The sequence below is a fragment of the Chenopodium album genome, chromosome 5 (assembly GCF_948465745.1).
Source record: "Chenopodium album chromosome 5, dcCheAlbu1.1, whole genome shotgun sequence".
In the NCBI taxonomy this organism is placed as follows: domain Eukaryota; kingdom Viridiplantae; phylum Streptophyta; class Magnoliopsida; order Caryophyllales; family Amaranthaceae; genus Chenopodium; species Chenopodium album.
In genome coordinates, this window is record NC_137838.1 from 35,963,319 (window position 1) to 36,107,497 (window position 144,179).

The 144,179-nt window shown below is 39.2% G+C and overlaps 2 protein-coding genes and 1 long non-coding RNA gene across 7 annotated transcripts in view; 1 reads left to right on the forward strand and 2 right to left on the reverse strand.

Moving 5' to 3' along the window:
- The first annotated feature begins 41,867 nt into the window (after positions 1–41,867).
- On the forward strand, positions 41,868–97,437 carry LOC145632830 (uncharacterized). The gene is made up of 2 exons (XM_081685162.1): positions 41,868–42,635; positions 97,267–97,437. Exons 1-2 carry the CDS (start codon positions 41,868–41,870, stop codon positions 97,435–97,437), a joined length of 939 nt encoding a protein of 312 aa, XP_081541288.1.
- Positions 97,438–132,629: 35,192 nt separating this feature from the next.
- Positions 132,630–137,140, reverse strand: LOC145630677 (uncharacterized). 2 transcript variants are annotated; one of them, XR_014112174.1, is made up of 7 exons: positions 136,989–137,140; positions 136,676–136,821; positions 136,242–136,401; positions 134,069–134,270; positions 133,687–133,754; positions 133,274–133,362; positions 132,630–132,827 (listed from the first exon to the last, which is right to left on the reverse strand). It is a non-coding gene; the product is annotated as an uncharacterized LOC145630677 (long non-coding RNA). The 2 variants fall into 2 exon arrangements; XR_014112173.1 differs by having other exon boundaries at positions 132,630–133,362.
- A 5,114-nt stretch (positions 137,141–142,254) lies between these two features.
- The window catches only part of LOC145630678 (putative protein phosphatase 2C 35), a 6,094-nt gene continuing 4,169 nt past the window's right edge, over positions 142,255–144,179 (reverse strand). For 3 of the 4 annotated variants that reach the window (XM_081682878.1, XM_081682881.1, XM_081682879.1), the window contains 3 exons: positions 143,311–143,534; positions 143,167–143,229; positions 142,255–142,726 (listed from right to left, as the gene is read on the reverse strand). In XM_081682878.1, the coding sequence (XP_081539004.1) occupies positions 143,319–143,534 (216 nt within the window). In that variant the 3' untranslated portion in view covers positions 142,255–142,726; positions 143,167–143,229; positions 143,311–143,318. The remainder of the gene's footprint in view (positions 142,727–143,166; positions 143,230–143,310; positions 143,535–144,179) is intronic. The other variant, XM_081682882.1, reaches the window with a different exon arrangement.

Genomic DNA, 144,179 nt, shown 5'->3' on the forward strand with positions numbered 1-144,179 from the left:
TCAAGTGTAGCGATTACTATTGTAGACATCTACTTTTGGCCTCTTGTCCCGACAGGAAGTACAATGACGATAAATAAAACCATCTTCGTGTTGGATCAAAGTGAAGAATACTAATGGAGAACTGGTTAAGCCACAAAACACAAAAGAATAGTCCGAATTAAAGATAAAAGCCAAAACAAGGGTCCAATTAACTAAACCCTATCATAATTAGGCTTAAGCCCGTGCTTAAAACCCAATAATGACGGATTTAGGAGTGCCTAGGTTAAATTTAAATACTGCTGCAGAAAAAGCTGCGCGCTTCTCAAACAGTCGCGCTGGACTGCCGAGCGCAACTAATTCAGTTGTGCACGACACCCAGTGCAGCCTCCAAAGTTGCGCTGTTGAAGATTCTGAATTATACGAAAAATATAGAATCGAATCTTATAATAAAGTCGCGCGCAAGACAATTAGTTGCGCTGCCCATACCAACGCAACCCAATCACTTGCGCTAGGATGTCGCGCGTAACTCATCCTGTTGCGCGTGTCACCTGCTGCGGCAGAATGCTCGTTACCCTAAACCTAATCATTCCCTATAAATAAGAGCTTAAACCGAGGCTTAAAACACAGAAAATAACCTAAAACTCTGGCGAAATACTTGTGAACTTATGCAACCTAGCCCCTCTTATCCTAAATACTCACCCCTTTTGATATTTTGTTACTACGGTGGAGGTTCCCCAACAAGAAGGAGTCCACGAGTATTCTAAACGGAGATCTAGCAAAGAGAAGTGGTAAATTCCCAAGCACTTACTTAAATTATATTTATTTTCTTGTCTAAAAGAACCTTAATTAATTAATTAGCGTTATTTGATCACCTTTAAAATAATTAATTAATCAATTCCACATAGTATCTTGCGTTAAATAAAGATTAGAATTGAATTAAATTATTGTTGATTGATCACTTTAGCCAAGGCGAATATTGTTTATTTTCTTGTGCTTTCACGAATTTGATTAAATAAAGAATAAAGACATTACGATGTAATTCCTACGTGAATTGGTATGTGTAAATAAAATCAACTAACATAGTTTTAGGTATCGTGTTGCATATATTGTTTGGTGATGAAATTTTGAAAAAAGAAGAGCTAGTAGAGGCCGCACTAGGGCTAGAATAACGATTCCCCTCTAATGGGAACGTTATTTTAGTGCCCTCGCTCCCGAACTCATTTATGGTTTATAGACCAATTTGGGCATGGGTAAACTTATGATTCGTGCTAATTATTCCATGAACTTCACATGGAAGAAAGGCATGAACTAGGTTTATGAGTTTTTGTAAAACTCATTGGGGACTTCCTACTTGTTTCTTAAGAAAAAGCATAATGATAGAATGGATTCAAATTCAAGGTTCCCCAACACAATCAGGAATTCGAATCCTACTACACCCTAACAAGTGTAAAGTCCTAGGCTTTTAAAGGGCTATGGGCAATAAAGGAGAGGACCCCTTACGATGGGAACCCCATCCTTACAGTGGCGACTCCGCTGGGGACTTAGAGGTTACATGATTAGTTCGTAGTTATGACCCAAGGTTTCCAGCACAAGGTTGCCTATGGGTTGTAACGAGAATTAACTTGGATAATCTCTAGTTAGAGAGCGAGACTTGAACGCATAACATCTTCCTTTTGCACAAAATTAAAAACTAAAAAAGAAACATTGCATTATGCATAATCATATCACACTTAAACCATTGGGGATTGGCTCATTTACTAGGGGTCGCCAACACTAGGCTTCTATCCCGAAATCAATAACAATCATCCCACCCATATTGCCAACAAAATGTTGGGAGGGCGATGCCATGAATCAACACGTTGAGCGATTGATTTGTGCGTCGTTTCTTAAAATATGGTACCGTTGGACACCCAAGCCTTTTTTTCCCTTAGAATGGCATTGCGTGAATCTTGACTTATGGCATGCTTATGTGATTATGTGACTATATGCAACGTGATTTAGAGTCATATTCAAAGGATAGCAAAAAATTTTTTTTAGTATGGTCTAGGTTCCCAATTACGAAGTTGTCTCTACGTGATTTATAGTCATATTCAAAGGATAGCAAAATTTTTTTTTTTTAAAAAGTCAAAAAAAAAAAAAAACGATGACAAAAAAAAAAAACGCTCGAATTAAAAAAAATCCTACGAGAAGGTGGCGCGCGTAACTCAGTGAGTTGCGCGACCCCTCCCATCGCAAGAGATTCCTTTACGCGCGGTAGTCGCGCGCAACTTAGTCACTTACGCGCGCCCACTGAACGAGTCAATTTTGATTTCTCAAAAAACAAATTGACTCGTCCGAACAATATCTTCATTAAAGAATTGTTAAGGGTGATGTTATCCGTTAGAATATATTTTACGTTTTTTTTTCTCCCTTTTTAAACAAGCGTATCGATTTACTTTTCCTTTCATACTCCTTTAGGGCCGGTTTCCAAGCTTAGGAAAGAAGACTCCCGGGCACTCGCATTCTACGTTTACCACCCAAAGATCAACCCCTTTTAAACCACTTTTCTTCGACAAATAGTCCTAGTCCAACAACAATGCCAACCATCGAAGAACTTCAACAAGAGATTCTTCGTTTGAGAAGGGAAGAGGCTCAAGAGGCCGAGGAAAGAAGAATTAAGAAAATGGAAAAGGCTGAAAAGAAAAATGTTGAAACCTAAGCCTTGTAGGAAACGATGGAACAATTATTTATCCAAGAAAAGTCGTTGGAGAAGCTAGTTCTTCGTTCTACAATGCGGAACAAGTACTTTGACGTAGAAAAGTTTGCTCCTCCCGCAGGACTTGCTTTACCGAAAAAGTTCGTAGCTACGGACTTGCCAATATTTAAGTTAACCAATAACCCACAAAATCATTTAATGTGTTTTACTGGCACTATGACATTAAAGGGAGTTGATCCTAAGCTTTATGCTTTAACTTTCTCTTTATCCCTAGACCCAACCGCAAGAGAGTGGTACTATGGGCTAGATCCAAAATTCAAGGCAACATGGTAAGATGTAGTTTCGGCTTTCATTACCCAATATGAGAGTAACGTAGAGTTTAAGTCAACTTTACGTGAACTTGAGATGCTTAATCAAGGCGACGATGAAGGTTTCCTTGCTTTCTATGGTAGATGGCGAGAAAAGGTTGCCCACCTTGCCCAAAGGCCGCCTGAACTCGAGTTAGTACAAAATTTCATTGACAACTGTCATGAAAGTACAAAAAACATCTACGTTACCTTGGTTTAGACACTTTTCAAAAGGTTTATTATGTGGCTACTAGGATTGAAGATGATCTTTCTAAAGAAAAAGAAAACAAACCTCATCATCATCATCAACTTAAGAATAACTACAAAAAGGGAATGATAATACATCATCCTTTATCGACGTATTTGCGACCACCACGCAACACAATTACACAAATCGATATGATGATCCTAGAAAAAGATGGACAAAAGAAAGAAAATTTACTCCATTTTCTGTAAGCTATAAAGAATTGTTTGAAAAATTAAATGAAAAAGGCTTACTTGCGCCAACAGGGCTGACACCACCCACTCCACCAAAAAGAAGATTTCCTCAATGGGATGGTAATGCTTATTGTGCTTATCATAGAGGAGTTGGACATGATACTTAACGTTGCTATGTCTTAAAACACAAAATACAAGATTTAGTAGACGATTGGAGAATTCCCACGCCTAAACCTAACAATAATACATCCCCCTTAGGGGTGTTTCACATCGATGAGGACCATATGAGAAGTGATATGTTCAATCCTTTGGACTATATCACACCTATAGGAAAACCTCTATCCACAATACTCATAGGGTCAACTAATGAAGTATGTGGATTATAGGACGACGACTTTCAAGACTTATGTGTCTCTAAGTATGCCGCCGTCCCACCTCCATCTTGTTTGCAAAATGAAACAAATGGAGCGCTTGATTGGGATCATTTCATTGGAAAATCGCAAGATTTATCGAATCTCTCCTTGGATGAACAATGGCATCAAGCACAACTCATGGAACATCTTTAAATGGAGGCGCATCCAAAGCCACTATAAGAAAGTTGGTTTATGAGTCCTATGACTAACCAAAATGAGATAGATCATTTGACTCGTTCTGGGCAAGTCTACCAAGCACCACCACCAAATGGATCTTCGACCACACAAAATCAAACTCAAGGTCAAACAAAAAATACAATACCACCTCCACTTGAGGTGGAAGATCCATTGGTCAAACAACTTCGTCAATCCAAGGCGAATGTTAGCATTTGGGAACTCCTAAGTACTTCTAAAGAACATAGGAATTCTCTCATGAACGCTCTAAAATCTTTATCTGTAAGCACAGACACAACCCCTCAGGACCTCGTTAGCTTGCTTACTAGCGAGAAATCCAAAAAGTTAATCATTTTCACTAATGATGATTTGCCTTCAAAAGATACTACCCACAACAATGCGTTATACTTAACTGTGGGATGCAAGGGATACAATATCCCTCTAACTTTGGTGGACAATGGGTCGGCTGTAAACGTAAGCCCATTACGAACGACAAAATACTTAGGCCTAAATCAAGAAAAAGATTTCCAATCAACAAAACAAAGCATTAGGGCCTATGACAATTCGAGAAGATCGGTGTGTGAAACTGTTAAGATACCAATTACCACATGCCCAATCCAAAATATGGTTGAATTCCATGTTATGGACATAAAACCTACATTCAACCTTTTACTTGGATGTCCTTGGATACATGAGCTTGGTGCAATACCATCCTCACTTCATCAAATGATTAGGTTAAACTATCAAGGGCTTCTGATGACTATACATGCTTCTCCACTAAAAATAGCAATAAATGATCAATCACTCTTAGAAATAAACCATGATAATGATGAAGAGGACATGTGGGGATTCGCCGTGGAGCCAATATTCACAATCGAAATGGAAGAAGACTTTGAAGAACCATTCAAGCTTGATCCATATTCCACTCGGATAGTAAACAACATCTTGCTCAAAATTAAATAATTGAAAGAGAGATTTGGGACCAAACCCTCAGAAACTAAACCTTTCACGTCTAGGGAGAAGGCAACTTCGAATACGGCTAGATGTTTCTATATCTAATGAATGCGGAATTTTGTACGTAAAAAGCAAGTTTAGAAAAAGAGAAAGAAAGAGAGAGATGGTGATTGAATTATTAAGGAAATCTTGATGAGAATTAGCGAACGATTAAAAAGAATGAAAGAGAATTGAAAACTGGTTGTAGGTGATTATAATTGAAAAGCTGGTTATTGATGAATGAAAACGAAGTTTTTAATACGTTATTTATAGAGAAAATCAGCCAAAAAGATAAAATTAACAAAACAGAGTCTGGCGCACGCAAAACGAGATTGACGCTAGGAATTGGTCATTGGCGCCAGGCGCCAATGCCTGGCGTTAGGCGCCAATTCTGTTTTTGACGCGTTTTCTAAAATCAGATAAATTTTGCCGTACAGGAGGATAAAATCGTATCTTTTCCTCAAAAATGCTCTTTGATTTTAATTAAAACTCTGAAAAGTCAACAAAAGTCAATTTATCAATGCAAACTGAATTAGGAATGAAAAGAACCTTCTAGAAGAATCTAGAAGACTAAAACCATTCCTAATTGCATTAGGAATGATAAATCATATTAGGCCCTCCTCTAGATCATTGGGCCGCATATAAGGCTCAAACCGGGCCTAGTTTGGTAAATTGGCCATAACTTCCTTAATATTTATCGGATTGAGCTTATAATATATCGTTGGAAAGCTCTTGTCAAGCCCCATCCAACTACACTACCATTGGACCCATATCATGGACCAACCAAACTAGATTGGCTGTTTTCTTAAAATAAGTTTTAAAAAACTGAGAGAAAAGAAATTAAAACTATCCGCAACACTAGACTTTCAACACTTTCACTTCATTCGATTATGATTCGACGTGAAAGGTACTCATCACTGGGTTTGGTTTTGAGGAGACACAAATGGGTATCTACACCTGGATTTGAAATATTTCATGATTGCTACTTCTTGGATGACAATCTTAGTATCGTTAAATAAAAAACCCCAACTCTAGGGTGCTATGATGGGCAAGCATTTAACTTGTTATTTGGACAAGAGCAAAATCATGTTGCAACAATGACCAGTCAAAATGCCATTCAAGATGAAGTTTTTTACCCAACCTCATTGATCAACCCTTCAAACGAAACTTTTGAGCATGGATGGAGGAAATCTTTCAAATGGATCAATCACAAAGGCGATAAACTAGAAATTGTCACAGGCGAAGGGAAAATGTTTGAAGAATCGGACGATGAATTTATTATAGACTCTAGGGAAGATAAAAATTTGGGCCTTGTGACCAGTACTGAGTCTTTATTTTCTAGTTCTAAGGACAAAGATCCCAAAAAAGATTCTTCTCTTGATGTACTCTCTTTTTATTTTAATAATATGAGCTCTATTTCCGAGTATATGCCTTCTCTTGAATATTTCGCATGCTATAACAATCAATCTAATGAAGATGATAACATTAATAAATTGGTTGAACTTGTGAATGAACGAACAAAAGAACCCTATCGTTAAAGAAACTGAAATAGTTAATATAGGAACTAACCAAAATAAGAGAGAGTTAAAATTGGCTTAACTCTAAATCCGGAAGAGCGATCGACCCTCTTATTGACGCTCAAAGAATTCGATGTTGTGTTTGCTTGGTCATACAAGGACATGCCTGGAATAGATAGGGAAATCGCGGAACATACCATTCCCTTGAACCCCTACTTCTAAACCAGTAAAACAAAAACTTCGACGAATGAAACCTTATGTCTCATTAAAAATAAAAGAAGAAATACAAAAACAGTTGGACGCCGGTTTTATTTGCGTATGTAATTACCTAGAATGGGTAGCGAACACCGTTCCAGTCCCTAAAAAAGATGGACGAGTTCGCATGTGTGTCTACTTTAGGGATCTTAATAAAGCTAGCCCTAAAGACGATTTTCCTCAACCACATATTGATATATTGGTAGATAACATGGCTGAACATGCAATGTTATCCTTTATGGATGGTTACGCAGGTTACAACCAAATTTTTATGGCAAAAAAAGATTAATAAAAGACATGCTACGTATTGCTACATAGTCATGCCATTTGGTTTAAAAAATGCAGGAGCTATGTACTAAAGAACGACTACGACTCTCTTGCACGATATGATGCATAAAGAAATAGAAGTGTATGTGGATGATATGATCGTGAAGTCCAAAGATAGAATGGGACATATAAAAGCGTTACACAAATTTTTCACTCGCATAAAAGAATATAAAATACGATTGAATCCACAAAAATGCGCCTTCGGAGTAACTTCTAGTAAGTTGCTCGGATACGTAGTAAGCACACGTGGCATCGAGATTGATCTCTCTAAAATAAAGGCAATTGTTGACATGCCTCCCCCTCAAATAGAAAAAGAAATTAGGGGATTCCTTGGCAAATTACAATACATTAGTCGATTTATCAACAAATTTGACTATGACTTGTGAGCCAATATTTAAAAATTTGAAAAAAGAGGAGAAACACGAATGGGACGATCAATGGCAAAAGGCCTTTGAGAAAATCAAATAATATCTCAAAAGTCCACCAATTTTAGCACCACCAGTACCCAAACTACTTCTTAGGCTATACATTACAGTTACAGACACATCCACAGGTGCCATGTCAGCACAAGAGGTAGAAAAAGTCGAGCGTGCAATATATTACATAAGTAAAAAATTCATTCAATATGAAACGAAATATAGCACCTTGGAAAAGACAAGCCTAGCATTAGTGTGGGCAACTAAAAAATTACGACATTATATGCTACCACACACTACTCATGTGATTTCTCAACAAAACCCGATAAAGTATTTGTTTGAACAACCACTTATACAAGGAAGGATATTTAAGTGGTTGGTGATGGTGGCCGAATTAAAGTTAAAATACATTCTTGAAAAATCAATGAAGGGAAAATTAATTTCCGACTTTCTGGCATAACATCCAATTCAAACAAGTCGTGCATAAACTACTCATCTTCCGAATGAAGAGATTCTCATGACACAAGATGACAAATGGGTAATGTACTTCGGCGGTGAGTCCAATCAAAAAGGATGTGGCGTAGGAGTGTTACTCATAAGTCTAGAGGGAGCACATACTCCAATCTCCCTTAAACTAGACTTTGAGGTTACGAATAATGCCGCAGAATGTGAAGCATGCATTATTAGATTAGAAGCAACAACTAGCATAGTGTAAACATCTACTTTTGGCCTTCTGTCCCGACATGAAGTGCAATGAGGATATATAAAGCCATCTTCGTGTTGGATCGAAGTGGAGAATACTTATGGATAACTAGTTAAGCCACAAAACACAAAAGACTAGCCCAAATTAAAGAAAAAGCCAAAACACAGGTCCAGAATTATTCAGAATTATACGGAAAATATAGAATCAAATCTTACCATAAATCTGCGCGCAGGACAATTAGTTGCGCTGCACATAGCAACACAAGTTAATCACTTGCACTGGGATTCCGCACGCGACTCAATCTGTTGCGCGTGACACCTTCTGCGAAAGAATGCTCGAAACCCTAAACCTAATCATTCCCTATTAATACGAGCTTAGACCGAGGCTTAAACAGACATAAATTAACCTAAAACTCTGGCGAAATAACTTGTGAAACCTAGCCCTCTTGTCCAAAACACTCACCCTTTTGATATCTTGTTACTACGGTGCAGGTTCCCCAACAAGAAGGAGTCCATTAGTGTTCTAAACGGAGATCTAGCAAAGAGAAGTGGTAAATCCTCGAACACTTAGTTAAATCACCTTTATTTGATCACCTTTAAAATAATTAATTAATCAATTCCACATAGTATCTTGCGTTAAATAAAGACTAGAATTGAATTAAATTATTGTTGGTTGATCACTTAAGCCAAGACGAATCTTGTTTATTTTCTTGTCCTTTTAACGAATTTAATTAAATAAGAATAACGACATTACGATGTAATTCCTACGTGAATTAATTCTTGTAAATAAAATTAACTAACATAGTTTTAGGTATCGCGTTGCATATATTGTTTGGTGATGAAATTGTAAAAAAGGAAGAGCTAGTAGAGGTGGTACTAGGGCCAGGATAACGATTCCCCTCTAAAAGGAATGTTATTTTACTAGTGTTAAGGGTAAAAATACCCCATGTATGTGGACCAATCCCGTGGTGACCTGTGGCCCAATCAAAGGGTAATACGTGTCACTATGGAAAGATGCCACGCGTTTAAGCCATACAAAACCCTTGAAATCAGCATTAAAAAGGCCTTATTACATCATGGCCCAAATTCCAAGAAATACTCATGAAAGCCGCAAAACGTTGCCCCCATGTTACACGTGGCATCACGTGATTGCGCGGCCAATCACGTCATAGAATTTTAGGGTACAAATCGTAAAGGGCACAAACCCCCACCCCTATAAATACCCCAATCATTTATAATGGGAGGGGTGGATGACAACATTACAAAGAAGAGCATTAAATAACTCTAACTTCTCTCTACTTTCTCTCTCTATCCTTTTCCGTTTCAAATCTCTAACTTGATCGTCGGAGGCGAATATTCTGGTAAAGGAATATCCGTTCTTTTTGCAGGTGTCCCTGTCTCATTGCCAGCTTAGCGGGACCAATATCCAAGGAATTCCAAAAATTACCCTAAACATTTGGCGCCGTCTGTGAAGATACTCGTCCGTTATGGCAATAGATGGTTAGACACTTGATCCCGGCCCTCGTCAAAGAGAGGACGGCTATGTAGAGGACATAGTCCCTAAAATCCTTACCAATGATCTGCTGACCGTCTCATTTCAAGAGGCCGATGATCCTCCTGTTAACGCAGCCTCTCTAAAGGCCGCGCTCAACAAACTTCGTAAGGAGTATGAGAGCAACCGAGTTTCTACCTCTAGGAAGCCGCCCAGGAATGAGGGAGAGGGAGCTCCAAAGAAAGCTCAAAACAAAGCAACTAATGCAACAGATGCTGGGAACACCCCATTGCGCCGGCCAAATGGAAGGTCTCCAAGGGTGCCACGGACGAATTTCTCTAGTCTGTTGGCGAAAAACCAGTCGGCTGGGGGGAGGAATAGACGGCCTCGAAGAGAGGAGGCAGAGTCGTCTAGAATATGGAAGGTTGCAAGGGATTATCTCCGGAATAAGCAGCGGGAACGTGCCGCTTACTCGGACACGGCCTCAACTGCCACAATGCCGGATGAATTTTCCAACCACTCTTTTTCCCAATATAGCAATTCGGCTATCTCTAGTAGGAGTCAAGCTGTGCGAACTCAAACCCCTATTCGAGTGCAATCGCCTCGGTATCAGCCCCCTTAGGGTTTTAATGGCATTCTGCAGCCGAGCCCCCAGGTCTTCGGACAGTATGGGCAATACAACCAGTGCAGCCTCACCCAATTGATTGGAAGATGCAATTACTGACTCTTGGAGATAAGCCGCCTCCGTTTTCGCAGGATATTTTGACTGCTCCTCAGCCACCGAAGGTGAAAAGTGTACTCGTGGGAGCCTATAATGGCACGGGCAACCCTGAGGAACATATCACCTCATACAAAAACTTGATGTACTTGCAAAGTGTAGATGATGCTACCTGGTTCAAATGCTTCCCGACCACTTTGAAGGGTGTGGCGCAGGATTGGTTTAATAACCTTCCGGCCGGCTGTATCAATTGCTTTACTACTCTTAGTTTACTGTTCGTGGGAAAGTCCTCTTACAACATACCACCTCGAAAGACAAGTCTTAATTTGGCAAAAATTGTCCAAGGAAAAAATGAGGGCCTACGGTCGTACGTCTAGAGATTTAACAAAAAAAAAAGCCCAAATTCATAATCTGCCGGATGAAATGGCTTACTCTGGATTTCCCCGGGATTAAGGCATAATGGTTGAAAAAAGATTTGGACATACGCAGGTGTTTTGCAGGAAGCCGAAGCTTATATTGAAGCAACCGACTTTTGTTCTCTTACAAAAGCAGAGGCACCGTGCAAGGGAGCTGAGAAGAAGCAATCTACTTAGCAAGACTTGGTTGGAAAAAAGAAAGATGGAAACAAAAGGAAAGAAGTCTGGGTGGCCAACGACCAACAGTAGAAATCCAAGAAGGTCAATACGTACGAGCCCTAGTATGAGTTCAACAAGGATTGTTACTCCATCCTGATGGAAATCAAAGACAAACTTGAATTTGAAAAGCCCCATCCGCTAAGAGGCCCGCCTTAGTATAAGAACAAGAACAAGTACTTTCATTACCACAAGGACATGGGACATGACACGAACGGTTGCATCAATTTGAAGAGATTGTTGGACAAGTTAGCCGAGAAGGGCATGCTGAACTCTTATGTGATGAGGTCCAAGTTCACATACACCCCAAAAGACAACACGTCCGAGAAAAAGAAGAAAAATGATAAAGATGATGGGAACAGTACCGATTCGGGCTTTGTGGCCGTGATATCAGGGGGATTTGCCTTAGGCGGCCCCACCATGAAGAGAATTAAGAAGAACGCCTAGAATTTGGGAAAGGTGATGCAGGCGGACGCTGTAAAGGATGAACCTTTCCCCGAGGTAACTGTGTCTGAGGCCGACCGGGGGGAAGTCAAAGCCCTGCACAATGACCTAATGGTATTCAGTATGAAGATAGTCAATTTAAAGGTGGGCCGAATACTAATAGATACGGGCAGCTCATCCGATATCATTAGTCTGGCCGCCTTAAAAAATTTGAAGTTCCCTGAAGATGCTCTGAAGAACATCACTCATCCCTTAGTGATATTTTTGGGAAACATCATTCACCCCGTCGGACAGATATATCTGCCAGTCTGGTTTGGGCAAAAAGGAGAAGGAAGGGACATAGTCGTTCGATTCCTGGTGGTAAAGGAATTGACTAGCTGCAATGTCATACTCGGCCGTCCCACCCTAAATGCTGCAAAGGCTGTGATTGTCCCCCATTTAATGCTGTTAAAGTTTGAACAATCGGACGGAAAGATTGGTTCGATTCAAGGAAGTAAAAAATTGGTAAAATAGTGCAACCAAATAGCTGTTAAGCCAACAATTCACGGACAGGGAAAGCCGTTCAAGTTAAAAGAGGAAGAACCCCCACTCCAAGCGTACCAGGTCGGCTAGAAGCGAAAGCAGGTCATGGCTGACCCAGCATAGCAAATAATGGCTATCGGCCAGCCTGATGAGCTGAGACCCCAGCCGGCCGGCAACCAAAACGATATAGTTCTTGACCCTGATCAACTAGGTTCGACGGTCAGTGTCGGGACTAAAGCTATGGGACTTCTAGGAGATGACTTGGTTTAGCTATTGAGAGAATTCAAAGATGTTTTTGCATTTGAAGTTAGTGAAATTCCAAGTATAAGCCCTAACATGGCCGTGCATAAGTTGGCTGTGAATCCAGCTATTAAACATGTCCGCAAGAAGGAAAGAAATCATGGAGAAGAGAAGAATCAGGTGGCCGCAGCTGAGGTGAGAAAGCTGCTGGATGCCGGTTTCATTCGGCAATGTTATTACCCTGATTGGGTGGCTAATGTAGTACTTGTGAAGAAGCCGAATGGAACTTGGAGAATGTGCGTAAACTATACCGATTTGAACAAGGCATGTCTTAAGGATAGCTTTCCCTTGCCAAACATGGAGGCGTACATTGATGACATGATTGTCAAGTCCAAATTTCTCGGATTTTTAATTGATAAACGTGGAATTGAGCCTAACCCTGAAAAAATTCAAGCTGTCATGGACATGAAGTCTCCAAGAACAATAAAAGAAGTGCAAAGACTGACCGACTATTTGGCAGCACTCGGTCCGTTTCTGTCAAGATCAGGGGACAAATGCTAATACTTTTTTCAGACCATCAAAAAGAAAGCTATGTTTCAGTGGACGGAGGAGGCAGAGGAAGCATTCGTACAATAAAAAGTCATCTACATACATTGCCTCGGCTCGTCAGTCAACTCAAGGATGAGAAGTTTTACATGTACCTCGCTATCTCAAGGCATTCCTTAGGTGTCGTCCGGCTTGTTGAACGGGACGGCCACCAGATCGCAGTCTACCTTATTAGCCATGTGCTACACAATGCCGAGCTTAGGTACCCCCCTATTGAAAAATTTGGGCTGGCGGTGTACATGGCATCTAAAAATTTACAACTGTATTTCCTGGCACATTCAATAGTGGTTTATATTGATCAACCACTCAAAAAGCTGTTTGCAACTTTAGAAGCTTGTGGTCGCATGCTTAAGTGGGCCTTAGAGCTAAGGGGTTTCGACATTGCGTTTGAACCTAAAAACAGCTATAAAGGGGCAGGCCTTTGCTGATTTCTTGGCTAAGATGACACGGCCGGATTTACAACTGGCCGGAGACTAGATCTGGAAGGTGTTTGTAGATGGTAGTGCAACAGCGACTGGATGTGGCGTTGGATTATTTGTCAATTCCCCGAAGGGTATAAGTTTGAATGTGCATTGAGATTTCTATTTCAAGCCTCTAATAACGAGGCCGAGTATGAAGCTCTCCTGGCCGACCTTAGAATGTGTAAGGCGGCAGGAGCAATAAATGTGGACGTGAGCTCGGACTCCCTGCTGGTAGTCGGCCAGGTGAATGGTGACTTTGAGGCAAGGGAGCCGGCCACGATGAAATACTTGAAGATTGTTAAAGCGGAGACCAAGGGCCTAGAGCATTTTTCTCTACAACAAGTTCCCCGTTCGTCTAATCATCAGGTGGACGCCCTCTCTAAATTAGCATCCTCGGCATCATGTGATACTCCCAGATCATTGTTTTGGGAAGTGAAAGAAAGGAGGAGTATTGATGCCTAGCCAATTTAAATCATCGATAGAAGCTCTACTTGGATGGACGGAATCATTTCCTACCTGAGGGATGGATTACTCCCGGCCGATCCTAAAGAGAGCTGGTTGATGTAGAAGAGAGTGGCCTAGTTTGAAATGAAGTAGGGGGAGTTGTTTAAGAAAGCGTTTGTGAAGCCATACCTGAAGTGTATTAGCCTTGAAAAGGTGCATGATGTGCTGGACGACCTTCACCAGGGGCAGTGCGGCTTCCATATTGGAGGACTAGCCCTAGCTGAAAAGGCTACCCATCTGGGGTACTACTGGCCGAGCTTAAAGCCAGACGCCATGAAGATGGTGAAAAAATGTGACAAGTGCCAGTGATTTGCAACCTTGATCCATTGCCCAACTAACAGTTTGTCAGCCATAAGTAGTCCGCTCCCCTTTGCTAAATAGGGGATGGACATCTTAGGTCCCTACACGCCAGCATCTGGACAAAGGCGATATATGATTGCAGTAGTAGACTACTTCACAAAATGGGTAGAGGCCGAGGTCGTCCGGGGCATCAAGTGGACGGATGTCTCAGTTTCATATGGAAGAGCATAATAACTCGCTATGGCGTACCTTAGTCAATGGTGTTCGACAATGGACCCTAGTTCGAAACACCTCAACTCAATAAATGGTTGGGAGACTAGGGCATAGCTCATTGCTTTGCTTCGGTCGGCCGACCGCAAGCAAACAACCAAGTAGAAGAATACAACAAGCTCATCTCCAATGGTATCAAGCGCAAGATTGAAAAAGCAGTCGGCCTATGGGCTTATGAGTTGGTCAATGTATTCTAGTCCATACGAACAATAGCAATGAGCTCCACAAGAGAAACCCCATTCTTTTTGGTCTATGGCGCTGAGGCTATTCTCCCAATTGAGATGAACAAGCCTACTCTTAGGGTGATGTTATACGATGAAACGGCCTATTGGGAGGCCATGAAGACCGCCTTAGACTTCCTTCTAGAGGCTAGGGGCAATGCAGCGCTTAGGTACGAAATTTATCGCTTAAGGATGACAAGGGCATATAATCCCTGAGTGTCAAAGCGTCAGCTAAAAATGAAAGATCTGGTACTAAAGAAAATGGAGGCTGTAGGCCAGGCAAATGAAGATGGAAAGCTAACCTAAAACTGGGAAGGGCCGTATCGAATTAGCGAAGAAGTCCGAGATGGTACTTACCGTCTCGAAGCCTTGAACAGTCGTTGTAGACACCTAAAAATGTCTCCCCAAAACCAAACCCGATGGTAAACAACCTTTCACCGCCACTATTGGTCGGGTTTAATATTTAATCCCGAGAGTGTTTAAAAAATTGTATTTTATTAAATTCATATTTTTGAACAGTCCATGGATTAGTCTTGATGTTTGGTAAAAGCAAAGTTTTAATTTCAGCCCAAACTTATTAATTAATTTTAAGCCCAAACCTTTTTTTATTTTATTGTTTTATTATTTATTTTTTTTTGGCCCAAACCTTTTATTTATTTTTATATAATTGTTTTCTTATTTTAGCCCGAATAATAAAAGCCAGAAAAGGCCCGAAATTATCAATCGGCACTTAAAAAGCCGAAAGAAATTAGGGTTAAAAATGAATTTAGAAGGAAAATGGACTGGAAATTCCCGCGCCACGGCAGACTGCCACCGTGTCTTTTCCGTGTAAACCCTTAACGCGTTTTTTATCCCGTTTTCAAAAAAATTCCCGCGTCACATCAAAAATGTACTGTGTCACGGGAAAGTGTACCTTCTGACGGTGGAGCTTCCCGTGTCACGGTACAGTTCCGCGTGTCACGAGATACTTTTTTAGGGTTTTTATCATTTTAGGGTTCCGTGTGCTCCCTCAGCACATTTTCCCTATAAATACCCCCCTCATTTCTGATGTACGGGGCACCGAGTAATTTTATTATTTTATTTTCTCTCTTCTATGCTATTAGCCTAAACACTAGCCTACCCTTTTCACTTCAAAATTCCTTCTTCAAGATCTCAAAGGAGTCCATATTTTACTCGAGGTTCTGTCCTTAAACCAAGGCGTGAAAGGTAGAACTGTTTGAGGGTTTAACCCCAAAATCAATTTTATTTAATTTAATTTAATTTAGTTATTGTTTATTTATTTCCTTGAAGTTACTAATTCGTTTATTATTTTGTAGTTGCAAACAAACAGAATCAAAGTAAGGATCATGCTCCTTTTATTTTTATTATTTTTCTAACGATTTTATGTTGTTGGGATTGTGATTAAATTGGTTTTAATATTAATGTTGTTCTATATTTGTTATGATCACCATATTGCATGTTTAAAGGGATTATGTGATTGAAAATCACGCCTAATAAGATAATTTGGACAATCGGTTTAGGTTCCTTTTAATCTTGTTAATTAATTCAAGTGATCACAAATATTTTAGAATTATGTGTGCATTAATATTCAACCAATTTAGTTAAATAATAGTTTGGAGCGAATTGAATTATTGTTTGTATGCCTTTAAGATCACAGGAATGCTTTTGAATATAAGAATCGAGTAGAGGCTAATACGGGCGAATGTGACTCCATGACTCACTTCGTACCATCATCCCCGATCCTCCTTTCGTGGTTCCGAACCATATGGAGTTATTAATCTCATGGATTATGAATGGGGTGTAACTTTCACGGGTCAATCGTTGTTGCCTATCGTTGTCCCTTTATCGTGGTTGCCTTTTATGATCCGTGAACGGTTAACAAGTTCCTTAAAAACTTGTTGGCGGCTCCCTACTTTCCTTGTCCCTAATCGTATATGTCAATTCCCACTTCCTATGAGTGCCAAGCATATTCACCACATGCTTTAACGTAGGCGCACTTCGAACGACGCCTACAATTTGGCGACTCCACTAGGGAGGATTCTTAATTATTTATCGATTTGAGTGATATGTATTTAATTAAGATGAGTGGATGAGACTTGAAAGATTCTTGAAAAAATATTCCTGTGATTAATTTGGCATTTTTGCATCTGCATAAACGTTTTAACGTCGCATTCAGGTCTGTCCCGTAGGAAAAATTGGATAACTTGGTTGCGCGCGAAGGAAAATAGGGCACCAGTCAGATTTTCTGATTGCCGTGCCACGGCAGAATCTGCCGTGTCACGGCAGTCCTAAAATAAGTCCGGTGGCTTATTTTCTTTCCTCACAGTCGACTTCCTTCGACTTTTTTGAAAAAACGTATGTGTTCTACATGCGTCTTAGCCCCGGGGGATTTAAGCTCTATTGACCCAAAAACGCTCATGGCAAAAAGGGTTCATCCGAGTTATTAAATCCACCCAAACCATGGAATCGAGTTCGATTTCATCACGAACTCGCGGAGCCGCCCGTTGGCATACACCCTCAAGGGAGGCTGCCTTGCGAACGCGTCCAAACTCTTAACCATGGTACCCTTTTGACACCCAAAGCTTGACCAATAGTTGAACATAGATCTCGACTCTAGGTTGCGAACTTTTTTTTTTACATCATCGTGCCTAAATGCTATGTGGTTGTTTGGTGCTAACCCTCATATGTTTGCTCTTTTGTTTAACCCATGACCGAGGGTTTTTATTCTCACATAGTAATTAGTACGGACCTAAAATCGATTAAAATCTGAAAAAATCACAAAACATACCTGGAACTGCGCACCGTGTCACGACATGTTCTGCCGCGCCACGGTGAACATTGCCGTGACTCGGGGAAGTCTACCATCTGACGGTAGACTACGCCGTGTCACGACAGTCTGCAGCATGACACGGTGCCCAGGAAAGTGTCCTGTCAGTCTTTTTTTCGATTTTTGTGCGAATGCTGTGTCCAGTTTTGTGTCGTGTCTAGCTATACGGTCAAAACACGCGTCTATAACCTCACTTAATCACTCACACATTATGTTCACACACTTTTTTTAAGTCGCGCACCACCTTTTGACCGTATTTTAGGGAAGTCTCGTTTTTGTGTTGTTTTTTTTTTCGGAGTAAGTCGGATGGTATCCTCCCATGTTTTTTTTTTTTAAAAAAAATAATAAGTAGAGTTTCAAAATTATAGATTTTTAATAAAAAAAATTTTCTTTTTAATCCGGATAGGTTAAGGTTAAGTTTGGTCATTAAAGGTGTGTTTGTTTCGGTGTCACAGCACTTGGATAAGAAGCAGGGGTAGATTGTTACGGTTCGAGTCCATACCTCAACAACCTCTTATACCAAAGAGGCGTACAAGGAAACCACCTCAATCATCTTCACAAGATCCATCTCCAGTCTACTTTCAACCAATGGCCACTAAAGAAGACATTGAGAACCTCAACAGGACAATCGAAAGATTGTCTGACATGATGCAGACACTCACCACTAGAGTCAGCACTGTAGAGCAAGACAATCAAAACAATGTCACTACTGCTGCAATGGACAAGATTAAGGAACAGATGAGCAAGATTTCTGAAGAGTTCACTTATGTGGAACAGCCTGTCACCTCTTCGTCCATAAGAGAGAAGCTTCCTGAGAAGTTTTCCACTGCTGACATTTCTAAATTCAAGCCTACTGATAATCCGCTTTTCCATTTGAAGGCTTTTTCTGCAACTATGGCTCTTAAGGGAGTAGATGTGACACTCTTCCCTACGGTGTTTCCTCTTTCCTTAGAGCATGTCTGTCAACAGTGGTTCTATTCTTTGGAATCCAAGCATGTCGCGACCTGGGAGGATGTTGCTAAAAGCTTTATGAATCGGTACAAGTGTAACATCCAGGCCAAGACTTCTGAACGTGAACTCTCCATTCTCAAACAGAAAGAGAATGAAGGCTTCACCACTTACATAAGCAGGTGGAGAGAAACAGTTGCGCTCCTGGTGGATCCTCCCAAGGAGAAGGAAATGGTTTGCTTGTTCATTGCCAATCTGACTCATAAGTACAAGCAACACTTGAAGTTTCTGCCTCTAAGTACCTTTGAAGCTGTATACGATATTGGAATCAATGTCGAAGATGAACTGATGAAGTCTGTTGGTAGCAACAATAACAACAACACTTGGAAAAACAAGAAGAACGACACTCCTTCTTCTTTGTCTTCTAAGCCCAATAATGCTACCAACAATATCAACATCAATGATGTGCTGGCCCTTAATGCTCCTCCTCAAAGATTCCAAAGGCAAAGGAGGGTTTATACGCCTTTGGGAATGACTTATGATGGTGCTTATGACCGTTTGCATGGTCAGGGACTGATTATGCCAATCGGACCATTTCCAGAACCTCGACCTGAGAATAGGACCGCTAGCTATGACCCCAATGCTTATTGCAAGTTTCATCAAGGCAAGGGTCATAACACTGAGAAGTGTTGGAGGCTGAAAGATGCAATCCAAGACCTGATTGATGCTAATCAACTTCCTGTCCCTCCAGGGGGCAAGAAGCCTAACATTCAAACATGTCCTCTTTCTGATGCTTTGGCTATCATGGGAGATGAAGTCTCCTTTGATCCGTCAATACTCATTCAACCTGTGAATGAACCTCTGTCGGAAGTTGTATTTGTCTCAAGTACTGAAGAAGTGAATGGGATCTGGGATAGTGATGATGAAGACGTCTATCTCAAAGACATAGCCTGTTCATCTCTTGGCACCAGTGAAGATGTTTGGGGGGACTTTGAGGTCAAGGTTTTCACCAGAAGTGGACGGTTTCAACAACCTAACCCACTTTCACCTCCATCTCCACCACAATCACATCCGATAGTTGATCCCATCGACCCTGTGAACAACGATGTGGTCAAACAACTGCAAAAGACCAAGGTGGAGATGAATGTATGGAAGCTTTTGGCCACTTCCCACGAGCATCGAAAGGCTGTGATGAATGCTTTGGTGAAAATAGGAGTCGATGATGACATGACTCCTCAAGGATTGGTCAACTTTCTTACTACTGAGCTGCCAAGTACTAGTAATCTGATTTCCTTTTCTGATAAGGATCTACCCCCGGAAGGGGACCAACATAATAAGGCCTTACACCTCACTGTAGTGTGTAGGCAGATGAATGTTCCCATGAGCCTGGTTGATAATGGCTCTGCAATCAATGTGTGCCACTCCGTACTGCAAAGAAGTTGGGTATAAAGAATGAAGAATTGACTCCCTCCACTCAAGGGATTCGAGCTTATGATAATACTCGCCGTCAAGCCGTGGGTACTATCATACTGAATATAACTACTGGGGCCATTGAACGTCGCACCAAATTTTAGGTGGTGGACATTAAGGCCTCTTTCAATCTGTTGTTAGGACGCCCTTGTCTTCATGAGCTAAAGGCGATTTCGCCATCGCTTCACTAGAAAGTGAAAGCCATAGTTGGAGGGGTTCCGATTACTATTGATGCTTCTCCTATGCGCATTCAAGTTATTGATACTTTTATCGTCCATGTTGAACATGACGAAGAAGATTAAGATCTTTGGGGGTTTTCACTAGATGATGTTCTCGTGATCGAAGAGGAGGAAAAGTGCCATCTCGACTTCGATCCCTATTCAAACACCAGTATCAATGCCATTCTGAAGAAGCAAGGTCATTTCCCTAGAATGACCCTTGGACTCAAGAAGAAAATGGCTGAATCTTGGGGCCATCCTGGTGCGCTCAAGAAGGATACTTTTGGCTTGGGATTCAAGCCAACAAAAGAAGATCTGAAACAAGCTGCATTGAAGATGAAGGCTCGCAATAACGCTCGAATCACGAAGAAGGAAATGGCAATGGATCCGTATCCGTTCACCCTCAATGGCCAGTACATGAAAGAAGGGAAAGACTTCCCATGCTATGAATTCCCTGAGCCATTCGTCCATGATGGGATCTGTGAACCAGGATTCGAGGTGTTCCTCGATTGTGACTTCGTTGACGAAGATGAAGAGTTCTTCACAACCGATGAGCCAGTTAGCCTGAACTCTAATGATCTAGGAATCAACCTTTTTTTTGGAATGGAGAAAAATGAGTCCAAGACGGTCCGTAATGATAACTCCGAGCTCGTTCAAGCTGTCATAGCGAACAAGGATTTTGACCCCTCTGAGTTAATCGTCCAAGCTGACAACATTTCAAGAGGATGGCGCAAGACATTGAGGATCACTACGCCGAGTGCAGAGAAGTTGGAAATAACCGCTGGCGAGGGTCCTATGTTTGATGAGTCTGAGTCATTTGGGTCCGAGTCCGAGTCTGAGTCTAAGTCTGTAGACGAGTCCTTAGAGTCTGAGGCCGACCCTCTTTCTGCTATAGAGTTTAACCCTAAGTCTCTTGTTGAGTCCTCTCTTTCTAGTCCTAATAATTCTGGTGAGGTCGCAGCCGACCTTGCTTCTCTTGATGTATTAGCCAGTGAATTCAATAAAATGAGTACCTTTGCTTACGATGCGTGCCATTCCCCTAGCCCTGATCAATATTGCTTTGCTAATAATAAAAATGACAAAGAAATAATAAAAGCAATGGAAGAACACGAAAATAAAACAACAGTTATTGAAGATACAGATAACATTTCCAATGATACGACTGTTAAAGAAGTCAATATTGGATTAACACTAAGTCAAGATGAACGCAAAGAGCTAATTAACTTGCTTAGTGAATTTGTTGATGTATTTGCTTGGTCATACCAAGATATGCCAGGAATTGACAAGGATATAGCTCAGCATACGATACCACTCATTCCAGGTGTGAAGCCTGTCAAACAAAAGCTGCGCCGAATGAAACCAGATGTGGCTCTCAAAATCAAGGAAGAAATCAGGAAGCAATTGGCCGCAGGTTTCATCAGAGTATCCAAGTATCCGGAATGGATAACAAATGTGGTTCCAGTTCCAAAGAAGGATGGAAGGGTCAGAATGTGTGTTGATTACAGGGATCTCAATAAAGCAAGCCCAAAAGATGGGTTCCCTCTACCTCACATTGACATTCTGGTCGATAATACAGCAAACTATGCACTCTTGTCATTCATGGATGGTTACACCGGATATAATCAGGTATTGATGGCCGAAGAAGATATGGAGAAAACCACATTCATCACGCAATGGGGTACATATTGCTATACGGTAATGCCATTCGGGTTGAAAAACGCGGGTGCCACCTACCAAAGAGCAGCTACAGCATTGTTACATGACATGATGCACAAAGAGGTGGAGGTCTATGTCGATGATATGATCGTTAAGTCTAAAGATCGCCCGGGCCATATTATTGCCCTTCGCAAGTTTTTTGAAAGACTCCGCAAGTACAACATGAGATTAAATCCAGCAAAATGTGCACTCGGAGTCACGTCAGGCAAATTACTTGGATACGTGATCAGTTCTCGAGGGATTGAAATAGATCCTACAAAAGTAAAAGCGATCATGGCCATGCCACCACCTAAAAATGAGAAGGAGATTCGAGGCTTCATTGGAAGGTTGCAGTATATAAGTAGGTTCATATCAAAGCTCACAGCGATATGTGAACCTATATTCAAGAAGCTTAAGAAGAATGTCCCAGTCACATGGGATGATGACTGCCTAAAGGCTTTCGACAAGATCAAAGAGTATTTAGCAAACCCACCCGTGCTAGCGCCAGCAATACCTGACTTTCCTCTTCGACTCTACCTTACGGTCACAAGAGAAACGATGGGGGCAATGCTAGCACAAGAAATGGAAAGCAAGGAGAATGCAATCTATTACTTGAGCAAGAAACTTCAAGGATATGAGACGCGATACACACCACTTGAGAAGTTGTGTCTCGCACTTGTATGGACCGCACAGAAACTAAGACATTACATGCTCACTCATACAGTGCATGTCGTGTCCAAGATGGATCCTCTCAAATACTTGTTCGAGAAAGCAACACTCAATAGCAGATTATCAAGGTGGATAGTCAATCTGGCTCAATTTGACTTGAGATTTGTGCCACAAAAAGCCATCAAAGGTTCTGCAGTTTCTGACTTCTTAGCAGACTTTCCGCTAGAAGAATCTGAAAAAGAAGAAGATGAGTACGATTTCCCTGACGAAGATTTACTCATGAATGAAGATGATAGTTGGACGCTCTATTTCGATGGAGCTTCAAACCAAAAGGGATGTGGTTTAGGAGTCTTGCTCGAATCACCCAATGAAGAGCACATCCCAATTTCCATGAAGCTCGACTTTGATGTCACCAACAATGCCGCAGAATATGAAGCATGCATTTTGGGGTTAGAAACAGCTGTCTCCTTGGGAATTAAGAAACTCAGAATCTACGGTGATTCTTCACTAATCATTAACCAAATCTCCAAGAGATGGAAAGTGAGAAGTGAAATTCTCGCTACATATCAAGCTCATTTAGAAACTCTCACGGAGCAACTAGATGAAGTGGAGTATACGTATTTGCCAAGAGTAGAAAACCAATTCGCCAACGCACTAGCTAAATTAGCATCAATGGTGCAAATTCCAACTGATACAATCAGAATGCCACTGACCATAGAAAGAAGATATGAGCCGGCTTATGTTCATGCACTTGACGATGAACAAGACCACAAGAAGAAGATGAAGAGCCATGGTATACTGACATCCTTAATTATGTGACAAGAGGAGAATACCCTCCTAATACTGATAAAAGGGCACGCCGTGCTTTGAGGCTCCTGGCCTCACAGTATGTGCTCATCAGGGAAGAACTCCACAAGAGAACTGCAATGGGAAGAAATCTCTTATGCATAGCCAAGAAAGAAGCACATAAAACCATGGAAAACCTTCATGCCGGTATATGTGAAACACAGATGAATGCAAAGATGTTAGTCCAAAAGATTCAACGACAAGGTTACTATTCGACTACTATGGAGAGAGATTGTCACGAATACGTCAAGAAATGTATGAAGTGTCAAGTCTATGCAAACTTACAGCATGTTCCACCTTCGCTTCTCTACACGTATACTTCTCCATGGCCTTTCTCCACTTGGGGCATTGACAACATTGGAAAAATAACACCACCAGGACAAGGGGGGCATGAATTCATTCTCGTAGCAATCGACTACTTAACCAAATGGGTCGAGGCTGCCTCATATGCCAAGCTGACGGCAAAACACGTAGCTCAATTCATTGAGAAAAATATCATACGCCGCTATGGGGTACCACATGAGATGATCAGTGATAATGGAACGCATTTCCAAGCCGAATGCGCGGAATTATTACAGAAATATCATATCAAGCATCACCGATCATCACCTTACAGACCACAAACAAACGGAGCAGTCGAATCGGCCAACAAAAATGTGAAAACTATCATCGAAAAGATGACAGAAAATTACAAGGATTGGCCAAGTAAGCTACATTTCTCCCTTTGGGGTTATCGAACCTCTGTTCGTACATCAACAGGGGCTACCCCTTTCTCTTTGGTCTATGGAGTTAAAGTTGTACAACCAATCGAGCTCGAAATCCCTTCTCTTCGAATCGCATTGGAAACCCAACTAGATAAAGTCGACTGGATTAGAGCAAGATACGACAAACTGGTCTTGCTTGATGAAAAACGCTTGGCAGCTTTGCATCATGTCCAAACCTACCAACAGTGTATGGCACGACATTTTAATAAAAAAAGTCAAGACCAGAAATATCAAAGAGGGTGACCTAGTGCTTAAGGCACTTCGTAAAAATGTGTTAGATCCAAGAGGAAAATTCAGACCGAACTGGTCAGGCACGTACATTGTTAAAGCCATCTTGTCCGGCGGAGCGGCACAATTGGTAGACATAGACGGTAACGGCTTCCATAATTTAACCAACTTGGATCAACTCAAGAAATTCTATGCCTAGTCGCATGGGTTCATGACCCAATAGAGCTACGTTTGGCCTAATTCCTTTTTAGGATACGTAGGCAACCCCTCAAGGGGGCCCGACCACTTTAAAATAAAAAATCCACCCTCTGTTGATCAAATATGCGCGTCAGTTCAGCGTTGCGTCACGGCCAACAAAAAAAAAAAAAAAAAAAAAAGAAGGAAAATTGCCGCGACACGGGACATCCCACCGTGTCACGGTACTGTTCACCGTGACACGGTGGGCCTGAACGAAAAAAAAAAGGAAGGGAAATTCCCGTGACACGGGATTTTATCCCGTCTAACGGGAGAAGTTCTCGTGCCACGTCACCTTTTGTCGGCCAACAAAAAAAAAAAAAAAAAAGGGAAAATTGCCGTGACGCGGGAATTTATACCGTGTCACGGGACCCTTTCACCGTGACACGGTGGAATTTTAGTTTTCCGTTTTATTTTTAGAATAGTGGCGCATTCGTTGCGGATTCATTGTTCGAGTTTTTATTTTCGTTCTTCCATTGTGTCCGACTCCTTGACTCGGATAAATAAATAATAAATAAAAGTCATTGTAATTTTTATTTTTAAGGCTGAAATAAATGTGCTATTATTATTAAAATAAATGCGACTACAAGTATTGGCATCATATGCCTTATTTTAAATAAAAATTAAATCATAAAAAGCAAAGCACTATTGATCTAATCTCTCTTCTCTTTAGGAACATCCTTCTCTTGGTCAATTAGGTCGGCCTTCACCATTAATGTGTCTTTCGTAGCCCGAACCATCACACCCCTAGTCGAACTTTCACCCCTTTCACCTTTCTTGAATTTTTTCGGTTGTTTCTCCCTATAGACCATCTTTTCTTTACCTTTCCCTTTCACATAATTCTTCTTTCTTGGCATTATAGGAGTCTTAAACTCAATCCCTTGTATTCTCGGACCTAGACGATCTTTGGGAGGAGCTTTCTTATTTCCAAGACGACTCTTCACATCAGACTTGCGTGATCCGAATCGTTCCCTCCTACTTCTAGGGTTCAACCATGCCTTGTATGCACTAGATAAAGGAGGAGGAGCTTGGTCACTTGCAGAAACGGTCCACAAAGGTCTTCCAATCCAATAAGCCTCGTACTTGTGAACGTTACTTTCATGCAACGATACTTCACGAGGACTATCGTTATAGCGTGGAATTACTTGTTCAAGTCCATACTGCCGCATCAGTCGAGAGGGACAATAAAAGGTCAGTTTGGAGATACTAAGAACACCGCAATATGGAGTTTCATTCGTGCCAACCATCCTAGTAAGCCTCCACCAAGGCACCACCCAACGAATGTAAAATTCCCTCTTTGCAAAGAATTTTTTCCAATCTTCATACGACATGTTCGCAGAGTAATTCTTTTTCCTGCGGACTAGGTCGTTAGGGACATATTTTTCAATATCGTCGGGGGCTTCAAATAATTCCAAACGTTCCATCAACCAAATCTGCAAAAAAAAAAAAAAAAAAAAAAAAAATTAGTCGAAAAAAAATAAAAATAAAAATAAAAAAAATTGCAGATTCCCGTGATACGGCAGGGTTAACCGTGTCACGGCAAACACCCACCGTGACACGGTGCCTGTTTTGTGTCACGGGGGCTATTCGGAGCATGTTTTTACCTGCAGTAGTACTAGAGAGCCCTTCCTGATGGATTTCCGGTCAGTTTTTGCCTCGTTAAGACCACGAAATGTTTCTCCAAGGCACGTCGGCATAGGAGATCTTCTGGATTCGACATGTTCAAGCACAGACGCTAGACAAGCATGTCCTACCCTACCGTTTGCAAATAAGAGCTTGCTAAACATGCAAAAAATATATGCCCTTCTACGATATACATGATAAGACTCAGAGATAGGGCGATTAAAATATAAATTAGCAAGTTTTTCTAAGTCTATTTCATTACCACAAACAATTCTATTTAAATCTGGATCTGTTAGATTCAGATGGCGTTCAAAATCTTGGTAATAATATTTGCGTAGGGTAGGCATGGCAATAAGATTTCTAGCTGGAAATCCAAAGATTGCGCCGAATTCCTCCGGCAAGGGACAAATTTCATCATAATCAAATTTGAAACAGTGTGTTTCTGGACTCCAATAATCTAATGCTGCCCTAAGAAAATCATGTTCAATAGCTACGTGTCGCAGGGCTAGCAAACCCCTGACATGAAATAATTCTAACTCTCTTTTTTCAGCATTGGTCAAAGAATAAGACCAGTCGCGCAATGTATTATAAAAATTCTGAGACATGATTATTGAAATATGAAATTCTAAATTATTTTGTGGCTCGTAATTATGCATATCATGAATAAACTGGTCTTATTTTATAGCAAAAGTGCTCGACACTGCCCAGAATTTATCTTTTTATACGCGTAAAACACACCGCTGAGTAATACGCGTACCGTGACACGGCAAGTCCTACCGTGTCACGGGAACTTTTGCCGCGACACGGCAAGTTCTGCCGTGACACGGTGAACAGTGTCGTGTCACGACACCCCACGCGTTTTCTTTTTTCATCTTTTCCCGTATCTATCCGGATTTTTTATAGAATTTTATCTTCACCGTTTATTTTTCAGTTTTCTGAGAGTTTTATTTCTAATAAAATTCTCAACTTTTTTATCTCTATTATTATTATTTCTTTTATTATTTATTTTATTCATCACTTTAATATTTTTATTTCTTTGTCATTTTGGGGAAGGTATTTATTTATTTATTTATTCCTCATTTTAATATTTTATTCCCTTATCATTTTATTTATTTTTGCGTGTCCTTTTATTTTTTTTTTTGGGGAAGGTAATTTTATTTATTTATTTATTTATCTTTTTTGCTTGTCTTTTGGGAAGGTGATTTTATTTCTTTAGCTTTTTTATTTTTGCTTGACTTTTTATTCCTTTTTCTTTTGGGGAAGGTCGGTACCCTCCATTACTCCACTTTTTTGTTTGTCGCGTCATTAACAAATACATGATCACACACAAGGAGTCTCAAACACACACTAACACACAATAATAAATACATAAATCGTAAATAATGTACAAAGAGTCGTAATAAATAAACATGTCAAGTGTCTAGTATGTACAAATAAAAACCCTCGGTCAAAAGTCCCTAGAGCCAGAATCAGTATCGTCTCCACCCTGTGCATATGGGAACAGCGAACCGAAGAGTCCCTCCACCATCCGAGTACGGGGAGTAGTGTCCTTACTAGTCCCTGTAACCCCAGCGGTAGCCAAGCTCAAGGCAGGACCCGTCCAGCCGGAAAACGGTGTAGATTGGCCCAAAGACACTAGAATCGTTGGTGAAGGCATCGTCCCATACAGCGGAACTGAGAACAAACCCGACACCGGTGGAGGAATCCCGGATAATGGAGCTGAAAACGAACCAGGATCCAAGGGAGTCAAAATAGACCCAAACACAGGCTGCGGAGGCTGCGAAAATGACTGTCGCGCCCCCTGAATCCGGCCCGAAAAGCGCTGGGAAGACTGAGGCTGCTGCCACTAAGGCTCCTGAAATGGCTGAGTAGTCGTAGGCTCTCGCTGAAAATGAGAACGCCGGTGAGCCTTAGGAGATCGTCTACCACGACCAAGCTCCTCCTCATCCGAGCCTTTAGGCCTCGAGCGCGAGCGGGATCTCCGTCGCTCCTGAAAGATACAAAATCAAAAGGTGTCAACAATGCAAAATAAAACAAATGGTAGAAGTGAAAAAATGAATGATACCTCAAGAACGTCGCTAGAGCTCCGACAACTCGCACCACGCCGAAGCTTGATAATGCAATACTTCAGGGCGTCCACCAGCTTCATGAATCCCATCATCTCCAGACGGTTAGGCTGAGGATCAAACAAAGAAAAGTCAGTAACAAGCGGCGTTAAAAAGATTAATAACGCATCAAAGAAAAATCACCGGCTCAAAGACCTCGGGCAGAGACTCCTGCGCCTGTCAGTAACCCTTTCGCGCGTCAGCAATATGGTCCTCGGTGATACCAATCGGCCCTGGATAGCGGACAGACTGAGGAGGAATCTAAATCCTCCCCACAGGGCGAATAGTCGTCTGAAAATATGATCGAATAATCAAGTTATTCGACTATTTAAAATAGAGACTAATAAAGAAGATCCTCAAAAGAAATCATACCTCAAGAAGACGGGGTGGAGGAGCCAGAGAGGGAAGCAAATCCCGCGCATAAACACTCTCCATGTGTACAAGCTCCTGCCATGGAAAAATATAGCGCTCTCCCCTGTTGATCGACTCTGGTGGAGATGAGGGCACCACAAAACGATCGCCGCTATGCTAACGAACGACTCGCTCCCCCAAATACCAGACAAAGCGTCCGGTACCAACCAAAATGGTGCGGTGCGTAGAAAGACGCAAGGCCTCAAGTAGATCAGTCATCCCGACCCAAGGACGATACTGGACATCAATGGCAACCTGGAAACCATAAAAAGTTGGCGTGAAACAACGGAAACAACGTCAGAAGGAAAAAACGCAACAAAACTGATCCTTACGCCAACAGAAGAGGTGCCTCGGCGTAGTAGCCAACGCAGTGCAGGGACGGACTCCACCCGTGACTCTCCTCGATCACGCCAGGTGGCCCCGACAGGGAAATCATGGACCGATCCACGACGTTGGCGAGGAGCCAAGCCTGGGAAATACTCGTAGAACCACAGTTGCGATGAAAAGTAATCTTTAGCACATGAGTCGAACAAGCTAAAGTAAAACAAAAAGGGAAAAGATCATCACCTCTATGACTCTCCACAGACCATAGACGGTGATGGGAGACTTGTCATTCAGGTGCCGACAACCGTGGCGTAGCGACAAAAGGAGATCCGCGTACCCAAGACTGGCCCAGCTATAGGATCCTACCTCATGGATCCTGGCCAAAGAGGGGAGGTAGCAAAGGAGTATGCGTGAACTCCTATCAGGAGAGAGGGTCATAGAGATCAGGATCAGGATGAAGATCCGCTCCCGCTGCTCAGCTGTCGTATCCTCCATCTCGAAGCCGCGAGCTAGAACTGAAGCCAGCTCCGATCGTCCACTCCTAAGACCACCTCGAGACACTGGTCGGGTCCTGATGTGCTGAACGATCGGACCCAACAAATCAGCTGCCTCAGCCGATCCCCAAGATAGATCGGACATCTGACCTACAGCCCGGTTGGTGAAGCGCAGCTCGCTGATCATGCTGAAGTCTAGAGGGGTCACCGTCATCTCCCCCTAAGCAAAATGAAAAGTGTTGGTAGTATCCCAGAAATACTTCAAAAATGCGCGAACGACCGTCGCACCGCAACCCGGGGGCTGCGAAACCCTACAACCGCCGCATAGAAGTCTACTAAACCAGCTGACTCCCATAGGGCGTTCGTAGCAGGATCCCTCGTAATGATCTGGTGAAGTCGAGGGATCAAATCGCCGGCTCCAGAACCGTGATGGCGAAGCGTGCCATCAACTATGCTGGAGAGTGGGCGATGAGAGACATGGTTTTCACGGCAGAAAACCAACTGGTCTGGAGTCCACGGAGGTGGAACCCACCTACCCCTACCCGTAGAAGTCCGAGGCTCGGACTCTAAGATATCGTCGTCCATGCCCTCAGGAACGGTGGGAGTGTCCTCCCGAAAAGCCCGACGCCGGCCGTGGGTAGAAAGATCGCAATCTCGTCCTCTAGGCATGCTATTATAAAAAATCTAAATGTTTAGCATCATTTCCTAAGACATTTAATTCAAGTTGCATATTTATAAAAATAAAAATCTAAATACTTAGCATCATTTCCTAAGTTATTTAGTCATTTATTGAATTATATGCTAAATTTTTACCTCCAGGCTAAAAATTGGCAAAATTATGGTACTTAGTTTCTTCATGACAAACTAATACTACAGTTCGTTATCTATTAAATTATATGCTAAATTTTTACCTCCAGGCTAAAAATTGGCAAAACTATGGTATCTAGTTTCTTCATGACAAACTAATACTACAGTTCTCCTAGCCGCATGATACTATGTTCTCCATGACAATATAGTACATATTCAAAATATGTATCAATACATCATTTCACAAGGTTCACCACCATTTTTTCACCACGAACATCCTTTCACAAAGTAGTACCCAATAATGGTGATTTACTCAATTCTCCATCAAATCATGCAATTTTTGTCTTAAATTTCTCACAAACACACATACATACATATACAAGTAAAATCATGGCAAGAATTTCAACATAAAACCTCAAAATCAAAATTCCCCAAATTGATTTTTAAGGGTTTTTTTTTCATGAAATTACTTATTTGAAGCAAATTCAAGACAAAAATCAAAGGAAACTTACATGGATGCTTGTAGAGGGTCGAAACTGAGGAAAATAGCAAGAAATTAGAGCAAAATTGGTGGAAATTTGAGCTCCAAAAGCTCGAAGAACCTCGAAGAACTGCGCGGCCGCCGTGACACGGCTGAGTTTTGTCGCGGCTCGGTGGAGAACAGACGTGTCACGGGGATCAAGTCCCGTGTCACGGGAAGAGCAGACGTCGCCGGAGCCTCGTTGTGCAGCAGCAGCACCGACGAGCAACAGCAGCGAACAGCAGTAGCAGCAGCTCGCAGCAGAAGCAAAAATAAAAAGAAGAAAGAAAAAAAGAAACCGCCGTGTCACGGTTGCCGTTACCGTGTCACGGTGACGCCGGACATCCGCCGGATTCTCTTAACCGTGGCGCGACGATTTGTGTGAGCAAGGAAGTAAAAATGGAGAAGATAGAGAGAGGAGATGAGTAATGAAATGGCGATGGTGAAGCAAAAGCGTGAATTTAAAGAAAAAAAAGGTAACCCTCAATAACTAAATTAAATAAAATAAACGAATTAGTAACTTCAAGGAAATAAATAAACAATAACTAAATTAAATTAAATAAAATAAAGTTTATTTTGGGGCCAAACCCTCAAACAGTTCTACCTTTCACGCCTTGGTTTAAGGACAGAACCTTGAGTAAAATATGGACTCCTTTGAGAGCTTGAAGAAGGAATTTTGAAGTGAAAAGGGTAGGCTAGTGTTTAGGCTAATAGCATAGAAGAGAGAAAATAAAATAATAAAATTACTCGGTGCCTCGTACATCAGAAATGAGGGGGGTATTTATAGGGAAAATGTGCTGAGGGAGCACACGAAACCCTAAAATGATAAAAACCCTAAAAAAGTATCCCGTGACACGCAGAACTGTACCGTGACACGGGAAGCTCCACCGTCAAACGGTACACTTTCCCGTGACACGGTACATTTTTGATGTGACGCGGGAATTTTTCAGAAAACGGGATAAAAAACGCGTTAAGGGTTTACACGAAAAAGATACGGTGGCAGTCTGCCGTGGCGCGGGAATTTCCAGTCCATTTTCCGTCTAAATTCATTTTTAACCCTAATTTCTTTCGGCTTTTTAAGTGCCGATTGATAATTTCGGGCCTTTTCTGGCTTTTATTATTCGGGCTAAAATAAGAAAACAATTATATAAAAATAAATAAAAGGTTTGGGCGAAAAAAAATAAATAATAAAACAATAAAATAAAAAAAAGGTTTGGGCTTAAAATTAATTAATAAGTTTGGGCTGAAATTAAAACTATGCTTTTACCAAACATCAAGACTAATCCATGGACTGTTCAAAAATATGAATTTAATAAAATACAATTTTTTAAGCACTCTCGGGATTAAATATTAAACCCGACCAATAGTGGCGGTGAAAGGTTGTTCATCATCGGGTTTGGTTTTGGGGAGACATTTTTAGGTGTCTACAGTCGTCCAATTCTGCGTACATGGAATATGGACAATCTCAAAAAAATCACGTTTAGAAGTTTTTGTATGTAGCAAAAAAAAGTTGTATATACAGCTAGGTCTTGATGACCGAGCCTTGTAATTAAAGCCGTACGACCCAACAATGTAATCTTGACAAAATTAATGAAAATTCAGGCATTGTTATTGTTCCAGGTGTTGATCCAAGGGTTATTCTGGGTGAGTTGGGTCCCGTCAACAACCTACACACGACAGCACACGTAAACGGCCCTCGGGGGTGGCTCGAGGAACCACCCTCCGAAGATTAAGTTAGACAGTGTTTAGAGAGAGAAAGTGTACTTAGAGAGATATAGAAAGTGTAATAACTTGAGTGTCTAACCTCTTTTCTACTGTACCTTACCCTCTATTTATAGGCGTACTATTTCCTTTATGAAGGGTCCATCTTGGTTAGCCCTGCGGGCTGACTCCATCAGGCTGGAGAGCTCTCCTTAGCTACTTTCTCGACAGTGAGTGCGCACCTTGAGGGTTGGGCGATAGTTCAGCAGGAGATATCCTATACACCTAGCCCCTCAAGAGGAGGTATGAGGTCACTCTCGCCGACTCTTTATATGTAGGTACAGTCTTCTTAACTTAGCCCAACTGGAAGGAATAGCTCACCAGGAGCTATCCCCTACAACTAGCCCCTCAAGAGATGGCGTGACGTTTACCGGGCGTGGCTCAACGAGTCGTCCGGCCAAATTAACCCGCACACTCTTAGCCCCTTAAGTCTCTAGGGTGTTGATGCGACCTGGAGACTTGGGAGGTCAGGTGTTGAACTTAATGGATGTGTTATCGTACCATTTGTATTTTGAAGATGGCTCTTTTTCAGAGGAATGACGAGCTCGCAGAGAGGAATTTCGATCACTCCTGCTGAAGTCTGAGAAATGACGATCTTGCGGAGACGAATTTCGATCACTCCCGCTGAAGTCTTAGAAATGACGAGCTTTTAGAGAGGAATTTCGATTACTCCCACTGAATTCTGAGAAATGATGAGCTTGGGGAGAGGAACTTCGATCACTCCCTTATTTTTCATCTTCCCCTTTTTATTACTTTTCACTTTAAAATTTTCACTCTTCATTTCTCCTCTTCAGGTGCTCGTGTTCCTCCATTGTTGTGGTAAGTTTCCGCTTTCTTCGTCTTTGTTTTTACTTCAAATTTTTGCCATACTCGCTTTTCTATTTTATTTCTTCGCTCTTACTTATTTACTAATTTGTTTCTTCTTCTGTCATTCTTGACTGCAGTTTTGAACTTTGTTCTGTTCAAGTTCTTGCGTTCGCCATTATTGTTTTGCTCTGTTGCTTCTGCAACTTTTTCTCTTAAAGGTACTTACTTTGTACCTTTTTCTTGTATGTATTTCCCAATTTCGCTTCTTTTTGCATTTTCCTTCCCAAGATTGTATCTTTTTTATTCTCCCTAATAGTCATTGTCAAATTTTTTCCCCCTATCTTTTGTTGTTGTGACTGTGTTCTTGATTCTTTCCCTTTATTCCTTCATTGTTCTTCTCTCCCTAAACTAACCTTTGATTTTCGGTGCCCCATTGCTTTTTTCTTCTCTTTGTGGGCTCTTTGTCTTTGTAGATTTCATAATGTCTGACACTTCTGATAGTCAAAACATAAGTAAGCCTCAAGTGACCACTGAATCGGATTCTACTTCCCGATCATCTCCTTTACGTGAGCGCCCTGCGCACACTTCTCCTGTTTTTCTTTCTTCTTCCCCCACTCCTATACAAATGGCTATGCCTTCTTCCTGTCCCCCCCGCTGCGAGCGGGACTGGTACTGTTGTGAAAGCTACTGCTGTGTTTGGGTCAGGCAGTAGTCTTCCCGCTGAGGGCAGTGCCTTTCGCTCTTTCCAGCGTGAGTCGAGCCCTGATTTTTTCGATCCCTACTACGAGCGAGTGCTTATTAAGGATGGGATTCCTTTGTCCCACCTTACCCGTTTAAGGCTGCGCGCAATGCGTCATAAGGTGTTAGCTGATGTCGTTAATGCTAATCCCCATGATGTGTCTCTTTTTAGTCCCATTCCCAATGTTCTGCCTTTAAACAATTTTGCTTGGCTTGATGACATAGCTGATGTAAATCGGTTTGACCATTATGTAGTGTGGGGTGGCAATATTGATACTCCATCACCTTCTCCCTCTCCATCTGTTCGAACAAGAAGGATGAATGAGTCCCTCGGCGATCGTTCTTTTTTCGATTTTCAGCCCACCTATGTGGTGGAGCCTGTTGAAGAGGGTAAGACCGAGTTTTTCTTAGATGAAAAGTGTTACGGGCCCAAGAACCGTGTGCTGGACTTTCTCTGGCGCAAGGATGCTAAAAAGTTGAACCTTGCTTCTATTGGGCAGAAGTTTTATGGATTTGGGGAGGGCTACGAGCTGGTCTTGCCCGCTGATGGTGCGAGGCTCTCTGCTCCCCCTGATCGGCACATTGCTGTGTTTGCGTCTTAGCTGGACTTGGGTCTGCAGTTTCCTCTTGACCCTACCCTGGAGAAGGTGTTTCGTGCCTTTAACATCTGCATTTCCCTACTGCATCCAGCTTCTCTTCATACCCTAATTTTCTTGCTATGGTTCTTACGATTTTGGAGGTACCCTGAATCCTTGCACTTGTTCAAGTCTTTAATGAGCTTGAAAAGGTCTGCTTCTAGGACTGAGTCCGGGCAGTACTATGTTGCTCCTAAGGAGGGCAGGGTTTTATCCTACCCAAAACTTGGTCGTTTCAAGGATTGGACTGGCAAATTTTTCTGGGTGAAGGTGCCTTCCACTTTTTCTGCGCCGCACATCTTTAGGGAGATCCAAATTAACATGGCTGGAGTTACCGTCTCCCCCTGCGAGTCTGCCCGTGAGACTCAGGCTTTTGAGGCTTTATAGGGTGCGGGGATTGGTGACTCCAAATTTCCTAAGATCTGGCTGCCCAACTCCATATACATTGTGGGTAACGAGCAGCTCTCTGCTATGCGCTTGTGTTATACACATGAGCCTGGTAAGTTTCTTGGCTTTCTTTTGTTTTCTTCTTATTTTTTTTTTCTCTTTTATCAATCTTTTACGTTGTTTTATTTTCTTGCCTTTTCCCCTTTTCAGGTTGTGACAAGTTGGATAAGCGTATCCTTGGGCTGGCTGATAACTAGAAGGACCCTTTAACTGCTACCCCCGAAAATCCTCCTGAACTCTTTGACAAATTGGAGGTGTATGCCGTCTCTGTGAAGAATGAGGTGCGTCTTGCTCCCGCTGAGCAGCGGGCTGCTTCCGGTACTGTAACTGCTGCTGGTCGCGCAGGGTCTAGCCGTGCTAAAGTTGAGCCTTCGTCCTCTACTGTTGGTAGCAGGCGTGAGACTAGACCTACCCTTCGAAGAACGGCTTCAGAACCTAAGGCGTTAGTGGCGCATGATGCTTCTCCTGAGAAGCAATCTGTTGCGGCTTCCGGTCGAATGGTAACTCAGACTTCTGCTGCCAAAAGACAGCGCGATCAAGCTTCTGATGATCCAAAAACTACTGCTAACGATTTTGCCGATAGTGTTCTCCAGTTTCCCCCTAAGGGGGCTGAGACTACTGTTGTGGGTGTAAAGCCCACTTCTTCTGCTGAGCATGTTTTGCTCTTTTCTTCCAATGTTGATAATGCTACTGCTGCGAAGGACACTGTTGATCCTTCTGTTGCAGCTACTGACTTCCAACTCCCGGATGAAACTATCATGGAGCTTCCCAAGTTTCCACCGCGTCCCCCCTGGACAGAGTGGACGGCTCCGAAGTGGCTCCAAAGGTGGGCACTCCCAGGCAGGGGGTTCTCACAAGCAGGATCATCCAGTTATTGACTTAGAGGATGACCCTGTGTCCTCTGCTCCTCCTGGAGATGAGCCTGGAGCGAAGAAGGCTCGCATCTCCCCTGGCCTTGATCCTTTTCCATCCAATTCTGCTAACATTGGCTTCCTGGTGGGAATGTCGACAGGGGGGTGGATACTCAGAACTCTAGTGAACTTAACCGCTGCGTTCACCAGTTCTTGAGTGACGCTTTTGAGAATCCTCTATCTGCTACCTCAATCTCTGTTGGAGGTAATTTTTTCCCTACTAGGGCTATTGAATTTTTTGAGGTTCCCATTGAGGCCCACCTTGGCCCCATACTGTGTCCTGCTGAGGCTGAGAATGCTCCCTTTCGGCCTGAGATGAATGTGAGGGATGACGAATCTTTGTTTAGGGACGAGCCTCGGAAGGGTTGTACTTTGGGGTACCGCCTGACTCAAGGGGTTCGTCTCCCAGCTGATTCCACGCGCAACGCAGTTAGCCTCCCTGCTACTACAGCTTGCCATGACCTGCAGAAGGTTAGTTTTCTGCTTTTGGTTTTTCCCCTTTTTGCTTTGGGTTTTCTTTTCTTCTCTGCTTATTCCATTGTTACTGCCTTGTTTTATTTTTATTTTTAGTTGATTCTTTTCTTGGCTCACTCCTTTCTTTTTTAACCCTTTTTGCAGCTTGAAAGGTCTGTTGGAGACTTATCCAATGCCTTGCTGTCAGTGGAGAAGGAGTATCAGAATCAGGGCATAATTTTTTCTCAGAAGAATTTGGAGGTTCAACAGGCTCAGGCTGACAGGAATGCTATGGCCAGCGAGGTGATCCTCTGAGGGAGAGGGCGGACGCTCTGCAGCTCTAGTTGGGAGAATTTCAGCTTAGTTAGACCAAATTGAAGAGTTGCGAAGAGCAACTGGAGACCTCTTAGGCCAGGGTGCAGACGTTGGAGGCAGAGATTGCAGATCTGCAAGATAGACACCTAACCGAGCTGGAAGCTTCCGGGAAAGAGGCACTCAAAGCTTTTGCGCTCTCCCCTGCTTTTGCAAAGTTATTGGCTGATCGCCATAATGGTGGTGGGTGGCTGCAGCTCGGTGTGTGAGCGGCTTGTATGGTGAGGGTGAGGAGCAGCAAGCTCGTTTCAACGCCTTCTGGGCTAAGTTGAGGCCGCAAGCGAGGGTGGTTTGTTTGATCTCCCTACTGATCATCCTCGTGTTTTTAGCTACAAGGTTCCTGACCAAGCTGTGCGGAACTTGGAAGTTCCTCTCTGCCCCGACGTTGCTGAGGCGATTGGAGTGAAGTCTTTGGCTGGTGATCAATAAATGTTATGGCGGCTATCACCTTCCTACTCCAATGGTTCTTCCGAGTTTCCCTCACCCAGATCTGTAGTAACCAAGTAGTTTTTGTTGCTATCTTTGGGATGTATAGCCGCCAAAGATTATGTTTTCTTGTGTTTTTGCTGAATACTTTATCTTTTACTGCTGGGCCTGTCCAGCTTAACCTGACTTATATTTTTCCAACTTTCTTTGCTGAGTGTTTCCTTGTCCTGGTGGACGAGGCTCAGCTTTGCGCACATTGTAATTGACCTGCTGAATGTTTACACTGCCCTAGTGGGCAGAGATTCAGCTTTATGTTGTATGTATTTGATGATCTTTTCTGCTATTTTTCCTGTTGCTTATTTCGTAGCTTTCACGCCTGCCTAGATTTGCTGCTGGGTCTGAGTATAGCAGCATCTAGATCTTAGCGTAGCTGCCCCTTTGTTGTATTCGGTGAAGCCTCGCAGGTTGGGCCTCCCTGCCTTCATGATTTGTCTTCTAAGTGCTTTCTTGCCTCTTTGTTCTCTGCTGTTAACTACAATATGTTTTACTCCTCCTGTTCTATTTACTTTGGGTGCTTGTGCTTTACGTACTCTATTTAAATTTGATACAGGTTTGCTTGCACGCTGGTTAGTTTATTCGATTGTTGCATGTCAGGGCATTATTCCATTTGCTTTGCTAAGACTTATTTGTGTCAATCAGCTTTCTACCTGCTTATATTATGTCATTCATCTTTTTTATGTTGTGACTTGTTTTATGTCATTCAGCTTGTTTATGCTGCGACTTGTTGTTTTGTGCCGCTTACTTCTTTTTGTAAGTGCTTATTGTATGTCTATCTCCTCCTTCCCTCTCCCCCTCAAAGAGGTGAGCTAAGTGGGACTAAGAGAACCTTAGTGTTGCCCACGTAGCTCATCTTCTTCGTTTTCCCTTTTCTCTCCTGCTCAGGCTGAACGTGCCAAGCCTCCCCCTCAAGCGTCCCCGCGGTGGCGCCCTATTTTACCTTGAGCAGGTGAGGTGAGGTTTTAAGGAGGGATGCTAATTTGTCCTCTAACACTATTTTTCCACTTTGTGCTAGGGTACTTCTTGCCTCTAACAATTTTTTTTTACTTCTGCATGTTAGTATATGATTCTAAGGCATGATATATTAGAACAGGTTTACGTAACATACTCCTCACACAGAGGCTTGTATTTCATTGAATAAAAATGGCTCAAATACCTTAGTTAACAAAACATGAACTAAATAGAGTTTGTGCAAAATTGAAACAATTATCTCTGTTTCTTCTTAACTCCATGCTTTTTAAACAAAGTATTTCTTTAACACATTAGCATTGAAACTGTTTCTTAAGACCATACCTTCTTGATCTGCGAGGAGGAATGCACCAGGTCCTACCTGCTCGTGAATGATGAAAGGGCCTTCCCAGTTTGCTGACAGCTTTCCATGCTGATTTCCTCTTCTCGCTGTTGCTGTCCTTCTAAGGACTAAATCTCCGGGCAGGAGCTCCTAGTGCTTGACCCTTTTGTTGAAAGCTTTGGAAATCCTACTCTTCTGGGCTGCCAGCTTGAGAGCTGCCTTTAGCCTTACTTCTGGCAGGAAGTCTAGCTCTTCCAGCATGCGTTTTTTATTTCCTTGTTGCTCATAGTGTTGTATCCTCAGGCTGGGGAGTTTCACTTCTACTGGGACAACTACATCAGCCCCATAGGCTAGGGTGAAAGGGATTTTACTAGTAGACTCCTTGTTAGTGGTTTTGTTTGCCCATAAGATCTCTGGGATTAGGTTTGCCCATAGGCCCTTGTATTCCTCCAGCTTCCTCTATAAGGCTGTTAGGATCAGCTTCCTTGCTGCCTCTGCCTGGCCATTACTCTGCAGGTGGCAGACTGAGGCACTTGCATACTTGGTGCCCATTTCTTCCAAGTAATCCTTGACGGTGTCACAATCGAACTGACATCCATAATCATAGACTATGCACTATGGCACGCCGAACCTTGTGAAGATGTTCTTCTATATGAATGTCCTTACTTGGACTGACTTTATGTATGTAGTGGGTTCAGCCTCTATCCACTTGGTAAAATAATCTACTTCCACAATGAGATACTTCCTGCCCGGTGACTCAGTGGTGAAAGGTCCCAAGATGTCCATTGCCCACTAAGAAAACGGGATCGGGCTGAGGATCGGGGTCATATCATTTGCTGGTTGATTTATAACTAGGGAATATTTTTGACACTTGTCGCACTTTTTCACATATGCCAGCGCGTCTTGCATCAGAGTTGGCCAGTACGCACCTCTTTTGAGGACTTCTACTCCCAATGCCTTTCCACCAATGTTGTTGGCACATATCCTTGAGTGTTCTTCTTCCATGATCCTCTCTTGCTCCCACTCTGGGATACACCTCAGCAGTGTTATCGAGAAGCCCTTCTTGTTAAGTTCCCCATTCATTACCACGTACCAGTTGGCGTCCTTCTTAACTTTATTGGCTTGCACCTCATCATCTAGCAACGAGCCGTGAACTTTGTATGCTCGAATGTCTGCGTACCAAGCTCGCTGCTGCCCGATGCAGTTCACTTGCTCTTTTTCAGCAACACAACTTTCATCTAGGAATTTTACCATTACCGTCCTCGTGAGGCTCTGCAGGGTAGAGCTGGCTAACTTTGACAAAGCGTCAGCCTGGGAGTTTCCTGCTCTGGGAACCAAGTTTATCTGGAAATGAACTAGCTGAGCTGCCAGTTCCTTTACCTTAGTTACGTATTTCAACATGGTGGCTTCCCTAATCTCATACGCCCCCTGCAGTTGGCTGGCGACAAGCTGAGAGTAAGTTTGCAGATGGACTTTTCAGGCTCCGGCTACGATACTCATACGCAGGCTGCCAGTGTTGCCTCGTACTCTGCCTCGTTGTTTGATGCTTTGAACTTGAACTTTATGGCGTACTCAAATACATTTCCCTCTAGAGATGTCATTATGACTCCTGCTCCACTCCTTGTTCGGGCTGAGGACCCGTCTACTTCTACCTTCCAGATCCCAATGTCATCTTCTTTCTCCTCATAAGAGGCTTCCACGATGAAGTCTGGATAGGATAGCTCCCACTGAACTATCGCCCAGCCCCCAGGGTGCGCACTTACTGCCGAGAAAGCAATTAAAGGAGGGCTCACTAGCCCGGCAGAGTTAGCCCGTAGTGCTGACCAGGCTGAACTCTCCAGGAAGGAGATGGTACGCCTATAAATAAAGGGTAAAGTACAACGGAAAGGGGGTAAGACAATCAAGTCATTATACTTTCTACATCTTTCTAAGTACAATTTCCCTCTCTAAACACTCTTTAACTTAAGCTTCGGAGGGGGGTTCCTCGAGCCACCCCCGAGGGCAGTTTATGTGTGCTGGCTTGTGTAGGTAGTTGACGGGACCCATTTCACCCAGTAGAACCCTTGGATCCACACCTGGAACAATTGACGCTAGAAGGAGGGGAAGAATCATCTAACCCGAGGTTCACCAATTGAGCTAGGGACTAGTTAACTAACCACCATGGCCGGAGAAGAAACTGTACAGACACCCATGTCTAAAACTACTGAGACCAGCAAAACACCACAAAAAACACCCCCAGTAACCATCGATCCAAAAGGATCCACCGGAAACCCCAAATCGACCATCTCGCAGATATCCAACCCCATCGGATCGACATTAGCTGCTGCCAAAGCGGCGTCGGAACCAGTAGAACCGGTGGGATCCAGCTCCATTTTAAAATACGGAATGCCGTTAATAGGCGCAAACAATGAACTTATTGTTTCAGCACCTACAGCCCAGAAATAGCAGGCCGTAAATATGCCAGCCATTCTGCAGAACCTCTCTAAGTGCAGTAAGGAGCAGCTGGCTGCAATGACTGTGGTCCTCACCAATATGGGTAAGGGGGCAAGTCCGTCACCGACAGCGGTAGCTGCAGAGCTCGTAGCAAAAATGCCGGCGTCCTCGACCCTCACCCCTGAGTAGAAAGAGCTCATTTAGCTGAGGAAGAACGTATTGGAGCTGGAAGCTTGTAACATGAATCGAGAATTGAGTGTGGAGGAAATAACCCCTGCTCGAATCAGCCCGGAGAAGCAGGTCCCCCGCAGCAGGTCACCGACCTCAGTGTGGGGACCCAGTCCGGAAAGAGACAAACGAGCGCGAATCTAGGTTGTTCCAGATGATTCCCCATTTTGCTGGGAGATTCTTGAGGAACCAATGGAGAAAGTAAAGATGCCAAGCTGCAGATACAACGGAACCACTACACCCAAAAGCCACATGTCAGCTTTTAAGAACCATATGGTACTTTACACTATGACAGACTCAGTCTAGTGTAAAGCTTTCCCGCCGACCCTGGAGGGGCTGGCAGCGGAGTGGTATGGAGCCATTCCGAAATGTTCCATATACTCGTACAGCCAATTGAAGAGAATGTTCATGGAGCATTTCATAACCCTGGTAGACCGAACCAAGATGACAACCGAACTGATGTCGTTCGTTCAAGGGAAAGACGAGCCCTTGAGGGAGTTCATCACAAGATTCAACAAGGAGGCAACAACCATCCCAAATATGAGCCAGGAGGTAACGCTACTAGCAATGCAGAGTGGCTTACTACCAGGATCACCGTTGAGAGCGTATATGGGGCGTAAGAGCCTCAAAACACTTGTTGAAGCACTAGGCAAAGCGCACGAGTTCATCAAAGCAGACGAGACTAATAGAGCAATGTTGGATAGGAAAGCACCTGGTGACTCAGTTAAGCGGGCAGAGGTCACCCGGGCAGAGAACACACCCAGGGTGGAACAGCCGAGCGGGGCTGAGCAAAACCGCAGAGAAGCGGACAGGGCGGTAGGACCGAGAAGGTCAGACCCAAAGAGAGGGCCAAGGCCTGTGAGGTTTGACCAATATACCCCATTAACCCATTCAGGGTCTCATATATTCAGCGTGAACAAAGCTGATGACAAGTGGCAGATACCCCTGAGGATGGTTAACAGAAATTGTGATACCAGCAAGTGGTGTCACTTCCACAGGGACCATGGTCACACCACTGAAGAATGCACACATTTGAGGGACAACATAGAAGACTTAGTCAGGAGAGGGTACTTGAATCAGTTTAAGCAGCGCGATGACCCTTCCAGAAGGAGGGATGAGGATAGAGCAGGCCGCCTTGACCGCAGAGGAGGTCATAGGGGCCCATCCGGAGACAGAGACATAGATGACAAGCTAGAAGGCAGGGTGTATATGATCAGCGGGGGCCCAGTACATGGGGGAACAGTCAACAGAGCGCGGGCTGACCTGCGGGCGATGATACATCAAATAAAAAAAACACAATTAAAAAAAACGCTCGAATTAAAAAAAAAATATTTACGAGCAGGTGGCGCGCGCAACTCAAGAAGTTGCGCGACCCCTCCAAGCGCAAGTGATTTCGTTGCGCGCGCCCTCTGGATGAGTCAGTTTTGATTTCTCAAAAAAACAAATTGACTCGTCCAAACAATATCTTCATTGAAGAATTGTTAAGGGCGATGTTATCTGTTTGAATATATTTTGCGTCTTTTTCCCTTTTTTTCCTTTTAAAACAAGCGTATCGATTTACTTATCCTTTCGTACTCCTTTAGGGCCGGTTTTCAAGGTTGGGAAAGAGGACCCCCGAACACTCGCATTCTACGTTTACCACCCAAAGATCAACCCCTTTCAAACCACTTTCCTTTGACAACTAATCCTAGTCCAACAACAATGCCAACTGTCGAAGAACTTCAACAAGAGATTCTTCATTTGAGAGAGGAAAAGGCTCAAGAGGCTGAGGAGAGAAGAATTAAGATGGAAAATGCTGAAAAGGAAAAAGGTGAAACTTTAGCCTTACAAGAAAAGATGGAGCAATTATCTATCAAAGAAAAGTCGTTGGAGAAGCTAGTTCTTCGTTCTGCAATGGGGAACAAGTACTTTGACGCAGAAAATCTCCCCCCGCAGGACCTTCTTTACCAGAAAAGTTCGTAGCTACGGACTTGCCAATATTTAAGGTGACCAATAATCCACAAAATCACTTAATGTGTTTTACTAGCACTATGGCACTAAAGGGAGTTGATCCTAAGCTTTATGCTTTGACTTTCCCTTTACCACTAGACCTAACCGCGAGAGAGTGGTACTATGGGCTAGATCCAAAATTTAAAGCGACATGGGAAGATGTAGTTTCGGCTTTCATCACCCAATATGACAGTAACGTAGAGTTCGAGTCTACTTTACGTGAACTCGAGATGCTTAAGCAAGGCGACGATAAAGGATTCCTTGATTTCTATGGTAGATAGAGATAAAAGGCGGCCCACCTTGCCCAAAGGCCTCCTGAACTCGAGTTAGTACAAAAATTCATTAACAACTGTCATGAAAAGTACAAAAAACATCTACGTTACCTTGGTTTAGACACTTTTCAAAAGGTCTATTATGTGGCTACAAGGATCGAAGACGATCTTGCTAAAGAAAAAGCAAACAAACCTCATTATAATCATCAACCTAAGAATAACAACAAGAAGGGGAATGATAATGCATCATCATTTATTGACGTATTTGCGATTTCCACGCAATACAATAACACAAATCAATATGATGATCCTAGAAAAAGATGGACAAAAGAAAGAAAATTATTCTATTTCCTAAAACTATAAAGAATTGTTAGAAAAATTAAATGAAAAAGGCTTACTTGCGCCAACAGGGCCAACACCACCCACTCCACCAAAAAGGAGGTTTCCTCAATGGAATGGTAGTGCTTATTGTTCTTATCATAGAGGCGTTGGACACGGTACTGAACGTTGCTATGTTTTAAAGCACAAAATACAAGATTTTGTAGACGATGGGAGAATTCCCACGCCTAAACCTAATAATAATGCATCCCCTTTAGGGGTGTTTCATATCGATGAAGACCATATGGGAAGTGATACGTTCAATCCTTTGGACTATATCACACCTATAGGAAAACCTCTATCCACAATACTTATAGGGGCAACTAATGAAGTATGTGAACTATGGGACGACGACTTTCAAGACTTATATGTCTCTAAGTATGCCGCCGTCCCACCTCCATCTTGTTTGCAAAATGAAACAAATAGAGCGCTTAATTGGGATCATTTCTTGGGGAAATCACAAGATTTATCGAATCTCTCCTTGGATGAATAATGGCATCAAGCACAACTCATGGAACATCATTAAATGAAGGCGCATCCAAAGCCTCTAGAAGAAAGTTGGTTTATGAGTCCTATGACTAACCCAAATGAGATAGATCATTTGACTCGTTCTGGGCGAGTCTACCAAGCACCACCACTAAATGGATCTTCGACCACACAAAATAAAACTCAAGGTCAAACACAAAATACAATACCATCTCCACTTGAGGTGGAAAATCCATTGGTCAAACAACTTTGTCAATCCATGATGAATGTTAGCATTTGGGAACTCCTAAGTACTTCTAAAGAACATAGGAATTCTCTCATGAACGCTCTAATAGCTTTGTCTGTAAGCACAGACACAACCCCTCAGGGCCTCGTTAGCTTGATTACTAGAGAGAAATCCGACAAGTTAATCATTTTCACTAATGATGATTTGCCTTCAAAAGACACTACCCACAACAATGTTTTATACTTAACTGTGGGATGCAAGGGATACAATATCCCTCTAACTTTGGTGGACAATGGGTCGGCTGTAAACGTATGCCCATTACGAACGGCAAAATACTTAGGCCTAAATCCAGAAAAAGATTTTCAATCAACAAAATAAAGCATTAGGGCCTATGACAGTTCGAGAAGATTGGTGTGTGGAACTGTTAAGCTACCAATTACCACAGACCCAATCCAAAAGATGGTTGAATTCCATGTTATGGGCATAAAACCTATATTCAACCTTTTACTTGGACGTCCTTGGATACAGTAGCTTGGTGCAATACCATCCTCACTTGATCAAATGATTAGGTTGAACTATCAAGGGATTCCTATTACTATACATGCTTCTCCACTCAAAATAGCAATAAATAATCAATCACTCTTAGAAATAATCCATGATAATGATGAAGAGGACATGTGGGGATTCGCCGTGGAGCCAATCTTCACAATCGAAATGGAAGAAGACTTTGAAGAACCATTCAAGCTTGATCCATATTCCACTCGGATAGTAAACAACATCTTGCTCAAGAGTAGTTACTTTCCTTGGAAGCCCTTGGGAATAGGAATGAAGAAATCTCTATTACTTCCTATCCCAAAGAAAAGCTTCTCCTTTGGATTGGCATATAAACCAACCAAAGAAGAATTGGATCAGTTTCACGATGCAAAAAACAAAGCATGAAGAGGCAATAACAAGAAAGGGATAATCACTTTACTCCCATCCTATCAACAAACCCTTAATGGACAATTCATTAGGGAGGAAGAAGATTACCCATGCTACGACTTTCCGGAACCCTTAGTTTTGGAAGGAATTAAGAAGCCTGGATTTGAAATATTTCATGATTGCTACTTCTTGGATGACGATCTTAGTATCGTTAAATCAAAACACCCAACTCCAGGGTGCTATGATGGGCAAGCATTTAACTTGTTATTTGGACTAGAGCAAAATCATGTCGCAACAATGATCAATCAAAATGCCATTCAAGATGAAGCTTTTGACCCAACCTCATTGATCACCCCTTCAAACGAAACTTTTGAGCATGGATGGAGGAAATCTTTCAAATGGATCAATCACAAAGGCGATAAACTAGAAATCGTCACAGGCGAAGGGAAAATGTTTGAAGAATCAGACGATGAATTTATTATAGACTGTAGGAAAGCTGAAAATTTGGGCCTTGTGGCCATTACTGAGTCTTTATTTTCTAGTTCTATGGACAAAAATCCCAAAAAGGATTCTTCTCTTGATATACTCTCTTTTTATTTTAATAATATGAGCTCTATTTCCGAGTATATGCCTTCTCTTGAATCTTTCGAATGCTATAACAATCAATCTAATGAAGATGATAACATTAATAAATTGGTTGAATTTGTTAATGAAAGAGAACAAAAGAACCCTATCGTTGAAGAAACTGAAATAGTTAATATAAGAACTAACGAAAATAAGAGAGAAGTCAAATTTTTCATAACTCTAAATCCGGAAGAGTGATCGACCCTCATATCGACGCTCAAAGAATTCGAAGACGTGTTTGCTTGGTCATACAAGGACATGCCTCGAATAGATTGGGAAATCGCGGAACACACTGACGTGGGGTGAACTAGGTCGTTGGACTAATCCTCCCTAATCGAAACAAAATTTATAAACACTTAACTAACCTAAATACAAGTATATAGGTAAGTCAAGGGTCGAACCCAAAGGAACGGTAATGTCTAAGTGCTTTCAATTTGGTTGCCTAAGCTAGGTCAAAAACGAAGGAAAGGAGGTGACACTAACAACTACTTAAACGAAGAAACCGAACAAATAAAGTGCTACGAATTAGGATTCTCATATAATAGCAATAAACATAGCAAATTGGATAGGAAGTTGACTAAGTCGAGTGATGCGAGGGAAAACCAATCATGCAACCAAAAGAGCATATCAAGCTATTTTCCTAGAGGTCTAACTAGCGTCAACTACAATAAACTCTAGCTAGGAACGTCAAAAGACACCTCAATCGTTAAATGCAAGCCACAAATCAATTGTCCGTATCTATGTGAACTTACAAAGCAATCTAGTGCAACAATCAAAGTTGGTCATTCTTCAATCAATTACACACATGCACATGATCAATCGACCAATTTAATCACATCATCAACTCCATCAATTATCCCCAATTTACATCAATCCATCACATCATATAAGCTTCACCATCACCTTAGCAAGCAAACTACTCTAACAACATCATCAAATCAACAAACAACTATAGAAAACAAGAATCAAGAATCTATCAAGATCAATTACTCTAATCAAAGATCAAACATAAAAATCCAAAAAAATCCCAAACAAATAAAACAAACATGAATATTAAACAAAGCAATAAATGAGATAGAGTTTAGAAATGTTCATTGATAATAGAGAAGATCTCCAATACAATTGTCACCATTGAATCTTCAATCTCTCAATCACCATTGAAATTCCTCACTTTCTCTCTCTAAAATCTACTCCTAAAACAAACCCTAAAACTAGAGAGAGAAGCTCTCAGCTAAGCTAAGAATATGATTAAAATGTAATATGAAACTTATTCTCAACTTGCCCCAAAAATCGGGTTGCAAAGATATTTATAGAGGCGCGAAAACATCAAAAATTGAGCAACAAATACCCAGTGGTGCGCCCGCGCCAAGGGGTAGTGCGCCCGCACCACCTTGTGGTGCGACCGCACCCGAGCTTTGCGCGCCCGCGCTTCACTGGGTTTCTTCGAAATTCTCGCGGCTTCGCACGTTCGCTAAGGTTGCGCGACTATGATGATGATGAACACTAGGAGTGGCAGTAGCTTAAGCTTTAGATTAGTGGGTACACCACTTCTTAATGATCGCACGGCATGAGAGCGCAAGAGCCAAGACTTGGAATTTCCACTTCCTTGCATCTTGAGCTTTTCAAATGCCGTGACCTTGCTCCAAAGGCTTTCTCCACCTTAGTAGATCACCAATATCAAGACCTGAACCTCGTACAATACCTACAACTACAAAAATAGAGCAAATAAAGGAGAAAAGGCTAGAAAACCAATGAAATACACAAAAGCTACAAAATAAGAGAGGAAATGTAAAACTAAGCAACAAAGCATAAAACTAAGCATTTATTGAGCAAGAAAGCTATGAAAAGAGGATGAAATTAACCTAAATACTCATCAAATGGGTGCCATTTATGAAACCCATCAAATGCCCCCAAGCTTATCTTTTGCTCGTCCTCAAGCAAAACATAACCAAGGGAGTGAAAATGACGAGCTTATTCAAACAAGCCAAAGAGGAGAAGAGACAAGAATATACACTAACTCACTTTCATAGGAATCACGGTCAATTTTAGCAACTAAAGACAAGCCATTTAAACCCCTAGATTGCCCTAGAGGACGAGTGATGCTCTTGTAAGGGTATCCTAAGAGTTTAACCCATAACTCTCATAATAATATAAACAAGGCAAAGCTTGAAAAGAAACAAGAGAAAAGCAAAGTAAACACATGTTCATGAAAGGACTTTTCCAAATGTACAAGCACAAGTTAATGCAAATCTTTCTAAACAAGGGAGTGCACGTTCCAAGATATTCAAGGTTGATTGAAACATAAATATGCTAAGCATAGGAACTAGCTTTCGCAATCCACTTTCATCCCAAACTATCTTACCGCGTTCTCCCTACTAGTCTCAAATCTCCCTTAGCGAGCATCTCAATAGTTCCGCGAAGGAACCGGAAAAGAAATTATTTTAGGCTGCTCGACATCTTGACTATGCATTCCCTCTCCTTAGGCAATGACCCATGATTCCCTTCCCTGAATAGTGACTCAAATTCTAGGTCAAAAGGTCTTTCCCAAAGGTTGTAACATAAGGGCATAAAGGGTGAAGGTAGGCTAAAATTTGAAAAATTTGACAATTGGTGGTTTTCCTAATAGTGAAGCAAAGAACGGGCCCTTTCTTTATAGCAAAACCAAGTAAACACCAAACAAAAACACCAACACCCCAAAGCTTATTCAAAGCTATAAATCACAAACATGTACACAAAAAGTGTGAGAACGCTTCCCTCCAAGCTTAAATGGAGCATTGTCCTCAATGCTCAAAAAGGGAGAATACTCACATTAAAATATTTTTGAATTTTTTCATTTTTCACTTTTTTTTTCCTTTTTCTTGCTTAATAGTGCTTTGTCCTCGCCTCTTTTTACTTTGGACGGCTTTTTACAACTTTGCACTTATTTGTCCTTGTTTTTTTTAACATGGACATCTTTTTCTATTATTGATTCGCCATTATTCACAAAGAAAACATAACACAATCAAGCTTTCATAAGAACCAAACACTCCAACTTCTCCAACACAAACTCCATCAAGTATGATCAATTGCTTCACAAAACCCAAGAAAAGAAAGAAAATGAAACAAAAGGCCAAAGATCTAAAGATGTGACCTAAAAAGAAGGTATAAGGCTCAAATGGTTGCAAGAAGGAAAATGTAAACCCAAAAATAAAGATGAAACGAACTATCCTATAAAGTAAAAAAATTACAACCCCGAAAAGATGCCTTTCTCCTCCCTAGATGGTTCGGTCTCGGGTTTAAGAATCATAGATCAAGCTTTCTAGATTAGGTCCGCGATAGTCAAGGATCCACGTCGCTCATTCAAATTAGGTTGAAGGCTTGAAAAACAATGAACCTCACATGGATGTAGCAAAAACTCACTATTGGTGTCAAATCAACTATAGGGAGCAACTACCAAGCATGCCACAAACAAATAGAATTCGGCTTCATGTTCCCACTAGTTCTAACCAACTACCTTAGCATGCTTTATCCTAGAATCAACCGAGCGTACTCTCCAACCGTGCACACCGTTACCATTTAGGAAGAAAAGCATTCAATTATACAAGTCCAAATGTTATTATGTCCAAAGCTTGAATGAGACAATAAAAGAACATGGAAAAGCATATACAAAGGTGCATAACATATATGGATCAACATCCCACCAAATATGATAGAATACCCTCCTCCAAGCTTGAATGAGACAATACAGTCAAACATAAATCATATAATCCATGGGAGGGGAAAACAAGGACATCAATCCACCCAACTAACATATGTCCAACAAGTCATCATCCACTAGAGAAAGAGCAACAAAGGATATTACCGGATATTTGGTGGGTGTAAATACCCGAAAATGACCCAATCAAACCTTTCAAAGCTAATTTCTCAAGAATTGAACCTTGTTTCCATATGCTAGCAAAAATAGGAGTCAACCTTCCTTGATTCTTGATCCAAATCGAAGCACCAAAGTATATCAACTCATGCACCTAGCAAAAGGCACACAAACATTTCCATGAGAGAAAATATATTCTAAAAAGAAGAGGAAAATCTAATATAAAACACGGGTTACTTCCCGAAAAAGGCTTGCTTAAGGTCCAAGCTTGACCGCTCTAATAAAATAATATTGCAACAATTGCAAGAGTTTGTCAAATGCACTACTACACATTTCATATGATAACAATTAGGCACAAGACAAATAAAGAACGTGCAACAAGATCATTGCACGCAAGTGAGAAGGGATGTGCCAAAAGAAAGAAGAAGAAGAAGAATCAAAAGGAAAAACAAGAAAATAAGAAGAAGAAGGGGGAAAAGAAGAATAGAAAGAAAAAGAAAAAGGCAAATCCTCCTCACTAAAATATTTTTGGTTGGCAATATTCTCCTCTTCCTCAACAAAGATGGAATGAGGGACATTAAAATCATCCATAGAAAAGGGCTCCCTAATAGGCTCTTTGAGATAGGAAGGGAGAAAAATAGGGCAATAGCGTATGTGGTCAAACCTTTGAGAGAAAGGAGTATGAGAAATAGGCAAAGGGGTAACTACTCCCTCAACACAAGGTCTCACATCGCCAATGAGGGCATGAAAATCAATCATAGAGTCCTCAAAAGAGGAACACTCATGATCACCATCTCCCTCAAACATCCAACTCCCAAGAGGAACCACATAATCTCCTCCACTACCTTCATGAACAACAACTCCCTCAACTTCCTTAAAGCCTAGAGTCTCAAAACCATGCATGAATGGATGCAAATTCATCTCAAAATCATCTCTCTCCCATGAAGCTTTCTCAATGAACTTACTTAAAAGGCTACGGCTATTTCTTTTACCCTCAAAAAATACATTTGACATAACCTCAAACAAGTCCAAATACTCATGGATAGAAGAGTCACATTCATACACTTGAGACTCATCAAGATGGGAAGGAGGGTTAGGATTTACAAATTCAACACTCTCTTCGTTCTCAACTCCTTCACCATCAAACAAATGATCATCAATGGTATCCTCACACTCTCTTGGTTGCTCAAAATCACCATCATCATCCTCAACACACACATTGGATTTGTAATTTTCACACACAAGCATCAAAGATGACAATTGGCTTTTTAGCTCTTCATCACCTCTCCTTCTTCCCTCCTCAAGATGCTCCACACTCTTTTTCATCACCTCCAATTGACTTCTCAAAGAATTCAGAATTGACTCCTTTTTAGGCCCAAGATCATCATTAAGTTCAATATGCTTAATTTGAGTTTCCAAAGTAGCAAAAAGAGATTCAAAAGGTGTATAGGATTGAGGCTCAACAAGAGAAGAAGAAGTACAACCAAGAGTGGAAGAATTGACATTGAAATCATGAGCATATACATCACATTGGGGAGTGGGGGCACAATCAAACATATGAGATTTGTTAACATGAGCATGCACTTCATTATCATGAACAAAAGAGGAAATAGAATTGGAAGCATTTGTTCTAGGTTCAACTATGGGATCATTTGACAAATCATGGGAAATCATGCTAGCATTGGAAGAATTAACACATTGCACATCAAAAATAGAAACATGATTACCCCTATTATATTCACCCCTAGAAAACCGAACATAAAAATCCCAAGCATCATCAATTGAGTCCCATTATGCATGCATTCAACTTCATTCCTAGTTTGTTAATTCAAACCATAATAGCAAATCTCACAAGCCTCCCAATAACTACAGTGATTGTAGTTCAAGAACCTTATAAGTCTATGGAAATAGGCATGAAAAGACTCATCAACATACTGAAGAAAAGAAAAATGTACCATTTTTTACAAAGCAAACAAAAATCAAATAAAAGAAAAGTAAAAACAAGGACCTAGACTCAAGCAATCAAAAACAATCAAACATAGACATCGTTCCCCGGCAACGGCGCCATTTTGACGTGGGGTGAACTAGGTCGTTGGACTAATTCTCCCTAAGCCAAACAAAATTTATAAACACTTAACTAACCTAAATACAAGTAAAGAGATAAGTCAAGGGTCAAACCCAAAGGAACGGTAATGTCTAAGTGATTTCAATTTGGGTGCCTAAGCTAGGTCAAAAACGAAGGAAAGGAGGTGACACTAACAACTACTTAAACGAAGAAACCGAACAAATAAAGTGCTACGAATTAGGATTCTCATATAATAGCAATAAACATAGCAAATTGGATAGGAAGTTGACTAAGTCGAGTGATGCGAGGGAAAACCAATCATGCAACCAAAGAGCATATCAAGCTATTTTCCTAGAGATCTAACTAGCGTCAACTACAATAAACTCTAGCTAGGAACGTCTCAAGACACCTCAATCGTTAAATGCAAGCCACCAATCAATTGTACGTATCAATGTGAACTTAGAAAGAAATCTAATGCAACAATCAAAGTTGGCCATTCTTCAATCAATTACACACATGCACATGATCAATCGACCAATTTAATCACATCATCAAATCCATCAATTATCCCCAATTTACATCAATCCATCACATCATATAAGCTTCACCATCACCCTAGCAAGCAAACTACTCTAACAACATCATCAAATCAACAAACAACTATAGAAAACAAGAATCAACAATCTATCAAGATCAATTACTCTAATCAATGATCAAGCATCAAAATCTTAAAAAATCCCAAACAAATCAAACAAACATGAATATTAAACAAAGCAATAAATGAGATAGAGTTTAGAAATGCTCATTGATAATAGAGAAGATCTCCAATACAATTGTCACCATTGAATCTTCAATATCTCAATAACCATTGAAATTCCTCACTTTCTCTCTCTAAAATCTACTCCTAAAACTAACCCTAAAACTAGAGAGAGAAGCTCTCAACTAAGCTAAGAATATGATAAAAATGTAATATGAAACTTAATCTCAACTTGCCTTAAAAATCGGGTTACAAAGATATTTATAAAGGTGCGAAAACACCAAAAATCAAGTAACAAATACCTAAGGAGGCGCGCCCGCACCATGGGGAGGTGCGCTCGCGCCACCTAGTGTTGCGCCCGCACAACGTTGTGGTGCTGCCACACCCGAGCTTTGTGCGCCCGCGCTTCACTGGGTTTCTTCAAAATTCTCGCGGCTCCGTGCGTTCGCTAAGGTCGCGTGACTATGATGATGATGAACACTAGGAGTGGCAGTAGCTTAAGCTCTAGATTAGTGGGTACACCACTTCTTAATGGTAGCATGGCATGAGAGCGCAAGAGCCAAGACTTGGAATTTCCACTTCCTTGCATCTTGAGGTTTCCAAATGCCATGAGCTTACTCCAAAGGCTTTCTCCACCTTAGTAGATCACCAATATCAAGACCCGAACCTCGTACAATACCTACAACCACAGAAATAGAGCAAATAAAGGAGAAAAGGCTAGAAAACCAACGAAATACACAAGCTACAAAATAAGAGAGGAAAGGTAAAACTAAGCAACAAAGCATAAAACTAAGCATTTATTGAGCAAGAAAGCTATCAAAAGAGGATGAAATCAACCTAAATGCTCATCAAATGTGTGCCATTTATGACACCCATCACACACCATTCCCTTGAACCCCTGCTTCTAAACCAGTAAAATAAAAACTTCGACGAATGAAACCTGATGTCGCATTAAAAATAAAAGAATAAATAAAAAAACAGTTGGACGCCGATTTTATTCGCATATGTAAATACCCAAAATGGGTAGCGAACATTGTTCCAGTCCCTAAAAAAGATGGACGAGTTCGTACGTGTGTCGACTTTAGGGATCTTAATAAAGCTAGCCCTAAAGACGATTTTCCACTACCACATATTGATATCACTACGTGAAAAAACGTAATTGGCACCGGTTCAAAACCCTTCAATGCCACCGGTTTTGAACCGGTGCCAATGTGGGGGGTGCCAATAACTAGCATGAAAAGCCACCGGTTTGAACCGGTGGCAAAAATGGTTTTTGGCACCGGTTAACCGGTGCCAAAAATGCCCCAAAAATTTTTTGCCTTTGTTTTTGGCATCGGTTAACCGGTGCCAAAAATGCCCAAATTATTTTTTTTTGTTTTGTCTTTTTTCACGTAACAATTAAATAAACCAAGATATAACAACATCACAATTAAATCGACGAATTTCAATCAATATAATCCAAATTTTATAATATATAATAAAAAAATACAATCTATTACAACATATAGATAAATAAAAAAAATTTACAATATATATAAAAAAAATTACAATATACTCATAAATCAAAAATAAAATACAATATAAATAATAAAAAAAAACCCATACACATCTAAATCAATATTCTTGAATCTTGAATCTTGATTCTTCAATTTAATATCTAAATCAATGTACCTGCACCAATTAATACAAAAAAAATCAATTAATATTAAAAAGCTTCGAAAAACAAAAAAAAAATACCAGAAATTTAATCCTAAATCAAACCTAGAAAAAAGCAGGAATTCAAGCCTAGAAAAAAAAAACATGAAATTCATTATTATGTTCAAATCGAATTGAAACCCAGAAAAAAAAAAAAACAAACTACAAATCGAGAAAAAAAAAATCAAAATGAAATCCATAAAAAAAAACTATAATGAAACCCAAAAAAAAATAAACCCAGAAATCCTAAAAAAATAAAAATCGAAAAAAAATAAACCCAAAAAAATAATAAACCCAATAATCGAAATAGAAAAAAAAATCAACCCAAAAAAAAAATCAACCCCAAAATCGAAATCGAAAAAAAAATTAACTCAGAAAACAAAACCCAGAAATAAAAAAAAAAATTGGAAAAAAAAAACCCAGAAAAATAATAAACCCAATAATCGAAATTGAAAAATAAATAAACCCGAAAAGAAAATAAACCAAGAAATAAAAAAAAAGAAAATCGAAAAAAAAACCCAACCAAAAAAACCCTAGAAATCACGAAAGTAAAAAAAATAAATAAATAAATAAAAAACCCCAAATTAAAAATGCATGCATTAACCCAGAAAAATCAAATTAAAATCAAACCCAAAAAAACACCCAAAATACACATGCAAGAACCCATAAAATTCGATTATTAAACCCAACATCAAACCCAAAAACATCAAACCCATCTTGGGTGTTGGACTTGGTGGTGGTGTTGGTGGTCGTCTTCGGTGGTGTTTAGGGGAACAAGCGGTTTTTTTTAGGGAGAGGAGAGAGAAGAGAGGAGAGGAGATCGATATCAGGAGAGACAAAGGGAGGTCGAGTACATGAGGGTGAGGGTAGGGTTAGGGGAATAAAAGGTGGGGTTTTTTTTTTTAAAATGCTTTTGGCACCGGTTCGGTTCAAACCGGTGGGAATAATGGTTTTTCCCACCGTTTTGAACCAAACTGGTGCCAAAAACCTCTTCTAAAAAACCAGCCTACTTTAACCCATGTTTTCGCCACCGGTTTGAAGAACCGGTGGCATTAAGGTGGTGTCAATTACATTTTTTCACGTAGTGTATATTGGTATATAACACGGCTGAACATGCGATGTTTATCCTTTATGGATGGTTACGCAGATTACAACCAAATTTTATGGCAAAAGAAGATGAAAAAAAGACATGCTTTATTACCCCTTGGGGTACGTATTGCTACATAGTCATGTCATTTGGTTAAAAAAATGCAGGAGCTACGTACCAAAGAACGTCTACGACTCTCTTGCACGATATGATGCATAAAAAAATAGAAGTGTATTTGGATGATATGATCGTAAAGTCTAAAGATAGAATGGGACATATAAATGCTTTACGCAAATTTTTCACTCGCATAAAAGAATATAAAATGCATTTGAATCCACAAAAATGCGCCTTCGGAGTAACTTCTGGTAAGTTGCTCGGATACGTAGTAAGCACACGTGGCATCGAGATCGATCCCCCTAAAATAAAGGCAATTGTTTACATGCCTCCCCCTCAAACAGAAAAATAAATTAGGGGAGTCCTTGGAAAATTACAATACATTAGTCGATTTATCAACAAATTGACTATGACTTGTGAGGCAATATTTAAAAATTTGAAAAAAGAGGAGAAACATGAATGGGACGATCAATGCCAAAAGGCCTTTGAGATTTCAAATATTATCTCAAAAGTCCACCAATTTTAGCACTACCAGTACCCAAACTACCTCTTAGGCTATACATTACAGTAACAGACACAACCATAGGGGCCATGTTAGCACAAGAGGTAGATAAAGTCAAACGTGCAATATATTATATAAGTAAGAAATTCATCCAATACGAAACAAAATATAGAACCTTGGAAAAGACAAGCCTAGCATTAGTGTGGGCAACCAAAAAGTTACGACACTATACGTTACCACACACTACTCATGTGATTTCTCAACAAAATCCGATGAATTATTTGTTTGAACAACCACCCATACAAGGAAGGATATCTAAGTGGTTGGTGATGTTGGCTGAATTTGACCTAAAGTATATTCCTGAAAAATCAATGAAAGGAAAAGTAATTTCCGACTTTCTGGTGCAACATCCAATAATTCAAACAAGTCGTGTAGAAACTACTCATCTTCCGGATGAAGAGATTCTCATGACACAAGATGAAAAATAGGTAATGTACTTCGAAGGCGCGTCCAATCAAAAAGGATGTGGCGTAGGAGTGTTACTCATAAGTCTAGAGGGAGCACATACTCCAATCTCTGTTAAATTAGACTTTGAGGTTACTAATAATGCCACAGAATGTGAAGCGTGCATTATTGGATTAGAAGCAGCGGCTAGCATAGGTGTGCAAAAATTAGAGGTATATGGGAGACTCCAGTTTGATTATAAATCATATATTAAAAAATGAAAAATAAAGAAATTCATAATGATATTATACCAAGCACATCTAGAGCAACTCATCGAGCATTTTGAAAATATTCATTTTAAATATCTCCCAAGGGATTACAATCAATTTGCCGATGCGCTAGCAAAATTAGCCTCAATGATCAAAATTCCAGATCACTTAAATATGATGCCGTTATGCGTTGATAGAAGAAAAGAATCAGCGTATTGCAACGCAATAGAGGAAATAAATGACATTGAAGGAGACAATCCTTGGTATGATCATATCCTCAAATATATTACTCATGGCACATATCCCGAAAATACTTCATCGAAAGACCAACGAGCCTTACGAACACTTGCGGCCCAATATGGTCTAATAAATAGTCAATTATGCAAAAAATGACCTAATGGTCAAAGCTTACTATGTATTGGCCAACCGGAAGCCACATGCCTTATGGAAAATACTCACAAAGGTTTTTGTGGACCTCACATGAATGATAAAATGCTTTCAAAAATAATTTCACGACAAGGGTACTATTGGTCCACTATGAAACATGATTGCATACAATATGTTTAAAAATGTCCACAGTGCAAAATTTTCGCTAATTTACAACACCTTCCACTATCCGAACTATACAATCTCACTTCCCCTTGGCCTTTCTCGACTTGTGAAATTGACATAATTGGAAAAGTTTCTCCAACAAGATCAAGAGGGCACGAGTACGTATTAGTTGCCATTGATTACTTTACTAAGTGGACTGAGGCTGCTTCTTACGAGAATATCACTTCTAAACATGTCGCAAAGTTTCTCGAGCAAAACATATTTTGTAGATATGGAGTTCCACACGAACTAATTAGTGACCAGGGATCTCAATTCATAGCTGAAGTCGAGACCCTCTTAACTCGTTATTAAGTAAAACATCATCACTCATCCCCATAGAAAAATCAAATGAATGGATCTGTAGAGTCAACAAATAAAAATTTAACTATCATCATGAAGAAAATGGCAGAAAATTACACACACTAGCCGAATAAACTACACTTCGCATTATAGGGTTATAGATAGTCTATACGAACATCATTAGGAGTAACTCCATACTCCTTAGTTTTCGGAATGGACGCGGTTCAACCAGTTGAATTGGAAATACCATCAATACGCATCGTACTTGAAAGTAAGCTACCGGAAGCTGAATGGGTAAGAGCGAGGTATGAAGAGCTTTTATTCCTCGATGAACGACAATTAAGAGCTTTGCATCATGTACAAGTCTACCAAAGGCGCATTGCGCGTCATTTCAATAAAAGAGTAAAACCTTGAAATATTAAAGAAGGTGACTTTATACTAAAGGAGGTTAGGGGTCCACCAACCGATCCAAGAAGGAAATTCAAACATAATTGGATAGGTCCCTACCGCGTAATGGAAATCCTATCAAGAGGAGACGTCAGATTAATGGATATCGGAGGAGATAAAATTCGCCAATTAATAAACATTGATTGCCTTAATAAATATTATATATGAAATCTGGATAAAACCCGTTCACTCATACAACCATTTTTTAATTAAGCATTTAATTGAAAGATTCTAAGTGTTATGCATTTTACCAAATAACACGGTAAAATACATAACACTTGGGGGGGGTAATTTAGAAATAAAAAACCATTCTAAGTGTTCAAATTTTTTCGAACATCACGAAAAAATCTTCACACTTGGGGGGGGGGGTAATAAAACGATTTTTTAAAGAAAATTTTTTCGAGACATTCATATCACAGGTGACGCGCGCCACTGGAATAGTTGCGTGCGGATGTAACGCGCAAATGATTTTGTTGCGCGCGACATGCTCGCGCAACACCAGACAATGCGCGCGCCACCTGATGACGAACTGAGAACCCGAATTTTTGCGTTCAAATGAAGTTGCGATTTCTACTTACGTTAAATAAGGGTGTTTCTTAAATATAACATATACTCGGAAAATAAAATTAAATTTTGATTTAATTCTTTTAAACAAGGTTTGATTAATTTTTTCATTTAATGTCTATCTAAGAGATTAAAGAAAAAATAAAAAAAAAATACATAATAATATAAAAAAGAATAGAAATACGCAAAGACCTGATTTCGTAATACGAATACGTAGGCAATCTTTATGATTCGGTCATATCAAAATATAAAAACATAAAGCTCATTTTATTTCATTCAAAATTCAAAAGAGAGACATTATTGAACTAGATAGTAAACGAAAAAAAAAGCATAGTAGTGATTACACTTTATTCGAAAAAAACAACTAATGGTAAAATTGTGTAACACTCTAAGGTTTTACTATGTCCTCGATTGTCATAGATGATGGAGGAGTAGTTTCCATCGCAGCATTTTCAAAAACCTTGGAGCTTTCCCCTACTCTCTTCTTTTTCACCCAAACATTGTTTTTTCAATTTTGGGATTAGGGCCTTTGCAACCTGTTTTCCTTTCCCTTTGACTATTGGAGCTTTTTTGCGAGTATTTGGTGAAGGTTCTTTGATTTTCAGACCTTGTTGCGCGGGTTTGGAGGGAGCTTTTCTTTTTGTTTCCTTCGAACGAGCCTTAGGGGAAGAGAAGTCTAACTTTCTTCTCAATCCTTTGTTTTGGCCACTAGGAGGAGTAGTAGTGGTTGAATGCATCAAAGGTTTTGGTGGATTGCGAGCGGCGGCGGCTTGAAGTTGAGATCAAGCCTTGTTTAATTCACCCTTATCCGCCGCATTCATCCAAGCCTTGTAAAAGGAAGATAATGTAATACTCGCGGGAGGATTTTGTATTACCCACCTAGGAAGACTTAACCAATATTCCATCCAACGAGCAATCCTTTCGGGTTTAAAGGTCACATCTTTAGGGGCATCACAATCTTGCGGAGGAATAAATTGCCTCATCCCGTATTGTCTCATCACCCTACAAGGAAAAATATAAGTAGTACTAGATAGGCCTAAAAGCCTAATGTAAGAGCAATTGAGACTATTCCCAATCATACTATTTATGTTCCACCAAAGAATCACAAACCGTATGTTATGAACCCCATGACAGAAAAACGACGTCCATTTCTCTTCGTTCTTATACTTATAAAAGATTCGACGTCCAGGGTATGTCTTTACTCCATTAGCCTCAAGGTTTTGAGGCTAATCAACAATTCACAAACGCTCCATGAGCCAAATCTGGAAAAAAAAAAAAAAAAAAAAAAAAAAAAAAAAGAGAGAAAGAAAAAAAAATTAGTTTGCGATTTTTTACACAAACAGGTGGCGCGCGCAACTCAGAAGATTGCGCTGGTCATGCCAGCGCAACTTCTTGACTTGCGCTGATAAACGCCGAAAAAAAAGCGTACGTGTAATAGGAGTGGACTTCTCGTTAAACTGTTTTCGTTAGGATCTCCTCTAAGGCGATTCAAGCACTGAACGGTTTCCGCTAAAACCAAAGGAGCGGGTGAATGACATCCCTCTATTTGCTCTACTATAGACACCATCGAATAATCGCGGTATTCTTTGTCTGTCCTAAGTAAACAATTAACAACAAGACAATAACATAAAGCACGAATTTTAAAGCGTTGTTTAGTCATGTTATCACGAGGGGCGACGAAGTGTTCAATAAATTCAATTAAGTTCACGCCTTCTTCAGTTCATATGTTGGTCATATCATTGTCGGACAAGCCAAAAAGTCTTTGGAATATAGGTTTGGGATCCGATAAGGTAGGCGAATAAGTCACAGGGAGTTTGTAGGGAAACCTAGCAAGGCCTAAAACTCACCAGGAAGGGGGACAATTTCGTCCCCTCTAAACAAGAAAAGATGGTGGTTAGAGTCCCAATGGTTGACTGCGGCATGAAGAAAATCAAAGTTAACAACTAATTGTATATAATTCAATAAAGGGTCTAAGTGGTAAATTTTGAAAGCTAGTTTGTCCTCAGTTGAAAGGGAAATGACCCATTGCTTCAATCGTTGTTTAAAGGTCTTCACCATTGTTCAAACAAAAAGAGAGAGAATAAGATTCTATAGAGATTAATTCTTTTTAATTTCTTATGTTACTAAGCGAATGAATGCGAGATGATCAAAAGCCTACACAAAACCACGTTTAAATATACCCAAGAGGGGCAAATTTCCGCCAAATTCGGCTTAAAGGAAAGTTCACTGACAGGTGGCGCGCGCAACTGCTGAGTTGCACGCGACACCCGCGTGCAACAAAATTACATGCACGTGACAGCCGCGCGAAACTCACGCAGTTGCGCGCGACTTCCATGACGCGGCACGTAAGTTGGGTTAATTTCCGTATTTTGGCTCATATAATGACGGAATCTTGACGAGATCTTAAGACGAATCATACGCTTGCCTTCTAACACTTTATGTCCCTTTTCTTGCATACTTTCTTATATTTCTTTTTTTTTCTTTTATTATTTTCTTTTTATTTTCTTTTTTCCTTAGTTTTTTCCTACTTTCTTTTTCTTTTTATTTTCCTACATCTTTTTTTTTTCTTATTTTCTTTTTCTCTTTTTTCCTTCTTCTTTTTCGAGTTTGATTATTTTTTCGAGGGGGATAAGTCGGGAACCCTTTTCCTCCCTCGAAAATTTTTCGCATTAATGTACACATGGAATAATAATAATCATAATAGCGACATATATACAAATGTGTCATATATACAAAAAAAAAATTAAATAAAATAAATAAATAAAACATACAAAAATATATATATACATAAGTTTCCAAAAAAATATATATAATGTGTACAAGAGGAATCAGGGTGCTCGGCGACTGCTAGATGGTTGCTGCACATCCTGCAAAATCCAAAACGAAGATTAATACATGAAATGTAATAACTTCGTTGCAAAGAAAAAAAAGAAATAAAACTAAGGAACCTAGTGTCCCAGTTGGGAGGAGCCTCCTAAACCACCTCCTCCTGGCGACGTCGATCGGCCGCGACGCGTCGCTCTCGAAACTCCTCTCCAGGACGGGTTACCCTCTTCCGAGGGCGAATCGCCTCGTCCGGACCAACGAGAACCTCCTCGACATCAACAAACGAAGGCGAGTCCATGCTAACGGATAAAATTTCTTTAATTAGTTTATTTTATTTCCTAAACTAAACTAATATAATTATTCTAGACCCATATCGGCAGCATAACGGTTACCGATAGGGCAAAACACGAAAATTGAACGCCACCCATACTTGGGGGCTACGATACCTGCAGTTAAACTCAGTAAATGGGGGCTTTTAACACCCACAAAAGTCATCCTATACCTGTTTCAACTAAGCATTCAAGGGATTATATTCCAAATTCTCAAAGAATCAACTAATTCTGGACAAATAACAGTAATATAAACATAATTATCGTCTACCAAACAATGAAGTTCAAATATGGAAAAGTGCACTAAGAGTATGCTTCGCGCCATTTTTCAATAATTCAAAATTCACAAAAAATGAATTATGAAAGTTATATTAATTCCATCACTATAATATACTTCATAATCAGCAAATATAACAAAAATGAGCAAGAAAAGCAACAAAATCAAGCAAAAATTCGAAAAAAGAAGCAAGAACGAACTTGAACAAAAAAATGTTCATACAAAGTTCAATACTTAACCATTTTTCATGAAATTTGTTGCAAAACACTCCTTAAACATAGCATAACAACATAGAGAAAACAATTTCAAGAAAAATAAGCCGAATCAAAAACCCTCAAATTCAAAATTTGGGGTTTAACGATTCGAAAATCATTCGAATTCAGCCGAAAAAGAGCAAATGTTAGCAAATAACTTACATTGGATTATGACAAATATGAATTAAGGACGAAATTAGCTTCCTTTAGCTTCAAAAATCGCAAAAAACTGAGCTGTCTAGAGAGAGAAAGAGTCGAAAATTGCAAAGGAAGGAGAAAAGGGTGAAGTGAAAATCGCGCCTGCGATTTTTCACTTTACTAACGTAAATGTCGCGCGCAACTTCTGATGCTGCACGTGACATACAACCGCAACTTTAAAAGATGCGCGTGCCTGGCCTGCGCGACCTTCTGAGTTGCGGGCTGGTCACTAAAACACCAGGATTTTGATTTTGATCAGTTTGATCATTTTGAACGGTTTTTGCTCGTTATTAGATGTAATGGCACACAAATTATCAAAATCTTTTTAATTTCTTTGCATATTGTAATTTATTTTCTTTTTGTTAGTTTTTTGCATCATATTGCATGCACACCGTGCTTTGTGCCTTCCCCAAGCATACGTTTTGAAATTTTTTCGTAAGAGTGCCTTAAGACGTTCAGTGGTGGTGCTTTACGTAAAAGCACCCATAGACAGGTTTGTCATTTTACTTTACTGATGTTACAAATGTCCGGGCTTTCTTCTTTTTTCACGTCTGAAGCAAAAAGGAAGGCGTTTTCATGCAGCGTAAAAATGCAAATGGCGTATCTTATGGCGCAAAATTATACGGCGTAGGCGTTGCGTAAAATTTCACTCAGCCCAAGCTTTGCGAGATCTACCTCTTGGGACTAAAAGGTAGAGAATTACTGTAGGCGTTAGCTCACGAGTCGACAGGCGCGCCGAATCTTCAGGAACAGGCACTTCTCATATGGATACGGTAGTTAGTGCGCTTACTAACTTCCTGGACAGTTAGGGTGTCAAATCCAGCCCTTTTTAAAGAAGCGACGAGACGATGTCGCGCCCATGTAGTAACGTGCCCCCAATCCTGAGACACGTGTACTCATCTTGTGAACAAAACTGATGAGAGAGTTGCTGACTTTCTTCCCTCTCACTGAATTTGGATATACGCCTCCAGTCCTAAGACATGTATTTCTATCTTGTGGACTTCCGGCTCGAATACCGGACCATTTCGGCTTGAATACCGAAAACCCCTTTTTCATCTTTTACTTCGTTAAAGCTAGGCTAAAGTTCCAATGAAATATCGAGGGAGTTTAGACCAACGATGACACGATTGAGAGGAAATCCTCCCCTTTTATCATTTTAAAACCGATCTCTTCTCATGACGTGACATCACCCAAAATACTTTTACTTGTAAGAGCGTTCTACAATTGAAAAGGATCAATCTAGATTCTTTAGCGCGTTAAGACTAGAAAGGAATTTTTTCTAGCCTTAATAGCTACTTTTTGTAAACACTTAGCGGACCAAGGATTGTTTCAACATCCTTAAACATTACTGGAAGATTCTCTATCTTTAGAGAACTTCACAGAGTGAGTCTCGGATATATTTCCTTGACTACTTTGATCATCGGCTATTCTAGACTCGATCAAAGTGGGGGCTAACTGTAGACATCTACTTTTGGCCTCCTGTCCCGACAGGGAGTGCAATGACGATAGATAAGACCATCTTCGTGTTGGATCTAAGTGAATAATACTTATGGATAACTTGTTAAGCCACAAAACACAAAAGACTAGCCCAAGTTAAAGAAAAATCCAAAACAAAGGTCCAATTAACCAAACCCGATCAATAATTAGGCTTAAGCCCGTGCTTAAACCCTATAAATGACAGATTTAGGAGCGCCTAGGTTAAAACTTAGTGCTGCTGCAGACAAAGCCGCGCGCATCTCACAAAGTCGCGCTAGGCTGCTGCGCGCAACTAATTTAGTTGGGCGCGACACCCAGCGCAACTTTCAGAGTTGCGCTGCGGAAGATTCAGAATTATTCGGAAATTATGCGAAAAATATAAAATCGAATCTTACCATAAAGCCGCGCGCAAGAAAAAAAATCGCGCTGCGCGTAGCAGCGCAACTCTATAACTTGCGCAAGGATGCCGCGCGCAACTTCATCTGTTACGCGCGACACCTGCTGCGGCAGAAAGCTCGAAACCCTAAACCTAATCCTTCTCTATAAATACGAGCTTAAACCGAGGCTTCAACAGACATAAATTAACCTAAAAACTCTGGCGAAATAACTTGTGAACTTATGCAACCTAGCCCTCTTGTCCTAAACACTCACCCTTTCGATACTTTGTTACTACGGTGGAGGTTCCCCAACAAGAAGGTGTCCATAAGTGATCTAAACGGAGATCTTGCAAAGAGATGTGGTAAATTCCCGAGCACTTAGTTAAATCACCTTTATTTTCTTGTTTAAAAGGACTTTAATTAATTAATTAGTGTTGTTTGATCACCTTTAAAATAATTAATTAATCAATTCCACATATTAAATTCAGTAAAATAAAGATTAGAATTGAATTAAATAATTGTTGGTTGATCACTTAAGCCAAGGCGAATCTTGTTTATTTATTGTTCTTTCACGAATATTATTAAATAAGAATAACGACTTTTGTAATGTAATTCTTACGTGAATTAATGTTTGTAAATAAAATCAACTAATATAGTTTTTGGTATCACGTTGCATATATTGTTTGGTGATGAAATTGTAAAAAAAGGAAGAGCTAAGAGACGCCATACTAGGGCTAGGATGACAATTCTTCTCTAAAAGGAACGTTATCTTAGTACCCTCGCTCCCAAACTCATTTCTGGTTTATAGACCAATTTGGGCATGAGTAAACTTATGATTTGTGCTCATTATTCCATGAACTCCACATGGAAGAAAGGCATGAACGAGATTTATGAGTTTTTCCTAAAACTCATTGGCGACTCCTAATTGTTTCTTACAAAAAAGCATGATGACAGAATCAACTCTAATTCAAGGTCCCCTAAATAGTCATAGGCTTTTAAGTGGCCAAGGGCATTTAAGGAGAGTACCCCTTACGATGGGATCACTCTCCTTATACACCTGCACACCGTGCTTTGTGCCTTCCCCAAGCATACGTTTTGAACGTTTTTCGTAAGAGTTCCTTAAGACGTTCCGTGGTGGTGCTTTACGTAAAAGCACCCATAGACAGGTTTGTCATTTTACTGTACTGACATTACAAATGTACGGGTTTTCTTCTTTTTTCACGTCCGAAGCAAAAAGGAAGGCGTTTTCATGCAGCGTAAAAATGCAAATGGCGTATCGTACGGCGCAAAATTTTATGGCGTAGGTGTTGCGTAAAATTTCACTCAGCCCAAGCTTTGCGAGATCTACCTCTCGGGACTAAAAGATATAGAATTAATGTAGGCGTTACCTCAACGAGTCGACAAGTGCGTCGAACCTTCAGGAACAGGCAATTCTTGAATGGATACGTTAGTTAGTGCGCTTACTAACTTACGGGAAAGTTATGGTGTCAAATTCATCCCCTGTATAAAGAAGCGACGAGACAATGTCACGCCCATGTAGTCACGTGCCCCTTGTCCAGAGATACGTGTACTCATCTTGTGGACAAAACTGATGAGAGAGTTGTTGACTTTCTATCCTCTCACTGAATTTGGATATATGCCTCCAGTCCTGAGTCATGTATTTCTATCTTGTGGACTACCAGCTCGAATACCGGACCATTTCGGCTCTAATACCGAAAACCCTTTTCATCTATTACTTTGTTAATGTCAGGCAAAAGTTTCAATGACATATTGAGGGACTTTAGACCAACGATGGCACGATTGAGAGGAAATCCTCCCCTTTTATTCTTTTAAAACTGATCTCTACTCATGACCTAACAGAACCTAGAACACTATTACTTTTAAAAGCGTTCTACAATTGCAAAAGATCAATCTAGATTCTTTAGCACGTTAAGACTAGGAAGGACTTCTTCTAGCCTTAATAGCTACTTGTTTCAAACGCTTAGCGAACCAAGGATTGTTTAGACATGCTTAAACATTACTGAAAGATTCTCTATCCTTAGAGAACTTCGCAGAATGAGTCTCGGATTTATTTCCTTGACTACTTTGATCATCGTCTATTCTAGACTTGATCAAAGTGGGGGCTAACTGCAGACATCTACATTTGGCCTCCTGTCCCGACAGGACGTGCAATGACAATAAAAAAAAACTATCTTCGTGTTGGATCGAAGTGAAGAATACTTATGGATAACTGGTTAAGCTACAAAACACAAAAGACTAGTCAAAATTAATGGAAAAGCCAAAACAAAGGTCCAATTAACTAAACCTGGTCATAATTAGGCTTAAGCCCGTGCTTAAACTCTAATAATGATGGATTTAGAAGCGCCTAGGTTAAATCTTAGTGTTCCCCCTAGAAAAGCCGCACGCATCTCACAGAGTCGCGCTGGGCTGCCGCGCGCAACTTATTCATTTACGCGCGACACTCAGCCCAACTTTCAGAGTTTGGCTGCGGATGATTTAGAATTATTCGGAATTATACGGAAAATATAAAATCGAATCTTACCATAAAGCCGCGCACAAGACAATTAGTTGCGCTTCACATAGCAGCGCAACTCTATAACTTGCATTGGGTTTCCGCGCGCAACTATATCTATTGCGCGAGGCACCTGCTACGGTAGAATGCTCGAAACCCTCAACTTAATCATTCCCCATAAATACGAGCTTTAACCGAGGCTTAAATAGATATAAAATTAACCTAAAACTCTGGTGAAATAACTTGTGAACTTGTGCAACCTAGCCCTCTTGTCCTAAACATTCACCCTTTCGATACTTTGTTACTACGGTGGAGGTTCCCCAACAAGAAGGAGTCCATAAGTGTTCTAAACGGAAATCTAGCAAAGAGAAATGGTAAATTCCCGAGCACTTATTTAAATTACCTTTGTTTACTTGTTTTAAAGGACTTTAATTAATTCATTAGTGTTGTTTGATCACTTTTAAAATAATTAATTAATCAATTCCACTAGTATCTTGCGTTAAATAAAGAGTACAATTGAATTAAATAAATGTTGGTTGATCACTTAAGCCAAGGAGAATCTTGTTAATTTTCTTGTCCTCTTCACGAATTTAATTAAATAAGAATAACGAAATTAAGATGTAATTCCTACGTGAATTAATGTTCGTAAATAAAATCAACTAACATAGTTTTAGGTATCGCCTTGCATATATTGTTTGGTGATGAAATTGTGAAAAAGGAAGAGCTAGAGGAGGTCGTACAAGGGCTAGGATGACGGTTCCCCTCTAAAAGGAACGTTATCTTAATACCCTCGCTCCCAAACTCATTTCTGGTTTATAGACCAATTTGGCATGGGTAAACTAATGATTTGTGCTAATTATTCCATGTTTTCCACAAGGAAGAAAGACATGAACGAGGTTTATGAGTTTTTCCTAAAGCTCATTGGCGACTCCTACTTGTTTCTTACAAAAAAGCGTGATGATAGAATCCATTCTAATTCAAGGTCCCCAAAATAGTCAGGAATTCAAGTCCTACTACACCCTAACAAGTGTAAAGTCCTAGACTTTTAAGTGGCCAAGGGAATTTAAGGAGAGTACCCCTTACGATGGGATCACCCTCCTTACAGGGGGCAAAATAACAACGCTGTTAGAATGAACAGAAAAAGAGATAGCCTAATAACGGCGCGTCCGAAATAACGGATAAAATAGACGGAACCAAAGCTTCCATCTCAATAGATAGACGTTTTCTTTTCCCCGAAAATCAAGGCGGCTTGCCATGTCTGCTTCTTTCTCATAGATAGGCGTCTGCTAGAGAATTCTCGGGCGGACGAAATTAGTATGCCAGCCAAATACGGCCAACTTCAAATGGGACAGACAGACCCAAGCACCTCAGCAGTCTTCCAAATCCCTATATATTCATTTGCATTAAGGCAAGTAAAGATCAGAGGAGGCGGCCGTTATCGTACGAGCCACCCCCTCCGAGGGTCAAATGTTCAGGGTAAAAATACCCCATGTACGTGGACCAATCCCGTAGCGACACGTGGCCCAATCAAAGGGTGACACGTGTCACTATGGGAAGATGCCACGAGTTTAAAGCATACAAAATCCTTGAAATCAGCATTAAAAAGGCCTTATTACATCATGGCCCAAATTCCAAGAGATACTCATGAAAGCCGTAAAACGGCGCCCCCATATTACACGTGGCATCACGTGATTGCGCAGCTTATCACGTCACAGAATTTTAGGGTACAAACCCTAAAGGTGCTCAAACCCGCACCCCTATAAATACCCCAATCATTTATGATGGGAGGGGTGGATGACGACATTGCAAGCAAGAGCATTAAATAGTTCCAACTTCTCTCTACTTTCTCTCTCTAGCCTTTTCCGGTTCAGATCTCTAACTTGATCATTGGAGGTGAATATTCCGGTAAAGGAATATTCGTTCTTTTTACAGGTGTCCCAGTCTCATTGCCAGCAGAGCGTGACCAGTATCCAAGAATTCCAAAAATCACCCGAAACAAGTACCCTCGCTCCCTAACTCATTTTTGGTTTATAGACCAATTTGGGCATGGGTAAACTTATGATTCGTGCTAATTATTCCATAAACTCCACATGGAAGAAAAGCATGAACGAGGTTTATGAGTTTTTCCCAAAACTCATTGGCGACTCCTACTTGTTTCTTACAAAAAAGCGTAATGATGGAATCAATTCTAATTCAAGGTCCCCCAAACAGTGAGGAATTCAAATCCTACTACACCTTAATAAGTGTAAAGTCCTAGGCTTTTAAGTGGCCAAGGGAATTTAAGGAGAGTACCCCTTACGATGGGATCACCCTCCTTACACATAGGTGTGCAAAAATAAGAGGTATATGGAGATTCTAGTTTGATTATAAATCATATAATAAAAAAATGGAAAATAAAGAACTCCACAATGATACTATACCAAGCACACCAAGAGCAACTCATCGAGCATTTTGAACATATTAATTTTAAATAGCTCCCAAGGGATGACAATCAATTTGCCGATGCGCTAGCAAAATTAGCCTCAATGATCAACATTCCAGATCACTTAAATATGATGCCATTATGCGTTGATAGAAGAGAAGAACCAGCATATTGCAACGCAATAGAGGAAATAAATGACATCGAAGGAGAAAGTTCCTGGTATGATCATATCCTCCAATATATTACCCATGGCACATATCCCGAAAATACTTCATCGAAAGACCAACGAGTCTTACGAACACTTGCAGCCCAATATGGTCTATTAAATGGTCAATTATGCAAAAAAGGACCTAATGGTCAAAGTTTACTCTGTATAGACCAACTTGAAGCCACACGCTTTATGGAAAATACTCATAAAGTTGTTTGCGGACCTCATATGAATGGTAAAATGCTTTCAAAAATAAATTCATGACAAGGGTACTATTGGTCCACTATGGAACATGATTGCATACAATATGTTAAAAAATGTCCAGAGTGCCAAATGTTAGCTAATTTAAAACACCTTCCACCATCCGAACTATACAATCTCACTTCCCCTTGGCCTTTTTCAACTTGGGGAATTGACATAATTGGAAAAATCTCTCCAACAGAAGCAGGAGGGCACGAGTACGTACTAGTAGCCATCGACTACTTCACTAAGTGGATTGAGGCTGCTTCTTACATGAATATCACTTCTAAATATGTCGCAAATTTTCTCAAACGAAACATATTTTGTAGATATGGAGTTCCACATGAACTAATTAATGATCAGGGATCTCAATTCAAAGCTGAAGTCGAGACCCTCCTAACTCGTTATAAAGTAAAACATCATCACTCATCCCCATACAGACCTCAAATGAATGGAGCTATAGAGTCGGCAAATAAAAAATAACAGTCATCATTAAGAAAATAACAGAAAATTATAAAGACTGGCCGAATAAAATACACTTCGCATTATGGGATTATAGAACGTCTATACGAACAGCAATAGGAGTAACTCCATACTCCTTAGTATTCGGAATGGACGCGGTTCAACCGGTAAAACTGGAAATACCATCCCTACGCATCGTACTTCAAAGTAAGCTATAGGAAGCTGAATGGGTAAAAGCAAGGTATGAAGAGCTTTTATTCCTTGATGGACGACAATTAAGAGTTTTGCATCATGTATAAGTCTACCAAAGGCGCATTGCGCGTCATTTCAATAAAAGAGTCAAACCTAGAAATATAAAAGAAGGTGACTTTGTACTAAAGGAGGTTAGGGGTCCACCAACCGATCCAAGAGGGACATTTAAACCTAATTGGAGAGCTCCCTATCGCGTAATTAAAATCCTATCAGGAGGAGCCGTCAGATAAATGGATATCGAAGGAGATGAAATTCGCCAATTAATAAACATTGATCGACTTAAGAAGTATTACATATGAAATCCGAATAAACTCGTTCAATAATACAACCAATTTTAATTAGCATTCAATTGAAAGATTCTAAGTGTTATGCATTTTACTGAATAACATGGTAAAATATATAACACTTGGGGGGGTTATTTAGAAATAATAAACCATTCTAAGTGTTCAAATTTTTTTTAAACATCACGAAAAAATCTTCACACTTGGTGGGGGTAATAATACAGAATTTATTTTTTTTTTCTCGATACATTCGTAGCACAGGTGTCGTGCGCAGCTGAAATAGTTACGTGCGTATGTCACGCGCAACAGATTCCGTTGCGCCCGCCACCTGATGATGAACTGCGAACCCGGATTTTTACGTTTGAATGAAATTGCGACTTCTACTTGCAACAAAAAGAGGGTGTTTCTTAAATATAACATGTACTCCGAATATAAAATTACGCTTTGATTTAATTATTTCTAAACAAGGTTTGATCAATTTTTCATTTAATTTCTACCTAAGAGATTAAAGAAAAATAAAAAAAATACATAAAAAAAAATCATTAGAACTACGCAAAGACCTGATTTTGTAATGCCAATACGTAGGCAATCTTTATGATTTGGTCATATCAAAATATAAAAATAAAAAGCTCGTTTTATTCAAATTTCAAAGAAAAGAGAGACATTGTTGAACTAGACTGTAAGCGAAAAAAAAATAAAAAATAAAAAACATAGTAGTGATTACACTTTATTCAATTTAAAACTAATGACGAAACTGCATAACACTCTAAGGTTTTAATATGTCCTCAATTGTCATGGACGATGGAGGAGTAGTTTCCATCGCAGTATTTTCAAAAAACTTAGATGTTTCTCCTACGCTCTTCTTCTTAACCCATACATTGTTCTTCAATTTGGGAATTGGGGTCCTATCGTCCTTCTTTCCCTTTTTCAAAGCTTTCGTTAGAGCCTTTTTTCAAGTTTTTTGCGATGGTTCTTTAATTATCACACCTTGTTGTGTGAGTTTTGAGGGAGCTTTCCTTTTTATTTCCTTCGAACGCGCCTTAGGAAATGAGAAGTCTAATTTTCTTCTCACCCCTTTGTTTTGGCCACTAGGAGGTGAAAGGAATGGAGTCCTTCGAACAATTGTATTATTCTGATAGCGGGTTCAGAATTATTAGAAAGATAATATATTCAGTAAGGTCAAGTGATCGAAATGCCAGGGTGGAGGCCGCTTCCGATCAGTAATATTAATGTATAATTAATATTACAGCTTAATCTTGACTGAACCATTCGGGTCACACCCTAGCAAATATACGAATCGACTCGACGAATTAATTCGGAAGAAATTAATTCGTCGCCCAAGTATTAAATATTTTGACGTCGGAAATTCAAGCTTAGAGCGTCAAAACCGAGCGTCGGAAGTCGAGTCAAAATAATAAAAGACGAGACACGAAAATAATAAATCAACTAGACCAAAATACCCCTAGCATCGGAATGCCCCGAGCAAACCGAGTGCTAGGGGCATTTGGTATAGCATGGTGGTTAGCATGTGCACCAAGCCGAGCCTAGGCTGGCTGGTGCGTGCTAGCGCACCAATGCTAGCACAGCATGCTAGCTGTGCTGGGCCAACGCGCGCAAGGTGCAAGGCACTCAGCTAGCAACCCGCATCATTGATGCGAGGCTTGCTGGCCGAGTGCGCAAGTAGCCCGTACAAGCTATGCTGGGCGTGCTGGCCAGCAGCGCCAAGCAGCCCGCACGCTTGTGCTGGGCCTGCTGGCAGCCGCACATGGCAACCCACCTTGGGTTGCCTTAGTGCCCAAGTGTGGTGCCATGTGGAACATTGTGAGGGGAATCTTGAGGCATGAGGTGGCCGGTTTTTGGAAAGGGAGTGGGGAGCATGTTTGGTCCCCCCCTCCTCCAAATGGTCCTCACCTAACTCTCTCATCAGCTTGCCACTTGTTGATTTATTACTAGTTTGATTATTTATTTAATTTTAGCTTTAAAATAAAATGGAAAAATCAAATTCTCCCACATTGATGGGAGAGCTTTTTCACTCTCTTGTTTTCCCTATAAATACCCAGGTTGGGGTATTTGGAAAATCACTTGAGTGAGAGTTGCAAAAGGCATCACCATTGTGAAAACCTTGGAAATCATTTAATCACTCGGGTTTTGGTCGGACCTTGCTAACTCCAAGGTAGCGGACCTAAAAAGTCGGTGTTCGTCCTTTGTAGGTGGATACCGTTGGAGGCTATCGTGTGAGCGGGGCTAAAGCTTTCAAGTAAGAACCCGATTTTGAGGGCGAAGCACACGTCAAAGGTAAATTACAATTCTATCCTTTTATGTTTTTTGTTATTGTACACACCTATTTGTGTCTCCCCAAAACCAAACCCGGTGATGAGTACCTTTCACGTCGAATCATAATCGAATGAAGTGAAAGTGTGGAAAGTCTAATGTTGCGGATAGTTTTCATTTCTTTTATTTTCTCTCTATTTTTGAAAATATATTTTAAGAAAACAAACAATACATTTTGGTTGGTCCATTATATGGGTCCATTAGTAGTGTAGTTGAATAGGGCTTTAAAAGAGCTTTCCAACGATATATTATAAGCCCAATTCCGATGAATATTGAGGAAGTTATGGCCAAATTACTAAACTGGGCCTGGTTGAACCTTGTATGCGGCCCAATGATTTAGAGGAGGGCCTAATATGGATTTATCATTCCTAATGCAATTAGGAATGGTTTTAGTCTTCTAGATTCTTCTAGAAGGTTCTTTTCATTCCTAATTCAATTAGCATTGATAAATTGACTTTTGTTGACTTTTTAGAGTTTTAATCAAAATAAAAGAGTGTTTTTGAGAAAAATACGATTTTATCCTCCTATACGATTAATTTCTATCTGATTTTAGAAAACGCATCAAAAATTTAATTAGCGCCAAACGCAAGCATTAGCGCTTGGCGCTAGCATTAGCGTCTGGCGCTAATGTCAGCGTCTGGCGGTAACTCTGTTTTTTCACGTCAGAACTCTGCTTCGATTTTCTATCTTTTTGGCTGATTTTCTCTATAAATAGCCTCCTAAAACTTCGTTTTCAATCATTAACAATCACCAATTCTCATCAACTCTCATCAAGAATTTCATGATTTTCTCTCCCTCTTTCTAAACCAACCCTTTTACAAACACAATTCCTCATACATTAGCACTAGACACACCTTGCCAAGTTCGAAGGTTTCTTCGCCCTAGACGTGAAAGGTTTGATTTCTGAGGGTTTGGTCCCAAATCCTTATTTCAATTATTTACTTTAATTCTTTGATTTTATTATTTTCCTTGAAGTTACTAACGTGTGTATTTTGTTATTATAAAGAGATACGAGGCATCCAAGTAAGTTTTTTAATTGATTTATTGATATTATGATGTAGAAATCATGTTTAGATTGTTATTATGATTCCTAGTATCATGTTATGGCGTTTTGATCTTCCTAGTATCATATTTAGGGTAACATTAATATCAAGTATGATTAAAAGTATGATGTCTTTGATATTCTTCCTAATATTCATGTTAGTATCATGTTAGGGCTATAGCTTTGATTTTTATTGTTTAGTTACATGCTAGGGTTTGTTATTAATCTTGTTAGTATCATGCCTAGGATCTTGCTATTCTTATGCTTTAATATGATTATTTTATTCTTATTTATAATTATTATTATTATGATTATTATAATTATTGTTATTGTTATTATGATTATGTTGCTTGATATTTATTGTTATTGCTTGATCACACCTTTTATGCATGTTTAAAGGGAAATGGTACTTGTAATCACGCTTAATAAGATAATTAATAATCTTGTTTAGGGTTAATTTTATTATAATTCAAGTGATCGCCAATAATAGATTTATTTGTGCATTAATATTCAACCAACATAGATAAACAGGTTTAGGGTAAACCTAATGATTGATATTAGTTAGAAAGCGCACATTAATACGATTAGAATAAAGTAGAGGCCTATTATTAGGGCGAGTTCAATCTCTTTTAGGTTGGATTTGTACCTTCATCCCCGAACTACCAGTCATGGTTCCAGAGCTATTGGAGTTGACGATCTCCCGGATCGTTAAGGGGTGTAACCTTCACCCTATGAACGGTTTACAAGTTCCTAAAACTTGTTGGCGACTTTTTTGCTCTATCTTCTTTTCCTTTGGACGCCACCGTACTTAAGTGTATGATCATAGTGGGGTTCAAGCTTGGGGTAATGCTTGAAATATTCCCTACTGTTTTTTGTGACTCCGCTGGGGAGGATTTCTATTTCAATTCCTGAATTTATTTCGGCAATGATTTAGAATGAGTGGATGAGAATCGAAAAGTTCTAAGTATTTAATGTGCGTAATTTTGATTAACATTATTGTCATATGCATAAAAAAGATCTCATTGGAAAGACCATCCGTAATGAGTTAAAACATAGGATTTTTACACGTAGGAATTTTGAGGAATATCTTTCACAACTAGGATCGAAATAATGCTGCGTGAAATTGGAAATTTTTCTCGAGCAAAAAAAGCTGCTGAGGCATGTAGGAACTAGCGTCGGCGAATAAAGTTTAGCGCCAACAATTTGACGTTAGCGCCAGGCGACAACTTCTGTGGCCAGGCGCTGGCCTTTGTTTGCTGGCGCCAAGTTCTTTCAATACCGAGCCAGAAATATGCGTTCTAATTTTGACCAGTTTTTAGCACTGTTTGCTCGATCCTACTTCCTGATTGAGTTTTTTCTCACTTTTCTGAAACCCATATGTGTTCTACATATGGACATAACCCTCTGGGAATTCATGCTCCATCTACCTAATTGAACGCTCTGTGAAACAAAGGGTACATCCGAGAATGTTGAATTCACCAAACCATGGAAGCGAGTTTTTAACTCGCGGTGTCCCATCCACTCGCGCCAACCCTTCACGGTTAGGCTTCCGCGCGGTGCATTTGGACAATTAACCATGGACCCTCTTTTGCTAACCCATATCCCGAACTTTAGAGAACTAGAGCCATGGTTAAGTTGCAAACTCATTGCATCATATCATGCCTACTTGACTAATTGTGCATTATTGGTTGTGCATACTCTATGTGTTTTTCCTAACCGTTTGTTTGACTTGTGTTAATATTAAATAAACTGATTAATGACTAAAGGACTTTGTTTAATTAATTAATTAATTGGTTTGAGATAATAAATATGTCTAAAATCGAGTCATAGTCCCTTTAAGTCAACCCGGATTTTTATTCCCGTATATTGCACAACCTTCAACTTGTTTTTGTCATAGCCAAAGTTCTAGGAAGAACTACGAGTCGTACAGCCCATGGATATGTATCCCCGAGTTTTATCTTTAATTTGGCGTTGGTTTCATCTCTATCAGAGTCACAGATCAAAAGTTATGACTAAAATACCATAGCCTGTCCAGTTTAATGCATATACGTGAGATCTTAACTTAGTCTTTGTTCGAGTCTAGTCACATAGTCTAGCAACATGGTCATGACAAGAGTCTTAACATGTCACTTTCACTCACAATAAAGCACCCACTAATATGTATATACACCATGACCATGTCTTAGGTTCATGCATGAGTCGGTTCTTTCCGTCATTTAAGTTGGGGTTACAGTCTATTCCTAATTTCTTCATATCCCCCCTTCTACATCATCTTTCTTCACATCACAACCTTCATTCTTCTTTCCTTCTTCCATCTATTCATGTTGAATAGAGCTTGAGTCAAATAATTAATAAAGAATATCCTTAATTTCCCTTTCCACAGTACTTGGTCAAGGAGAGAAGGGCGATTAATCAAGGACAACCTTTGTTCAAGTCTTACTTTTTGATAAACCGATTCGTCAAAAAAGAAAGCTAAAAAGATAATGGCAACTCAAGAAGAAGTCAACAAACTTAAGAATCAATTGACCACCGTGACTAAGGCATTGAAGGTTTTAACCCTCAAAATCAATGACCCTATGAAGCAACAACAGATGGATCTCATGCAAGAAAGTTTGAGCAAGTTTTCTAGTGACTACAAGTTTCAAGGCATTAGCTCACAAGGGGTTTCGGTGGACAAAGATCTTCTTCCGCGGAAGTTCAATGCCAACGACATCCCGAAATTCAAGGCAACTGACAACCCTTATTTTCATCTAAGAGCTTTTGAAACAATAATGAGTATTAAGGGTATTGATAAGAAAGTGTTTCTCTCTATATTTTCTCTATCTCTTGAAACCGTTTGCCAAAAATGGTTCTTCTCCCTTGACAAAGAGAGAACCTCTACTTGGGAGTCTATAGTGAATGCTTTCATTGATAGGTACAAGTGTAACATTCAAGTCGAAACCGATTATAGACAACTTGAAATGCTAAGACAAAAAGAGAATGAAGGCTTTTCTTCTTTCTTCAATAAGTGGAGGGAAACTTCCGCTAAGATGATTGAGGTGCCCTCCGAAAAAGAATCTGTGAGGATGTTTATCAAGAATCTCCAAGAGAAGTATTCGAAGCATTTAAAATATCAACATAACTTGAATACTTTCAAAGCCGTTTAAGACATCGGAATTGAAATTGAAGATGACCTCGCAAAGCAAAAAGCTACTAACAATAGTAACCACGGTGGCTGGAAAGGAAAGAAGAATGACAATCCTTCTTCTTTCGAAAACACCCACTCTAGTAATAATGTTAGTACCTTTGACCATAATGGTGTCTTAGCCATGGACAATCAAGGATATAAAAAGAAACCCATGAGATAACTCACACCCAATAGAATGACCTATGATGCTGCTTTAGATCGTCTCTATGACCGAGGGTTAATCAAACCTATTGGCCCTACCGAGGATCCAACGCCGGAAAATCGATCTTCGAGATGGAATCCCAACTCTTATTGCAAGTACCATCGAGGACGCAGTCATACTACTGATGAATGCTACAGGTTTCAAAATTTCATTCAAGATCTCATAGAAGCAAACAAGATCCCATTGACTCTAGCTAGCAAGAAGACTGGGTGATGATGAAGCAAACAACACAAGACAAGAGGCAAGCTTCAACGACAAAATTTCATGACCTCTTTTTCCTTTTCCTTTTTTTATTTACCCTTTCCCTAATAAGTCTAGCATAGGCACCTTTCTTTTCCTTTAGATTAATTTTGTAGTTTCTTTCTTTTTCCCATTTAATAAAATGAGCATTTATTTCTTTGCATATGATCATTTCATTACATTGCACTAAAAAAACAATAAAAAATATCTATGTCGAATTAAGCACAAGGTATACCAATGATTTGAGGCACCCCTTGTAGCCACATCATATTACCTTTCACCCTTCAAATATACATCCTTTCTTGATACACCACTTTGAGCCTCATCTAACGATAGACCTTTCTTTTTTCAACCCATATCTACCTAACCTTGGGATGGGATGGTGTGTAACTTATGCAATTTTTCAAAGAACAAAAGCTTGAGTGAATTCAAAAGATTAAAATAGCAAAAATAGAAAAATAAATAAATAAAAGTGTACAAAAGGGCCAGTGTTCCAATGTCTTTGATATGAAAATGTCTTTGATAACAACACGTCTAAAATTGCGTCTCTTATCGAGTGCTCGGTACCGTGCCTGAGAAACATGAATTCCAAGTGAGTGATAGACCGCATGATCGAGATTTCCCACACTTATAAAAATAAAATAAATAAAGAAAAAAAAGAAAGCTATACCTCAAGCATGAAAATAAAAATATTCCAAAAGCAAAGTTGCACACCTTGGGGGCATATCTAGGGTCTTGAGCCTTTATCCCTTCCTTCTTCAACCTTTAGCCTAACCATGTTACAACCCTTAAAAAGACCTTTTTGAGGTATACACACCCATTTGTGTCTCCCCAAAACAAAACCCGGTGATGAGTACCTTTCACGTCGAATCATAATCGAATGAAGTGAAAATGTGGAAAGTCTAGTATTGCGGATAGTTTTAATTTCTTTTCTTTTCTCTCTGTTTTTGAAAATCTATTTTAAGAAAACAGCCAATCCAGTTTTGTTGGTCCATGATATGGGTCCAATAGTAGTGTAGTTGGATAGGTCTTGAAAAGAGCTTTCCAATGATATATTATAAGCCCAATTCCGATGAATATTGAGGAAGTTATGGCTAAATTACTAAAATGGATCCAATAGTAGTGTAGTTGGATAGGTTTGAACCTTGTATGCGGCCCAATGATCTAGAGGAGGGCCTAATATGGATTTATCATTCCTAATGCAATTAGGAATGGTTTTAGTCTTCTAGATTCTTCTAGAAGGTTCTTTTCATTCCTAATTCAATTAGCATTGTTAAATTGACTTTTGTTGACTTTTTAGAGTTTTAATCAGAATACAAGAGTGTTTTTGAGAAAAATACGATTTTATCCTCCTGTACGATTAATTTCTATCTGCTTTTAGAAAACGCATCAAAAATTTAAGTAGCACCAAACGCCAGCATTAGCACCTGGCACTAAGCTTGGCGCCTGGCGCTAGCATTAGCGTCTGGCACTAATGTCAGCGTCTGGCGCTAACTCTGTTTTTTCATGTCAGAACTCTGCTTCGATTTTCTATCTTTTTGGCTGATTTTCTCTATAAATAGCCTCCTAAAAACTCCGTTTTCAATCATCAACAATCACCAATTCTCATCAACTCTCATCAAGAATTTCTGGATTTTCTCTCCCTCTTTCTAAACCAACCCTTTTTTAAACACAATTCATCATACATTAGCACTAGACACACATAGCCAAGTTCGAAGTTGTCTTCGCCCTAGACGTGAAAGGTTTGATTTCTGAGGGTTTGGTCCCAAATCCTTATTTCAATTATTTAATTTAATTCTTTGATTTTATTATTTTCCTTAAAGTTACTAACGTGTGTATTTTGTTATTAGAAAGAGATACGAGGCATCCAAGTAAGTTCTTTAATTGATTTATTGATATTATGATGTAGAAATCATGTTTAGATTGTTATTATGATTCCTAGTGTCATGTTAGGGCGTTTTGATCTTCTTAGTATCATGTTTAGGGTAACTTTAATATCAAGTATGATTAAAAGTATGATGCCTTTTATATTCTTCCTAATATTCATGTTTGTATCATGTTAGGGCTATAGCTTTGATTTTTATTGTTTAGCGACATGCTAGGGTTTGTTATTAATCTTGTTAGTATCATGCATAGGATCTTGCTATACTTATGCTTTAACATGATTATTTTATTCTTATTTATAATTATTATTATTATAATTATTATTATTATAATTATTATTATTATAATTATTATTATTATGATTATTATAATTATTATTATTATGATTATTATAATTATTGTTATTATGACTATGTTGCTTGATATTTGTTGTTATTGCTTGATCACACCTTTTATGCACGTTTAAAGGGAATTGGTACTTGTAATCACGCTTAATAAGATAATTAATAATCTTGTTTAGGGTTAATTTGATTTTAATTCAAATGATTGCCAATAATAGATTTATTTGTGCATTAATATTCAACCAACATAGATAAACAAGTTTAGGGTAAACCTAATAATTGCATGTTAGTCAGAAAGCGCACATGAATACGATTAGAATAAAGTAGAGGCCTATTATTAGGGCAAGGTCAATCTCTTTTAGGTTGGATTTGTACCTTCATCCCCGAACTACCAGTCATGGTTCCAGACTTATTGGAGTTGACGATCTCCTGGATCGTTAAGGGTTGTAATCTTCACCCTGTGAACGGTTACCAAGTTCCTAAAACTTGTTGGCGACTCTTTTGCTCTGTCTTCTTTCCCTTTGGACGCCACCATACTTAAGTGTATGATCACAGTGGGGTTCAAGCTAGGGGTAATGCTTGAAATATTCCCTACAGTTATGCTTTATGATTATGCTTTATGGTTTTATTAATTGCGAGTGGTTCTTTGGCTCGGGGTCGTTTTCGCGGTAAGTTGGACTTACCAAACCCCAACAGCGCTATCGAAGCCACGCTCGTTTATTTTTAAAATCATAATATTTTTTTCAAGGTGTTTTTGATGGCTTAATTTTTCTTGTTTAAGTTGCTAATTAGATTAGTAGCTCGTATTATCTATTTTAACCTCGTATTTAAGCTACCTTCAGCCCCAAACCCAGATTTGGACCCAAAAATAGTGAATTTTGGGTGGAAAATGTGTTCTGGAAATGGTTACAAACTTCTAGGGTGCGGTTTTTAGCCAAAAAAACGACCAGAAATGCTATTTTCTAGGATTTTTTTGTTTTTACGAAAAATTTTAAGTCTTTCTAACCTTAAAAATTAATTGCATATTTATGGTGGATATGTAATTGGTTCAATACATATTTTATATGCAATTTTAAACCTCTTTAAGCATGGATACTTTGTAGTAATTTTTGAATGATTGGTTTTATTTTTCACATAATTGCAAACTAATTGCATTAAGTGTGAAATTGTTGTTCTTTGAGGCTTCCAAGTATTAAAGATTCAATCTTTAATTATGTTAAGTGATTGAAACTTTATATTACTAAATTCCATGAATTTTTGTTAAACTTTATTGATTTAATCATTTTTTAGTTGATTGGAATCATAAAGTTTGGAACTTTGTGATAGAAATTTTTTTATCTTCATATTAGAAGATATAATTTTTCAAGGATTCACAAGTATTAAAGTTGGAATCTTTACTGAACTTATGTTCATTTTTTCCAACTCCCTTTTATTTTGTCAAAAACTCAAGATTAATTTAAACTAATTAAATTAATAGTGAGTAATTGCCCTCTTATTATTTTTGTTGCACCAAGTTAAACCAATTTAATTAAAGAATGGTTCTTGGGAATTATTTTGGTTGGATGCACTTTGAAAATTTTATTTTAAGTTAGACTTGTTTAAATTTTCATTTTTGCTCAATGAATTAATTATAAAATTAATTTAGAATTGATTAGAGATGTCACACAAAATCGGGAATTAATCCCGAGGCACAAGCACGCAAACCAAGGCATAATAGCCATGTGCATCCCTCGGCTAGCTGGCCTGCTCGCACAGCCCGCATGTGGCTGCCGAGGGACGAGGCTGCTACGCTTGGTGCGTGTGGTGCTAGGTATGTGTGAGGAGCCGTGTGCTTACTTGGTGCATGAAGGGCGCGCGAGACGATGCAAGGCGTAGCAGCAGTGCTAGGCAGCTACAGCTAGACGCGCATCGAGTGCGCGCTGCCAAGCAGCGCCCAGCAGCATCACAGCACGCAAGGCCGAGGCTGCTAGGCAAGCGCCCAGCACTTGCGTGCGTGTGAGTGCTCAAGGGTGCTAGCCTTAGGTAGTCGATGCACTTTTCTCTCGGTTTTAATTTTGCTTTTTGGCCGTTTTGTTTATTTTAATTAACTTTGTTTAAAAAATTTTGAGGTTAGGCCTCGGGTTTTGAGCGGCATTGGCAAAAAAAATTTTTGACAAATTTTAGGTTTTACTGGCTTAATTAATTGGATTAATTAAGTTGGATGCGGAATTTAGTGGGAGCTTCAAATGTTAATTGCGCTTATTTACATAACTGGTTAAAACAACTTTGACTAGTTTTAATAAGGCGTGTTAATTGGATTAACCACCTAGATTAATTACTAGTTCTCGCGTGTTTGCATTGTTACTTGTTTATCATTGTAAAATGCATGGGCCATTCACAAATAGTGAATGGACTAATGGAATGTATATTCTCTCACAGGTTTTATGAAATGGCAACTAGTGAGGCCCGATTAGGATAGAAAATACGGACTGCGATCCGTGATGTATTTTTGTAAATCTAAATACGGTCTGCGTACCGTTGAGTATTTTTGTACCTTAATATTTAGATTATTCCTAATAGTAGGTACTAGTAGTTGCATTTAATTATGGTCAAGTCTTGGAGATGGAGGTTCTTGGAAGACGTAGCCATGAAAGTTGCAATGAAGACCTTTTGAAGATTTGAAGATCTAAAGGGGTCATGCTAGTTGCCAAGTGCATCTATATTTATGTTTTTCAATAGATATATATGTTTATGTATATGAATTATATGTTAGATGCATGTTTAGGATTTCAAATGTTGTGATGATTAATTAAGTTCACTTAAATCAACAAACATAGAAACCCTAGGTCCCTAAATATTGAGTAAAAACTTACCTTTCCAAAACAAGACTTACCAGCCAAACGAAGGTAGTGGTGGGCTACACCAAAGCGAGGCATCACTACCTCTCCTAGGAAGTAAGGCATATCGGGTATGCGAGTTGGTTTTGGTTGTACTCAACGATATGAGTGATGGAGTCCTAACATGTCGTGGCAAAGTGAATAAATTGTTGAGAGAGCATTAGATGCAACGATTTATTCAACCAAGAATGGCTTGGAGCCATTAGCAAAGCGTTGCTTACCTTAGGAGATTGAGTGTTAAGACAATCCAAAGCATGCTTAACCACTCTTTGTTTCTTCGAATCTTGGAATCGTCTTATTCTCGCCAAATGGGGACAATTTTAATGCGTGGATAAGACGTTTAATAAGATTGAAGATTTGCATTAATACCTTTTAATTTTCAAACTTATTATGTTATTTACTTGATAAATGGTTATACTTTGCACTTATATTTGTAGAATTCCAAATAAAACTGTATTGCTTTCCATGAATTGTAAAGGATATCTTTGAGAATGGTTCTCAAAGAAAATTAAAGCATTTCTAAAATACAATTCTCATAAATGACTTTTATAACAAAATCTGAAAGGACGGTTGGACATCATGTATTCAAAATACTAGGTAGTTTTGATAGAACATGAAGTATTGAGTTGCAAACTCAAATTGTCAATATTGACAACCAACATATCTTTTCTCTTTATACATAGATGAGTAGGACTCATTGATGTAGTAATTCAAGCGTGAATTTAAGGAAAAGATGGAACTTTGTTTTACGGCGCATTAGATGATTAATTATGCCTAACAAAGTATAAAAGTCAAAGACTTTTACAGAAATGGTTCTGAAAGATTATGAGATAAAGTATGATAAGAAATATAGGAAACGAGGAACGAAGAAAAGGAATAAGATTCCATTTCAACCCATGAGTTCATATTATTGTAATTAACTTAGCAATTTGTTATCTTCACAAGTATCGGATACTACTTGAGTGTTCCACTTTGAAAATGACCTCAAACTATTGAAGATAAGCTAAGTTAATCGACTTACAAGCTTAGAATGAAGCAAGTGGTTCTATATCTAAGGTCGTATGCTTTGTTTAAAGACCTTTAATCTAAGGCTGGAACAAATAAATGGCTATTGTGTTCCATAATCTGCAATTGATCCGTTTACACACGGAAAGACTCACATTCAAAGCAATGAGCAATAGTTGCAAATTATTTGAATGGCATGGTTGTCTAAACCATGAGTCAAGAATACTTGATTGTAAACAAACATTATCTTAACATGATACACTAGCAAAAGATCAAAGTTATGGGCATGATTTGCGTTTCGAACATCTTTAGCAATGTCACATCGACAAGAACGTACTCAAGGCTCTATTAGATAGGCTCTTGATAGTTGATCGATTCGGAATCGTTCTAAGACAAGCAAGTCTTACTTGTTGAAACCGACAAAGTAATGAGCTATTGTTCTTGGTATAGACAATTGACTCCGAAAGCTAAAGAGGATTCATTTACTTCAACGTCTCACAAAGAATTTGAAAGAATATGGCTATATTCATAAATGTGAACAAACTTGACCTTGAATAGTTCAAGAGTTTAGTGAAGTACAAAATCGACTTGGCAAGATATCAAAACGTCTAGATTAGATCGAGCGATGTTTGCTTGAGCCAAGCGTGACCATCACAAAGTTATGAAATTTAAATTTTCATAAATAACTCCACAAAGAACATAGTGTTTCTTCACGGAGACCTCGATGCCATTTAAAAATGACTCGAACAATGATGGATCACATCCCTTCCTATAAAGTTCTTAAGATTTGCACGAAGGACTAATGTTACACTAAACAAAATGTCGAAGCTCAGTTATGGATAGAATTATCTTCTAAATGTCTTTTCAAGTATATGTCTAAAACTCTTATCCACAGTGGGAGTTCATTGGCTCAGTGGGAGCTAAGTGACTCAGTGGGAGCTCACCAGCTTAGCAAGAGCTAGGTGGTTGAGTAGAATATTAATAGCTCATTAAAGGCTAAGATAGCTCAAGTGGGAGCTAACTGTTTGTTTCATTACAACAAACTTTTACCCAAAGACAATATACATGTCTCTTTGTAAGCATTCAAGTGAGACCATGGGCATTACCTCCACAACCTAATTGAGAACATAGTGTTTGTTGCTCTAAGTGGTGTCTTTCTGGAAAGTAACACGTTTCCAAAACGACAAGTGGGAGGAAAATGAACTCGATGACCATCGAGCTTCAGCAACAAACTAGAACTGAGAATCTCGGAAGACCTTAAAAGGGCTTTGTGAGAATACTTAATCAAGAATACTCAAAAGGACTTTACAAGTGCCTTAAAAGAGAATTCAATTCTCACAAAACTTTTGAAAAGTTGGAGTAAGATCAAGAATGTCAAACGGCTTTGGAAGCGCTTTGAAACTCGGTGGTTGATGCAATTGCCCCATATAGGTATAGAATTCACCAAAGGCTTGGATTGAATCCTATAAATTTCTATTAAGTTAGAAATAAACCTAAGACTTACAAGCATACTATTTACTATTAGATAGTAAAGGAATAATGTCTTGTAAGATAGCTGCGACAAATCCAAATTCCAAATAATGGTTAGAGGCCATAAAAATCAGAGATAGACTCCATGTTTGAAAATCATGTTTGAAACTTGATTAATTTGCATAAAGGGTGAAAGACCCATCGATTGCAAATAAGTTTTCAAGTAGAAAACTAACAAATGTGGAAATGTATATGCATACATAGCTAGATTGGTTGAAAAGGATACAATTAAATTCAAGGATTTGATTTGAATAAAAACCTATTCACCAATGGGAATGCTAAAGTCTTTTCGTGATTGTTTTAGTAAAACTGCTCATATGAAATATGGCAAAATAGATACCAAAACCGCCTTCCCAAAATAGGACTTTGGAAGTGACTATGGATTAGTCTAAGGGTTTTGAAAATCTAAATAAAAGCAAGCTCAAGGAATCCGTTATGGGATTTAAGGAAGCATTGCATATAGGAATTGGAACATGTTTTCTCATGAAGTTAATAAGAGGATTGACTCATGGAGGAACATAGAAATTCTTATGAATAAGAAGTTTAGTGGGAGCAAAAGTAAATTATATAAAGGTCCAATAAGAAGTTTACAAACTCTATTGTGAAATAACTATCAAATGCTAAATGCTTAGATTTGAAAGTATTTTCGACAATGGACCAAACAAAAGACGATACATAGTACGTATTGGGTATTAAGTTCTATTGCATAGACTTGATAAAATGTTTGAACGTGTAAAAGAGTTTACCGTGTTAAACATGAATTGAAGGACTTTGAAAGACTTTCGACCCATATGTATAAAAATGTTTGAACTAAGTACAAACTAGGCTAAATACTAAGTCAAACATGAAAGACTCTAATAAAGACTTTCAACCATATCACATAGAAAACAATTAAGCAAAGACTCAGTGAAACTGAATGAGCTAAAATGACAAATTGATGGAATATGATTGAGAATTACTCTGCAATTTAATCCATCATGTATGTTGTGATATGGAATCGTCGCACGACTTACTTGCTTAGAGCATCTGAAGTATGTATGTAGTACTAATCAACCTGAATCTATGTGATGTATCGTTAAGTTATGGCCAAGAACATCCAAAGTACTTGGATAAGTAACAAGATAATTTCTTGACTTGTGAAAACAAATACAATTTGAGAATTGATGTTGCAAGCACAAGCCTTAACAAGGATTAGATCCTTAACAAGGAAGCCGTTTATAAGCACGAGCTAACAATAAGTCGTGGCTTGAGAATGGTAACATGGACGTGGATCCATGTGTAATGTGCAGGAATTTAAGGAAAATTTCCATGATCACAAGTGATTAGGGTATCCCAAATCATTGTGAGCCGTTTGGAATGAAACCCAAGCAAAGCATCATTAGGAAGTCTACTAAAATATATGCTGAGAATATTGTTGCCTTAATGGCGATAATAAAGAAGATGTTCTATGGAAAGTTCGTTGATGAACGTTAATGATTGTAGGTTGTCAAGTTGAAGGTCTCAATCATGAAAATGAGTGGGAGACATCACTTGGACAATAAATCCTAAATCACATATAATCCATGACACTCTAATATTTTATCATCTTATTATGAAAGTGATCAGTAATGAAGATGCTATGATTAGCAAAGTAGTTATATCAAAACCTATGGAATAAGTGAACGACAACATTCACAATTTCATGAAAGAAATCAAGCATATTAGATATGGGTGTGATTTCTATAGATGTTTTATAAAGAGTGATACTCTTAAAACATTCGGAAAAATTATTTATCACAAGATGAACCATTTAGGTTTTGGAGTAATTTAAAATTTAATGCAATTTTTTCACTCCGTTTGCTATTTAATTGTGGTTTAGAATTAAACAATGAGTCCATTCGATTCTTGGAAACACCTATTAAATGAACATTGAATATTATAATCGAAAATAATCCCTAATTGAGGTCATTTAAATAATGGACGATTAATGACCAATTGAGATTAGTGTGTAGTCAGATTTATAGCACTTTTTCTTGTGCTACGAGGACATGATTGTCATAAATCATTTTCATAGGTATTGGTTTAGAACCATACTAAATCGACCTATGAGAATACTTTAAGAGATTAAAAATCTTCATAAGTATACTTCTCATTATGGCTATCGGAACCTATTTCCTTGACCATGAGTACTGTGAGTTCTCTTGTTTGAGCACTAGTCCGCTTTGATGTTGTTAAACGTCTGCCGTAATAGGGGATTATAACGGCAACACTCGGGCGGCTAGGTCCTCTCAGTAAGAGGAGCTACATTACAAGAGTGGGAATGTCCCCCTACTAAAATAGGGAAGATGTCTTTGTTGTATGCATGGCCGTGTTCGGATGGATTTTAGAAATCATATGTTTATTGACAGTCGGAATCGGAATCGAGAAACACTTTTGGACGTAATAAGGATGAAGAAATAATCTTACCTTATAGTTCATGAAGAGACATAGGAAAGGGGCTATACACTAAATGCTCACTTGTCCGGAAGGACAAGTGGGAGATTGAAAGGAATGGTGTCCTTCGAACAAGTGTATTACTCTGATAACGGGTTCAGAATTAATAGAAAGATAATATATTCAGTAAGGTCAAGTGATCGGAATTCCTGGGTGGAGACCGCTTCCGATCAGTAATATTAATGTATAATTAATATTACAGCTTAATCTTAACTGAACCCTTCGGGTCACACCCTAGCAAATATACAAACCAACTCGACGAATTAATTCGGAAGAAATTAATTTGTCGCCCGAGTATTACATATTTAGACGTCAGAAATTCGAGCTTAGAATGTCGAAATCGAGCATCGGAAGTCGATTCAAAATAATAAAAGACGAGACACGAAAATAATAAATCAACAAGACCAAAATACCCCTAGCATTAGAATGCTCAGAGCAAACCGAGTGCTAGGGGCATTAGGTATAGCATGGTGGCTAGCATGCGCACCAAGTCGAGCCTAGGCTGGCTGGTGCGTGCTAGCGCACCAATGCTAGCACAGCATGCTAGCTGTGCTGGGCCAACGCGGGAAAGGTGCAAGGCACTCAGCTAGCAGCCCGCGTCATTGATGCGCGGCTTGCTGGCCGAGTGCGCAAGCAGCCCGCACAAGCTGTGCTGGGCGTGCTGGCCAGCAGCGCCAAGCAGCCCGCACGCTTGTGCTGGGCCTGCTGGCAGCTGCACATGGCAGCCCACCTTTGGTTGCCTTGGTGCCCAAGTGTGGTGCCATGTGGAGCATTGTGAGGGGAAGCTTGAGGCATGAGGTGGCCGGTTTTTAGAGAGGGAGTGGGGAGCATGTTTGGTCCCCCCCCCCTCCTCCAAATGGTCCTTACCTAACCTCTCTCATGTGCTTGCCACTTGTTGATTTATTACTAGTTTGATTATTTATTTTATTTTAGCTTTAAAATAAAATGGAAAAATAAAATTCTCCCACATTGATGGGAGAGCTTTTTCACTCTTTTGTTTTCCCTATAAATACCCAAGTTGGGGTATTGGGAAAATCACTTGAGTGAAAGTTGCAAAAGGCATCACCATTGTGAAAACCTTTGAACTCATTTAATCACTCGGGTTTTGGTTGGACCTTGCTAACTCCAAGGTAGCGGACCTAAAAAGTCGGTGTTCGTCCTTTGTAGGTGGATACCGTTGGAGGCTCTCGTGTGAGCGGGGCTAAAGCTTTGAAGTAAGAGCCCGATTTTGAGGGCGAAGCACGCGTCAAAGGTAAATGACGATTCTATCCTTTTATGTTTATTTGTTATGCTTTATGATTATGCTTTATGATTTTATTAATTGCGAGTGGTTCTTTGGGTCGGGGTCGTTCTCGCGGTAAGTTGGACTTACCAAACCCCAATAGGAGGAGTAGTGGTGGCCGAATGCATCAAGGGCTTAGGTTGATTGCGAGCCGTGATGACTTGATATTAAGATCGAGCCTTGTTTAATTTGCCTTATCCACCGCATTCATCCAAGCTTTGTAACTTGCGCTAGTAAACGATGGAAAAAAAAAGTACGTGTAATAGGAGTGGACTTCCCGTGAAACCGTTTTCGTAAGGGTCTCCTCTAAGGCGATTCAAGCATAGAACGGTTTCCGCCAAAGCCAAAGGAGCGGGTGAATGACATCCCTCTATTTGCTCTACTATGGACACCATGGAATAATCTCCGTATTCTTTGCCTGCCCTAAGTAAACAATTGACAACAAGACAATAACATAAAGCACAAATTTTAAAGCGTTGTTTAGTCATGTTGTCACGAGGGGCGACGAAATGTTTAATAAATTGAATCAAGTTCCAATATTGGTCATATCATTGTCAGACAAGCCAAAAAATCTTTGGAATATAGGTTTGGGATCCAACAAGGTAGGCGAATAGGTCACAGGGAGAGTATTTGTAGGGAAACCTAGCAAGGCCTCAAACTCACCGGGTAGGGGGACAATTTCGTCCCCTTTAAACAAGAAAAGATGGTGGTTAGAGTCCCAATGGTTGACTGCGGCATGAAGAAAATCAAAGTTAACCACTAGTTGCATATAATTCAATAGAGGGTCTAGGTGGTAAATTTTGAAAGCTAGTTTATCCTCGGTTGAAAGGGAAGTGACCCATTGCATCAAACGTTGTTCAAAGTTCTTCACCATTGTTCAAAAAAAAAAGAGAGAATAAGAATTTAGAGAGATTAATTCTTTTTAGTTTCTTATATTACTAAGCGAATGAATGTGAGATGAGCAAAAGCCTACACGAAACTACGTTTAAATAGACCCAAGAAGGGCAAATTTTCGCAAATTTGGCTGAAAGAAAAGTTCACAAACAGGTAGCGCTCGCAACTCATGAGTTGCGCGCGACATCCGCGAGCAAATAATTAGATTTATTTGCGTATTTTGGCTTACATAATGACGGAATCTTCACAAAATCTTAAAACAAATCATACGCTTGCCTTTTAACCCTTTGTGTCCCTTTTCTTTCCTACTTTCTTATTTTCTTTTTATTTTCTTTTTTTTATTATTTTCCTACTTTCTTATTTTCTTTTTATTTTATTTTTTTATTATTTTCCTACTTCCTTATTTTCTTCTTTATTATTTTCTTCTTTTCTTCTGTCTCTTTTCTTTTTTGCTTTCTATTCACCTTCCCTATTCTAGTTTTGGTTATTTTTTCGAGGGGGGTAAGTCGGGAACCCTTTCCCTCCCTCGAATTTTTTTTGCTTTTTTTATAAAAATAATAATAAAAAGAATAATGTACACATGGAAACAAAAAAAAATAATAATGATAACATATATACAAATGTATCATATGTACAACAATGCAAAAAAATATATATACATTTGTTTCCTAAAAAAATAATATTATGTGTACAAAAGGAATCAGGGTGCTCGGCAACTACTAGACGGTTGCTGCACATCCTGCAAAATCCAAAACGAAGATTAATACACGAAATGTAATAATTTCATTGAAAAGAAGAGAAATAAAACTTACCGCGATCATCCGATGATCACGGCATGATAAAGTCATGAGGGCTCTCCGATAAGAAGCTCGGAAAGCACGTATAGTCCTCACCATGTCGTTCACCGTTTCCAGTGGAATCTGTTCCAAGAAAACAAGGATAGTTAGAAAACAAATGTATATGAAACAAAAAAATAAATAGAAATGTTTAAGTACATATACACAAAAGACGTACCGACTCAACCGTCTCAGGTACAAACGATATCCCCTCATCATCCTCCGCTGCTGGAAGGGTCTCATGAATTACCGATCCGACAACATCGGTATACATGATCTCCGCTAAAGGATGCACCCAACCACCTAGCTCGACCCGCTAAAAAAAAATATATGACAGAAAATGATAAAAGCGTCGAAGTTTCAAAAAATAAATAGAAACAAGGAAAAGAGAGAGTTAGAGTACTAACCGGAACAAAAGCTAGAAAAGGAGTCAGCCTGGATGCAATTTAAGCCAGATAAGAAACCTCTGGCAGCACCAGCTGCTCCACTGGATAACCAAGGATCGCCTAAGCTCGATCCTCCGTAGACAGCAAGTCCGGACGTAACATCCAGATCGGAGGATCCGCAGGAACCAAAGGCTCCTCTGACGAAAGCTGCAAGAGAACACGCTCGCCTAAAAACCAAGCGTCTGTCCTCTGGAGCACTGAGAGTCCCGGATAGAGGGCCCGAAAACGGCAACAAACCATGCCAGACCGGATAACCTCAGGGACTTCGACGATCAAACTCCAAGGATGGAGATCGATCTATAAAACACAACCACATGAAAAATCGTCAAAAATTAAATAAAATCAAAAAATACACATGTAGTTGGAATACTCACCGACGCACGAGTCACCGAAAGGATCCTCTGGCGAAAGTCGCCGGCAGAAGTGGCTCGTCTCTTCTTAATCGTGACCAATCAATGGTCGATAGGAAAACGAGCAGCCCCAAGCATCCTGGGGGCTAAGAAAGGCAGGTACAAATATCCCCAAGCCTGAAACCGAGAAAAGATAAGCCTAAAGGAGAAAAGCAAAAGTAATAACCGAAAGAAGCTTAAAACACGTACCTCAAGGATACGACCATGCCACGTAAGGGAGATCCGAGGAACCTCAGTAGATGCCGCGGAATCCATCACCTAGGTCGCCTTGCCTATAGCTGTAAGCATACGGGCATACGACACCTCTGCCCAACTCAAGTCACCTACTTGCCCCAAATCACTGAGGCAAATAAGTAACCCAATGGCAAAACGCTCTCCTCGATCACTCAAGATAGTGATGGAAAGAACGTGAGCAATGTATATCCGAGCCAGCTGCTCAGGTGTACACTACCGATCAAGCTCGTCAGCCGACAACTCGTTGGCAAGAACCGAGTACGGACAAGACTGCGAGACACGTGAAGGGTCGACGCAAGACGGTCCCCCACAAGGTCGCGCGGTCTCTCGTCTAATTCCTTAACGAACTCTATGACTATGGGCTCGCCTCGAAAAGGAAAACCTGTAATCATAGAGAAATCAAAAGGGGTAACCGTCATCTCTCCCCATGGATAGTGGAAAGTGTTTGTGGAATCCCACCAAAACTCCAGCAATCAATGAAGGAAAGCTGACGATGTAGGCTAACTCGATAAATCCCGAAAAGCCGCCAACTGGGAGTCAATCCCGGAAAGTGCCACAATCTCCTTTGCCACATCGGGCAAACTCTTAAAACGGACTCGCAGGTCACTCGAGCCGTATAAACTCATGATAGGCTCACTCTAAGGAAAATAAAAGAATAAAAATAAAAAAATGGTTATGGTTTAAAAAGGAGAAAGAACAAAGGAAAAAAGAAAGAGACAAAGGCACGAAGAACTCAAAATGTCGCGCCACCCTCTGATCGAGACATGATGGTCTGGGTCCCACTTAAGGACCCTAGGGTCCCAGTTGGGAGGAGCCTCCCAAAACACATCCTCCTGGTGACGTCAATTGGCTGCGACGCGTCGCTCTCGAACCTCCTCTCGAGGACGGGTCACCCTCTTCTTAGGGCGAACCGCCTCGTCAGGACCACCTAGAATCTCCTCAGCATCGACAAATGGAGGCGTGTCCATGCTATGATGGATAAAGTTTCTTTAATTAGTTTACGTTATTTCCTAAACTAAACTAATATACGTATTCTAGACCCATTTTGGCAGCATAACAGTTGCCGATAGGGCAAACACGAAAATCGAATGCCACCCATACTTGGGGGCTACGATACCTGCAGTTAAACTCAGTAAATGGGGGCTTCTAACACCCACAAAAGTCATCCTATACCAGTTTCAACTTAGTATTCAAGGGATTTTATTCCAAAATCTCAAAGAATCAGCTACTTCTAGACGAATAACAGTAATATAAACACAATTATCGTCTAACAGACAATCTTAAAGTTCGAATATGGCAAATATAGGCTAAGTATACACTTCGCGCCAATTTTTTCGGATTCAAAAAATTCAAAATATTAATTATGGAATTAAAACTAGTTCCAATACTACAATTGCTGCATAATTAACAAGTATAACCAAAATGAGTAAGCAAAATAACAGAAAATCAAACCAAATTCGAGTAGAATTGCAAAAAACGCACTCAGACGAAGAAATGCTCATACAAGGTTCAATACTTAACCATTTTTCATGAAATTTGTTGCAAAACACTCCTCAAACATAGTATAACAACATGGAACAAACAATTTCAAGAATAATGGACCTAATTGAAAACCCCCAAATTCAAAAAACTTACATTAGATTATGGCAAATATGAATAAGGGACGAGATCAACTTCCTTTAGCTTCGAATAACAAGAAAATCCGAGCTTCCTAGAGAGAGAAAGGGGCGAAAATGGCGAAGGAATGAGAAAGAAAGAGCGAAGTGAAAATCGCGCTCAACGATTTCATTTTACTAACATAAATGTCGCGCGCAACTGAATCTGTTGCGCGTGACATACTAGTGCAACTCCAAACGATGCGCGCGCCTGGCCAGCGCGACCCATTGAGTTGCGCGCAGATACTGATCACTTAAATGACTGGAATCTTGATTTTGATCTATTTGATCATTTTTTAACGGTTTTTACTCATTATTAGACGTAATGGCGCACAAATTATCAAAATCTTTGTAAATTGCTTTGCATATTGTAGTTTGTTTTCTTCATTGTTAGTTTTTTGCATCATTCTTGCATGCACACCGTGCTTTGTGCCTTCCCCAAGCAGACGTTTTGAACGTTTTTGTAAGAGTGCCTTAAGACGTTCCATGGTGGTGCTTTACATCAAAGCACCCATGGACAGGTTTGTCATTTTACTGTACTGACGTTACAAAGGTCCGTGTTTTCTTCTTTTTCCACATCCAAAGCAAAAAGGAAGGCGTTTTCATGCAGCGTAAAAATGCAAATGGCGTATCGTACGGCGCAAAATTGTACGGCGTAGGTGTTGCGTAAAATTTCACTTCAGCCCAAGCCTTGCGAGATCTACCTCTCGGAACTAAAAGGTAGAGAATTACTGTAGGTGTTAGCTCACGAGTCGGCAGGCGCGCTGAACCATCAGAAACAGGCACTTCTTGAATGGGAGCAAATACGGTAGTTAGTGCGTTTAATAACTTACCGGACAGTTAGGGTGTCTGACCACCCCTTATATAAAGAAGCGACGAGACGATGTCGCGCCTATGTAGTCATGTGCCCCCAGTCCTGAGACACGTGTACTCATCTTGTGGACAAAACTGCTGAGAGAGTTGTTGACTTTCTTCCCTCTCACTAGATTTTGATATATGCCTCCAGTCCTGAGACATGTATTTCTATCTTGTGGACATCCGGCTCGAATACCGGACCCGGCGCAAATACCAGACCATTTCGGCTCGAATACAGAAAACCCCTTTTCACCTTTTTTACTTTGTTAAAGTCAGGCTAAAGTTTCAATGACATATCGAGGGACTTTAGACCAACGATGACACGATTGAGAGGAAATCTTTCCCTTTTATCCTTTTAAAACCGATCTCTTCTCATGACTTGACATCACCCAAAACACCTTTACTTGTAAAGCGTTCTACAACTGCAAAGGATCAATCTAGATTCTTTAGCGCGTTAAGACTAGGAAAGTTTTTCTCTAGCCTTAATAGCTACTTATTTCAAACACTAAGTGAAACAAGGATTGTTTCGACATCCTTAAACATTACCAAAAGATTCTCTATCCTTAGAGAACTTCGCAGAATGAGTCTCGAATTTATTTCCTTGACTACTTTGATCATCGTCTATTCTAGAATCGATCAAAGAGGGGGCTAACTGTAGACATCTACTTTTGGCCTCCTGTCTCGACAGGAAGTGCAGTGATGATAAATAAAACCATTTTCATGTTGGATCAAAGTGAAGAATACTTAAGGAAAACTGGTTAAGCCACAAAACACAAAAGACTAGCCCAAATAAAAGATAAAAGCCAAAACAAGGGTCCAATTAACTAAACCTGATCATAATTAGGCATAAGCCCGTGCTTAAAACCCAATAATGACGGATTTAGGAGAGCCTAAGTTAAATTTTAATGCTACCGCAAAAAAAGCCGCACGCATCTCAAACAATCGCACTGGGCTGCTGAGCGCAACTAATTCAGTTGCGCACGACACCTAGCGCAACCTCTAGAGTTGCGCTGCGGAAGATTCAGAATTATACGAAAAATATAAAATCGAATCTTACGATAAAGCCGCGCGCAAGACAATTAGTTGCGCTGCCCATAGCAGCGCAACCTAATCACTTGCGCTGGGATGCCGCACGCAACTCATCCTGTTGTGCGCGACATCTGCTGCGGCAGAATGCCCGTAACCCTAAATCTAATCATTCCCTATAAATAAGAGCTTAAACCGAGGTTTAAACACACAGAAAATAACCTAAAACTCTGACAAAATACTTGTGAACTTGTGCAACCTAGCCCCTCTTGTCCTAAACACTCACCCCTTTTGATATTTTGTTACTACTGTGGAGGTTCCCCAACAAGAAGGAGTCCATAAGTATTCTAAACGGAGATCTAGCAAAGAGAAGTGGTAAATTCTCGAGCACTTAGTTAAATTACATTTATTTTCTTGTCTAAAAGAACCTTAATTAATTAATTAGTGTTGTTTAATCACCTTTAAAATAATTAATTAATCAATTCCACATAGTATCTTGCGTTAAATAAAGATAAGAATTGAATTAAATAATTGTTGGTTGATCACTTAAGCCAAGGTGAATATTGTTTCTTTTCTTGTCCTTTTCACGAATTTGATTAAATAAAGAATAACGACATTACGATGTAATTCCTACGTGAATCGGTATGTGTAAATAAAACCATCTAACATAGTTTTAGGTATCGCGTTGCATATAGTGTTTGGTGATGAAATTGTAATAAAAGGAAGAGCTAGTGTAGGCCGCACTAGGGCTAGGATAACGATTCCCCTCTAAAGGGAACATTATTTTAGTACCCTCGCTCCCGAACTCATTTCTGGGTTATAGACCAATTTGGGCATGGGTAAACTTATGATTCATGCTAATTATTCCATGAACTCCACATGGAAGAAAGGCATGAACGAGGTTTATGAGTTTTCCTAAAACTCATTGGCGACTCCCTACTTGTTTCTTACAAAAAAGCGTAATGATAAAATCAATTCTAATTCAAGGTCCCCCAAACAGTCAGGAATTCAAATCCTTCTACACCCTAACAAGTGTAAAGTCCTAGGCTTTTAAAGGGTCATGAGCATTTAAGGAGAGGACCCCTTACGATGGGAACCCCCTCCTTACAACTATCATGACTTCAAATGCAACATGTTGGTTTTCAGTATCTTGTCGTTCAAGCAAAACAAAATGTGTGCCTCAAAAGAGTTTACAGATATATAGTAATAATATTGAGCTTGGTAGCTTATTAGCTTATTATTTTACACATTTTCAGATTCATTCTTTATGTCGAGAATTTTCTTAGTAGTTTTGGAATTCTATATTCTTTGTAGATTATCTTCTTATTGTGTGCTTGATATATCTTGGTTTGAATCTTGCCAAACTATGTGAGTTAGTATGTTATAGCTTACGCCTTTTCTTTATTTCTCTGCAGCATGATACTATAACTGGAGATATTATCTTTGCCCTGCATCAGAAAAAGCTACCTAAGTTTAAGCGAAAGGGTGTAAATGCTTTATTGTCTGTAATTTTGCAGATGCCTGGTCTTGGTCAGTACAATGGTTCTATATATCAATCCATCCAGATCGAGTCGAAGTTTTGTTGATTACTTTGAAATTCACACAAGCAAGCGGAATGGGACTAATAGGGCTTGTGGTACGCAAGAGAACAATATTTTGAAAAGTGTTGATGTGGAAAAGGATAGAAGTAATTCTATTGCAAAAATCAAAGTTGTGGTATGCCTTTTTCATCCAACCTAAGTATAAAGATCCAACCTATGCCTTTTTAAAAAATTTGTGTTGTTACACATTCTCAGGCTAAGTTATTAATGAAATTAGTAGATCCAGTGGCGGACCTACACGTGTGCACAATGGGTCACGTGACTCAGCAGTGCCAAAAAAAAATTAAAAAAAATAAAAAAATAAAATAAAAACAATAAAGAACGGCTGAACGACAAAGGGCCAAAACGCGTGAAAGAAAGAATGGAAACCTCACAACCCTAAATCCCTCTCTCGCATTTGCCGCTACTTCGCCGGAGCAGCCAACCACGCCGGAGCAGCCTACCTTCAGTCTTCACACATTCATCCGTTCGTCGTTCAAACAACAGTTCATAATTCGTTCATGGTTCGTCGTTCATCCCTAAGGCCCGACTGGACTGTTGTCCTCCAACTCTTCAAGCCTGCCCGTAACGCCACCGAGCAGCCGTCTGTCTAGCACGGACCACCGATTGAAGGATTAGAAGGCAACTGAGCAAGGCGCCAGCAAGCAGCAAGGTATTTACACCTTTTAATTTGTTTTGTTAATTATAAATTTGTATAATTTTAGTCATTTGATTGATTAAATTGAACTAAATTGTTGATTTGTTGTTCATTTTTGTGTTAATTACTTAATTAATTATAATTTTAGATTTTCAGTCATTTATAAATTATAATTTCATAGTCTTGAAAATTTGAAATTGACAAAATGACAGGTTGTTGGCCTTGTTGCTTGTTGTAAATCTTGTAATGTTGTTCATTGTAACACCCTAGAAATTCCTTTCTTTAAATACCCACTCTACTCTTTTAAAAATACGATTTAGGAATAACTAAGACATTACCGCCACCGTGAAAACGGCTAAGGCAATTATCAAAGATACACAGCGGAAGACTCAAAATTAAAAACCGAACCCAAAGTCAACCAAACGAAAATAAAGTTCAAAACCAAACCAACAAGTCAAATAAAATCAAACTACAACTTGGAACCATTAAAGGCCCTTATTCAAAAACCGTTCCCAAATCAAACCTTTATGTTAGTCCACACATATCATAAATAAATAAAGCATAACACATTGTAATCTAATGAAAACTAATAGGATTCACTCTTCACTCATGCCCCATCATGATAATGCTTCAATACCTGAAAAGTTTATCTCTATTTGTTTCCACTACTCTCCATTAAAAATGGGTCATCATAGGGCCAAGATAAAGACATGGCCAAAAACACAAACACACAAAATCAGCAAAGCTGAGTACATAAGCGTAAGATAGCCACACTAACACGCTTTCACCTATCAACACACACTTACCTCATTGCACCTGTTCACAAACACACCAATCAACACAACAAAATGACTAGACCCTAATTAATTCATTTTGCATTGATTACGCATCGAACGGGTTTCCACCTATTAACCTCCCCCAAATAAATTTGAGGTTAACTGGCACGGGAGCTAACTGTGCCAGCGACAAAACCACACAAAGGTGGCGGGATTCCTGCGCATAATAATAAATAATAAAAAAGGAATATACAGTGTCCTATACTCCATTGGAAGTTATGGTTAAATATAAAACCCCATAACTTCCCCCATTGTTCATACTCAAGGTATATACGTTCCAAGAGTTTTGGTGCGTAATCTCTTTCACTTTACGTTATTTACATATTATTAGACTTGGTGATAACTCTCAAAGCATAATAAGTCAATCAACAATAATTATTCAATCAACACACATACCAATTTAATTCTTGAATAATTAGTGACCACATATTATTTTTTGTTGAATCCTTTTTAATTCTACCTCAGTGTCAAAGACACCTTAAACGCATAAAGCGCCAAAATCCTATCCCTCGGTGTTAAAAACACCTTAAGTGCACAAAGGCACCAACATACAATTTATTCCTTATGTACATAGACACTTATATAGCTCCTTCCTCATGCTTAAAGCATCAATAAAAATTATTTGAACCATAATAAAATTCCTTTTTAATATTCCAAAAATAATCAAACATGTAGTTTAATTAATCATGCCTTCTAACATGCCATAAATAAAATTGTGGTTCAAACGCAACATGCCCAAAATATAATCTTCCAATCTAAAACCATCACAAATAATTCATGCTTCACAATTCAATCACAAACACCATAAATTCACAATTCCATACATAAACCTTAGCATGATTCTACTTGTAATCAATTACAAACAAACCTATCATGATTCTACATCACCAAAATATGCTAAGTACGCGTACGTACCTTGAGTACGTTATTAAAACTGCCACGACTAGTAGAAATCGCTTACTTCAAAGTCTCCTACACATTAAATCCATAATAGAGTATTAATATCCACTATAAATAAATTTCCAGCAATATATAATATTTTAAAACCCTTCATAATTTAGTTAGAATAAGCTGAAATTATATTTAAAACACCATAAATTAAGTCTCAATTAATGGGTAATTAAAATTTCTTCAAGAACCCTAATATCAAGTGTTCTACATAAAATTCCAGCACTTTATTATACTTAAAACTTGCTGTAATTTGGTTTTAAAACACTTAAAATAAAGGCCTACCCTATTATACATCATAATCTTTCAATAAATCATGAATCAAGAACCTAGGGTTTCAAAAATTGGGGCTTTTTAATTAAAAACCAAATCTGAAAATTAATTCACACAATTACAATAACCAAACATCAAAATTAAATCTCCAAACTCATAATTTATAATTAGACTATAGCATAGATTAGTTTTAGGTAATAAAGATTTGATTTTTTTAAAAAAGAAAACCTTTTTTTTTCGAAAAGGGGGATGCCGACAGCAGGGGGTCGGCGCCACTGCCGGTGGTCGCGCGCTGCTGCCGGCTGCCGGCTGGTGCTGGTGGCCGGCGGCCCACCGGTGGTGGTGGTGGCTGCCGGTGGTGGTGTGCACGGCAAGAGGGGAAGGGAAGGAGAAAGAAAGAAAAAAAAGAAAGAGAAAAATAAAGAGAAAAGGGAGAGAAGTTTACCTTGGGTTTTCTCCACTCTGGGCAACGTTGAATTGCCTCATAAGAGGGATATTTATACCCCTTCTCTATCTCCCCTTTTACCCTAAATTTTCCTCCTTTAGTTTTTCCTAATCCCTTCCCTACTAAAACTTGTTAAAAATCATAATTTCTTAAAATAAAACCCCAACTTCTATTAATTAATTAATTAAACGACTTTTCCTTTTTTGTAAAATATTCCCAATTTACATGGGATAAATAATTAAAACATCATAGGTAAAATGCTAGAGTTATTTAAATACCCTTATAAAATATATATATTAAATAAAATACATATAAAATTTATATATATTAAATAAAATACGTATAAAAATATGGGGTATTACATTCATTGTGGATTTGTGGTGTGGATTTGTGGTGTTGAAATGCAGAATTGTTGATTAGGTGGTCATTTGATTCAGATTTGATTGATATTTGAATGTATTATGTGTATTCAAATTAACTGAAATTGTGCAATGTGTATATATGATTGTATAAATGAATTGCTGATTTTTTTTGTAATTGCTTATTTGCTTAAATGATTTTCAGAATGAAGCTGAAACGTACTCCAAATAAAATGCAGAATATCGCTAGTTTCTTTGCTAAATGTAATCCTCATCCTCCTAGTCAACAAAATTCTTCTCCAAATGAACAAATTTCCACTCCACATCATACTAGTGAACAACATACCTCTCCCACACACAATTCACCTCAAATTTCCCCTCAAAGATCACCTCATAATTCCACTCACAACTCCCCTCAAAATTCCACTTACAACTGCCCTCAAAATTCCACTCACAACTCCCCTCAAAATGAAGTGGAACACTCTGGTCCTCTTAATGCTTCGGGAGATGGTGTTAGATTAAGTGAAAATGATCTTGCCAATCTTCCTCACGACCCGGGATTGAGAAGAAAGATGAGTGATTTCCATCCTGATGATAGAGACTTAGTGAGGAGAACTTATATTCAAAAAGGGACATGCCAACCTAAAAACCATGTATTTCCTCAAAGACTCATTGGTCCTAAAAAACGTCGATTTTGTGAAGTGGTTTGAAACTTGGGGTTCTTGGCTTGAATATAGTGTGGAAAAGGATGTTGCCTATTGTTTCATTTGTTACTTATTCAAGGATGAAAATGTATTTGGAGGTGATGCATTTGTTACTGATGGTTTTCGATCTTGGAATAGATTAGACATACTAAAAGCTCATGTTGGTAAGCACATGAGTGCTCACAACAATGCCGTGTTAGCTATGGATCTGTTCAAGAAACAAAAGTCAAGCATCACCACTGCATTTTCAAAACAAAGCAAGGAGTCTATGAGTAACTATACGAAGCGATTGGAAGCATCAATTATTTCTGTACAATGGCTTTTAGTTGGAGCATTGCCTTTTCGAGCTCACGATGAAAAAGAAACTTCTTCAAACAGAGGTGATTTTCTCAGACTTTTGACTCTTGTTTCAGAACTACATCCTGATTATTCAAAAGTTTGTTTGAAAAATGCTCCTGGTAATTGTCAACTTACTTCTCCGGTTGTTCAAAAAGACATCATAAATGCATGTGCAAAATAAACTGCTAAAGCAATACTTGAAGATCTTAATGGTGGCTTTTTTGCTATTCTTGCTGATGAGTCGGCTGATATTTCTGATAAGGAACAAATGGCTCTTTGTTTGAGATATGTAAATAAAGAAGGAGAAGTGTGTGAACGTTTACTTGGTATTGTGCATGTTGGGGATACAACTTCTTTAACTCTTAAGGCTGCTATTGAGTCATTATTAATTCAACATTCTTTGTCTTTCTCTCAAGTAAGGGGTCAGGGTTATGATGGGGCTAGTAATATGCAAGGTTCAATTAATGGCCTTAGAACCTTAATAGAGAAAGAATTTAAACAAGCATACTTTGTTCATTGCTTTGCTCACCAACTTCAGTTGACTCAAGTTGCACTTGCTAGAAAGAATCCTGATTGTGCTTGGCTCTTTAGTGACATGCTTGCTCCTCTCGTGAATTTTGTGGGTTGCTCACCAAAGAGGAAAGAATTTATTCGTGAAAAACAAGCTCAAGCAGTTGTTGATGCATTATCCCTAGGTGAACTTGAAACGGGTTCGGGTTTAAATCAAGAACGGGGGTTAGGAAGACCTTGTGACACCCGTTGGGGTTCCCACTTTAAAACACTTGTAAATGTTCTTGATATATTTCCTTCAATCCTTGGCTCACTTGATGACATTGCTAAAGCTGCCGAAGCAAATGGCAGATGATTTTAACAGAGCACAAAGTATTAATGGTTGGTTAATGACTTTTGATTTTGTGTTTGTGGCTCACTTAATGGTTACTATATTTGCAATTACAAATGAGTTGAATGTGGCTTTACAAAAACATGATCAAGATATTGTTAATGCAATGGCCATGGTTAACGTAACCAAGACTAATTTGCAAGAGTTGAGAGATGCGGGATGGGATTCCTTTATGGAAAAGATCTTGTCTTTCACAACCAAATATGAGATTGAGGTTCCAGATATGAATGCGACATATGTTGTTCCCGGGAGAAGGATGTTTAGAGGTAAGCGTCCGGGAGTGTCAAATATTCATCATTTTTGAGTTGAGGTATTTATTAGTGTCATTGATCTTCAGTTACAAGAGCTTGAAAATCGATTTCCCGAGATAAGTAAAGAACTTCTTGTGTGTATGTCTTGTTTTAGTCCAGTTAATCGGTTCTCTTCTTTTAACAAAGTTAAATTGACCAAGCTAGCAACATTCTATCCAAATGAATTTTCAAGCTCGGAATTGATTTACTTTGAACACACACTTCAAAATTACTTTGTGGCCATTAGAGATGATGAAAGGTTTTGGAATTTGAAGAGTCTTAGTGAATTGTCAAAGAAACTCGTTGAGACGGGATTGTCCGAAACTCATAGTAGAGTATACTTGCTTTTGAAGTTGCTGTTGGTTCTCCCCGTTGCAACGGCAAGTGTTGAAAGAGTGTTTTCTGGTATGACGATCGTGAAAGATAAATTGCGTAATAGCATGGGAGATCAAATTTTGAATGATTGGTTGATTACTTTTCTAGAAAGTGATTTGTTTTCGAATGTTAAAATAGATCACATTATTGATCGATATCAAAATATGAAAACTCGTCGTGAACAATTGTAATAGTTTATTGTACTATGTGATTGTAATATATTATTTGTAGTACTTTTAGTTTGTAAGATGAATTATTTAGGTACTATTTGGTTATAGTATGGATTATTTTTTTTTTATTGAATGATTGAAATGAAGGTTGTTGTCATATATATATTTTTGTTAGTATTTTTGGATTTGAAATTTTTTTTTTCTTTTACAGGTGATCAATTATTCAGGGTGACTCACAAGGACGGAAATCCTGGATCCGCCACTGAGTAGATCTAACCTCTTCTGATGATCTATTACCAGGTCCACTTCCTCAATAGCTTGGGAGTTATGTTTTATAACAAATTGGAAACTGTGAAGTACATATGGGTGAGTGGAATGCTATGGGTTGATGTTTGGTGTATATTGGAAAAATAATCTGTTTCTTAATGTATTGGTTGAAAATCCCCGAAAGGCACTTTATTAATACGCAAAATTAAGAATGAGTGACAGTGTGAGAGAGGGAGGGGGAAGGGGAAGGGATAAGTAGACGCCGGGTGGTAATTTAAAAATAGCAATATCGTAAAAGGAGAGTGAAAAGCCAGAGAAGTAGAGAGTTTAGAGAAGAGTGAGAGAGATAGAGAGGAATAAAGAAAAAAAGAGAAGTTTAATCGATTATTTTAAGTATGAGATGACTATAGGCAAGTAGGAAGATACTTTCTTAGATTTTTCATAAGCTTAATTTTTTTTATTTTTTTTTTTGAAAAGAGCGTAGAAAAGGGAGTGAGGAAGGGTGAAGGAAGTAGAAGGAGTGCAGAATACTTTTAAGAGACATAAGTAAACATTTTAAAACTTAAAAAGTACTCCCTCCGTTTTTAAATACTTGTTCCATTTCTCCATGCGCGGAGTTTTAGGAGAACTTGGAGAAAGTAATAAAAAAATGGAGGTAGTGGGTAGTTGAGAAAATAAAAAATTGTAAAAAGCAAAAGTAAAGGAAGAATAGGAGGAGAGATAGTATTATATTGGGTCCACCAAATGTGAGAAATGAATTAAATAGTGTAAAAGCTTTCCAAAAAATGAAATGGAGCAAGTATTTAAAAACGACAGGAAAAGAAAAGTGGAGCAAGTATTTAAAAATGGAGGGAATATAATACAACTATTAGCAGTAGAAATATACTTCCTTAAATTTGCATTGCCATTAAAAATAATTTTAAGGAGAGAAAGGAACATTAGTGAGAAGGAGAAGGAAGGTGGAAGAAGCAGAGCACAACACTTTTTGGATACGAATTTAAGAGTAGTAGTAGCAGTAACAGTAGCAGGGCACCAGCAGTAGTAGTAGCAGTGGTAGTAGTATTGGTAGTAGTTGTTTAGGGTAAAAATACCCTAGACACGTGGACCAATGAGAGGAAGCCACATGTCGAGCTCAGGATGGCCCACGTGGCTTAACATCCTCTTGACACTTGGCGCCCTCAGATATGCCTCTGAAATGGCGGCCTTCAAAGGCCCAAATCCCTAGAAGCGCCGTAAAACGGCGCAGCCCACTAAAATCTAGGTCAAGTGACCTAGGTAGGGGCACATTCTCCAACGACCCTATAAATAGGGAGATATTTCCCCATTTTGGGGACAGATTGAATCATTTATTACTTCTTTATTCTCTTACATCAGAGAAAGACCTGAGCTTGGAATCCGAGCAGATACCCACCTAAATTTCCGTTCTCTTTATTCCGTTTCAAGTTACTAACTTGACCGTCGGAGGCGGAGCTCCAACCACCCGGAGTCTCCGTTATTTTGCAGGTGCAGCTCAGCCGGATCAGACTTCGTGACGTAACTCTCCCAAGGGACAAAAACACCCAAAACATTTGGCGCCTTCTGTGGGGAGAGTACCTCGAAGATGGTTCAAGAGTCTGTACCACCCCCTAACCGTCTGGGCGATGACCCAGAAGTTTTTACAGACCAGGAGGATGAGGATCCTCGGCTCGAAACCTTTACAGCCGAGGATGGCTCGCTCAGAATCAAGAGCATCCGGCCCAGAGATATTCTGGAGCGGGGTGCCTCCCAGGCGGGTCCGAGCAGACCCACTGGGCAGCCGGAAGGGGAAACCCAAACGGCAGCTGGATCAGCCCCTGTCACCCGAGACGAACTCATGAGATTCATGACAAGTTTCAAGGGTGAAATTAAAGAGCTAATCACCAAAAGTCGGGCTGGCCCAAGTAAAGGTCAGTCGGCAAAGAAGACTCCTCCAGAGAAGGGGAAGTCAGTCAGAGACCGGCAGCCCACTCCTCATCCAAAGGAGAAGGCAGCCGGGACCATTGATTGGTCAAAAATTCTCCTTCTTGGGAAGAACACCAATAACACTCGCCGAACTCAGCAGCCAATGAGAAGTAAAAAATCAACTCTTGATGCCCAGGAGATCATTAACCGGAAGAGAAACCAGTCGCTGTCTGAGTCGGCTTCAACGTCAAACTTTCTAGACAGCTTCAACAATACCTCTGCCGGGAATGCATCTTCCTTGCATGAGAGTCAGACAAGCGGTAATACCGTCCATTCTGGCCCTCATATGATTGGAGTTGTACCGTATGTGCCTACTCAGGTCTACGGCCAGTATCCCCCTCATTTCATGCAGCCGGCCCTCTTTGGAGGTCAGGAGGCACATCCAAATGTCCAGCCATTGGACTGGCAGCTTCGTCTGCTGCGCCTGGGTGAACAGCCTTCTGCGTTCACCCGGGAAATAACCGAGGCGGCCTAGCCGGCCAAGGTTAAGAATGTGTTGGTTGGTACCTATGATGGTACCACCAACCCGGAAGACCACCTTATGGCTTACACCAACCTCATGTATCTGCAGGGGTTGGATGATGCCACTTGGTGTCGGTGCTTCCCGGCTACATTGAAGGGCATTGCCCAACAATGGTTTGGCAACTTGCCGGCCGGATCCATCGATAGCTTCAGGAAGCTCGCCTTCCTGTTTGCTTCTAACTTCTCAATGAACATCCCTGCTAAGAAAACAAGCCTTGATTTGAGCACTGTTAAGCAGGGAGAGATAGAAGGGATGCGCTCATATGTCAGGCGGTTCAATCTAATCAGAATTCAGATTCAGGGACTGTCTGATGAGGTAGCTTTTACAGACTTTTTCAAAGGTCTGAGAGACGGGTCGACCTTTAAGTTCGACCTAGTCAGAAAAGGGGCTTTCACCCTACAGGCGACCCTGAGGGAGGCGGAAAGCTACATTCAAGCTACCGACCTCTGCTCGCCTGGTAGCACGTCAGACTCTAAAAAGTCCGACAAGCAAAAAGACAACCGGCCTGCTCAGCCGGCTAAAAAGAAAGAAGAGAGCAAAAAGAGAAAAGAAATCTGGGCGGTTAGTGATTCTGACCAATCGTCCCAGAAGAAGAAGAAAGAGTTTAAACCGTACGTCCCCAAGTACGAGTTTAACAAGGACTGCAATTCCATCCTCATGGAAATTAAGGACCGACTGTCCCTAGAGAAGCCGAATCCAATGAAAAGTTCCATTCAATCAAGGAACAAAAATAAATTTTGCCAATACCATGAGGAAGTTGGCCATGACACCAACGACTGTTTCAGCCTTCAAAGGGCGTTGGACCGTCTGGCTGACAAAGGAATGCTGAAGTCCTATATTTCTAAGTCCCCAGCCGGGGCAAAGAAGAAGAATAAGGGTCACTCCTCTAAGACTACCACCCAGCCTGCTAGTAGCTCGGATACCGACAAGGAGCCGGTCTACACAATAGCAGGCGGGTTTTCCTGTGGTGGCCCTACCATCCAGGGCACCAAGAGCCATCTTCGAAAGATGGACAAGGATGATGATGAGCAGGCGTCTACAAGCACCTCTTTCCTAGACGTCTTGATCACTGAGAAGGACAGGGGCAGCGTCCGCCGTCCGCATGATGACCCGGTCGTCATTGAATGTAAGGTTGCCAACCAACTGGTTGGAAGAATCCTTATTGACACCGACAGCTCATCAGACATCATCAGCCTCCGGTGCTTGCAAAAGCTGAAATACAATGTCAGCAGCATGCATCTGGTCACCCACCCCTTGGTTGGTTTTGGGGGTGGGGTGGTCTACCCAGCCGGAAGAATTGACTTACCCATCCGGCTGGGAGAGAAGGGCCAAGGACGACACATTGTCGTCAGATTCTTGGTCGTTGAGGAGTTGACCGCCTACAACATTATCCTTGGCAGGCCAACCCTCAACGTAGCCAAGGCAATAATCATCCCATCTCTCATGCTCATCAAGTATGAGAGGGATGATGGCACTGTTGGTTCCCTGAATGGGGATCAGAAGACAGCTTGAGAGTGCTATCTTTCAGCCGTCAGAGATACTGTAACCCCAGGCGGCCAGGAACCAATAGACCTTGACAATGTCAAGGATGTTGACCCAGCGCCTGCCCCACCAGCCGCCGGAAAGAAAAGAAAGGCACCTATGTTGGTAGAGGTAAAGAAGGAGAAAAAATAGCAATCACTGACCGGTGAACGGTCAGATGAGCTCCATCCCCAACCGGCTGGTGAACATATTGACATACCTCTGGACGACAGCCGTCCGGAGCGTACTGTGAAGGTTGGGACGGTTGCCTTTGCTAAGTTAGGTGCAGACTTGCACCTTCTGCTGAAAGAATTCAAGGACATTTTTGCCTTTGAAGTGGAAGATATGTCAGGCGTCAGCCCGGATCTTGCTGTCCACAAACTCGCCGTGGACCCTAAAAAGAAGCCCATCCGGCAAAAGAAAAGAAATCACGGCGAGGAAAGAAGTCAGGCGGCATCTGCCGAAGTAAAAAAGTTGTTGGATGCTGGGTTCATTCGGCCATGTAATTTCCCCGACTGGGTGGCGAATGTTGTGCTTGTAAAGAAGCCGAATGGTACCTGGCGGATGTGTGTTGATTACACAGATCTCAACAAGGCATGTCCCAAGGACAGTTATCCGTTTCCTAAGATCGACAGTCTGGTCGATTCAACAGCCGGGCATGCCTTGATGAGTTTTATGGATGCCTACTCCGGCTTCCATCAGATACCCCTGTGGAAGAAAGATCAAGAAAAGACGGCCTTCGTCACTGATTAGGGGCTATTCTGTTACACGGTGATGCCGTTTGGCTTGAAAAATGCGCCGGCTACGTTTCAACGGATGATTAATACTGTCTTTATTAATCAGATTGGGAGGAATGTAGAGGCATACATTGACGACATGATACTCAAATCCAAACAGCAGGCGGATCACCTTGCTGGTCTGCGAGAAACCTTCACCACACTCAGGCGGCATAAGGTTAGGCGTTTGCCGACTTCATTGTTGAAATGACACGACCGGTGCAACCAGATAATGTTGACCAGGTTTGGAAAGTGTATGTGGACGGAAGCTCAACAAAGAACGGCTGCGGTGCAGGAATTATATATGAGTCCCCTGAAGGGGACAAATTTGAATATGCACTGCGGTTTAAGTTTCAAGCCTCAAATAACGAGGCGGAATATGAAGCCCTGGTAGCCGGAATCCGCATGTGTAAGGCAGCAGGGGCAACTAAAATTGACGCCTATTCTGATTCACAATTGGTCGTTAGCCAGTATGAGGGAGCATATGAGGCAACTCATCCGGCTATGATCAAATATCTTCAGGCAGTCGAAGAAGAGACTAGGGAACTTGAGGAATTCCGTCTGAATCAAGTGCCTAGGTCAGATAACAACCAGGCGGATGCATTGTCTAAATTGGCTTCTTCCGCCTGCTGTGATACTCCTCGGTCGGTCTTTTGGGAGGTTCTTGAAAAGAGAAGCATACATGAAGAGCCCATTGGAACCTTAGACCGAAGCTCTACCTGGATGGATGGCATCCGAGCATATTTAGCAGACGGCACGCTTCCTGATTCATCACATGAGGCAGCCGTCCTGAAAAAGCGAGCAACAAACTTCGAGTTGAGAAATGGAGAACTCTTCAAGGCAGGTTTCCTCAAACCCTTATTGAAGTGTGTTACCCCAGAAAAAGGGAAAGAAATTCTCGAAGAATTGCATGCCGGATACTGCGCCTCTCATATAGGCGGCAGGTCTTTAGCCGTCAGAGCAAGGCGGCAATACTTTTGGCCTACTCTTGAAGCAGACGTTAAAGAGTTAGTCAAAAGATGCGACAAGTGCCAAAGGTTTGGCCCACTGATTCGCCGCCCGGCTACTGATCTGACGGCAATCCACAACCCAGTCCTATTTGCCAAATGGGGCATGGATATCTTGGGTCCATATACGCCTGCACCAGGCGGAAAGCGCTACATTTTGGTGGCTGTGGATTATTTCACCAAATGGGTAGAAGCTGAGCCGATTAAGAACATCAAGACAAAGGATGTCATCTCCTTCATCTGGAAGAACATCATCACCCGGTTTGGGGTACCTATGTCTATGGTGTTTGATAATGGCCCTCAGTTTGAGACCCCCCAGCTCAAGACTTGGTTCGGAGATCAGGGTATCTCACATTGTTTTGCATCAGTCGGCCGACCCCAAGAAAACGGCCAAGTTGAAGCCTTCAACAAACTCATCTCAGACGGCATAAAAAAGAAAATTGAAAGAGCCGGTGGTTTATGGGCAGAGGAATTAATTCATGTCCTGTGGGCCATCCGGACTACTGCTAAAGGGGCAACCGGAGAAACCCCATTTCTTATGGTATACGGTGCTGAAGCCGTCTTGCCCATTGAGCATTATGAGCCGACTCTAAGAGTTATGCTCTATGATGAAGAGGCAAATTGGGAGGCCATGCGGCTGGCATTGGACTCCCTCCCGGAACGCAGGGGCAACGCTGCCCTGCGCCATGAGATATACCGTCTGAGAATGACCAGAGCTTATAACAAGAGAGTGCATAAGCGTCCCCTGAAAATGGACGACTTCGTGTTACGAAAAATGGAGGCAACTGGTAGGGCCAATGAGGCTGGGAAGCTAACCCCTAATTGGGAAGGCCCCTACCGGATTTATGAAGAAGTCAGGAATGGCACCTACCGTCTGGAAACTCCGGACGGTCGCCGCCTGCCTAGAACTTGGAATGTAGACAATCTAAAAAAGTACTACTTCTGAGAAAGTATAATTTTTGTAAACAGTGAGTCAATTAATGAAAATTCAGGCTTTGTTTGTAGAATTATTTTTGCCATTTTTATCACTCGTCCACCGGGGTAATACCCAGACGGACCCAGTGTTTAACTTACTAAGTTTGATACTTAGTTTGGTTGAACATTATTTTTGCCATGTTTACCATTTTTATTGTTTGTCCGCCTGGGTAAAACCCAGACGGACTCTTTATTTATTTAAATTACGTTTGATAGTGTAATTTAATAATTGCTGGACCGCCTGGGTAATACTCAGACGGACCATTCGTTCAACAAGCTAAGTTCGATATTTAGTGTAAATTCAATGTTGTAATTATGCTCGGCCAAATGATCCGATTAAAAACTAAGCACAAAAACTCTTAGTAGCTATATACAACCGGTCTCAAACAAGACCAAAGGCCAATATGGCCGGATGGTTGCTTATTTTATAAAACCGCCTGTCCCAACATGGACAAGGGCGTCCGGCGACACCCCTCCGGGTGCAATCGTCGCAAAGAACGGACTATTTGTCGGTTCTACGTATCCATGCAGACTGCGAAAATTGAACGACCAAATTGGTTAACTCATAGTTGTCTGACCAGAATAATCTATGAAGAACAATTAAATAACCAAGTACCGGATGCCCTAAGGCATCAGTCGGTCATTGGTTGAAATTCTTACTTGGGTTATTTATTCCAAAGTTGCACTCACTTCCCCTATTGGGGAAAAAGGTGGTGTAATGGCTACGCGTTAACCCCGGACGGAATTGACCGCCTGGGTAAGAAGCTCAAAGCACCCGCTATTATGACCGGTTGTGCACTTGGTTTGGGGCAATCACCATTGTGATTGATTGGCCTAAAAACACTCCATACTTCTCCTAGTATCAAGTGTTTTCAAGCCAATCAATCAGCTTGGCATTAAACCAACCACACAGCCGCCCAGGGGCAAGAGCACCCGTATCGCAAATTGCCGCATGCTTTTTTTAAGTTAGGCAAAATATTAAAGAATTGCAAACAGAGGCAAAATTCATAATAAAAAACTCAAAACACAAATATATATATAAACACCGACTGAGTCGGAATACTTCATTAATATTTAAAATGGCACAAGGGCCAGAGTAAGTGTTAACCGGACACATCCGGCGAAGAAAGAAAGATAAAATGTTAACCCAACTCCATAGTTGGTAAAGATACAATAATACACGGCATACAAGCCGGTAAAGAAACAGAATGGCATACTGCCGCAGAAAGTGGGGAGGCCCGCCTAAGGCTGAGGTGGAGTCTTCTCCGGCTGAGTCTGGCTGGCATGGCCCTCGTGAGGATCATCCGCCGCCTCCTCATCATCAGAGAATTCATATCCCTGCTCAGCAGCCCAGTCTTTAAAGCGAGGCGGTGGAGCATCACCCAGTTGCTGGGCATCATACACCGCAGTGGCGTAATCATACCTCAGCTTATAGACCTCAAAGTCTATCTCTGGGTAAAGGAGGCCCCAGGTGATCTTCAGCCGGGCCAAGTTGTCCCGTTCATTCTCCTCAGTCAGCCGGGTCTGCTCCTGGGCCAGCTCATCCGACTGCTTGTTGCGCAGATTCATAAGCTCGACCTTCAGGCGGTCATTGTCTATCCGGAGTTGGGAATTTTCCTTGTCAGCATCCTCCAATGCCTTGAGATCTGATTTGGCATCTTTCAGCTTCTTGTCAAGGTCATCAGCCCGGCTGTTAGCTTCATCGTTTGCAGCCGTCAAACTCCGGATCAGCTCCTCCTGTTTCAACTCTACTGCTTTAATCTTTAAATTATACATATAATCAGAATGTTCAGCAAAGTTGAGGTTTTATAGGGCCCTCCGTTTGGCGTCATTTACCTCTTCTTGCTTCCGCCTAAAGGGGCCCCGGAGACTGTCCACTCTCACCATAGCCTGAGACAATAACAGCCGGTCTATGAGTTACTTAGTCAAATTAAAGATTAAAGACGTCAAAGGTAGAGGGATCATTTACCTCAGCCAGAGAACCCATTATCCGGTCGAAGTCCACGACCTGCAGATCAGGTATGGAGGCCTTCTCAAACCGGGTGAGGGTCCTCACCATCCGCTTTGCGAAGCTTGCAAGATACGGCTGGTCAGAAGTCAGATCTGCATCAAAAGTAGTGCTTTGTGAGATAGAAGCAGCGTAGTCGGCATTCATCCGTTGCCGGCTGTTGACTGACCCTTTTGAAGGATCAACCTTGGTCTTGATTCTCATAAAATCAAGTGGCCAAGGTATTTCAGTTCGTTCCTTACCTTGAGCTTCCGGATGGGTCTCCGGCTTATTCTCCTCCCCAGTGGTTGCCGCACCGCCTGCAACCTTAGGTGTCTCGCCACCCTTTGATGTCGTTGAGACATCCGGTGCTTTCTGCTGTTCTGAGCTTTCGCTGAGTTTTTTCATAACAGCAGGGGATTTGCCCCTAGTCGTTGGACGACCGGATTGGGCAGATGTTTGTTTCTTGGCGGCTTTGGCAGCCGGAGCCTTCTCCAGATCATCTCCCTGCCTTTTGAGCAGCTTGGAGAATGATCGTGGAATCCTCTTGACGGACTCCTAAAAAAGAAGCAAAATGTAAGTATACCCAACCGGTATATATATAAAAAAATAAATAAAAAAAAAAGAAAGAAACTGCAAACATATAAAGTCAGGCGGTCTTACCCCGCCTTTCTTCGTATCCTTAGCCTCGACAGCTGCCTTTTTGGCAAGTACCGCCTCCTTGCGCAGCAGCGCCGCAGACTTAGCAGGAGTTTTATCCTGGTCAACCATCCTCAAGGCTTCGTCTGCAAAAACAAGAATTTCAAGTTAGAAAAAATTAAGGCAAGTTTGCAATAAAAATGAAATAACAATCATTCCGGATGAGAAGTATTCTACCCCTAGGAAACATTGTACTCAGCCCGCAGGCGGAAAAGAAGCACTCGTCCTTGAAGAAGTCCGGATGGGGGATCCAGTTCTTGGGAACTATGATGTGAGTCCCATCCCACATGAGCTCAGTTGTTGTCTCAAAAAATCCCGGCTCTATTATTTGCTCCCGAGCCTTAGTAGATAGCACCGGGAGAGGGCATTTTCGGCCTAGAAGAGCCGGCTCGGTGTTGTACCAGCGCAGTGTCCGGTTGTGTCTCAAAGTGGGGGAAGAAATCAAGTAAAATTTGTCCTTCCACCCGAACCACTTAGACACCTTGTCCAAAGTCATTAGGTATTAGGGCAAGGTAGTCAGCGTATACCATGCCCCATGGCTGCCTGGGGCCTTGCTCAAGTAGTGCATATGAGCGAAGGCGGAAAAGCTGGGGTTTAAATTTTGAAACTCGCAGGCGGCGATGTAACTTAGAATGTTCACTTACGAGTTAGGGGTAAGCTGCCAAACCCCCAGATCGTACCCCTTGAGGATTTTCCTAATCCCGGGGTGGAGGGGGAACCGGAGGCCGGCTTCGATAACCGCCTCGTAGCGGATGAAGTAGTCATCTGCGTGATCAATGTCGTCACTCCAGGCCATTACAGCATCAGCCGGAGGGACAATAATCTCCCAACCCCTTCCAAAGGGGTGCTTCTTTTTGAAGGCCCTGAACCCGCTATTAAGAAGGGCAATGTTACTCGGCAGCATCCGGGTCTTCTTGGGGTTGGGATTGTCAGCAACCTTGGGCGGCTGCTGATAGTCAGCCGCAAAATCACCCTGATCGGAGCTAGAAGATTCCGCTCTTGATCCTTGGCCGGCCTCAGCATCACCGGCTTCATTAGAGGAGGCGGCTCCCTCGCCGTCTACCTCCCTTATTCCAGAGCTCCCGGAGGCAGAGGGAGCCTCTTCGTCAGACCCGCTCTCCTCCCAATCCCTCTGTTCCCCTTCCGGAAAAACCTCATCGGCTGGCACTCTCATAGTGCGCCGGCTTTTAGACCGCCTGGCCGTCTGTTTCGTTCTGGCCATTGTGTCCTGCACAGACACAGAGAGGGAGGAATTCGGAGATGAGCATATTGGTTCCGACAGTCCGGAAGAGGCACCTCCTGTTCTAGACTCAGCCGTTCCGGGGGATCGGCTGAGTGTCCTAGGCAATGCCGAGTGGGTGGATTGGGAACTCATTTATATTCTCTTAAGAAAGCCGGGTATACAGGCGAAAAAATGGTATGCAAATTGAAAGGGAGAAAAGCTAAAATGGTACAGGCGGTTACCTTGCTTTAACTCTGAAAAATCTGAAAACCGCTACAGCCGGTGAACCGGGTGATGTATTGCTAGCACTCGGAAGCTTGAAACTTGCTGTTATGCAGGCGGGAGCAGAGAAACCTCTCTCTAGAATCTCTCTTTTTCTCTCTCTAAAAAGTCAATGTGAATGTAAGGTGTGAAAAGGAGGGGGGTAACTTTCTATTTATAGAAAGTAAAAGCGGGGGGAAAATTTTGATTTGAAATTCAAAATTTTACCCGTTACTGTTCACCTATGAAAGGTGGACACGTGTCACAGGCCCCACGTGATATGCACGTGCGACCTGTGAGGGGCAAATGTTTAGGGTAAAAATACCCTAGACACGTGGACCAATGAGAGGAAGCCACATGTCGAGCTCAGGATGGCCCACGTGGCCTAACATCCTCTTGACACTTGGCGCCCTCAGATATGCCTCTGAAATGGCGGCCTTCAAAGGCCCAAATCCCTAGAAGCGCCGTAAAACGGCGTAGCCCACTAAAATCTAGGTCAAGTGACCTAGGTAGGGGCACATTCTCCAACGACCCTATAAATAGGGAGATATTTCCCCATTTTGGGGACAAATTGAATCATTTATTACTCCTTTATTCTCTTACATCAGAGAAAGACCTGAGCTTGGAATCCGAGCAGATACCCACCTAAATTTCCGTTCTCTTTATTCCGTTTCAAGTTACTAACTTGACCGTCGGAGGCGGAGCTCCAACCACCCGGAGTCTCCGTTATTTTGCAGGTGCAGCTCAGCCGGATCAGACTTCGTGACGTAACTCTCCCAAGGGACAAAAACACCCAAAACAGTAGTAACAGTCGTCGTGCAAATATGATTGAAGAACTAGGTTCGCCGAAAAATCGGAAAAATTGCCCCGCCCCGCCGATCTGACACGGATTGAAATAGGAGCCAATTCTATGAATCCCACAAAATCATACAAGAATAAAATAGCAATAAATGAACAAATAGGAAAAGGAAGGGGGAAGGGAATTAGGAAGAGACTTTCTAAAACACAAGTGAAAGAAGGTAAATAAATACATTCTTATTGATGTATAACTTACACTGACATTTAAGTACTCTTAATCTTATAATGACAACAAGTTGCAAATTGGTTTAGTTTTGAATTCAAAGTCTTCATCAAAAAATACACCTAAATTAGTGAGGGAGCAACCTTGGGGATCTAAAGACAAGAGATTGAAATATGCTGGGAAGTTCATCATCAATACTCCAAGATGAATATGATTTGAACTAGGGCAAATGTTAACTAAGATATGGTTTTCTTAGAAATTTTTTATAGTCTTCGATTTGATAGTAATGATGGAGTTCTTTCCTCTTCTAACCCAAATAGTGTAAAGGATGAGTATCCATATCTCATGGGAATATGATATGGAATTGTGTAACTAAATTTGAATCCATTAACAATAGTCAAATTATAGGTGATAACTTTATGATAATATCCTGAACTAAATTTGAATCCATTAACAATAGTCAAATTATAGGTGATAACTTTATGATAATATCCTGTTGTTTGTTTCTCTTATATCACATTAAGTGTAAGTGAAAATATATTCTCAGGTTCTCTTATATCACATTAAGTGTAAGTGAAAATATATTCTCAGGTTCTCTTATATCACGTTAAGTAAGTGAAAATATATTGGTTGTTATAGGATCCACGAGGAGTAAGAAATGAAGGAGAAGGAGCTGAGGGTGATCGATGCAACTAATGATGAAATGAATAATGAATGATCACCTGAATAATGACAAATGCCTACTTCTAATTGTTCATATAGGCCAGTCAAATGCCTACTGTAAAAATACTGAATTGATATAGAGGGAATTGTTGAAATTTCAGATGTTCTATCTAATGTTTTTGGGTATTTGTTTTCGGCTTTTTTGTTTATATAAATAAAATTATCTGTTATTTTACATTTTATTGTTGTAAAAAACTTGTGGAAATGTAATAGATATTAATGAAAGATATACTTTTATTTTTGGGTGAAATTAGCTTATTGGTTAATCATCTATTAATTTAACAAACCCATGATCACATTTTTAGGCTACATGGTGAGCCCCAAGTGACTGGAACCCAAATCTTGATGGATGGAAAAATATCAAATATCAACCCTTGTGATTATAATGTGGCCAAGTTGTTGAAGATTTTCCTTTTTAGTTTCTTTCAAGTTCATAATTAATACTTTGATGTTTTACCATCAAAAAAGTTTTTTGTGTAAATAAATTAGTGATTGGTCAAAGGTTGAGTAATTTATTAGTTTTTGCATAGTTGTATTATTTGAAAGAAATACGTCAGGCATTCTAAAATTGAACATCATCATCCCGAAAAAAAAAAAAAAAAAAAAAATCAGAATTGAACATCATTACAACATCATTGTTAAAAGGTGAGGTGAAGTTAGAGTAAATTATGTGAACAAGCTAAAGACAAATCATCTAATTAGTAACACATTTAACATAAAAATAAACATTATGGTAGAATTGTGTTAGATTCTTGATTAAGTACTGATTTTTTTATGTTTGTACAATCATAGGGAGAGAAAGACATAACAAAGATGATCAATCAAACAATATCGATATCAAAAAGTTAAGATTGGATCTTAAATCAAAGTCTTTAAAATACTCAAATAAAAGAAATAGGATAGAAAGTGAGAGATGATTGTAATCATAATGCATGTGTACATGAGACATAAATCTAATAATGTGGTTAAAACTCACTCAATATTATTTTGATCATTTTCCAACATCTTTTATGGCTTTGTATAGTTTATAAAAATATTACCATACTATTAAATTCAGGAAACAACATTGTTCAAAAAGACTAAATGAAACATATCTATTCACTCTCATGTTGTCATTGAGAAACAGGATTTTTAGGGGAAGCTAAATTCTTCATGATTAGAACAATGGAAGTAGTGCTGATGGGTGGAGTTCTAGCAAGCAAAATTGTAATACAAATCCTTGTGGATGGGGCAATGGTAAAGCCAATAAAGATGGTTGATATGTCCATTTTATATAGTGTTTTACCCCCGTCCCTTGGTCGTAATTGGTAGTGTTTTTGGCTCTTTAGAGCGACTTTTATTACTAATTGGTGTTTTCTAGTGTTTTCGTAGTTTTGGTTGACTTATGTAGGGATTTGCACCTTTGGAGCATTTTCCCGGTATTTTTATAGAGTGACTACGAGGAATGGAAGAGCACGACCAGTTTTTATAGCCCAGGGCCGGTTAGAGTCATCAAACAAATGATTAAGGGCTTAGCATTTACGATTCCGAGGCATTTGGACCGAGTATTCAAGACCTGAAGAGGAAATCCGGATTGGGCCTAAGAATCGGAGCCCAATCGAAGTCCAAACTTGCCCAAGTGCCCGGGCCCGACCAAGATAGGCACCGCCCGAAGGAGCGCCCGGCCGGGCGAGGAAGAGTAGTTCGTGCTCGAGCTCGCGCTTGACCGGGCGCGAGAGATGCTTATGTTGGAGAAAAGGCGGACCCGATCGGGCGCGAGGTTTTTAGGAGCTAATTCTAGCGATTTATCCTAGTTATAATTAGGAGTAATTATTTTTGTTATAAATACGATTTTAATGCTTTCAATTAGATCTCCCTTCTCTTAGACTTTCTCTCTCTACTTAGTTTTAGATTAGTTTCTCTCTCTACAACTTTGTTCTCAATTCAACTCCTTAACTGATTACTTTGGTAACGATTTCTTCTACTATAATCTCAGTTATTTACTTTATTTCTTTCATCGTGTCTCTTTTAATTGCTTTTTTTAGTTTATATTTAATTATGTCTGACTAGTTTTCTTTCTACGGTTTATGAGGATCCATAAATAATATGAAGGGGTAATTTATTGTTGTTGATTATCAATGCTAGATTAATTTCCTATTGATTGATTTAATGCTCTGTGACTAGATTAGGCCTGATCTTTTATGTATGAGTTTGACAATATTGATTCGAGATTCGAGAGATAAGAATTGTTATTTAGGTCTAGTTTCAATAGGCAGGTTAATTTATAAATGGTTAAGTCGAGATTCGAGAGATGAGATTTCATACCGGTAGATTAATTATGTGATTGTAATACGTAACGAAAGCCCTTTATGATCTGATTAATTAATGCATCGTTGATTGATTGTTATGTTTTACCCTAGAATATTATTTATTGGTGAACCTATGCCCTAAGCCTTTATTCCTTGATTTTCTTCCTACTTTTATTCCATCCCACTTTTACTCCGATCCTAATAGTTTAGTTCCACTTTTTAATAATAAATTGGTTACTTAATAATTTAGATTGCTTTAATTAATTAGGAATAGAAAGACCAATTTCCCTGTGGATTCGACCCTACTTCCGTATCTGCATTAGTTAGAGGATTTAGGAATTACTTATGATTGGGTGATACGACTTTAGCCTGTCAAAATTTGGCTCCGTTACCGGGGAAACGATTTTATTTTTATTTCTGATTGTTTTCTGTAGTCTAGGTTATTTCTTCTTGTCTCAGAGAACGTTAGTTCTTTGAGGCAAGTCTCATATTTGCTTTTTAGTTCTTTGTTTATGCCCAGGTGTTCCAGATCAGGTTATATCCCATTTGATCTGAGATCGAACGATCTTTCCATAGACAAAAGAATCTTTACAGGCAAATCCTAGCGGGTTCTCATGATAACAATAATCATCGAGACCCTCCAACTTATTCTAGTGATTCAGAGGTGTCTTCAGATCCAGAATCAGAGATGGTGGTACCTAAGAAGCTTAATGATTATTCGCAGCCAACGCTTACAGATTTTCCACACCTTACTCCTACTCCGGCTCTTGATGGGGTACAATTCGAGATTAAACCCCAATTTATCACGATGATAGAAAGGAAGCAATTCAGTGGAGCTAGGGGTGAAGACCCAAATCTTCATATTGCAGACTACTGTCAATATTGTAATACCATTAGGCAAGCTGGGGTCACACAGGATCAAATCAGGGAGATTCTCTTTCCTTTCTCTTTATGTGGAAAAGTCAAATTATGGTATAATGGGTTAAATAGAACTGCACTTGGTATAACTAGGAGACTCTTGTTCTAAATTTCTATAATAAATATTACCCTGCAGAGAGGACAGTTTTACTAAGAAGTGCAATTCAAAACTTTGACCAAGAGCTAGATAAGACTTTGTATGAGGCTTGTAAAGATTTAAAGATCTGCTGAGGGAGTGTCCCCACCATAATTTAGCATAGTGGCAGTTAATCCAAGCCTTTTACAATGGGATTTGAAATTCATCTAGAACAATATTGGATTATGCAGCTAATGGGAGGTTTATGAACCTTAATGTTGATGATGCAGGTCAAGTTATTGAAGATATGGCAATTCATAATTCCCAATATGGGAATCCCAGAGGCTTTGCTAACAAAGGGAAACATAGTGTCGACTCTGTATCCTTTTTACAAGCTCAATTAACCTCTATTTGCCAAAAATTAGATAATCTTAGTACTGCAAATATAGCTAATGTTTCTGCAATTAATAATAATGCTAATGAGGCTTTCTGTGAAAATTGTAGAATTGTAGGTAATTGGGAGCAAGATTGCAGGAGTTTTGTGGAGCAAGTCAATGTCTTTCAAGCTTATAGGCAGAATGACCCATACTCCAACACCTACAATCCTGGGTTTCGGAATCATCCATATCTTTCTTACCGGAGCACTAATGTTCAAAATCCGCTGCCTCCACAACAATTACAGGCGCCACAACAACAACAGAAGAAATATTACCACCCCAATATTGGCCAGAAGAACCAACCACAACAACCATCCTCATCTTCCGACCCTGCTTTAGCAGAAATTAGAGCGATGCTGGCTAGTATGCAAAAGCACATGGAGAGTAGAGATGCCCAAATTGATTCGATCATAGCACATAATAAAATTGTAGATAATCAAATTGCGCAGATTTCTTCTACTCTACAAGCCCGTCAACAGGGAGCCCTACCAGCACAGCCAACTAGGCCTACGGATTAAGCTTTTGTAATTACTCTAAGGAGTGGTTCACACTATGAAGGGCCCCCTATGCCCAGAGATGATGAACCTGTTTTAACGAATAATGCTATTCTTGATTCCATTAAACCTGATAATGTTGCTAATAGCCCTACAGGGCTAAAGAGTAGTACTAATATTTCTTATAATACATTGTAGGGTACAACTCTAGGGAAGGTAGCAGCTCCAAATAAGAGCAGTAATGCTCCAAAGACAGTTATCAAACTTCCATTCCCCAATCGTCACCTAAAAACAAATTTGGATAAGCAGTTTGGTAAGTTTCTGAAGATGGTTAAAGATTTGCATGAAATGGTTCCCTTCATAGAAATAATTACACAAATTCCTGCATATGCAAAATTCATGAAGGAGATATTGACTAGAAAGAGATCTATTAGTGAGGTAGATACAGTCGCTTTTACTGCAGAATGTAGTGACGTAATACAAAATAAATCTCCACCTAAACTAAAAGATCCCGGTAGTTTTTCAATCCCTTGTCATATTGGCAATCTAGTGATTGATAATGCATTATATGAGTTGGGTGCTAGCGTTAGTGTCATGCCGATGTCTGTGTGTTCCAAGCTAAATGTGGGTAAATTAAAAACTACTAATATTACTCTACAAATGGTCGATCGTTCTTTTAAATACCCCTTAGGTGTTTTAGAGGATGTTCCTGTTAGAGTAGGTAAATTTTATATACCTGTTGATTTTGTTGTTCTTGATATGGCTGAGGATATGCAAACCCCAATTATTTTGGGCAGACCGTTCCTTAACACTGCAGGAGCAATTATAGATGTGAAATGTGGCAAATTGACACTATCTTTAGGGGATGATGAAATTACTTTTAATTTGAATAATACCCCTAAAATCCCCATGACAGAGAAGAAGTGTTTTAGTGTTAATGTGGTTCATAATTGTTCTAATAAGCCCCAAGCTCTTGTAAAAGATCCCTTGGAGGCGGTATCTTATGTTGTATCTTCTACACATGAAATAGATAAATGGCAAAAGGAAGTTGATGCAATAGAAAAATCCCTCTATACTGTCGGTCTTGGCTTTGAAGATGAGAAGGTGGAAATAAACAAGCAAGTTGTGGAAATTAAGCCTACAGTAAGTGTTCCACCAGATCGAGTTACAATTGCTCAATCCAGTTATAATTCGAAGCAACCATCGATCAAAGGGGGGTCTCTAGTGTGTAGTAGTAAAGAACCCCCAGTTCATGACAAGGAGGATCCACCAGATAAGGTGAATTGGTGTCCCACAGGGTATGTCAGAAAGCCGCGTCGTCGTCTAAACACCGCTCGACCGGGTGAGAAACCACCCGATCAAGCGGTAGGCCAAGGGTCCTAATTTTTAAACATGGTGAGAGGGTCGTACGGGACCTAGATAAACCAGCGCTTTGCGGGAGGCAACCCGTATTTTGTTGCTTTTTAGTCTATCTTTCTTTCTTTTTCTTCTGAGAGGAGAGAGGAGGGAGTTTAATTAGTTTATTGAGTTTTTATACAGGTTTGAAGGAAAAAGAATTGGTCAAAATTGGAAGAAAAGAGAAAAGAATTCACCATACTAATGTTGTCTCGGGCCCGACCGGGCGCGAGACTTCGGCAATAATTCATGAATTTTCGCCCGATCGGGTGAAGGGCGCCCGACCGGGCGCGAGAATTGACGAAGTACGGAACTTTTGATCGCCCAATCGGGCGAAGGTCACCCGACCGGGCGTGAGAGTCAAAGAAAATCGAGCGAATTTGTCGCCCAACCGGGCGCGAGAACAATGGAATTTCTTAAGTTTAGATTGCCCGACCGGGCGCGACAATTTCCGCCCAGCTTTTCTTCTTCTTCCTTCTTTCTTTTCTCATTTCCTCTTCTTTCCTCCATTCTTTCTCTCTCTAAAACCTTAAACTCTCTAACTTCTCTCTAAGATCTCTTCTCCATTTCTCATCCAAATTCAATAATTTTTACATATTTCCAACCCTCTCTTCACTCTCTACATTTCCATACCAAAATCCCTAAATTCCAATCAGAAAAAAATCATACCCATTTTTGAAATATGGCATCAAAGAGGTCTAGAACGATTCTAGGGAGGAGTTCTAGCTCAAGTCAACAATATGATCCGGAATTGCAACTTCTCCAATGGCCAACCATCAGAATTGCTACCCCGGAGCAAAGAGAACGGCTTGAGCAACTCTACAGGCTTGACGTAATCCCTTCACGGTGGTTACACCGCCCTACTCTTGAATCCTATGGTTTATTTGATTATGTGAAACGTTTTTTGAACGATACAGGGATGAGAAAATTTGTAGATAGGCATTACCCTACTTATCGTGAATTAACGTGTGAATTCCTTTTTTCCTTGTCTGTTGTAAATAGCGAAAATGGTCCGAAATTGATGTTTAGGTTAAATAATAGAAATATTGTTTTAACCTTTGTTGATTTTTTTAAGATTTTTTATTTGAATTTTTAACTACCCAACCAATGGCATGAGCAATATAAAATGGAAGATATATATCATGTTTTGACTGGTTTACCGGCGCCTAACGCCAAACATGCTAGTGCCAAAACCTATCTATCACCCTGTACCTAAAAGCTGGCAAAGATTTGCAAGTGTATGTGTTTTAGGTAGGAATGAGCCGCACAACGCCCAAACCAATGAACTAGTTGTAATTGGACACTATGTGTTTGGGTACGGTAAGCTAAACATTGCTAGATACATCATCTTTCACCTTAGTAGACATGCCTCGGCTAGTGACCATGCTAGTACCCCGATTCGCCTAGGAGGCCTAATTAGCAGAATAGCAGTTAAGAAGGTCGGGTTTGTAGAGAGTGGACCTCACGGTCTCACTAACTGTGGACCAGACACTTACATGAATGCTAGGTACCTAGAGGATTTGGGTTGGGTACGTTTGGATAGCCAAAAAATCCCCCAGTGGTGCATTAGGACAAGGTCGGAGCAACCATTGCCTATCTTTCCCCTGCCTAATCTCGAGTTGACAGCTTTTCCCCCTAGGAAAGAGTCTTACAGATATGACCTTTTAGTTTCCCACGCTAGGGGGCAAGCACCACCAGTTCCACCACCACCCCCGCTTGAGCCCGAGGTAGTGCTTTCACCACCTCGCATGTCTCATACAGCCCCACCTCCTCTCCATAACGACTCTAAGATAGTCTGGGATCTTCAGAGTATCGGTCAGGCCATAGGACGCATAGAGTATTCACATAGCGACCTTAGGAGGATGGTAGGCTCCCTTTACCAGCGCTTAGGGTACCTCGAGAGGAACTAGGGTAGAGCCTTGTATCCTATGTATGATGATTATGCTCGTCGGGGCAATATTCCCGTTGATGCTATTTACCCTGATTGTTTTCAGCCCCCACCCCAGGGATACGATAGAGATTCCACTGCCCGTGGTATTTATACTGATTATTTATCTTTCCACGGGTACGGTCATGACATACCTTTTGGGGGACCGGCTGGGGGGTTTTTAGCCTAACTATTTTGGTGGTAGCTCTTCTGGTGCAGGTGGTGCATGTGGTAGCGGTGGAGGATTCAGCTCCATGGATGAGGATGATGAGGATTAGCCAGTTGGGCTACTTCCCGAGCTAATGAGGACATTGTCTGATTCTGGCTTGGGGGAGATTTTTGGATATGGTATCTTTCTTTTTCCCTTTTCTTTTATTTTTGGTGTGTTTTCTTAGATTAGATTTATTGCTTTCTAGTATAGTTTTATTGCTTTCTTATATGAAAAATACAAAAAAAAAAATTGAAAAATCAAAAAAATCCAAAAATATGTTCAAATGAATTGTAAATTGTGCTTCTCTGTGCCCCATACTTGAAAATTGTTTTGATTCTTGGTATATGATGATGAGAATTGTAGATTTGTTGATCATGATTTGAAGTTTGATTGCTTGGATGCCCTAACATGCGTCAATTTTGCCTAACTGCTTTTGAATATAGTGCTTGACTAGTTTATTTGGTTAGGAATAGTGTGATAGTTCCTGGTATGTCAATGAATTTGAGTTTGGTTTGCAACTATGAGTAATGTTTGTATGACTCATTATTATGCACATTGAGGAGGACGAAGGCATTTGTTCTTTTAGGTAGCCTTCAGATGATTTTAGATACATTTGTTCCCTTCTTGCTACCCATGTTGTTTCCTTGACTTTTTTGTTGTTTATTAGCCACATTACAAGCCTATTTTGCCCCATTGGTTAATAGTCCTAATCTTGGCTTGGGGGAGCTATTAGTAAGTGAGGTGAGGTGAGGGAGTTTGTAGTGTGCTTATTATTTGCACAATTTGGGTGGATTTTGAGAAGTTATTTGTTCTTGATTGTAGTATATTTTTGATGAGCTTGATTGTTTAATCCTCTTGAGAAAATATAAAGTATGATGTTATGAAAAAAAAAAAAAAAGAGAAGTTCGAGGAAAAAAAGTGAAAAAAATAAGTGAACTTTAATAGAAAAAAAAAAAAAAAAAAAAAAAAAAAAAAAAAAAAAAGAGCAAAAAGGAAAGAAAAAATTGTTTAATGTTCAAATGTTTTAGATGAAGGTTGATCAAAAGAAACAAAGAAAAAAAAAAGTAAGTTCCAATGAAAATCAGAGTTTGGAAAATAAAGTTTGTTTATTCACTCAAGTTCTTTATTATTATATTTTTGTGAGTGATATTGTAAGTGTTGGGATTGTTGTTATGTTTGGAGTTATTTGGTGAATTTTTGGTGGAGTTGGGTATGTTGGAGATGATTGGTCATCAATTATTGTTGATCATGGGTTTTATTAGGATGTAACTCCCTTTTAGCATGGCTTTTCTCCCACATTTTCCCAAATATTTTCTACCCTTTTACCCTAGCCTTACATTACAAGCTTTAAAGACCTTCCGACCTTGTGCATAGAGTTGTGTGAATGTGAAAGTGTTGCTTATTGTAGGGAATAATTTCAAGCCTTTAAAATCCCACTAGCTTGAACCCCACTGTGATCATAAACTAAAGTACGGTGGCGTCCAAAAGGGAAGAAGATAGAGCAAAAGAGTCGCCAACAAGTTTTTAAGGAACTTGTAAACCGTTCACGAGGTGAAGGTTACACCCCTTAACGATCCAAGAGATCGTCAAATCCATAAGGTCATGAACCAAATAAGGGTTCGGGGATGAAGGTACAAATCCAACCTAAAAGAGATTGAACCTGCCCTAATAATAGGCCTCTACTTTATTCTACTCGTATTCATGTGCGCTTTCTGATTAACATACAATCAATAGGATTAACCCTAAACCTGTTTAATCTATGTTGGTTGAACATTAATGCACAAACAAATATTATTGGTGATCACTTGAATTATAATCAAAATTAACCCTAAACAAGATTATTAATTATCTTATTAAGCGTGATTACAAGTACAAAATTCCCTTTAAACATGCATAGAAGGCGTGATCAAAATAAGCAAGCAACATAATAAATAATCAATCATTAGAATAAACATGAATTATAATAATTATAATCATCATCATGAATAAAATAATCATCATAAAATCATCATCATAAAATTATAATCATAATCATAATCATGCTCATATTAATATTAAAGCACAATGAACATAGCAAGATCCTAGGCATGATACTAACAAGATTAATAACAAACCCTAGCATGTCACTAAGCAATAAAAATCAGATCTTTAACCCTAACATGATACTAACAATCATAAATATTAGGAAGAGAATAAAAGGCACTATGCTTTTAATCCTACTTGATATTAAAGTTACCCTAGACATGATACTAGGAATTTATTGTTGTCATTCAAAACATCAAGCATCCTAACATGATACTAGGAATCAAAATAACAATCTAAGCATGATTTTCTATATCATAATATCAATTAATCAATTAAAGTACTTACTTTGATGCCTCGTACCTCTTTCTAATAACAAAATACACACGTTAGTAACTTCAAGGAAAATAATAAACAAAACAATCAAATTAAGTAATTGAAAGAGAGATTTGGGACCAAATCCTCGGAAATTAAACCTTTCACGTCTAGGGCGAAGGCAACTTCGAATATGGCTAGGTGTTTCTAAATCTTGTGAATGCGGAATTTTGTATGAGAACACAAAGTTTTGAAGAAAGATGAATGAAAGAGATGAATGATTAAGAGATTTAAAGAATGCTAATGCATGAATGATTGAACTTGCGAATGAGGAGAATTGGTGAATGATAGATGTAGATGATGAATGAAAACGGAGTTTTTAATACGATATTTATAGAGAAAATCAGCCAAAAAAGATAAATTAACAAAACAGAGTCTGACGCTCAGGAAACAAAGCTGGCGCCAGGCACCAGCACTAGCGCCAGGCGCCAAGGCCTGGGGTTGGACGCCAAGCTTGATTTCGACGCGTTTTCGAAAATCTGATAAATTTACCGTACTGGAGGATAAAATAATATAATTTCTTCGAAAATGCTATTTGATTTTAATTAAAACTCTGAAAAGTCAACAAAGTCAACTTATCAATGCTAATTGAATTAGGAACGAAAAGAACCTTCTAGAAGAATCTAGAAGACTAAAATCATTCCTAATTGCATTAGGAATGATAAATCATATTAGGCCCTCCCCTAGATCATTGGGCCGCATATAAAGCTCAAACTGGGCCCAGTTTAGTAAATTGGCCATAACTTCCTCAATATTCATCGGAATTGGGCTTATAATATATCATTGGAAAGGTCTTTGCAAGCCCCATCCAAATACACCATTATTGGACCCATATCATGGACCAACCAAACTGGATTGGCTGTTTTCTTATAATAAAGTTTTCAAAAAACAAAAAGAAGAGAAAAGAAATAAAAACTTTCCGCAACACTAGACCTTTCCACACTTTCATTTCATTCGATTATGATTCGACGTAGAAGGTACTCATCACTGGGTTTGGTTTTGGGGAGACACAAATGGGTGTCTACACTTATCAATGCAAGTTATGACTTGACATATTTCGAGTCGACTATTAGGTTGAGTGCTTGTCTTTTTAAACACACGAGAGTTGTTAGTTGGGAGGCATTGTTCACATAAAGGGGTTGGGATGGAGAGTGATCGAGTACATCCTTTACTCGCCACATAAATGAGAGTTGAGTGTGTGAGCGCTAGTCTTGAATTTTATATGCTCTTATGGTTTGCTCTATTTGACGGTTGTTAGGGAGGAAGAGTAATTGGATGGATGAGATTGGTTGATGTTGAAACATGTTTATTAGATTTGTCTTGAATTCTTTGTGCTTGATTTTGACTATTTGGGGTGAGGCATGTATTTATTTATTCATTGATGAGATCTTTCCTTAGGACAAGCAAAGGTTTGGCTTGGGGGAGTTTGATATGTCCATTTTATATAGTGTTTTACCCCTGTCCCTTGGTAATAATTGGTAGTGTTTTTGGCTCTTTAGAGCCACTTTTATTACTAATTGGTGTTTTCTAGTGTTTTCGTAGTTTTGGTTGACTTTTGTAGGGAATTGCACCTTTGGAGCATTTTCCCGGTATTGTAATGGAGTGACTACGAGCATTGGAGGAGCACGACCAGTTTTTATAGCCCAGGGCCGGTTAGAGTCATCGAACCGGTGATTAAAGGCTTTGCATTAGAAATTTCGAGGCATTTGGACCTAGTATTCAAGACCCGAAGAGGAAATCCGGATTGGGCCTAAGAATCGCAGCCCAATCGAAGTCCAAACTTGCCCAAGTGCCCGGGCCCGGCCAAAATAGGCACCGCCTGAAGGCACGCTCGGCCGGCGAGGAAGAGTAGTTCGCGCCCGACCAGGCGCGAGAGATGTTTATGTTGGAGAAAAGGTTGGCCCGATCGGGCGCGAGGTTTTTAGGAGCTAATTCTAGCGATTTATCTTAGTTTTAATTAGGAGTAATTATTTTTGTTATAAATACGATTTTAATGCCTTCGATTAGATCTCCCTTCTCTTAGACTTTCTCTCTCTACTTAGTTTTTGATTAGTTTCTCTCTCTACAACTTTGTTCTTAATTCAACTTCTTAATTCTGATTACTTTGGTAACGATTTCTTCTACTATAATCTCAGTTATTTACTTTATTTCTTTCATCATGTCTCCTTTAATTGCTTTGTTTAGTTTATATTTAATTATGTCTGGGTAGTTTTATTTTTAGGGTTTATGGGGATCCTTAAATAATATGAAGGGGTAATTTATTGTTGTTGATTATCAATGCTAGATTAATTTCCTATTAATTGATTTAATGCTCTGTGACTAGATTAGGCCTGATCTTTTATGCATGAGTTTGACAATATTGATTCGAGATTCGAGAGATAAGAATTGATATTTAGGTCTAGTTTCAATAGGCATGATAATTTATAAATGGTTAAGTCGAGATTCGAGAGATGAGATTTAATACCGGTAGATTAATTTTGTGATTGTAATACGTAGCGAAAACCCTTTATGATCTGATTAATTGATGCATCGTTGATTGATTGTTATGTTTTACCCTAGAATATTATTTATTGGTGAACCTATGCCCTAAGCCTTTATTCCTTGATTTTCTTCCTACTTTTATTCCTTCCCACTTTTACTCCTAATTGTTTAGTTCCACTTTTTAATAATAAATTGGTTACTTAATAATTTAGATTGCTTCAATTAATTAGGAATAGAAAGACCAATTTCCCTGTGGATTCGACCCTACTTCCCTATCTGCATTAGTTAGGATTTAGGAATTACTTTTGATTGGATGATACGACTTTAGCCTGTCATCAATGGTATTTCTATCTATTGGAGGATTGAATAGAAGGCAAGCCGCAAGCATGAAGCTGCATGTAGTTAGAAATCAGAGAAGGAAAGTGGAGTTGGTGGATCTGGATGTTGGGACTTTTAGAAGAAAGAGAACAATGCAAGAACCTCTTGGAGACAACCAAAGAGTAATGCTGAAAGTGTCGATGAAGACGGTCTGAGTGACTAGGATACTAAAAAGCTAGGAGAGGGAAAGTCTCGATCTTCATGGGATTTTAATTATAAATTTGGGTATTCATTAGGTTAGGGTTCTGAAGAGGCCAACTTTAGAAAGGACAGTGAAAAACAAGATTCTTGGGGGAAACCAAATTCTTTAAGATAAGAACAATGAAAGTATTGTTGATGGATGGAAATCTATCAAGGAAAATTGTAATACAAGTCCTTATTGCTATGGCACTGAAAAAGCCAATGGAGATGTGTTTCCAGCTCTTGAGGGATTGAAAGGAAGACATGCCTGGGCATGAAGTTGCAGGTAGCTGAAAGTCAGAGAAGGAAAGTGGAGTTGGTGGGTCTGGAAGTTGGAACTTTCATAAGAAAGATAACAATGCAAAATCCTCTTGGAGACAACTAATGAATAGTGTTGAAAGTGTCGGTGAAGACGGCTTGAAAAACTGGGATGCTAAAAGAGGAGAGAGGCAATCTCAATCTTCATGGGATTCTGATAAGAAATCTAGGTATTCATTAGGTTAGGTTTCTGAAGAGGCCACCTTGGAAAGGACAGTAAAAAAACAAGACTCTTGGGGAAACCACAAACTTCGGGAAAAAGGAATTTTCTAAGAAGTCCATGTTTTTTTATGATTGCAAATCAGCATGGAAAAAACTGGGAGGATCTAGATGGAATAAAGAATGGCTTGAGGCTTCAAAAGGAAGGTAGCCTACATGGATTTGGTTGTGGATAATCGAATATTAGTAATGAAGCTTTAGGTTGTAAGTTTGACAATTACTATAAATAAGGCAGAAGTGATAGTATTGTAGAATTGTGTTAGATTCATGAGTAAATACTGTTTTTTTTTTTGTTTGCACAACAATAAGGAGAGAAAGAAAGATATAAAGGGGGATAGAAAGATGAACAAAAAGGAACCGGGAAAAATAACGGTTGGAAGAAAGAGAAACGACAGCCATAAGATAGAGATAGCGATTCAAAAGAGAAATGGTGTAGGACATGAAAATAAAAACAGAGAGGTATGGAATAAAAGAGCGAGAAAAATTAGGGAATGAAGAGGAGTCAGAAGAAAAGATAGAGATGGATAAAGTGCAACCTATAATTTTCAAAGAATTTTAGAGGATGGGATGAACAAGGATAAGAAGGATTGAAAATTTTCAAAGCTGCCTTTTAGAATATCCAAAGCCTTTTAGAAGATAGAACAAGGACAAAGTATCTAATTAGTAGCACATTTTACATAAATTTTTAATATTATGGTAGAATAATGTATAACTTACACGGACATTTCATGCTTATTAATGTATAACTTACACTGACATTTCATACTCTTAATCTTATAACGACAACAAGTTGCAAATTGGTTTAGTTTTGAATTCAAAGTGACATTTCAGTGCACTGACATTTTAGTACACGGGCATTTCATTATACTGGCATTTCATTACACAGGCATTTCAGTACACTGACATTTCATTACACTGACATTCCATTGTCCTTTCCAAAGTTAGCCTCTTTTTTTTTCCTTTCCATTGTCCTTTCCAAAGTTAGCCTCTTCAGAACCCCAACTTGGCCTTTCCATTGTCCTTTCCAAAGTTGGCCTCTTCAAAACCCCAACTTGGTATTTCCATTATCCTTTCCAAAGTTGGCCTCTTCAGAATCCCAACTTGGTCTTTCCATTGTCCTTTCCAAAGTTGGCCTCTTAGGAATAGAGGAGTCGGAAGAAAAAAATAGAGGGATAAAGTGCAACCTATAATTTTCAAAGCGTTTTAGAGGATGGAACGAGGATAAGGATTGGGAAATTTCAAAGCTTTTTAAAAATTTCAAAGCCTTTTGAAAGATGGAAGAAGGACAAGTCATCTAATTAGTTACACATTTAACATAAAAGTTTAACATTATGGTAGAATTGTGTTAGATTCATGAGTAAGTACTTTTTTTTATGTTTGTACGACCATAGGGAGAGAAAGAAAGATATAAAGATAAAGGGGAAAGAGAGAAGGACATAAAGGAACCGGGAAGAGAGAAAGAGGGAGGCATAAGAGAGATAAATGGCAGCCGATAAATAGAGATAGCAATTCAAAAGAGAGAGGGGTAGGCTATGGAAAGAAAAAGAGGCTGAGAGAAGACGATCAAGAAAAATATCCACCTTTTATAATACTAGTTGTTGGTGCGCGCGATATGTAACCAGTGTACGATAATTTAGTTGATGTTAATTGCGTGTCGTTATTTGAAGATTATAAAATGCACGTAATAAGTTTGATTTAGGTTAATTAGTTCCATGTGAACGATTATATTGCTTGGTTCACATGATATGTAACCAGTGTACGATAATTTTGTGTGTTATTATCTTGAAAGGCTTATATTACCCAAATACCTCTAAATGAGTATAATTCTTAGGTTCGTATGTAAACAGGGGAATGTTATTTATTGTGTTATTATCTCTATATATTGTACCTTTTTTTTAATGATTGCACATGTTAATTTATACATTTATAATGTTATTAATTTATATATACTTTATAAAGGGTGTACATCGCTTTTCCTTCTCCAAACCTCTCTTTTGAATTCTACTTTTTGAAAATAAATTAAATGTGATAGATTAAGTATTACCCACTTAACAAATTCATCTGATTTCCTAGACTTTACTAAGGCTTTTAAAGCATTGAATGTTTATATAAACAAAAAGAGCTTAAACAAACTTGAAATACTACTAACGACGAATAAACGAACATCACTATCTCTAACATTGAGTCACAATTTGAAAAATTTATGTGAACAAACAAGCTTAAGTTTTAAAAGAATGAGTCATTTCTCTAACATAACGAAAACACATTGTATATACTACATTAATAAAATCTATATTACAGTTAAGGTTGAAAAATATGATAAATAAATTGACACAATCAAGTACTTCTGTTGAACCACCTCCACCGGTTGTGCCATTGCCTCTTGCACTCTTGTTTTCCAAATGGCTCTCAACAAACTACCAATAAATGCATAAAAATAAAAATTGCACCATGATACGAAGAAATTAGAATAGCAACATGATACAAGCAAAGAATTCAAAATCAGATATTTTTTATTTACGATTTCAATTAATACTTGCCTTGCACGTTATCTATGGGATTAAATTGTTGTAGAAGAATACAACTAAAGTCTAATAATATTAGTTTGGGATACTAAGGCAGTATGCCAAGAAAAGATATACACAACCTCCCCTCTCTTTCTCTCACTCATTCCTATGCCATTTCTAGAAACTACCCTGAAGATATTATTATTAACCCAATTTATTTAATTGTATGACCATCTAATATCCCTATTTAATCATGATGAGTTTCCTGCTTCTATAAGAAGTGTAGACATAACATACAATGAATACAATATAGAAGTACTTGACAGCAAAGGTGAGAATACAATCCCAGAGTTTACCCAAGTATTTCTCTGCTTGCTCACAATTTCCCCTTGTTTTTGCAGCTTAATGTATCTTTCATGAGTCCTCTTTGGTTTTCCACTCCTCCCTAAAAAATGAATCATATCATAGTAAATTATGAATAGTGTTGCATCTTCACTGAAATTAGGAAGCCTATTCCCTAAAAAATGATCGTATCATAGTAAATTAGCAAATTTTCTTTGCTTCCAAGTGACCAAGTGGCTAGGACAGAAATGATAAGAGGTTGTATGAATTTCATGCCAAATTGATTACAAAAATGAGGCAAGCTCATAATTATTACTCATATTTACTAAAACTCTCTCATAACTATGGAAGCCAAATCATCTATATATCACAATTGAAATGTCAAACTTCACCCAGAGATTAAGATGCTATCATTGCTACTACTGACCTGAATAGCTTCTTAAAAAAGACGGTTTCCAGAAAGACAATGCAGGGGATGATGGCAAGCTTTGTCATCTACATAAAACCAAAACAAAAGAACTTCAGAAACTATATTTTAACAGAAAAATGCAAGAAATTGCGAAGTTCTTTACAGCTTATAACAAGGACCGAAATTCATGATTAAACGCATAACCAATCTAGAAAATTTTGAAAAAAATAAGGTCCTATAATGCTATACAAGCATTTAAACTACAAACCTTGAGCATATGGACTCAAGAAAAGGGAATGATTTCAGACCTCAATGACCCATAAAACATCAAGCCTTCTCTACTTCAGTATATTCTAAAAAAACCAATGCAACAGATTAGAAGAATTAGCAAGTTTCATACCTGATAGAAGCCAGCAGAATTGAAACCGAAGCTGAAACTAAATAGTCAGCTGAAACTAAATAGTCCAACGGATATTCCATTTAGAATGCCAAACCCCAAAACAGCTTTTTGCTCAAAGGGTTTGTATTCAAACAGTTCACCTTTAAAGCTACATGAAGAGAGCAAAAGGGAACAACCAGATGCCAGCTCGTCAATGTAGTAGCTGCAGAAAAACAAGAAAGGAACAATAGTTAGTGTACTGTGTACATGCTAAAATACCCTCATACAAAAAATTAAATCTCTGACACTTCAGGCATATTGTCAAAATTATCAGCTTCAGATAGACACCATTAGAATACGTGTCAAATTGCATCATTGTAAAAATGGAAGTCATTGATTATTAAGAATTATAATTACATACTAAATAGACTCTTATTCATTTTAAGATAGTACTTCCATACACTGAGAGGTTGAGACTTCTTCAACATTCTTCCTCAAAGATCCTAATACTAACAACATAAGGTTACAAAGAAAATGCCAAAAAAATTAAATAAATAAAATTTATATGATACCCTTAAGAATACAGAAAGCTGACATATCATTATGAGGTGTATGCCCCTTGGTTCAAGATACAAGGCACTAAAGCTTTCCTGCAAGCTCCGATCATTAATTTCGCAAATATAATAAAAAGCACACTCCCTCGGTCTATTTATTGCGCTGCACCCAAAGCTACGAACCTACGTTTATGAGAGAGAGAGGGAGAGAGAGAGAGAGAGAGAGAGAGATGGATAAGAGGCTTTGGGTTCCAACCTTTGAGGGAAAAATTGAGAATAGCCTTAGCAAACAAGGTATGGAGCAAAGGGAGTAAGAAACTATTTCATACTTTCACCACATTTCAATACCAATCCCTCACTAATTTATACTACTTACATAGGCTACATTCCTTTTTGTTGATTGTGTTTCCTATTATCATTAGTAGCTCATTTAAAACACTCTCGGACTTCTTACAAAAGCCCCACTTATAACACTCACTCTCAAACATATTCTTATATATGTCCATACTATAAAATATCTCTCTCCTACTCCTTTTGGCTTCTGTTGCTCCTATAATCTTATCAATCATCTAGGAACAAGGTAGTATAATTAGCAGAAATGTATTATGGGGTAGCCCTTAACCTTTTCCAAGTAATATTAAAGCCTGCAGGTTTATCTCATCTTTGGACTTAATAAAATGTACTCTGTATTATACAATAATATAAGTTGTTCTTTTTCCTTGGTGAATAAGTTGAAATTCGTATAGAGCACTCTAATCCATTTCATACGTGACATTGTAAAACAAGATTATGCTTTCATTGTTCATAAATAATAGTATTACTTGGAAAAGGTCGAACAGTCAAAATCATTCATAGTATTAGCATAATTAATCAAACAACAAGCTATAGGAGAGTAAATGAGATTATAATTTCTATAAAGAGTATATTAACTTTGGCAAAAACAAGATACAAAGATACACAAGGACATACAGTAGTACCTCCACTTTTGGGAAGACAAAAGTGTAAAATTTCTAGAAGCTAAGTTCGAAATTCAATAGCATTACACACCACTCTCTACCTTAGATCAGACTATGCTTGTATAGTTTAAGTAAAAAACAAATAATATGTAAGTAAGAAATCCAAATTATACTCAAGTAGATAAACGGTAATACTCACTATCAAAACATGGGGTTAGACGCAAGAACTCATACCCAATCTGACTCAAAAATCACCAAAATGCAATTTAAAAAATGATTGATGTTTAAAATCACCAAAAATGCACTCAACGTAAGCACCAAAATGAATTCAAATCAACTACAAATAAAAGATGAGAAAAATAATCAATAAACTAAAATGCACAGATCAATAAAAGTTCAATATTCACAAATTGTGGAGTTCGTTGATTAAATTCCTGGTTTCTTGTTGCTTCCAACTACAACCAACACACAAAACCCATTAACCCACCCCAAAAATCACTCATAATTTCATAACTCAACAGCAAAAAACAAAAAAACTCAAACAAAGTACTTATAATCTCCCTTCATCATCAAGTAGAAGACTCTAGATTTACTAACAGATTCAGTAGGAGTGAGATGAAAGAGTACGAGGTTATTGTTGATAAAAGAGATTTTCTTGAGGTATTGATTGAAAGATTCACTCACCTGCGAATATTTTAAGCAACAACTTCAAGCTCAGTGAGCAAGGGACATCACCGGCAATTTCAAGTAGCTGGAATTGGTGTAGTTGCTGCTCCACTGTCGTGTATACCCCAGACTTCCAGAAATTTTATTTTTTTTCAATTGCTTGAATTTAGTTTGAGGGCTGTATAAAGTCGAGAAAGAATAAGAATACACCCTAATTTGTTCAAATTTTCAAACAAACTTGATGATTTTTTTCAAATCCAAGTACAATAAGAACCTAATTAGATTAACGATGAAATGCTATATCGAGAAATGATTAAAAAAAACAAACATCTAAATCAAAGAATTTGAGCAAAAGCCCAGGAAAAAAAATTAAATCCTAATTTTCTAGAAATGAGCAATTTTTACATATTTCTATTCAACCGTATCAAATTGAAGGAGAGAAAATATCTTACAAGTTTATGAGCTTCATAAAATTGATGGCAGAAACTTCGCCACCACCATTACCTCCGCCGCCGTTCATGGAAGTTTCTCTCCTCTTTTTCCCTTTCTTGGGTCAAAATGAAAAGAGCGAAAATCATTGAAATTTTCAGCACCATTCCTTCATCAAGAAATTAGAAATAGTTAGAATTATCAATCGAATTTAAGAAATTTAATTAAGAAGATTAACCAAGAAACGTAGCACAAAAAAAATTACTGTGAAAATAAAAGCTTTACCCTAGAGTGTCAAAATTGATATTAGATGATTATAAAGGATAGTGATCTTACCTCAAGAAGCTGCTTTAATGGAGGAAATTAAACCACAACCTCAGACCGAACGGAAGCATCGGAGACGGCGGGCCAAAACTGGATGAATCGAATTCACAAGAGAGGAGAAACGGGAGGAGAGAGAGAGACAGAGAGGTGAGAGGAGAAGAAGATAGAAGACTTGAGAGTTGAGAGTATAGAGAGAGAAAGAAGCAAGGGTCGGTTAAACAGCTGGCTGACACAAAAGCAATAAAGGGCAAAATCGGTAATCCATTAAATTCAGGGGTTTTAGAGTAATAACACTAAAAATTACTGTTGCTAACTTCCCATATTTAATAAGGTTTATAGATTCAAATTCTTTTAGAAGATGGAACAAGGAAAAGTCATCTAATTAGTAGCACATTAACATAATAGTTCACCATTATGGTAGAATCATGTTAGATTCATGAGTATGTACTTTTATTTCTATTTGTACAACCATATATAGGAAGAGAAAGAGAAATATAAAGATAAAAGGGGGAGAGATAGAAGGAGAGAAAGGAATCGAGAAATAGATGGGTTGGAAGAAAGAGAGAGAGAAGGGCCAAGAAAGATCACTTAACATAAAGAGGGATCGGAGACCACTTAGAAAAATATCGCTTAAGAAAATAAGAAAAGTTAACTTTGGAAAAAGAGTTACTAAAATGCTAGAAAGAAGAAGAGAGAGCGCTTGAAAAATATCGCTTAGGAATAAAAATCACTTAAGAAAAAGAAGATCACTCAAGAAGAAAGATCACTAAAGAAAAGAAAGATCTCTTAAGAAAAGTCACTTAAGAAAAGACACTTAAGAAAAAGATCACTTAGCAAAATCAAGGCAATTAGCTTAGAAGAAAAATTAAGGCAATTAGCTTAGTAAAGGGAGATTAAGAAAGAGTGAGTGAGGGATACCACTTAAGAGAGATCACCTAAGAAATTTAGGGCAATTAGCTTGGGAAAAAGGCTTGCTAAAATGCAAGAGAGAAAAAAGAGACCACACAAGAAAGACTACTTAACAAAATCATGGCAATTATCTTAAGAGAGAAAAAGAGTGAGAAGTTACTTAAGAAAAATCATTCATAAAAATAGGATCAATTGGCTTTGGAAAGATGAAAGGCCAATTAAGAAAGATCACATTTAAAAAAAAATAAAGGAAATTAACATAGAATAGAGAGAGAAAGTTCACTTAAGAAATTAGGGAAATTATCTTAGGAAAAGACTTACTAAAATGAGAGTGAGAGAGAGAGAGGCCACTTGAGAAAGATGACTCAAGGTAATTAGAGCAATTAGCAATAGAGCGAGAAAGACCAATTAAGAAAGATCATTTAAGGAAAATAGGGAAATTAGTTTAGGAAAATAAAGAATACACCAACAACAATGAGGGAAGAAGAGATAGGAAATTTTGTTAAGACAAAGGATAAAAGGATAAGGGGAAGCTAACATGAATTGACTTTATTATTAACATTAGTTTATTTAACCCATTCTAAACAATTGATTATACATTAAACATTATTATTATACTAATTATTATTATTCTATTACCAATATTATAATTATTAGTAGTAGAGTATTACTCCTTCCATTAATTTAGCAATAGAAGACATATAAACCTCAACTAACGATTTTAAGAAAACTTAACACTTATTAAACACAAACTGATTATAATTGACATCATCAACCTTATTCAAGACATAACACCAAAGCATTACACATAACATTACAAATTATTGTTGTTTAGTTTATGGCCTTCTAATTACTCAATCATCTATAAGGCATTTTTGATTGATTTGATTACTAAATTATTATTCTTACATTTTCCAACAATAATTTCTACTCCGTAACCCTTGCTTTCAACTCTTACCGACTCCAACATTAATTTATGCCATAACCTTTCTCTCTCCTCTGAACCAAACTTTTTCTCTCCATGGAAGCGACTTTTGAGCTTGTTCTACCATTGAATTAAAGCAAGCGTGGATCACTCATATTTCACAATGATGATTATAATGATCTCTAGGATTGAGGAACAACGCCCTTATTAGTATACAAAGTCACTAATTATGTACTCCCTTTATTGAGGCAAGAGAAAGTGAAAAAAAATATCTTCTTTTCACTGATTGGATATTCACTTTTTTTTTTTTTTTTTTTTTTTAAAAAAAAAAAACGACCTGTAATTTACTCAATCAATCTAAGTTATTACAAAATTAAATAACTCTAACTTTTTTTGATATCTTTTAACTCTAAACATATCTACATATTACATTAGTTTAATTTCACTACTAGATTAATGCAAATTTATACCCTTCCTACACTACTAATTACATTTGACACATTAATAATTAAAAACCGCATGATTATAGTTTGGGAGAACATATTACATTCACAAAACTAATCATAAAAACATATACACATTGCCCCTTTATATCTCTCGGTTTATCTTTATCTCCTAAAGTATCACTTTTTATAATTTTTCCTCTCCTAAAGTATCAAAAAACTAAACTCTCAAAGCTTTTTAAAATCTTCAAAGCCTTTTAGAATATGGATCAAGAACAAGTCATCTATTTAGTAGCACATTTAACATAAAAGTTCAACATTATGGTTAAATCATGTTAGATTCATGAGTATATACTTTTTTAATGTTTGTACAACCATAGGGAGAGAAAGAGGTAAAAACTTTTCATTACAACCCGGACAAAAAAAGGTTAGCGACCTTACCTCATCCTTGGATTATATTGTCGAGTAAACAAGTCATTCAGCAATGAAACTTCCATTAAGTAGATTGACTGTTCATGAATCCGTCTTGAAGGGTGAGATCCTTATTGCATAGATAAGGATGTGGTGGCTGGTATTATCGTATATAAGATAAAGGTTGCTTTTTCGAAGTGATAATTATATTATATTGCAATCTAATTTATATAGTTGATAAAAATATAAAAGTTGTAAGTTCTTGCATTATATGATTTCTTTAGCTTTATTCAATACTTAAAAAATAAAATTACCTTAATGCTTAAATATGCTTACCAATACTTCAATAATCTCACTATATTAATAAGAATTCAACATTAAACAAAACTTTTTAAACTAAATTGTTAACCAACTTGAAACAAACAATTTATTCTAATCATAAATTATAATTTCAAAATCTTAATCATACTACTCATAAAAATTATCTCTAAGTTTTGCATCTATGTTTATCATTGTTATCTACCTTTAAACCGTTATCAATAAACAGACACTATAATTCTAATAGTCATACACCTATATTTTTCAAGGTTTTTAGAAAATGGAATAAGAACAAGTCATCTAAATACATCCTTGTCAAGGTTGTCAATATCTTCACCTAAGTCCCTACTATCAATCTTGCCTCATTTACGCTACTCCCAGATGAAGATTTGCCTCATTTGCGCTACTCATCAGATAAAGAAAGTTGTCATGACAGTCAGCTTATTTCTCATTTTGACAACAAATAATCCCTTAAATTAATTTGATGTCAAAACACTAATTAATAGGTGTAAAAGTAGAAGTTAATAAAGACAACTTATGAAAATAATACTTCAATGTTTTAATTAAAAATCTTAAATATTTCATATGTATTTTTGGGAAATAAATGATTTTAGTTTATGTAAAGTTGAGCTGAATAAAAAATCAAGAAGTACGATGAACAGTATTGAAAATATCCATATTAAAAGTTATAAAACATTAAGGTGAAATATGATTTCTATTATAAGTTAAGGGTTTATTATTATTTTTCAAAATAAAGAAATAAGAGAGTTAAGGGTTTATTTTTCACATCTCTCTCTCTCTCTCTCTCTCTCTCTCTCTCTCTCTCTCTCTCTCTCTCTCTCTCTCTCTCTCTCTCTCTCTCTCTCTCTCAAGAGATTATTATTATTTTTCAAAAAATTTGTATGTTTAAGTTTAATTGCTTGCATGATGTGATAATTTGAATACCATATAATTATCAGTTTGTAGACTTTTATTCATGTAGGAAATCTGAAAATGCAATTGATTGGGATTGGACGGATTATGTTGTAAGCGTTTAGATTTTGCGCGTTTAACTTTATGTATTTGGATTGGATTATGTAGCATGGTTATGCTTTGTTTACATTCTATAAAATAATGTCTTAATTAGTTTTATGATTGCGGGAACTATGAGTCTTCTAATTAGATGTCTTGTCCTTGTTCTATCATAAAAATTTTTGTTAAATGTGCTACTAATTAGATGCCTTGTCCTTGTTCTATCTTCTAAAAGGTTTTGAATATCCTAAAAGCAGGTAAATCAATAGATTCTACCATAATAAAGTCGGTGTATTAGTTGGTTGTTGACCACCAACGGAATGAGACGGCTTCGGTCCGGAAACCGATAGCTAATTTTTCAATTCCTCTGGTTACACCAACTCAAAGCCAGCGAGTTAAGAAAGATAGACAAGGCACATGTTCACTATACTATTGCTTATAAAGAACAAACCAAAAATATCGACACCCGATATTTTCCATATTGAACTTAAATCATTTCAATATTTTCCATATTCAACTCAACTTTACAAAAACTAAAATCTATCATTCTCTTCCCAAAAATACAATACCGAAATAAAGCTGTAACCGAGAAATCCGATGAACAATATCAACACCCGATATTTTCAATATTGGTCAATCGCGCGCCCTGGGACAACTAGTTGTCCAAAATGTCTCAACTCAATAGAGCTAAATGAAAATTGAGATTGAGGTTATTTTAGGGGGACACCACAACCTCCCCTTAGCTTATGAACTAGATTAGCTCCCGTGCAATGCACGGTGATCTACAGTTATATATAATTATAGATTATTAATGGATACGTATTTTATTATAAATTAGTCAAGAAATAATAAAAGTATGTGATATGTGGATTTTTTTAATTGTAGCTTCTAATACACAACTAAAACAAAAGTAGGTAAAAAACTAAAGCTTTATATTTTCTTGCTATAGGATAGGTCACAAATTATTTCGAGTATGATTTTTGGTTTATATTTTAGAAACATTTGTGAAATCTTTTTATTTTAAATATTATAATTACTACCTATTAATATGGAATATGTATATAAAATAATGTTATTTTTATAAACAAATTGATTTCCTTAATCAATAATTTTTTTTTAAAAAAAAATATAACTAAAGACACACCAGGAAATGACACGTGTCACTGCTGGTGTGTCTTTTAGTATATATATAAGTTATTGATAGTAGATTCTAATTGTATTGACAATAACTGAATAACTAAAGAATATACCAGCAAACTACTCAAATTGATAATTGTACAGGGAGATATACAATAAGAATCATTAATCATAACCATGAATTAACAATATGGTATTCAGTAATCAATGATTCACTAATAGAATCATTCAAAATTTGAACTAAAGTCATGGTTGTCAAATGTGATATTCTTTCAAATACATTGATACAGTCAGCAGTTAGATCCCAGAGTCTCACTATGCTGAAGTGTTGTTCATCTGTAGCTATCGTTGGCAAATGTTGATCTGAGAAGACATGAAACTGAGAAGCGTATGTTGCAGATGACAGAGAAAAACACATGAAGGCAAATCACCCGCAAACTCTCATCTTATTTACTTCTAAGATCATACTTCAAAAAAGGGGGTAATTCGCTCCCAAAAAAGCTAAGAAGCAAACATCAGCAGGCCAACAGACTATTTTTGGACAGAAATTCCCGCTTCTTCTGGTCCGTAGCATGCATTCAACAACTTCCATTAGTCTGACAAATAGAATTACATATGAGATTCTTATTGTGCTAAACTGTTACAAAACATGACTGACTAATAGTCTAAAACTTTATAAAATATAAAATAAAATTAATAAAAGACGAAAAAGAATAACTATATCAATTTTCTTTTTTTTTTTTTTGAATAGAATAACTATATCATTTGTGTTAATTGAAATTAGCTGATAAGTGCTTCTGAGTTTTAATTATCTGGATTGGATGAGTTGGACCATGTCCTCACTACAATCAGGATGCTTGTGAAAAAGAAAATATTACTTCCTATTAGAAAACCAACATAAAATGATAGTGTTTTTGTCATAAAGCATGTTACACCACTAACAACAATGAAGAGCACTACACGCTGCTTATATTAACTAGCATAATCAAAGGCATGGATATTTGATAAAGCAAACAGCATGAATCAAGGGCCCTACCATTTCACGAGGAGATCAGCAAAAATGATGCAGTGCTTCTTAAAATTAATCCAAGCCAAGCAACTGTCACGAATAGACACAGAAAATCATTTGCATCTTCCAATTGCAATAAATAAGAGTCTTGCTTAAAAGATGTAGACAGACCTCAATCATCATGCTGGCTGAGAATACGATGGAGACAGAGTAACAGCACTTCGATCAACAGAAATTATAGGTCGACAAGGCTGCTGATCTGAGGGACTATTTCTTTCTGAAGGGTTCAAGTCAGATCTGGTAGTATCAGATAAGTCAGAAGCAGCATTTTTCATCCTCGCTGAAGGTGGTTTTGCATCTCCCTTACTCACTTGACCAGTGAGCCCTGCATTCGACTGTAATAAATACAACAAAAATGTAAAGAAACTCACATTTTTTAAGAAAGAGTTTAAAACTTTAAATGCAACCTATTTACAGTAAGCAGGTGTAAGCCCCCCCCCCCTCTCTTCCCTAATTGATGAGAAAGCATCCCTCCCATGCAGTTCTCTTCATGAAAACTAAGTGCAAATGACATACATAGGATCAATTCCAATCAATGGCATCCTCTTACTTATCAACTGATAAACGTTGCTACGGATACATGCCTATACTTGCTTAGGAATCAGAAAACCATCAACACAGAGCAAACAGAGAGATTTTGGAGCAATTGGCAGTATAACCCCTCTTCTGCAGCAGCTAAGCTGCAGTGGATCGACAGCTACAAATTGTAAATACAGCACGGTCATGCAAATATGCATAAGCAGTGCTAAATAACATAAGTGTGTCGAGTCCCTTTTCACCAGCAGCATCATCTGTAGAGTTACACGACTGTTTTGTTTCTATTAACAGAGCCATAACCCCAGATGAAAATGCTTAGTTCATCCCATCAGTATTCTTAGTTTCGTACTGATACATAATAAGAAGACATAATTACCAAAATTAACAAAAACTCAAATGCTGCATCATTTGAATGACAGTTAATGGCACTAAGCTTTAGTTCT

Excerpts from the sequence above, each read along its gene's own strand:
- LOC145632830 (XM_081685162.1), top strand. The coding sequence starts at position 41,868 with ATGTCGTTCGTTCAAGGGAAAGACGAGCCCTTGAGGGAGTTCATCACA. Across the intron at positions 42,636-97,266 it reads ATATGATCAGCGGGGGCCCA|CATGATACTATAACTGGAGA; the intron begins GTACATGGGGGA and ends ATTTCTCTGCAG.